Source organism: Carcharhinus amblyrhynchos, chromosome 6 (genome assembly GCF_965287045.1).
Source record: "Carcharhinus amblyrhynchos chromosome 6, sCarAmb.v2.hapA, whole genome shotgun sequence".
NCBI lineage: Eukaryota > Metazoa > Chordata > Chondrichthyes > Carcharhiniformes > Carcharhinidae > Carcharhinus > Carcharhinus amblyrhynchos.
Genome location: NC_137329.1, coordinates 107,192,649 through 107,314,544, shown reverse-complemented (window position 1 = coordinate 107,314,544; position 121,896 = coordinate 107,192,649). Strand labels below are relative to the sequence as shown.

The 121,896-nt window shown below is 42.8% G+C and overlaps 2 protein-coding genes across 5 annotated transcripts; one reads left to right on the top strand and one right to left on the bottom strand.

Moving 5' to 3' along the window:
* The first annotated feature begins 445 nt into the window (after positions 1–445).
* On the top strand, positions 446–71,531 carry tbc1d30 (TBC1 domain family, member 30). 4 transcript variants are annotated; one of them, XM_080191149.1, is made up of 14 exons: positions 446–974; positions 2,896–3,060; positions 22,550–22,611; positions 28,731–28,796; positions 34,733–34,858; positions 41,952–42,137; positions 44,726–44,894; positions 46,249–46,417; positions 53,985–54,090; positions 59,720–59,832; positions 61,220–61,356; positions 64,004–64,213; positions 66,520–66,591; positions 70,422–71,531. In XM_080191149.1, the coding sequence occupies exons 1-14, from the start codon at positions 461–463 to the stop codon at positions 71,171–71,173; spliced, it is 2,847 nt and encodes a 948-aa protein (XP_080047275.1). In that variant the 5' UTR covers positions 446–460; the 3' UTR covers positions 71,174–71,531. The 4 variants fall into 4 exon arrangements, with proteins under 4 accessions (XP_080047275.1, XP_080047276.1, XP_080047278.1 ...); XM_080191150.1 differs by lacking the exon at positions 66,520–66,591; XM_080191151.1 differs by lacking the exons at positions 446–974; positions 2,896–3,060 and adding an exon at positions 20,966–21,463.
* A 9,060-nt stretch (positions 71,532–80,591) lies between these two features.
* vhll (von Hippel-Lindau tumor suppressor like) lies at positions 80,592–90,581 on the bottom strand. Its single transcript, XM_080191734.1, has 3 exons — positions 90,346–90,581; positions 86,152–86,286; positions 80,592–81,688 (listed from the first exon to the last, which is right to left on the bottom strand). The coding sequence occupies exons 1-3, from the start codon at positions 90,524–90,526 to the stop codon at positions 81,525–81,527; spliced, it is 480 nt and encodes a 159-aa protein (XP_080047860.1). The 5' UTR covers positions 90,527–90,581; the 3' UTR covers positions 80,592–81,524.
* Positions 90,582–121,896: the final 31,315 nt, after the last annotated feature.

Below are 121,896 nucleotides of genomic sequence, written 5' to 3'. Positions count from 1 at the left end.
AACAAGTTAGTAAAATATACAAGATCTGCCAGTGTGGAAAATCTCTTAAGCACGCAAAGCATTTTTTTTTGCTCTTGAATTTATTCATTTGCTGCTGTCTACTATTTTTAAACGTTGCATCCTGGTTTTAGTAATTGCTACAAATCTACCTGGAGCAAGTTGTTACAGTCAGAATGTGCCATTGACGGGGTGGGGAAGTTGGCAATCCATGATTTCAACAAAAATAACATCAGTACTAAGTTTTACAAGATACATCTAGCGAGGTGACCATACAATGTTCTTGCTGAGATGGAAATATATAAATAGGTTGAGTGCAGAGAAAATGCTGAATTGAGGGTATGAAGGAGATTGCCTCTCCCTGACAGCAGAATGGTGTGGACCCGGAACTAGCTCTCCATCTACCTGAACCTGGCTCCAGGTCAGGAGTTGGGGAGCTTTGCAACAAGTCAGCGGTGGAAGGATGGCTACTTCTCTTCACTTCTCCCGAAATGAACTCTCCGAAATCGATATCTCCAATGGAAATAGCCCGGCAGGAGAGACTGACACTTGGGTGTCTGGTTGCATGTCGGACGGGATGTCCGGCTTCCAGCAGTGGGGGCAGATTGGCAATTCCCAGGGAACAGCCCAAGGCCCCTTTCTGCCGAAGGACAGCACGGTCTCACCCTCCACGTTAAGGCCAGTGCAACCCTGGACCAAAGGGGCGATCGTGGCGGAAAGGACTGCTGTAGAAAAAAGCCAGTCGGGAGCAGCAACAGCCGCTTATAAGAAAACTTCTTCCATTGTGGACTGTCTGCTGACCGAACTCTATGACTCCTGCACGTTCAGCGGCCGGAGCGTCGATAGTGTGGACAGTTCAACGGAGACCTCCAGCTCCGATGCTTTTCTGGGAAGGAGTAACTCAGGATCTATGTTCCTACAGGAATTCCAGGAACAGTATACTGCAAAACATCAGATGCAGTACCTTACACAAAAAGGTATTTTTTTAAAAACAAATCTTTCTGGCATCTGTGGATAGCTTCCTCTGACAAAATGCACACTGAACCATGTCATGCATCAGTGCAAATTGACAATAAATATTAATGCGAAGATTAATGAGCTATTAAAACTTTCAGTGATTGTGAAAATTGGAGTGGGGAAAATCGAAAGTACCAGGAACCAATTTTCACTTAATTATTTAATCCCGAAAAAGTACACAAAGACAAATTGTTTAATGTTAAGCAAGTGAGACTGTCAGCAAAATTACCAGGCGTCAGAGAAAAATGTACGTGACATTTGATCACCGACCCTAACCTTCCAAACTAGTGTTACAGAAATAAAGCAGCCATGGGCCCTTTTAAGATGTTTGTTTGATTTTTTTGGCAGATTAATGTAGACCTGGTGTAAAACATCTAAGTGCAAGAGTTTACATTTTACTTTACTGCCATAGCCTGTAAAAAAAAGAGGGGGGTCTGGGGCTGAAGAAGACTAAACATAGTCTCCATTATTTAGCCTCGAAAACATCGGCTTGTCTTGTTTGACGTGGCGTTTAAACAGTGCTTGTGCGTAAAGGCGAATAATCGCATCCTTCTGTGCCATTAATATCAGGAAATGAACCAAAGCGGTGCAACACTTGAGTGGGCAGCAGCCATCTCACGGGGAGGATTTGTGCAGCCTTAGGGCTGGTAGACGTGTCCATTCAGACGTACACAACTTCCCTGGCCACGATTGAACAGCCCTCAAATGTAACGCTAATGGCTCTGCACTTAAACTCAACATATTGCGCCTGAAATGTGATTGTCCAAACTGTGTGCTCCTCTTACCACTAAATAACATCGTATCCGTGAAACAAATAATGGAAAGGGGGTTATGATGGATTGAGGCCCCAGTCATTATTGGGATCAGGACATTTGTCACCAATACCAGAAGATGCGCCTCACGATTTAGCTCCATCATTTGAATGGTACACATCTGTAATAAAAATTTCAGAATGGAATCACTACAATGTAGAAGGAGGCCATTCAGCCCATCAAACCTGCACTGACAATCCCTCCCATGCCCTATCCCCATAACCCCACATATTTACCCTGCTAATCCCCCAACAGTAAGGGGCAATTTACCAATCCAATCCACCTACTCTGCAAGGAAACCCTCACAGATATGGGGAGAACATGTGAACTCCACACAGACAGTCATCTGCGAATTGAACCTGGATCCCCAGCATTGTGAGGCAGCAGTACTCACCACTGTGCCACTCAGAATAGAGAACAATTCCTAGCAATAATTTAAGTTAGTGGTTGGACTTAATAGCAGCAAGGTGGCACAGTGATTAACACTGCTGCTTCACCATGCCAGGGACATGAGTTGGATTCCTGGCTTGGGAGACTGTCCATGTGGAGTTTGCATGTTCTCCCAGTATCTGTAAGGGTTTTCTCCAGGTGCTCCGGTTTCCTCCCACAGTCTGAAAGCTGTGCTGGTTAGGTTCATTGGCCATGCTAAATTCTCCTTCAATGTCCTCGAACAGGCGCTGGGGTATGTTGACTAGGGATTTTCACAGTGACTTTATTGCAGTGTTAATGTAAGCCTACTTGTAAAGCTTATAAATAAACTTTAAATTGTCCCACGAGATCACTGTCTGGTTTCTCACAGCATGCTGGTGTCATCTCTTTATCAGGTACTTCAGTGGCAAATACACTTGACCCTGAACAGGGTAGTTTTTGGTACTTTAAAAAGAAATCTGTAAATATGAGCTATTTCACTAGATGTAGCAGTGAAGATAATGTTGAAACAATTTTAAACATTTTTAATAATATTAGTGGAATTTAAGGGTACAGAAACAACTTGTTATCAGAATTCTGCACTAATTAAGGTGATCTAGACATCATGCTTTCAAATGCAATTTTCTCTTCTTGATCACAGATGCAGATGAGCTAAAGCGCATTGTAGAAGAGCTAAAATACAGAGTTGCTGTGCAATCTGCGAAGCTGGTTCGTCAGTTAAGAAGAAAAGACAACCTTTCACATAAGCTACAGAAGAACAGTGATATTGTGACAGCATGTTTGCAAGCAGTTTCACAGAAAAGGCGTAAGTGCATCTAAAATATGGATATTTCAGTTTCCCCTTACTGCATTTATATAATATTTGCGTTTATATAGCACCTTATCACTCAATGCCTCAAAGATTTCACAAGCACATAATATTTGAGTGTGTTAATTTGCTAGCTAAGCAAATATATGTATATTTTGATATTTGCTTGTCTTTCAATGTTACTGAGTGACTTCATGGGATTAAATCATGACATGGTCTGCCTTTACTTAATTTATGCTCAGTCTAGCTAGTGGTTGAACAAATCAGTTAAAGCATATTTTCAACGATTAAAGTAAATACAGTATCATGTTTACCTTTTGATAATTTAGAATTATGGGGATATCTTTACATCAGGTGTTTTTTCTTTTAAATATAGCTGTTATCAAATGGACCAGTACATTAAGTAGCTCTAGACTAATGGTAACAGCTTTTAAATGGAAAGGGGAAAAAAAATCAACTGATTGAAAATGCGTCTCACTTTGGAAGGCTGAAACAAATGTAAATATTGTAAATATTGCAAACAGGAAGAAATGTGAATAATGTAAATATTGCAAATAGGAAGAATGGTTTGGCAGCTCTCCTTTTAACCAGCAATTCCATGCTTTAAAATCAAAGTTTTTGAGAATTGGTGAGTTTTGTGCTTTTCATTAATATTTTAATTACGTTTCTTTCAATACACTTTCAAAAGCTTTTATTTTGTGTCTTTCTTTATTATGATTTAATTAACATCACAAGAATTGTCCACAACAGTTTTTAAACATAATTTGTACGTCTAATTAATAGATGGAAAACCTTGAATCTTATTCTCAAACAAGTATTAAGGATTCTAATTCATACAGCAGCAGAATTGCTGAAGCACTTTATTTAAAAAAAAGACATTGATTGAGGTGCAAGTTGCTGTTTGTGCAGATTGAAGTCCTTATTCTTTCTAGGTTTGTCATTTCAGTTGTGAAATTAAGTCAGTGCAATGTGTTTCTTGGAATTATTTGCATTATATAAATTTGAAAATACTTTAGGCCACCATAGAAGTAAATGTACCAACAGACACATTAAATATGGAATACCTTGTGTTTCTTTTATTTGAAAATCCTCTCTTTGTTTGCTCCCTTCTTGCTTATTTTTGTTTTGTTTCTGATAAGTAAAAAAATCTTATTTGCCTTTTGTGTCAATATCATTTACATTCTGCATTCTATAGAGAATTTATTTTTATGCTTACACTGTAACTGATCTGGAAGTCAAATCTCCAGATTAAATGCCGTGACATGAATAAAATTGTAACTGATTTGTAAATCCACATAGACAACTCTCTTTGTCTTACCAACTTCTCATTTACAGTTCAGTTAGCCATCTTCCCATAGCTCAAATGCTATACCAAATACCCTTGAATTCAATGCACTATAAACTGATGTCCCAGTACTTAGCAATGTGCATGACAGCAAAGCAAGAGGCTCAATTTTTAGAATCTGGAGCCAGCTAATACATGTTAAGTCGCACATTAAACAGGTCTCTAATTGGGGATAACAGGAGTTCTGTTATACCTTATTCAAATGAGGCCATGAAAATGCAGCCCAAACATTGGTAATTTAAATCGCACATCCATTATACAAAGCTGAGGCATAAAATTTAATTTTAATACTCATTCATTATGAACAAAGAATCAACCTCATCTGTTCTCAAGATTGTACTCAGTAGTAATGGTGATTCAGAGTGATGCAAAATGCACATCCCATGCTTTTAGTTTGGGACATATATTAAACATTTCCAAAGTTAATATTTTAATTATCTGTTTTATTAACATGCAGCATGGCTGAGGTAAGGTAAATATGATAAACTTTATATTTTATTCACTCTGATAGCATGTTGGTTTGAATCATTATTTTTAGTTTCTGAGATCAATGGTTAATTGATCTCTTTCAGCCTTAACAATGAACAGGTTTTTCATCTTTTTTTGCATGTAATAATATATTTGCTCACATAATCTAATTCATCACTGTACTGCATTGCATTGAATGCTGAAGAAGGAATCTTTTCAGAAACACTGAATATACATTTTAGACAAAGGAAGTATTTATATAATGGAGGAATTGAACATTCCATTGCACAATTACTATCGATGAATTCTTTCATTACTTTTCTGTAAAACTTGCTTCAATTCTTCTTATTTTTTAACACTTCCTTCTCATATTTTACATACTGGTTGATGCCTCTATTATAACCTTTCTTTCTTCTGTAACATTGAACACAAACTCTGTTATTTGCTCATTCTACAATTACTTTTTATTATGTTAGGAAAAATACAAGTGCAGGAGATTCTTTTTCTCAGCATTCTATAAGTGACTGATTATAACACAAATACTGTAATGGGTCTTTCTGTTCAAAATGTTAAGGCACCTTACAATAATTTTGTAATAATGCTTTCCAGATACAAGATAATGTTTTAAAATATTTCTTTGGTTAGGACAAATGTATATTTGTATGTAGTAGTATTTGAAATAAACTGCAAAGAAGCCATAATCTTTGTGATAAGACTATTACACTGATTTCAGTAATCACTTCAGCATTAAAAAAATTGTTAATCATAGAATTCTTAAACTGCAAAAGGGGGCCATTTGGTCCATTGAGCCTGCACTGATGACACTCCCATCCATGCCCTGACCCCTAAACTGCACATATTTACCCTGCTAATCCCTCTGACGCTAAGGGACAATTAGGCATGGCACATCTTCAGAGAGTGGGAGGAAACCAGAATTCCTGGAGGAAACGCACGCTGACATGGGACATATGTACAAACAGTCACCCAAGACTGTAGGGCTAACCATGTGCCCACCGTGCCTCAATGTTGCATAAAATTAAATAGTAGGAGTTGGTTGACATTAGAGAGCTCCTGTTTTAACTGCTTATCAGTAGATGATAGGTTAGAATAGGTGCAGCAATATTTAGGGTTTCCAATGAACATGAAATGAACTTTGTGATACTTGCAAATCTCTAACTGGGCAGTGGGAGAATTTGATTTGTAACATTTATACTCTCAGCTCAGCAAACGATCATTCAAACATTTTGAAAAATATTTATGAAGGAATGTGCTCAATGAAGTAATTGATTTGAAACCGGATATTTGAAAATGACTGCCAATGCATAATTTATAATGGTCTTTGGCAGTTCTAGTTCCTGCTCAGTATAATGTCAATCTAACCGCCTGTGCACAGTTAGAGATATCAGTTGGTGATGGTGATAATAATGTGGTTGATGACACATATTTAAACTTCAGGGGGCAGTAGGGAGGAAGCATTGTAAATATATGACAAATTGTTGTTGTTCCAATCGGGGAGTTGTAACAAGTGAGCCTTAGTCATTTACAATATTTGTTCATAAGAATATACTGTGAACTAAACATTTTGCATTTTCAGATGTGGTGAAATGAGAGGGAAACAGCGTTACCAATTTTTGGTTATTCCCTGCCAGGCCAGTCACAGATGCCAGTTGCGGTTTAGAAATGCAATATGACGATTTTGGTTGCTAAAATAGTAAATAATTGTTGTATTATATAAGTATAACATTAATTAAAGCATTAAAATATGAGGAATGATATCACGATGCAAGCATTAGACCAAAGATTTTATGAGAAAAAAGATAATTCATAAAATCCCTATAGTGCAGAAGGAGGAAATTCGGCCCATCTAGTCTAAACCAACCATAATCCCACCCAGGCCCTATCCCCATAATCCCACATATTTATCCTTGCTAATCCCCTGACACTAGGGTCTATTTAGCATGGCCAGTCAAACAACCCGCACATCTTTGGACCATGAGAGGATACCAGAGCTTTAGTTTAGGGACCTTTTTAATGGTTTAGTGTTTGTTCGATGACTGCCAAGCCAATTTTAAAAACAAATGTAAGAGTGAGGTTTGCAGTAGCGTTCTGCATCTTTATGTATTTAGACTGAAATAAGAGCTTGACTTGTTTGCACAGTCAGCTATTAAGTTTGGGCGCATCATTTTGGGAAATGAAGGGGAAGGAGAAAGAAAGAGGTTGGGCAAACAGTGTGCTATTTTATGAGGGCAGGGGGAAAAACTAATTGAGTCTACTTAATAGCAGCCATTGGGACCTCAGGAGAAGTAAAATGCAAGTAGATTTTGGAACCAGGAAATTTGTGTTGGGATTAGACCTAAACGAATTACATTTTCTGCCTTTGTGAGACTGTTGGTTAGATGTTTGGGTTTATCTCTTGATTTCCACAGCAATTGGGTAATTATCCTAATATCTTAGGTAACTAGAGAAACATTTGCCTTTTGCAGCTTTTTATTTAGCTTTATGTGTAAAATATTTATCCAGACGTAGAAGCTGTCCAGAAAAGTAAGACAGATTGTCAATTCTTGTTTTGAAAGAAAGAAGATTCCTAAAGGAGAATTAAAGTTCACATATTCAGATTGTGTCTAAGTAAACAATAAGGGACTAGATACACACATGTACTGATTTCAATTCCCAATCAGAGAGTCCTTGGAGCTGATATTCATTTTTTAGTCATTCATGTGCGTTAAGGCCAACATTGATTACCCATCCCTATTTGGTCTTGAGAAGGTAGTGCTGAACTGCCTTGATGAATGCGGGATGGCACAGTGGTTAGCATTGCTGCCTCACATTGCCAGAGGCCCAGGTTCAATTCTGGCCTTGGGTGACTGTTTGCACATTCTCCCCATGTCTGTGTGGCTTTCCTCCAGGTGCTCCAGTTTCCTCCCACAGTCCAGAGATGAGTGGGTTAGGTTGATTGACCATGCTAAATTGGCCCTTAGTTCAGGGGGGATTAGCAGGGTAAATACATGGAGTAATACCCTTCATGATCTTGGAAACCTCTATGCAGTGCATAGAGCCTTTCTTGTCTGCAAGGAAAACAGTGCTAACCTCCCCAATTTATCCTCATAACTACAGTTCTTTATTCCTGGAATTATTCTTGAGTCACCTTCGTACTTCCTCCAATGATTTCCTTCTTCAAGTATGGGGCCCAGATTTGGGCACAGTACTCCAGATGAGGCCTAACTAATGTTTTACATAGAGTCATAGAGTTTTACAGTATGGAAACAGACCCTTCGGCCCAACTTGTCTGTGCCGTCCTTTTTTGTTTTAAACCCCTAAGCTATCCCAATTGCCTGCATTTGGCCCATATCCCTCTATACCCATCTTACCCATATAACTGTCTAAATGTATTTTAAAAGACAAAATTGTAGCCACCTGTTTTACTACCTCTGGCAGCTTGTTCCAGACACTCGCCATCCTCTGCGTGAAAAAATTGCCCTGCTGGACCCTTTTGTATCTCTCCCCTCTCACCTTAAACCTATACCCTCTGGTTTTAGACTCCACTACCTTTGGGAAAAGATATTGACTGTCTAGCTGATCTGTGCCCCTCGTTATTTTAGACCTCTATAAGATCACCCCTCAGCCTTCTATGCACCAGAGAAAATAGTCCCAGTCTATCCAGCCTCTCCTTATAACTCAAACCATCAAGTCCTGGTAGCATCCTAGTAAATCTCTTCTGCACTCTTTCTAGTTCAATAATATCCTTTCTATAATAGGGTGGCCAGAATCGTACACAGTATTCCAAGTGTGGCCTTGTACAACTTCAACAAGACGTCCCAACTCCTATATTCAGTGTTCTGACCAATGAAATCAAGCATGCTGAATGCCTTCTTCATCACTCTGTTCACCTGTGACTCCATTTTCAAGGAGCTATGAACACGTACCCCTAGATTTCTTTGTTCGTAACTCTCCCCAGTGCCCTACATTAACTATGTAAGACCTGCCCCTGGTTCAATCTACCAAAATGCATCACCTTGCATTTATCTAATTTAAACTTCATCTGCCATTTGTCAGCCCACTGACCCAATTGATCAAGATCCCATTGCAAGCTCAGATAACCTTCTTCATTGTCCACAATGCCACCAATCTTGGTGTCATCTGCAAACTTACTAACCATGCCTCCTATATTCTCATCCAAATCATGAATATAAATGACAAATAACAGTGGACCCAGCACTGATCCCTGAGGCATACTGCTGGTCACATTCTTCATTTTGGAAAAACAGCCTTTTACAACCACAGTCTGGCTTCTGTCATCGAGCCAATTTAGCTAGCTCACCCTGGATCCTGTGAGATTTAATCTTATGCAACAACCTACCATGCAGTACGTTGTCAAAGGCCTTGCTAAAGTCCATGTCAACAGCATCAACTGCACTGCCCCCATCTATCTTCTTGGTTACCTCTTCAAAAAACTCAATCACATTTGTGAGACATGATTTTCCACTCACAAAGCCCTAATCAGCCCTTGCATCTCTAAATGCCTGTAGGTCCTGTCTCTCATACCTTCCAACCACTTACCCACCCCAGAGGTGAGGCTCACCAGCCTCTAGTACGCAGACTTTTCCCTGCAGCCCTCTTTAAACAAAGGCACAACATTTGTCACCCTCCAATCTTCAGACATCTCGCCTGTGTCTATCAATGATTCAAATATTTCTGTGAGGGGATCCTCAATTTCCTCCCTAGTCTTGCACAATGTCCTGGGATACACTTCATCAGGTCCCGGGGATTTATCTACCTTGATGCTCTTTAAGACTTCCAGCACCTCCTTCTCTGTAATATGTACAGTTCTCAAGTTATCATTATTTATTTCTCCAAGTTCCCTAAAATCCATGCTTTTCTCAACAGTTGTTGAGAAATGTTCATTTAGGATCTGACCCATACCTTGTGGATCCACATATCTTGTTGATCCTTAAGAAGTCAAAGAACAAAGAACAAAGAACAACCCAGCACGGGAAACAGGCCCTTTGGCCCAACGACCCCGCGCCGCCGCATCACCCTACACCTATTCTACCCTGCATGTCTACGAATGGAACCCCTAACTTAGCCAGATTCAGCCCTTAAAAGCCTCCCACTTGCCAACCGTGGACTTTCCAGCTAACAGTCCCTCCCAATCAGTGTCCTGCAGCTCCCTCCTAATCCTGCTATAGCTCGCCTTTCCCCAGTTCAGCACACTCCCGTTCGGCCGGCACTCGTCCCTTTCCATTTTTAACCTAAAGTAGACGGACTTGTGGTAACGACTATCCCCTCGCCTAACTTCCAGTACGGAAGTAAACTACACTCTAACAAGCCCCGAGAACCGGAAGTACAGGAAAAAAGCGGTTTTCAATTCAAACCAGTCACTCACCACAGCCACAGCCACCAGGTTCAATGCTCCGGAGAACCTATTCTCTCCTTAGTTACTCTTTTGGCCTTTATGTATTTGTAGAAGCTCTTTAGATTCTCCTTTGCCTTATCTGCCAAAACAATCTCCTATCCCCTTTTTGTCCTCCTGATTTCTCTCTTAACTCTATTCCCACACCTCCTATTCTCTTCAAGGGAATCACTTTGTCCCAGCTGCCTATTCATGTCATTTGTCTCCTCCTACTTCTTGACTAGGGCCTCATTATCCCGAGTCATCCAGGGCTCCCTATTTCTACCAGCCTTGCCCTCACTCTAAGAGAAATGTGCTTACCCTCAACCCTGGTCAACACACTTTTGAAAGCCTCCCACTTACCAGATGTCCCTTTGCCTTCCCATAGACACCCTCAATTAACTTTTGAAAGTTTCTGCCTGATACCATCAAAATTGGCCTTGCCCCAATTTAAAATTTTAACTTTTGGGCCCAGACCTATCATTCTCCATTAGCTATCATAAAACTAATGGAATTACGGTCACTGGTCCCAAAGTGATCCCTCACTAACACTTCTGTCACCTGTCCTTCCTTATTTCCCAGGAGGAGATCAAGTTTTGCCCCCTCTCTAGTTGGGCCGTCCACATATTGAATGAGCAATTCCTCCTGAATACACTGAACAAATTTCTCTCCATCCAACCCTCTAATAATATGGCTCTCCCAGTCAATGTTGGGAAAGCTACAATTCTGTACTATTACCACCCTATTTTTCTTGGAGCTATCTGTAATCTCCTTACATATTTGCTCCTCAATTTCCGGCCTATAGTACAACCCTATCAAAGTGATTTCCACCTTCTTATTTCTCAGTTCTATCTTATAGACTCAGCGGCCGAACCCTCGGATATATCCCCTCTCAGTACTGCCGTGATGTTTTCCCTAATCAAAAGTGCAACTCCCCCTCATCTTTTACCTCCTCTACTATCTTTTTTATGTGAGACCTCCTTACTCTTGTACTCAATGCCCCTATTAATAAAACCTAAAATATTGTATGGGACAGCACAGTTGCGCAGTGGTTAGCATTGCTACTTCACAAGGCCAGGGACCCAGGTTCAGTTCTGACCTGGGGTCCTAGTTTGTTCTCTCTGTGTCTGAGTGCATTTCGCTGGGTGCTCCAGTTTCCTCCTTCAGTCTAAAGATGTGCAAGTTAGATGGATTGGCCAGGCTGAATTGCTGCTTAGTTTGTCAATGTATGTGTGTGATTGTGGCTATGTTTGATGTGGTGTAGTGCCCCTCCCGCTATAAGTGCCTAGCAACAGACTAGTGACGTCTTCCAAGAATAATTAGCTATAGAAACAGATGAAAATCTAACCTTTGTCCTATCCAGGTGCAGAATATTTGAGAGAGAGAGAAGATACTATATACTTTATTAACAATTACTCTATCGTTCTCTCAACTTGCCCTGCCATCTTCAATGACTGATGTACATACACAATGAGGTACCTCTGTTTCTGCACCTCCTTTACTATTTTTCCTTTTGTTTATTCTGTCACTCCATATTTTTCCGGTCAAAATGCATCACCTCACATTTGCCACTTCTCTCCTAATCCACCAACATGTCTTTGTCCTTTTGAAGTTCAAGACTACCCTCATCACAGTTGACAACGTTTCCAATCTTCGCACGATCTGCAAATTTTTGAAATTACGCCTTGAGCACCACAATTTAGATCAGGGTTTCCCAAACTTTTCAAGCCATCGAACCTTCTGACCTTCCAAGGGTACTGATAGAACCCTTGAGAAACATCTTTATTATATTGAGGAGTGAAATCACAAAACAAAGTGAATATTATTATGCAATAGGTACAAATGTTAAAAAAAACTTGAAGGATGTTTCTATGCCTCATATGTAGACATTTATTATAATAAAGTTCTGTTATTTCCCAGTGTTACCTTCTGTCATTTTTAATGAGATCACCCATAGCCATCCTCACGCACACTCACACCTCCTCTCGTACCGCTGCTGCTTTGGCCCCTATCGGGACCTCTGTGGAAATTTTGCCTGTTCAGCTACGAATCTCACCAACTTTTACAGATGCACCATAGAAAGTATTCTTTCTGGTTGTATCACAGCTTGGTATGGCTCCTGCTCTGCCCAAGATCACAAGGAACTACAAAAGGTTGTGAATGTAGCCCACTTCATCACACAAACTACCCTCCCATCCATTGACTTTGTCTACACTTCCCACTGTCTCGGCAAAGCAGCCAGCATAATTAAGGACCCCACGCACCCCAGATATTCTCTCTTTCACCTTCTTCTATCGGTAAAAAAAATACAAAATTCTGAGGTCATGTATCAACCAACTCAAGAATAGCTTCTTTCCTGCTGCTGTCAGACTTTGGAATGGACTTACCTTGCATTAAGTTGATCTTTCTCTACACCGTAGCTATGACTATAACACTACATTCTGCACTCTCTCATTTCCTTCTCTATGAGTGGTATGTTTTGTCTGTATAGCGCACAAGAAACAATACTTTTCCTGTATGTTAATACATGTGACAATAACAAATCAAATCAAAAACATGATTTTCCCTTAATGAGTCCATGCTGGCTTTCCATAATTACCCTGCACTTGTCTAAGTGGCTATTGATTTTGTCCCAAGCTAAGGTTTTCAGTTGTTTCCCAACCACTGAAGTGGAACTGACTGGTCTGCAGTTGCCGGCTTTATTCTTGCACTTTTTTTTCAAAAAGTGGTGTAACATTCTCGGTTTTCTAGTCCTGTGGCATCATCTCTGTGCCTAAGAAAGACTGGAAGATTATTACCTGTCTATTTAATTGAAGATGCTCATCTCTGGAACCATTCTCACAAAACATTTCTGCACCCTCTCTAAAGCGTACCCTTTCTTAACCCTTTCTAAATGCTTCCTAAAGTGTAATGTCCAGAATTGGTCACAATACTCTCATTGAGACCAAACCAGTGTTTTATAACGTTTCATCATAACTTCTGTGCTTTTGTACTTTAACTAAAACGGAGGCAATGTCACAGAAAAATAAACATTGAGAGCTTCAAAGATTCCAACAAGGCTGTCCTTCTTACTCAGCACTTCACTGTGAACCTCCAACTATTAGAAGCTATATTGTACCCATAATGCTGGTTGACCTGAAATCCACAATAACAAACAACTACAAAGTGTCCATTGCCTCTCTGGCAGGAAATATCACGGCTGGATTGGAAGAAAATGACCAAGGGAATATGGAATTTAATCAAAGGTAAGCTTTTGCAGACTGGAAACTTCACTGCATTCGAGAAAAAGGCAACAGTTCTCCCGGTGGCATAAAGCCTGTGACATAAAGACAAAATGATGCGTAGAAACAGCACAGGAGATCCGATAGCTCATGGACACCAACAACATGCGTGGTTTCTTCAGCACTGACTAGATAATTAATAGTTCAAAATATTCAAGAACCCAATCACCTGAAAGCCAAGTATGGAGGTGAGCACATCAAGGACAAAGTGGCAGTCAATGCTTGCTGGAGAGAACATTGTGCACAACTCCTCAACTGTGACCATGGGGGTGATCTTACCAAAAAAATTTTTAGCACCAAACGAGCGTGAAAATGTGAGAGAATGGCACCAATCTTTTTGGGACAAGTTAAAACTCCAATCTTACGCTGCTCAGAGGGAAAAAAAGAAGCAAGATCTGTTTCCTGCCAGCAGAGGGAGGGGCTATGGCCTAAGCATGCCCAAAGGCCGGCAGATTGCAGCAGAGGGTGCCATCGTGCATGCCCAGATCTCTGTTCCGTGCAGTAACTGCGAGTATGAGGCTGGCACTGCCAGTGTGTCAACTGGCAGGACCAGGGTGCCAGGCTGGCAATACACAAGGGGCACTCCCCTGCCCCCATTCTCCCAAGGGGGCTTAAATAGCCTCTGGTCCTACAGCGAGGCCATCACAAGAGGTACCCGCAGATGGGGGCCATACATGACCCTCATCGGTATGGACCCTCACCAGCAAGGCCGCTAAGGCAAGTGAGCCCAGACGATTCTGTGCTGACCAGGTTGATTCCTGAGATGAGGGAGTCAGCTTATGAGGAGAGATTGAGTAGATTGGGCTTGTACTCATTGAAGTTTAGAAGGCTGAGGGGAAATCTTATAGAGACATATAAGATAATGAAAGGGCTAGAAGGGTAGAAGCAAGGAGATTATTTCCACTTGGAAAGGAAACAAGAACTAGAGGGCACAGCCTCAAAATAAGGGGGAGTCAATTTAGAACAGAGTTGAGGAGGAACTTCTTCTCCCAGAGGGTCGTGAATCTTTGGAATTCTCTGCCCATTGAAGCAGTGGAGGCTACCTCGTTAAATGTGTTTAAGTCACAGGTAGACAGATTTCTGATCAAAAAGCGAATTAAGGGTTATGGGGAGCAGGCGGGTAAGTGGAACTGAACCACTATCAGATCAGCCATGATCTTATTGAATGGCGGGGCAGGCTTGAGGGGCTGGATGGCCTACTCCTGCTCCTATTTCTTATGTTCTTATGAGTCAAGTCATTAGAGAGGGTACAAAAATCTCCAAACAGCACATCTGCCTAAGCAGCCTGCTTGATTGCTATCTCTTCCACAAACTTTTGCTTCCTCCATCACTGATAAACAGTGGCAGCTGTGTGTACTATCTATGAGATGCACTGCAGAAACTCACCAAGGTTCCTTGAGCAGTATCGTCCAAACCCATGACCGCTACCGTCTAGAAGGACAAGAGCTGCAGATACCTGGGAACACCACCACCTGGAAGTTTCCCTCCAAGTTAATCACCATCCTGACTTGGAAATATGTTACCCCCATTTCTTCACTTTTGCTGGGTGAAAATCATGGAATTCCCTCTCTAACAGCACTGAGTGTACTTACAGAATGGAAACACTTTGTTACAGACAGGCCATAAGACCATAAGATGTAGTATATGCTTCCATTCCTCTTTACAAAGTGCATAACCTCACACTTTTCCACATTGTATTCCATCTGCCACTTGTTTACCCACTCTCCTAACTTGTCCAAGGGCAACATTGAAGCCCAAAGGGGTTTGACTGAAGTTACGATAAGTAGAAATGACTGGTCAATTTGTGAAATGTGTATGTCCAGTGAAATCTTGATGGATTCCCTCAAAGGAAACACAAAAATTAAAGATTTCAAAAGAAGTGAGAAATTATTGAACATAAAGCAGCAGAAAGAATTAAAGTTCTGAAAAAGATATTAAAACAAGACAAAATGACTGAACAGCAATCTTGAAAAGGAATGTAAAAATTTACAAATATGGCTAAGAAGAAGGAGAAATTAGTGAGATAATGGAGAATAAACTGAACTTCATGAAGAGCGACTAAAAAATGAAACATGTCTATAGTTCCCTGTATTCTCTCTACCTCCCTTTTTGAACAGCAGGCTTACATTAGCTACTCTCCAATCTGTCCAGAGTCCAAATAATTTTGGAAAATAACCACCAATGGATCTACTATTTCCAGGACCACTTAAGTACTCTGGAATGAAGATTATTAGGACTTGGAGATTATTCCACCATCAATTTCCCCAAAATCATTTCTCTATTATATCTGATTTCCTGCAGCTCCTCACGCAAACTTGTTTCTCTCAGAACTTCTCATAAATTATTCACGTTTTCCTTCGTCTAGACTGAAGCAAAGTACAAATTTAATTCCTCAGCTATTTCTTTATTCCGCATTCCTTTACACTTGACAGATTGAGATTGCAAAAACAAACTGTCAAAACATAAGATTGCGTTGTATTGTGATGACATGTATTGGCATGCTGTTAGAAACCAAATCCAAAACTCCAAGGTACGTTATGAAGTTAGACTAGATCCCAACTATTTTTCCATTTTGGCGTTAGTGTGAGGATAAGGTGTTTCACTCTATTGTGATTCTATTGACACATTAGGAAGCTTTTATCAAAACAAACTTTATTTAACAATACAGTTTAATAACAAATGAATTTGCTTTTTTTTAACCAATTGAAATACTTAAACAAGACAAGATACAATTCTATTAGTTCCAATTTAAGCAATATTTCTTACTCCTCTTCAAAATCAGTTCCCATAGTAAACCATACAGACTGACATTTAGATGCTTGGACTGCTAGTCTTCAAGCCTTTGAACACTTGTGGAGGCAGACAGACCCCTATCTTCTAATATTCAAATCACAGCCTCCAGAGAGAGACCTCTGGCTTCTTTCAGGATCAAGCAGAAACTAAACTGTTTTTGCCCTGTATGCTTAGCTCCACCCATTCACATGACTCTGTCTCTTGTCAATCAACCTAATTAAAACCACTCTGAAACCCCGGGGAAAAAACAAAAATAAACAAAATGCATTATTTCAAATTAAAACAAACACAACCTTATCTAAGATCAATTATGCTTTTGCATTTGGAGCATGGAGCTGCCTGGTTTGCAGACAGATCAGCACCAGAGCTCAACTTTAAACATACCCCTCACATGAAACATGATATAAATACATTTTGTAAAGGCACAGTTTCTTCACAATGCATTATAATATAAGGTGCTTTGTAGAGCAAGGGTCGACATGGGACTGGAGGTGGACTACCCACAGAATGATGTGTGTAATCATATGGTCAGAGAACATTCGAAGACAGCAATCGGTGAGCAACAAGCAGCTTGGAAAAGCTCCATGCAAGGCCATGTTGAGAACTGGACCAATGGGTGGCATGGTGGCACAATTGTTAGCATTGCTGCATCACAGTTCCAGGGTCCTGGGTTCACTTCCCAGCTTGGGTGACTGTCTGTGCGGAGTCTGCACCTTCTCTCCGTGTCTGCATGGGCTTCCTCTGAGTGCTCAGGTTTCCTCCCATAGACTAAAAATGTGCTGGTTAGGTGCATTGGCCATGCCAAGTTCTCCCTCAGTGTAACTGAACAGGTGCCGGAGTCCAGCATCTAGGGGATTTTCACAGTAACTTCATTGCAGTCTTAATGTAAGCCGACTTGTGCCACTAGAAAATAAACTTAAACTAAAGATGTTCATGTTTAAATACACAAGCCTCAAGATCTCTTCAATGAGTCAAAACCACTGCAACAATAAAAGAAACTCATTAAGTACATACTACTTCATTAATGGATCAAGTTAGACCCCAGAATTCTTGTCTGAGTCCAGACCCCTGTTGTACCAAGTACATGTGGAGAAATATATTGTTCATAAACACATGGATCACTAGAGGAGTAGAGAGACACTCTAGCAGTCAGTGTTGCCATCAAGGAATGTTTCCGAACCTTAAGCACCAAAGTATCTGGTCGAACTCTTATAGACGTAACTGGTGTTTCCAAGAAAGCAAATAGTGATGGACTCCCTGTGCCAGAAGTGGTACGCATTATTGCAATTTCTGTTAATGTTGATCCTGTGGAAGCATCTCAGACTACAGAATTACATTGCTGCAGAAGAAACAGGAAAAACTCCTCAAAGACGTGATTTATAATTCTTGAACTCATGTATTAGAATATAGTGTTCAATTCTGGTTGCCACATTAACAGAAGGATGTGGAAGCTTTGGAGAGGGTACAGAAAAGATTTACCGTGATGTTGCCTGGTATGGAGGGCATTAGCTGTGAAGAGAGTTTGGAGGAAGTTGGTTTGTTCTCACTGGAGCGACAGAGATTGAGGGGAGGCCAGATAGAAGTCTACAAGATTGTGAGAGGCATGGACAGAGTGGATAGTCAGAAGCTTTTTTCCCAGGGTGGAAGAGTCTGTTACTAGGGGGCATAGGTTTAAGGTGCGAGGGATAAGGTTTAAAGGAGATGTACGAGGCAGATTTTTTACACAGAGAGAGTGTGGGTGCCTGGAACTCATTGCCAGGGGGAGGTAGTGGAAGCGGATATGGTAGTGACTTTTAAGGGGCGTCTTGACAAGTATATGAATAGGATGGGAATAGAGGGATATGATCCCTGAAGGGTAGGGGGTTTTAGTTAAGTCGGGCAGCATGGTCAGTGCAGGCTTGGAGGCCAAAGAGCCTGTTCCTGTGCTGTAGTTTTCTTTTGTTCTTTTGTTCTTTGTATTTGTTTAGTTAGAATTTTGGACTGAGCAAATTTGTTACTGAAGATTGTATAAAGGAGTTAAAGGGGGGGGGGGAATTTGATGATTGTTCCTTTCAGGGAAACACACAATAAGGATCATGGCTTTTGTGACCAGTGCGGATTCAGAGTCTTCTTAGGCAAAGAGATATTTTGGAAGCTAGCTGCAGCCAAAGGTTACAGTACAATTATCAGTAAATCTTTTCTGTGTTCACTAATGGAATCTCTGAAAGTGCATCTGTTTACAATACCAGTATTAAATAAAAACTTAAAATATCTGTGCAAACATAGAACATAGGAGTAGGTAATTTAGCTGTTCAAACCTGCTGTGCCATTCAGTATGATTGTGGCTGATCCACTATCTTAATACCACCATACTCCCACCCTGTCTCCATACCCAGTAATGCCTTTAGAATCTAGAAATCTATTTCCTTCTTACGTTTATTCAGTGACTTGGCCTCCACAATCTTCTATGGTAGAGAATTTCACAGGTTCACCACCCTCTAATTGAGGAAATGTCTCCTCAGTTCAGTCCTAAATGACCTATCCCAAATTCTGAGACTGTCACACCTTGTCCTAGAACCCCCAGCCGGAGGAAACAACATCTCTATATGTTTCAATGAGATTCTCTCTCATTCTTCTAAATTCCAGCAAATACAGGCCCAGTTGATTCAATCTCTCCTCATACACAATCTTACCATCCCAGGAGTCAGTCTGGTGAACCTTCGCTACACTCCTTCAATGGTAAATATATCATTTCTTAGATAAGGGGACCAAAACTGCACATAAAACTCCAGGTGTGGCCTTATCAAGGCCCTGTACAGCTGTAGTAAAACATTCATACTGCTGTATGCAAGTCCTCTTGCAATGAAGGCACACCATATGCCTTCTGAACTGCTTGCTGAACCTTCAAGCTTGCTTTTAGTGTCTGGTGTACTAGAACACCCAGTTCCCTTTTTACATAAATATTTTCCAATCTATCACCATTCAAGTAATACTCTGCATTCTGTTTTCCTACCAAAGTGAATAATCTCACACTTGCCCATGCTATAATGCATCTGATGTGTATTTGCCCACTCACTCGATTTGTTTAAATTGCCCAGAAGCCTCTTAACATTCTCTTTGCCACTTATATTCCCACCAAGTTTTGTGCCATCAGCAAATTTGGAAATATTATATTTGATTCCTTCATCCAAATCATTGATATCTATTGTGAATACCTGGGGCCCAATACTGATCCTTGTGGCATCCCGCTATTTATCGCCTATCACGCTGAAAAAAGACCCTTTTATCCCAAATATATCTTTCCTGTGTGCTAACCAATTCTGAATCCATGCGAATACAGTTTTTTTCTAAATTTATTTCTTATTATTACAAGCAGGCTTACATAAACACTGTAATGAAGTTACTGTGAAAATCCCCTAGTTGCCACACTCCAGCGCCTGTTTGGGAACATTGAGGGAGAATTTAGCATGACCAATACACTTTACCAGCATGTCTTTTGGACTGTGGGAGGAAACCAGAGCACTTGGAGGAAAGACATGCAGACATGGGGAGAATGTGCAGACTCTGCACAGACTGTGACCTAAGCCAGAAATCGAACCTGGTGCTGTGGGGCAGCAGTGCTAATCACTGTGATCACTGTCTGTGCAGAGTCTGCACCTTCTCCTCGTGTCTGTATGGGTTTTGTCCGGCTGCTGCAGTTTTCTCCCACAGTCTGAAAGACATATGAGTTGGGTGCATTGGCTATACTAAATTCTCCCTCAATGTACCCAAACAGGCACCGGAGTGTGGCGACCAGGGGATCTTCACAGTAATTTCATTGAAGTGTTAGTGTAAGCCTACATGTGACAAATAAATAAACTTTACACTTTTACTGGATTGCCTTGCTGCAACCCAATGTTCTGGCACAAGTGAGATGGTGAGGAAATAGAAACAGCCTGTAGGGTGTGAAATATATTTTGAAAACTTGTGGCAGACTTCATATGGCGTTTTCCAAAATTCTGTTGTGATCATAAAGCAGAAATTGAGAGATTTTCAGTTGGGCTGCAGAAATTGCACAGCCGCCCATGTAGACTGTTTGTTATTTACAGATTTTGCAATTAGGTTCTAATTGCTGTCTTTTTTCAAAGCGCAAAGTAAAAGGAGCCATGATCATTATTTGGAGAGATCATGCGATCAGACATTCTACAGGAACTGTTAGCTCAGGAAACTCACTTTGGGGTATACGTTCGTCGCTGTTGACTCCCTCAAAAATGTTCAATTCTGTGATATCCAGCTGAGCAGTGAAATCATGCTGCAGCCACCTTTCTGTACCTTAGAGCAGTATTTAAGTTTTTACAATACGGATTGTTCCTAATGTAGATCCTACATGTGTTTGCAACAAATATTCCCAAAGGAGCTCACTTGGTAACGCTTTCTGTCTCACTCAGTAATGATATGGACACAAGGAGGGGCAGCTTTCAAAACTAGTTGAGATCTCATTGCGATTTGGTCTTTTTTCTATTGGAGTGGGGTCTGTTTTAATTCCCTCCGGCGTTAATTTTTTTGTGTGCTGTCTTCCTGCACTGCATTAAGTGGCGGTGCTAGCAGCCAGGAAGGTGTGGTTGAGTTTGTCAGCAATGATACCCATGTACTGATGCTGTGTGAAGGTGGGCGGTTACAGTGACTGCAGTGGAAAAAAAAGACCCTGTTAGTGTTGCTGCACTGCAGCTATCTCAGGACAAAGACAAGAACCTCTCGGGGTTAATTCAGAACAAAGCTCGTCTAAATGTGTGATCGGCCTCAGACTGGGCATTCTTTGGATTGACGTGTAGATGCACAGCTCTCTCTCTCTCTCTCTATATATATGTAATACATATATCTACAAAAGAAAATCCCCCGAAATGATCATTGAACGGGGACTCGGAGCGACCCACTTTAGCAACCGATACAGATCCCTTTCTAGGGAATAAGATTTCACGGTGGTTGGTTTCGAACGAGGATCCGGAATGAAAAAGGGTAAACACTCCCTGTCTTCAGGCAAACGAACTGGCAAGTGCCTGAAAAGGCAGAACACGACGGGCATGACAAACATCATCAGCAATGTCCTCAGGAAGAGGAGCTGTATCGCCAGGACTGCCCCGCGGCTGCTGTGTACACTCGAGCCAGGTAAAGCCAGTGATTAAAAACCACACTCCCCAGCCAGGGCTTTACAAAGCTCTGTGAGCAGGGGGAGAATGTCTTCTATTTCCCAATGTGTTGTTGTACAGTCTAACAGGCACGGCTGAGGTCTGCCATGGTGATGATATCGAAACTGTGCCTAACCTGATAGCAATCTATTTTTAAAAAAGATTTTGTTTATGAAGCTTTTACATTTGCTACAAGGGGAGCGAGTGGATGCAGCTTTACACTCGAGATCAAACGATTGACTGTTTGTGATGGAGAATTGCCATTGCCTGGCTTTGTGTTCCGATATTAATGTAAAGCCAGGGTGTGTATGTGTGTGTGCTTAAGGCGGTAAGCTTTCAGTGGTGAGGCCTTTGCGGACTCACAGCCGCCCAGAAGAAGCATCCGCAGGCATAGTGGGGAATGCAGCGAGGGGAAATGGGAAGAGGTATGGTGGGGAGACTAATGAGGGCTGTGTGTGTGTGTGTGCAAGGTGATGGTGTTGGGCTTCCTGGCAAAAAGAGAGATTTTGGCCTCTCTGTCTCTTGCGCGCACACACACACACACACATACACACAAGCCCCCTCCGCAAACCGTTTCCAATAACAGCCCCCTGCGCCCGGGAGCTCTGGGAAATGCGACTGGAGAAATCACAATTGATAATGGCGAGCAAAAACATCAGCATCACAGCACCACTGCTCTCCAGAAGGTTCAGCACCGCGGATCTGTGGACAGCGCACTTGATGGGACAGTGGGATTTGGGTCACTTTCCGGATGCCAAGCTGTGAATGTGAAACGCAAGGCGAACAGAAGACAATTTTCCCTGCATCAGGTCAGCACCCTGTGATGGAGCACAAGCCATATCCGTTGTTACTCTGCCAGATGGCGTGCTGCATTGCGAGAATATCTAATAAATACTATTATGCTTTGATAATGACCAGGTGGTGGCTTTTAATGATGCATTGTCACAGTAGGGCAAACTAACTAACACGTTATTGTGTGAAACAAATTTGCCAAAAGCTGTACATGGTTTTGGACATTTTAATCCACTTTTTCTGTGGTAAAATTTGCCCCTTTGTCCCCTTCCAGGAGTTGACACAAAACTGAAATTTACAATCCAGCCATCTGTGAGCAAGCATGGGTTTCAACAGGTAAGACATTGAACAATTTTCACATTTCTGTTAAGGTTGTTGGGGCCCCAGTTATGTCAATCCCAGGATTTTACTGTAGGGGGGGCCCTCATGGAAGCATTCCCAGTCTTCATTATCTTCAATCCCTCCCTCAAAAGGTCAGGAGTCTATTGACTATTTGTTAGATGGTGAGGCAGTTCATACTGCCATGTGGCTGGATTGGGACAACCATCAGGTTGGATGGAGCAGCCGCAGAAATGGATATGTTTGACTCCTTGACCAATGTGCTGCAGCAAATCACTGTGTGGCTTCTTTGGTAGCATCTTCCAAAGCTGTGAGCTCCACTAACTGGAAGGGCAAGGGCAGCAGATACCCAGAAACAACATAATCTTCAGAATTCCTCTCCAAGTCCCATACCTCTCTAACATGGACATACATCAACCATTTCTACGTCGTTGCTAAGTTCAAATCCTGATACTCCATCATCAGCAATATTCTGCACACATGCTTCAGTGGTTCAAACAGAAAGCATACCAGCATCTGCCCAAAGGTGATCAAGGATGGATAATTATTGCCACTGATAGTTATATCCAAATAATAAAAACTGGTATGTTTTTATAATTTTTTGATGTAATATTGAACTATTAAATTCCTTCAGACTACACTTTATTCAAAGAATGTGGGCATCACTGACTGGGTGAACATTTATTGCCCATCTTTAATTGTCCTTAAGAGGGTGGTGGTGAGCTGCCCTCTTGAACCATTACAGTTCATGTACTGTCGGTATTCCCTCATGTTTTGTTAAGGAAGGAGTTCCAACATTTTGACCCAATGACAGTGAAGGAATGGCAATATATTTCTAAGTCAGGATGGTGTGTAGGTTGGAGGGGAACTTATATTGCAGCGATTGATTTGGTCTCAGTATTTTCCAGTTATATCGCAGACTGGCTTCCGATCAGCCTGAACCAGGTGACAATGCCATTTATCTTTAGCTTTAAGGTTTTGATGTTATCTATATTCTAGCTTCAGTAGCTTCCTTGCCTCTGAGTCACCAAAGCTCTGAGTTCCAGTCCAGGGTTTGAACACAAAGTTAAACAAGTGTCACTGTTCAGATGAGACATTGAACTGAGAGCCCACCTGTGGTCTTAGGTAATAGATCCCAGAAGACTTTTCCAGGAAAGAGCAGGGAGTTATCCCTAGTGTGCTGGCCGATATTTCTTCCTTGATCAAATTCAGACAAATAATTTATCTGGTCATTATCGTATTGTCTTTGTGGAAGTTTGCTGAGCACAAATTGGATGCTGTGTTATCTACATTTCAGCAATGACTGTACGTCAAAATGAATTTATTGGTTGTAAACCACTTTGAGATGTCAGATAGTCAATGAGAGTCAGATAGTCAATGAGAGACCCTATAGAAATGCTGACCTTTATTCCTTGTCCTGGAGGAAATTAAGTTATTCTCATGGCTGAATAGCGAGGAATTGAGACTTAACCAGAATAATTAAATGCTTAGCTCCACCTGCTATTAGCAAGCTCCTAATCATAGTTGATTTTCACACAAGTCATCCAACAACTTTTCTACATTTATGAAATACCAGTTGGAATGGCTTGAAATAAATTTTAGTTTTTTTTCATCTTCAAGAAAATCATTTAAAAAATCATTTCAAGTTGGTTGAAAAGATTAAGGCTCATGGAATACAAGGCCAGGTATCTAAATGGGTTGAGAACTGGCTTGGTAAGAGGAGACAGAGAGTAGTAGTGGAAGGGTCCTTTTCTAGCTGGAGGTCTGTCACTAGTGGTGTGCCACAGGGCTCAGTACTGGAACCTCTTCTTTTTGTAGTATATATAAATGACTTGGAAGAGGGAGTAAGTGGTGTGATCAGCAAATTTGCAGATGACACTAAGATGGCTGGATTGGCAGGCAGTGAAGAGCAGTGTCTGGCAATACAACTGGATATAGATAGGCTGGTATATTGGGCAGATTTAATCCTGATAAATGTGAGGTGATGCATTTTGGCCGAAATAAAGTAGGGGGGAGTTATATGATAAAGGGGAGACCTATAAGGAGTATAGAAACGCATCGGGACCTGGGGGTGCAAGTGCACCAGTCTTTGAAGGTGGCAGTACAAGTGGAGAAGGCTGTGAAGAAAGCTTATGGTATGTTAGCCTTTATAGGAAGGGATATAGAGTATAAGAGCTGGAGTCTAATGTTGCAGTTGTATAGAACGTTGGTTAGGCCACATTTGGAGTACTGCGTCCAGTTCTGGTCGCCTTACTACCGGAAAGACGTGGGGACCCTGGAGAGAGTGCAGAGGAGGTTTACCAGGATGCTGCCTGGTATGGAAGGACTGGGTTATGAGGAAAGATTGAGCAAATTGGGGCTGTTTTCCCTTAAAAGACAGCGACTGAGGGGAGATCTAATAGAGGTATATAAGATTATGAAGGGTATAGACAAACAGTGGTAAGCTATTTCCTATGTTAGAAACGCACAGTACGAGGGGCCACGGGCTTAGGGTGAGGGGGGAGAGGTATAACGCGGATATTAGAGGGAGGTTTTTCACACAGAGGGTAGTGGGGGTATGGAATGCTCTGCCAAGCAAGGTGGTGGAGGCAGGCACGCTAGAGTTGTTTAAGAGTTACTTAGACAGGCACATGAGTGGGTTGGAGATGGAAGGATGTAGAAGATTGTTTTAAATAAGGTTCAGTAGCCTTGGGACATCCCTGGTAATGTAAAAGGATGTGGAATGATACTAATGTTTTTCTCTTTTAATTCACACGTTTTAAGTCGGTCCGCCTTGTTGTCCAACAAGGGGCATACACACGATGGGTCGTACAAGGGCTGCTCTTGGATGTTAGAGAGTAGCCTAGTACTTCATGTCGTTAGTGTGTGCTTAAACTGGACCAGATGCTGGGCAGCACGACAGCTCAGTGAGTATCACTGTTTGCTGTGCAGACACATGGATTTGGGCCAGTGTCTGTGGGAGTTTGCACATTCTCCCCGTGCTTGCGTGGGTTTTCTCCGAGTGCTCCGGTTTCCTCCCACACCCCAAAGATGCGCTTTTAGGCTGATTGGAGGTAATAAATTGTTCCTAAATTAGTTTTCCCTCAATGTGGAATGCCATAAGCATAGATAAGGGTCGCGGGTGGAGGGGGGACTGGTAATGTTAAAATGGCGGCACGGGCTTGTTGGGCCGAAGGGCCTGTTTCCTGGGCTGTTTTTGTTCTTTGTTCTTTGTTCTAATAGGCAAAACATAGTATATGGTTGATTAAATTCACAAAGTTGATATTGATGTCTCCAACAAAGCAAAAAGGGACTGGAAAGCCATAAGTTAAATGATCCTCAGTGAGCTGGATTGTAAACTCCCCAGCCAGATGGATTGAATTTGGCAGAACATAAGAACATAAGAAATAGGAGCAGGAGTAGGCCATCTAGCCCCTCGAGCCTGCCCCGCCATTCAATAAGATCATGGCTGATCTGTCGCTGCTCAGTTCCACTTTCCCACCCTCTCCCCATAACCCTTAATCCCCTCTCTTATCAAAAACCCATCAACCCGTGTCTTAAAAATATTTAGCGAGGCAGCCTCCACCACTTCAACGGGCAGAGAATTCCAGAGATTCACCACCCTTTGAGTGAAGAAGTTCCTCCTCAACTCCGTTCTAAACCGCCCCCCCTTTATCTTGAGGCTGTGCCCCCTAGTCCTACTGTCTTTTTTGAGCGGGAGGAGTCTCTCCACCTCTATCCTATCCATCCCATTCATCATCTTATACGTCTCAAAGAGATCTCCCCTCATTCTTCTAAACTCTAACGAGTACAAGCCCAGTTTATTCAGCCTCTCCTCATGGCTCAACCCCCTCAACTCCGGTATCAGCCTAGTAAACCTCCTCTGCACTCCCTCCAAGGCCAAAATATCTTTGCGCAGGTGCGGCGCCCAAAACTGCACACAGTACTCCAGCTGCGGCCTCACCAATGCCCTATACAGCTGCAGCAAGGCCTCCCTACTTTTATATTCAATCCCCCTCGCTATGAAGGCCAGCATCCCATTCGCCTTCCTGACCACCTGCTGCACCTGCAAGCTGGGTTTTTGCGACTCATGCACAAGGACCCCGAGGTCCCTCTGTACCGTCGCCTGCTGCAGTTTTTCGCCCCGTAAGTAATAGTCCTTCCTACCATTTTTCCTACCAAAGTGGACCACCTCACACTTGCCAACATTAAATTCCATTTGCCATTTCCTGGCCCATTCGCCCAGCCTATCTAGATCCTTCTGCAGACTCTCCACACCCTCCGCACAATTTGCCGTTCCCCCAATCTTGGTGTCATCAGCAAATTTCGACACCCTACACTCGGTTCCCTCCTCCAGATCATCTATATAAATGGTAAAAAGCTGAGGCCCCAGCACCGACCCCTGGGGCACTCCACTAGTCACCATCCGCCAATCCGAATAGCACCCGTTGACCCCCACTCTCTGCCTCCTATTTGACAACCAATCTTCTATCCACGCTAACACCCTACCCCCAACTCCATGTCCCTCGACCTTCTGCAATAACCTCTTGTGAGGTACTTTGTCAAACGCCTTCTGAAAATCTAGAAAGACCACATCCACCGGCTCTCCTCTATCCACCGCCCTAGACACATCCTCATAGAACTCCAGTAAATTTGTCAGACACGACTTCCCTTTAATGAAGCCGTGCTGCGTCTGCTCTATCAAGCAATTCCCTTCAAGATGCCTCGCACCCAATTTTACCAACACACCAGTGGCACTGGGCTGCCTACCTGCCAGTGGGCCAGTTGAGACCTTTAAGTGGTCACCGTTTGGATTTAACTAGCAATGAGCGGGAACCCACACTAAACTGCCTACCCACATACTCGCCTACATGGTTGATGGAGAGCAAGATTTCTCCTAAATGGGACCCCAGGACCTATTGAAGGGCCCCCCAGATTCCCTCACCCCAAGGTTTCTCAAACCCCAGCACTCCAACCCCCTAAACATTTAAAAATTCACAATCGCATGCGGCTCAAGCTTCGAGTGCAGTGCCAGCACTGGCCAATGCCCCCCTGTGGCACCCAGCAGTTCTCTGAGATGGACCTCCCGTCCCTCAGAGACAGAAGTGCTGCCTGCAGTCTATTAATAGCCAGCCTCAACTGGGCAAAGCTCCTGCCCAGTTTGTGCAGCTTGGGTATTATAAGTTCACAACTTTGAAATTCCAGATCGTACCATAAGGGCAGAACAGAATTTTTCCTCCTTCCTTCCTCTAAGATGGCCACCAAACAAATACGAGTTATATGGAAGTGCTGCTAATTTTTAATGTTATTTCAGTTTAAAATTAGTCATATTCAATAAAATGTTGCCCAGTGGCTTATTAGATAAAATTGCCACTCTGTGTGCTACTGAGCCAGGAAAGTTACAAGTTCCATAGTCTATTTTGAATTCTCTAATAATCTCCCAGGCACAGCAATGGGAGAGCTTCAGCTGCCATCACTGGCCATAGGCCGAAAACCACCCAGAGTCTGTGGACAGCACAGTCATCTCCAGATAGAAAAATACACATTGAGTAGGACCAGGTAGTGTTTAACTATGACACTTACATGGTTAAATAGCTTGTAAGAACCTGCTGGCTGAATTCACATCTCATAGATGTGAATAAATAAAAGAATCATAGAGATTTACAGCACGGAAACAGGCCCTTTGGTCCAACTTGACCTTGCCACCCTTCTTTTTTTAAACCCCTAAGCTAGTCCCAATTGCCCACATTTGGCCCATATCCCTCTATACCCATCTTAGCCACGTAACTGTCTGAATGCTTTTTAAAAGACAAAATTGTATCCGCTTCCACTACTACCTCTGGCGGCTTGTTCCAGACACTCACCATCCTCTGAATGAAAAAATTGCCCCTCTGAAAAAAACACCTGTAAAATTATAACTTTAACAAAACATTGTAGGGCCAATGGCATGTATGACATTATACATCAGAATAAATGTCTACCTTCTGAAACCTGGGGAAAAATTAGTCAACAAATGTGATTTTACCTCACAAGAAAATTTGTGCAAATTGCTGCCTAATAGTAACTGTAAATTATAATATAACATTTCCCTCTACATCTTTTTGCAAAATTAATCCGAATGTATTCTTTGTTTTTAGTGGTATGATGCTCTGAAAGCTGTTGCTAGGCTACCAACGGGAATCCCAAAGGATTGGAGGAAAAGGGTAAGTAATTGTTAATTGTAGAGGCTATTTGTGTGCCTTTTACATCTGTCTTTATTACTAACAAATTATTTGTACATGGCCATATTCTCTTTCAAAGCTGCATATTACAAAATAATTTATATAAACTGTGTAAAGGACTATTAAAACTGCTAAGATTTCAAGTAAAAATTTTAGATAGAACTGGAATTATAATGAGCAACAGTCTCTCACGTATTCTTCAAATTTGACGGAAAGATGTGTTGCATTTTGTGACTTGTGGCAATAAATATCACAAAGTGGTGAAGCTTGGTGAAAATTTATTCCAGTGTTTATAAATGATGAATATTGCATTTATGGATCAGCTCTATGTTGAGTGGAATATATGCCCTGTAGGATATCTTTTTATATATAATGTTTGCGCTATGTGCTAACTAAACAATAAAAAATATTTTAAAAATTAACAAGCTAATTCTAAACGTGGACCATTTTAATTATCTCTAGCTCATTTTTTTATTGCCAAATATAATGTCATCACCGTTGAATTTTTAGGAGATGACTTCACCTAATGTGTAACTATACAGCAACAAGATGTTACTCAGTGTGAAAACTCACAGCAACAGCAAAATTCTTACTTCAAAGCAGTGAGTTACAGTGCTGAAGCCGATTTTTGAAAATCTTCATAAGTGCCTATAATATGACATGTTACTGCATTAAATGCAGGACTGATTATCAACAGTGATAGTTATCACTATCTTTATATGGACCCAAGCCCTATCATGGAAGTCAGTGTTCTCCCAAATTACTCCTCTTAGCATTATTCTAAATTCATGCCAAATCACACTGAAGATGCCCAATAATTTTTTTAATTAAAACGTCCAACATAAGTCAAATTCTCCATATCCAGCTGTCATCTCTCACCTCAGTGGGCACACACATTTAGCTCAAAAGCAGAAAATGCTAGAGAAACTCAGCAGGTCTGACAGCATCTGTGGAGAGAGAATAGAGCCAATGTTTCAAGTCTGGATGACCCTTCATCAGAGCTAAAAAGAAGGAAAATCGGACAAGATTTATACTCTGGGGGGTGCAGGGGCTGTAATTGGACAAAAAGAATGTAAATGGTGATGATAAAGGCTGAGCAAGATGCCAGAAGTGTCCACTAAGTGATTGGAATGTGCAAATGGCAGAACAAAGGTACAGATTGTTAGGGGACTACCTGAGGAAAGTGACAATTGGCCAGAGGGTGGTGTGGTTTGGAGACAAGATGGGGAGCAAAATTTTAGAATTGGAAAACTAAAAATAAGAATTAAAAGTGGTTAAAATGGATAAAAATGGTTAAATGAGATGAAAAGAAGAAATGAAAAAAATAGAAGTGGGGTGAAGATGGAGGGGAGAGTGCATGCTCTGAAGTTGTTGAACGCAATGTTCAGTCCAGAAGGCCGAAAGGTGCCCAGTTGAAAGATGATGTGCTGTTCCTCCAGTTTCCATTGGGCTTCATAAGGAAAATCAGACAAGATTTATCATACGAGTAGGTCAGATGCCGTCAGACCTGCTAAGCTTCTCCAGCATTTTCTGTTTTTGTTTCAGATTCCAACATCTGCAGTATTTTGCCTTTAACACACACTTAGCTCTTTGTCTATATTACAATTTAAACAGTTAAGTCTGTCACATGCTTTAAAATGAAGAGTGTGAATTCCTAGGCCCAGATTTTTACTCCTGGATCAAATGCGCAGCGTGGGGAAGATTCCTGGCTCCGTGAACCTGACCTTTAAAATGGCTGCTCAGATGATAAGTGTTTCAGCCTAGGTTGGGATGGACTAGAATAGAAGCCTGGGTGGGAGACCTGGGCAGAAGTGGGGAGGTTGCTGGCTGTGGAGATGGGCTGGGTGGAAGTTCTTTCTCGGGGCATTGGCAGTGTATCCAGAGTTTTAAAATAAAGATGCTAATGAAAAACATCTTTCCAGCCCTTAAACCTTCTGACCTCCCTCATACACTGCCAATGTCCCATTCTTGCTAATCCATGCCACCTCATGCCCTGCACCAACTCCCACATGCCTTCATATTCTCCATGCCAATCGATGCGACTGTTTCCATTCCATAGCCTTTTATAGCCCCTTATTAACCAACTTTAGTGCCCAATACATGCCAACCCACCTACCACCCTTTGCCCTTAAACCTACCATACCAACCCACAAAGAATCCACTATGGACAGACTTCAAGACCCATGCATAAATTAGGAAATAAATCGATCTAAAAAAAAAGTTCTTCGTGTTTATTGCAGACTTCACTATACTGCAAAAAAATGCTCTTATTAGTTGAAACCCACTACCCATATTTGCATTCCTTAAACTAAATAATAATTGTAACAACAAACATTTAGTTCAAGAGCACAATCCCTTATATTAACAAGCATAGTCCCACACTGAGGAGCCAATAACCACTTGCAGCTTTCAATGAAACTGTGAAATGGCAGGAACCCCACTGTGAGAATGGATGGCTGTGAAATCAGTCCTGCAGCAATAATCTAATAATGGAAGCCTCAGGCTTATGTCAACAGGCAGCATAAAATAAGAAGCATTTTTTTACACTCCAGACATTTTCTTTCAAAGATTTAAAAGGCTAGACTTTTAAATGCCTTGATAGTTGGACAGGGCCCTTTATTTAACAAGAGCATCTGACAGTTTGACAGTCTGTTGAACATTCCAGTGAGTTTGACAGTAATGGGTTTATGCACTTTTCATGCCTATTTATGCATGCTTTTAATACTTCCAATGGGCAGTTGACCTAACCCAGTGGGCAGCTGACCTACTCCAAAGGGAACCTGTCTCCCCCAAAGAGGTATCTTAATTTCCAAAGGAGTACCCTGGCTATCCAAACAAACCCACTAAGTTCAAATCTGCTTTTACTGGGTCTTATCTGGCGAGTTTCGCAATCCTGACCTACCAAAATCTCAATTCAATGGAGGCAGCTGGTGACTTAAATGGCCAGTTGCCTCCGTGATACAAGCCCCACTCTGGCCCCAATGCCATACTGTGAAAATGGGAACTGCTGTGTTCAAAGTTGGATCTTCCTATTTATGGGCATTTCTGCAATTTCATCATGACAACAGTCTCTCCATAGCAAAAATCCGGGCTGTAGTTTCCTCAATTTGTAGTAATGTGTTTCCTATTACATCTGATGACCACTATCTCTCCAGCTACTTATACAAAATCACTTTGACAAACAACTAACAGTGTAGATTACTTATTATTATTATTCTTGTATTTGATGTGAAAAGAGAATTGTAAATTGTAATTCCTCACTTTCAAACACTATACAGTATCTTTTGAATCTACTCGCTCCATTTAGAATAATTCTGGCAGAAACACTTATTGTTGAGAACTTGATTGTTTATTTAAATACTATTACTTGCCAGCAATAATGCAGTGGCTGTGTTGTGATACAGCAGATTGATTAATGCAATGTGCTCAGGAACAAGAACTTAAAACAATTGCAATGCATTTTATAAGTGTGTAATTCGCCACTTACGTGGTGAAAAACTGCAGCAGGCGACGGTGCAGAGGGACCTCGGGGTCCTTGTGCATGAGTCGCAAAAACCCAGCTTGCAGGTGCAGCAGGTGATCAGGAAGGCGAATGGGATGCTGGCCTTCATAGCGAGGGGGATTGAATATAAAAGTAGGGAGGTCTTGCTGCGGCTGTATAGGGCATTGGTGAGGCCGCAGCTGGAGTACTGTGTGTAGTTTTGGGCGCCGTACTTACGCAAGGATATTTTGGCCTTGGAGGGAGTGCAGAGGAGGTTTACTAGGCTGATGCCGGAGTTGAGGGGGTTGAGCTATGAGGAGAGGCTGAATAAACTAGGCTTGTACTCGTTAGAGTTTAGAAGAATGAGGGGAGATCTCATTGAGACGTGTAAGATGATGAATGGGATGGATAGGATAGAGGTGGAGAGACTCTTCCCGCTCAGAAAGGATAATAGGACTAGGGGGCACAGCCTCAAGATAAAGGGGGGGCGGTTTAGAACGGAGTTGAAGAGGAACTTCTTCACTCAAAGGGTGGTGAATCTCTGGAATTCTCTGCCAGTTGAAGTGGTGGAGGCTGCCTCGCTAAATATTTTTAAGACGCGGGTTGATGGGTTTTTGATAAGAGAGGGGATTAAGGGTTATGGGGAGAGGGCGGGAATGTGGAACTGAGCCACGACAGATCAGCCATGATCTTATTGAATGGCGGGGCAGGCTCGAAGGGCTAGATGGCCTACTCCTGCTCCTATTTCTTATGTTCTTATGTAATATACTACAAACCTGGAAATAGTGCAGTTGTATGAGACAAAAAGTAATCAGTGCAGCAATGTTTTAAAATTGATTTAAATGAATGGACAAAGATATAATTTGCCAAGTACAAAGATATTCAGAGTTTGGACCATTTCGCTCAGCAATGTGGTCAGCAGTCACAAAAGAGAATTTATTTTAACAAAAGTGAAGATTTACTGATTTCATACTCATTAAATGTTTTGTAAATGTAAAATGTTTTAATGAAAATATAGGGCCTTCTCTTTAGTCACCCCTCCTAATTTCCTCTCCTTTGGCTTCGTATTAATTTTTGATTAAGCTTTTATGAAGTACTTTGGGATGTTTGTCTACATTAAATGTGTGACAACACTGTGCCTTTAAGAAATGTATTGATATCATGTTTCTTGTGAAGGGATTTTTTTAAAATTCAGCTCAGTTTGGATGGTGCTGATCTATCTGGTCCTGGCATCCCACATGCTGAGAATGTAGAAGTATGATCAATCCGAGATACTGGAGTGTTTGTTTTAATCTGAGCTAATGCATTGTTTTTCCCCTGGAGTTTCAAAAGTAGGGCTTAATTAGATTGATTGATAAGAGCTAGAGGTATGTGCTAATGAGAGGAGTTAAGTTTACAGGGGGAAAAAAAGCTTAATTTTCTGCTTGGGTTTGCAAGAAGCAAGGGGTTTTTTTTCTCTCTGGGGGCTGCTGTTTAGGACCTGCTAGAAAATAGCTTTCTCTCTCCAGAAGTGTTCTGGAGGCTTGAAGACTGGCAGCCCACTTAACACTGTGTTTGTTTGCTAACTGCTTATGTTGAGTTTAAGTTTATGAGGAATATTGCTTAAACTTAATCTAATAGCGATGGGTCACCAGTTAAGAATGGAACCTTGTCATGTTTAAGTATTTCAATTGGTAAAAGTTAGGCTAATTCATTTTGTTATAGTTTAAACTGTATTGTTAAAATAAAGTTTGTTTTGATAAAAGCTTTCTAGTGGGTCAATGGAATCACACCTGGAATGAAACACTTTATCCTCAAACTAATGCCAAAATATAAAGTAGTTGGGATCTAGTCTAAATTCATAATATACCTTGGGGGTTCTGATCTGATCCTCAACAAATGCAAAATGTAAACACAAGTTGTTGCCCTTTAGTAGGGCTAACACGCTTCTTTCATTGTGGTGCCAATGAGTTGCACTACATCGTTGAATGGCGGCACAGTTATTAGCACTGCTGCTTCACATGGGGTTACGGGCTTTGGGCCTGGGTGGGTTTGTTGTCGGTGCAGGCTTGATGGGCCAAATGGCTGCCTCCTGTGCTGTATGGATTCTATGACTTTATGAAGAAAAGAATGAAGCAGGTAGACCACTTTTACACTTAAGTCAGTTGTGGCCTATTTACATTACATTTTATATAACTTGATATTACTGTACTTCCTGTCATTAAGATATCCTTTATACAACTGTGATCACAACAGACACAATTCAAATATCAAATTTGTTTAGGATTTTGCTGATTATTGCATTTTTTAAAAACACAAGAAGCTGAACATTAATATAAGCAAGCTGTTTGTTTCATTTCTGATGAAGAAGTTCAGCCATTTAGATTCTAGTGCATCTGTTAAAGCTTCTTGAATTTAATGGACTGTGTAACTTATTGTACTATCTGTTTCCCTTCAGGTTTGGCTGACTCTAGCAGATCAATACTTGCATAGCATCTCAATTGACTGGGAGAAGACAATGCGTTTTGCTTTTAATGACAGGAGTAACCCTGATGATGATTCTATGGGCATTCAAATAGTGAAGGTAATGCCAAGTGTGACATTGTGCCTGCATTGTGCCTGCATTGTGCATGCAGTGGTAATTTACAAGTGGATGGGCTGTATGTCTAAGGGGACTAGGACTATCTTGCCTTTAAAATGTTTAGTTTTTGACATTTTACTTGGTATGTTTTCCAATCTTGAAATAGAATTTATTATATCCTTCACACAAGATATTATAATCTGATTTGAAGAGAAAATGTTTATAATGATGGCTGTGTACATTATGACATTTATTAGCATTGTGTCCATTAACTTAACTCTTGTGACAGCGAGGAACTGGAACATTGAATTTTTTTAGAATTTTGTTTCAGAAGGTTTTTGAATGATTCACTAAACAATTTCTCCTCTCTTGTCCGTTTTGTGAAAGAAATCTAATGCGCATTGTTTTCTAATTGCTCTGTTTTATGAAGTAGTATTGCTCTCTACCGTCAAAACTATTTTATTTCAGTCTTGAAAGGCTGGTAGATCTCACTGTAGAAGTGGAGAATGAAGGACAGTGAGAGGATCCTTCACTCTAAGATACCTAATTAGCACTATCTCAATACATAAGAGAATGAAGGATAGAGGGGAATTAGATTGTTTTCAGTGTAAAACTGGGAGTGCTGAAGGTTTGATCAGAGACTAAGGGAGGTGTATTCTTATCTTGATAACTCTGATATGATCATTGAACTTTTTTTGGCATTGCAACCATGCCCTGGGAGCTAAGTTTCTTTAAGTGGTGACAGCAATGTCACATTTCTTCCACCTGGCCACCCTGACCTTAAACAGGCATGTAGCAAATGAACAGCACAGGTAATGCTAGCTATATTGCCCAGGAGAAGACAATAGTGTAGTGGTGACATCACTGGACTAGTAATCCAGAGGCCCAGACTAATGCTCAAGGGACATGGGTTCAATGCTAGTGGAATTTAAATATAATTAATTAAAACCTGAAATATGTTGCAAAGTTGAGTTTGTGAAGTTGAAATTTGATATTGGTAAAGATGTTCAAAAAATTGTAAAAATACTTAAGGGAAAATAAACATTGCATAGTCCCTTTAAAAGCTGGTTTTGTTTCAGTGCTTGGAGGCTTAAAATGCAAAGTACATACTGAATCCAAACTGAAATATTTGTATCCAAGGCCAGGCAACAGGATTGCCTTGGTAACAGGCTTCAGGCATTTAAATATTTTTGAATTTTGCCCAATCAATTTAAAGCAGACACTCAGATACCAAGAACCTATTACATTTGAATTTGATATTGTTGACAAAATCAGACCAATCCTATTGTAGGACAAGTGATAGGTCATAGGTATAAAAGGGTGTGCCAATGGGGAAAACAGGAGATAGCAACTGCCACCTCTCAAGTCTCGAGAGGGCGAGAGCAGCTCTCCACCTTACTAGCTTCAGATGTCTCTTAAGAGAATACACCATCTAACCAGCAAAAGGTACAAATCGGAAAGAACTTACAGACAAAGAAATCAACCGAGAAACTCCAGAAAGTCTGGAAAGACACAAAACCTGGTTGTATATTTTTGGAAGTGACTGAATTCTATTATTTTGTTTTGTTAATGAATGGATATTGTATTTATTTGACCAGCTTCCCAGTATAATTTTTCATGTTACTTGTTTAGTTAAAGTTGCCTGTTAGTTAAATAAATAAATTGTTAAGTGTTCATCTTAAAGTGAGTGTCAGATATTTCTGTTTAGTTAACCACTAAACGCTACTGAAGGACAGTTCACCTTTCCACACACTTTTAACAGATTATGAGGCATGGTATTCCTCTTTAGGGGACTTGACTCAGCATTTAAAAAGGGGATCAACCTCTGTGTCGTAACAAATACAAAGCAAATCCCAGTAATGGTGACCATAAACTATCATTGCCTATTGTTTAAAAAAAAACCTGGTTCATTAACGCCCTTTAAGATGTGGAATCCTTACCTGATCTGTCCTACGTGAGAGCAATTTGACATGGGAACAAATGCTGGCCTTGTCAGTGATGCCACATCCTGTGAAAGAATTTTTAAAAATCTTCTAAATGAAGTCCCAGTGTATATTTAATTTGCTGCCTAGAACCACCTGAATGGGTGCATTTTGTGCATGTCCTGCTCTCTGCATACTTGTTTCCAGATGCAATTGAAACTCTAGGCCATTATCTCTCCTGCAAACCATTCCCCCTCCCCACACAATTAACATTTAATAGAAGAACATAGAAAAACTACAGCACAAACAGGCCCTTCAGCCCACAAGTTGCGCTGATGATATCCCTACCTACTAGGCTTACCTATAACCCTCAATTCTATTAAGTTCCATGTACTCATCCAGAAGTCTCTTGAAAGACCCAATCGAATTTGCCTCCACCACCACCGACTGCAGCCGATTCCACTCACCCCCACCCTCTGAGTGAAAAACCTACCCCTGATATCTCCTCTGTACCTATTCCCCAGCACCTTAAACCTGTGTCCTCTCGTAGCAACCATTCCAGCCCTTGGAAAAAGCCTCTGAGAATCCACCCGATCTATACCTCTCAGCATCTTAATATTTCCAATAGCTGTACATTCATATGAAGACAAAATAATTTCATGGCCAATTGATCATCCTGGTTTTAACTATGTTTGCTTATCTATGTTTGCTTACCAGTGTTACTATTCAGCTGTCAAAATGCAATAGCTGCTGTACATTTGTTTGTCTTCACTAAGTAATTAATACCACTGTAACTCCAGGCTCAGTATCTAGAAAAGAAAGCATTTAAAGGGTGTCAGGGTAACCTGACAACAGTGTCCTTCCATGACGTACGTTGTGAGGGCCACTGGTGTGGAGTACGTATCAGTAACTGAAAAAAAAACACTGCTGGCCTCCCGGTTCTTTTGGTTTGGCATCTGGAATTTGCTTTTATATGGCATGAAGGCTGAAGTGTGGAGTTTCCGCAAACATCAATGGAAAAATGCAAATCAAAGCCTTTTTCTTTTTATCCTTTAATTCAGGGATCAAAGCCTTTTGCTTTTTATCCTTGATTCAGGGATGTCTGTATAACTACACATTGGTACTAAATTTATTGTTTTTTTAAAAGTATGTTCACAAAATGTATGAAATTAGCAAAGCAGAATTCATTTTCCATCCCCAATTGTTTTTTGGGCACTGACACCCAACCACACAAATGTAACCTCACTATCCTGACGGGTAACTGACGTGATTGGGCCAGTCTTTCTCTCAGGTTCGGTTGATAAAATGAAATTTAAAGTTATCTGTTCAATTGCCAATCAAGTATCCAATTGCTTAAAAGTGAATTTATCAAAAGCAGTCAGTACCAATGAGGAATTAAGTGATCAAATCATTCTGTTTGATCAAAAGGGGTCAACTTCAATTAATGTGCAAAGAAAAGATCCTATAATTAGGATTTCACAATTGCAAGAAACCCCAAATTTCTAGCCAATGGAGTTCTTTTGAGATGTAATTACCATTCAACCAATAGCAGATACACTCTTTGGTGGTATTCATGTTGCTGTGGTTGCTGAGGGGGGCAGTTTTCCTGTCCCGTCCACCATGGGAATCATACTCGGGATGGGGCGGGGAGGGCGGTGTGTGGGGGGTGCCATCATGTAAAGGTCCATTGAACCTGGGTGGAATTTTCTGGTTTTGGGGTGAGCATCGCCAGAAAATCCTGCTTTTAGACTCTTATAAAGTTTTTTGTGAAGTTTATTTATTAGTCACAAGTAAGGTTTACATTAACACTGCAGTGAAGTTAATGTGAAATTCCCCTAGTCGCCACACTCTGACGCCTGTTTGGGTCAATGCACCTGACCAGCACGTCTTTCAGACTGTGGGAAGAAAGTGGAGCACCTGGAGGAAACCCACGCAGACATGGGGAGAATGTGCAAACTCCACACTAACAGTGACCCAAGCTGAGAATCGAACCCAGGTCCCTGACGCTGTGAGGCAACAGTGCTAACCATTGTGTCACCATGCCACCCCACTTCTTCAAAAAACACTGTGGGATCTTTCTCATTCGCTTGAGCAGGCAGATGTGATCTTTATGTGACATTCATATAAAAGTCAGCAGCTCCAATAATCTTTATTTAAGCAAGAATTTAAGTTCAGTGAAACAATTTGGAGAAGGTTTACTAGACTAATACCAGGAATGGACGAGTGTCGGATGAGGAAAGGTTTGAGATGTTAGGTTTGTGTCCGCTAGAATTTAGAAGAGCTGATTCTTATGGAAAAATCTAGAACTAGAGTCACTGTTTAAAAAGGAGAAGTTGCCCATTTAAGGCAGGGAATAGGAAAATTCTGTTTCTCTCAGGTTAATGAACTCCTTTCCTCAAAAGGCAGCAGATACAGAGACTTTGAATATTTTTTAGGCACAGCTGGATAGATTCTTGATAAATAAGGGGATGAAAGGTTATCAGGAGTAGGCGGGATGTTACAATCAGGTCAGCCATGATCTTATTGAATGGTGGAGCAGGCTCGAGGGCCCAAATGGCCTATTCCTGCTCCTAAATCATATGTTTGGATAATGCTGTATTCCCTCATTGCTCGCTGAACTATAAGCCTAAATTGTCGGCTCAAGTCTTGGATTCTGTTCATCTAACTTAGAAGAAATAGTATGCTATAGGACATCTCTGGAGGCTTGCACAGTGTGCATTGGAACATAGATAGGGGCTTCAGTTTGTTCATAAAACTCCTGTGATCTGCTATCCCCTAGTTTAGTGCAAGTAAATCCTGTCGGCTTGTTATTTTCATAGGGCTGAGATGCAGCTCTATGAAAATAACAAGCAGCAAAATGAGACAGGCTACCATTAAGTTTACTCAGGATGACAGGATTTACTTTTATTTGTGTGTAGGGACGTGAGCATCAGTGGCTAGGCCATCATTTGTTGCTCATCCATAATTGTCCTTGAGAAGGTGGTGGAAAGCCACCTTCTAAAACTGCTGCAGTTGTAGGAACAAGCACTGTGCTGTTAGTAGGGAGCTCCATGATTCTGAGCCAGCGACAGTGAAGGAACAGCAGTATACTTCCAACTCAGGATGTTGTGTGGCTTAAAAGAGAACTTGCAGTTGGTGGTGTTCCCATGTGGCTGCTGCCCTTTTTCAGTTGTTAGAAGCTGTGGGTTTGGAAGTTGGTCTTGAAGGAGCCTTGCCGAGTGCTGCAGCGCATCTTAAATGTTATGATATTCAAAGCTTCTTGAATGCTGTTGGAGCAACATTGCATCACACTCCTGATTTTTGCCTTGTAGATGGTGGACAGGTTTTGGGGAGTCAAGAAGTGAGTTATTCACTGCAGAATTCCCAGCCTCTGAACTACATTGAGAGCCATATAAAAATAAGGGCGCATAATAGGATGCAAGATTGGGCAGAGAAGTGGCAGATGGACTTCAACTCAGACAAGTGTGTGGTGGCTCATTTTGGCAGGTCAAATGGGATGACAGAATATAATATTAAGGGTAAGACTTTTAGCAGTGTGGAATATCAGAAGGATCTTGGGGTCCGGGTTCATAGGACACTCAAATCAGCTTTGCAGATAGAGGCTGTGGTTAAGAAGGCGTATGGTGTACTGGCCTTCATCAATCGAGGAATTGAGTTTAGGAGTCGGGAGATAATGCTGCAGCTGTATAAGATCCTGATCTGACCCCGCTTGGAGTACTGTGCTCAGTTCTGGTCGCCTCATTACAGGAAGGATGTGAAAGCCATAGAAAGGGTGTAGAGGAGATTTACAAGGATGTTGCCTGGATTGAGTGGCATGCCTCGAGGATAGGTTGAGAGAGCTTGGTCTTTTCTTCTTAGAGAGATGAAGGATGAGAGGTGACCTGATAGAGGTGTATAAGACGTTGCGAGGTATTGATCGAGTGGATTCTCAGAGGCTTTTTCCCAGGACTGAAATGGCTGCCACAAGAGGACACAGGTTTAGGGTGCTGGGGAGTAGGTACAGAGGAGATGTCAGGGGTAAATTTTTCACTCAGAGTGGTGAGTGCGTGAAATCGGCTGCCAGCGGTGGTGGTGGAGGCGGATTCGATAGGGTCTTTTAAGAGACTTTTGGATAAGTACATGGGACTTAGTAAGATAGAGGGTTATAGATAAGCCTAGTAGGTAGGGATATGTTCGGCACAACTTGTGGGCCAAAGGGCCTGTTTGTGCTGTAGTTTTTCTATGTTTCTATGTTCTATAATGGACCCAGGGGCCAGGGACCCAGGTCAGGTTCAATTCTGGCCTTGGCTCACTGTCTGTGTGGAGTTTGCACTTTCTCCCCATGTCTGCGTGGATTTCTTCCGGTTGCACCAGTTTCCTCCAACCATCCAAAGATGTGCGAGTTAGGTTGATTGGCCATGCTAAATTGACCCGAGTATCAGGGACTGGCAGAGTAAATGTTGAGAGTTACAAGAATAGGACCCGGGTTGGGATTGTGGCCGGTACAGACTTGATGGGCCGAATGGCCTGCTTCTCTACGGTAGAGATTCTATGATTCTATGGTTGTGACTAGAAGGAATCTGGAAGATTTATCCCTGTGTGCCCAAGGTAGAGGTGAGAGGGTGCTTGTCAGGTGTGGGCAAGAATCACTGGAGTAAGCCTTACTTTTTCATTTGATTTGGGACATCTCCCAAAACTGAGAGAAATGGCTTTTGAAAGTCACTCTGTGAAATGGGAGAAACGAACCCATTGGAAGCTGGGAGTGACTGGCTCCTGTTAAAAACTGCAATTCTGTGGAGAGTGGGCAGTGAAGTGTAACTATAGTGTAGGGTTTACAGTTATGCTAAAATGTTAAATGGGGGCTGTCTTTTCCATAGAATGACAGTGCTATTTGCCTACTGACTATTGTTTGCTTGTTGTTGCTTTTTTGTTGCTACTGTAAAAGTTTCACAAAAGTGTGAGTCTTGTTGCGAAATTTAAGTTAGTCATTGCAACCAAATCTCCTGTTTTAAGTTATCCATCTCTCCTGGAATTGTAACAAGCTGAAACCACATTTGCTAACAAAGCCTTTACAGATTTATTAACATCACTGCGCAAAGCCAAATCCAGGGTCCTAAACTGATCGTTGTTGTAAACTCTTCAAAATGCGGTTCTAGAATGTAAGTAAAGATTGACTTATAATTGTTTGTTTCCAGGATCTTCACAGAACAGGTTGCAGTTCTTACTGCGGGCAGGAGGCTGAGCAGGATCGGGTGATGCTGAAGCGAGTCCTTCTTGCGTATGCTCGCTGGAACAAATTTGTAGGCTATTGCCAAGGTTTCAATGTACTTGCTGCACTCATATTGGAAGTGATGGAAGGGAATGAAGGAGATGCACTGAAGGTAAGTGCAGCAATGCAGAACAAGTTTGCTGATGCAGTTATAGAAATAAACATGTTGCAATTTGATGTAGTGCTTCATTTCATCATTGGAAATTCTGTTTGCATTGATATATAGTTGAATAGCACCACTGATGAGATCTGTTTAGTGGGGCAGCACTGTGGCACAATGGTTAGCACTGCTGCCTCACAGCGCCAGGGATCCAGGTACAATTCCAGCTTCGGGTGACTGTGGAGTTTGCACATTCTCCCTGTTTCTGTGTGGATTTCCTCCAGGTGTTCCTGTTTCCTCCCACATTGCAACAATGTGCAGGTCAGGTCGATTGACCATGCTAAATTGCCCCTTAGCTTCCAACGATGTGGTTTGGCCATGATCAGTGTGTGGGGTTCTGAGGATAGGGCAGGGGAAGGGGCCTAAGTAGACAAAGAGATTGGTTTTGTGACAAAAAGACATGATAAAGTTCAGATCAGATTCTTGTTTTATCTTCAGGCTAAAGGTTCACACTATTTTTCTTTATCAGTGCATATTTATTGATGTATCACTGACAATGCAATAACCTAAACTGAATCAGATACCAATCATCTAGCAATTTCAATTTCTATTGATGATTGAGTGTTAAGTTGCTGTTTCATTTGCTATGAATTCTGACTTAGGAGTTTACGTATAAAATCATATTATTCAATAAACTTCACCACAGCTTTGCAAAAACATGATGGTGTGCTCTTTCGGTTAAATTCCAGACTATTTGTTCTTTAATTATTCAATGAACTTACAATATAGGATTAATCTTGCATAGCGCTCAGGGTGGAATTTTCACCTAAATGTACTTTGCAATGGTGCTTGTTATAGAGATGAGTTTTTGGGAAAATTAGGATTCTTTCCTGGTGCCCCTCTGGCTTTTATTCCCAATGGTCTCCCCTGAGTTGGGCCAATCAGTGACAGACCCTTCTTCTCCTTATTCTAATCAAAGTTTCAAGAACGTAGTGTTGCCTGCTGTCTATATTCTCCACTCCTTGTATCTGCAAATGGATATAACTAAGCAACTTATCCTCAATCGACACATGGCATACCAAAGCTACACCTTACAGGATGAGATCACCCTAAAGGTTGGCACGTGATTGAACTATCCCTTCTGGTGTGTCTGATTTTGATTTGATTTGATTTGATTTATAATTGTCACATACTGTTCATAGAGAAGGAAACGAGAGAGTGCAGAACGTAGTGTTACAGTCATAGCAAGGGTATAGAGAAAGATCAATTTAATGCAAGGTAAGTCCATTCAAAAGCAGCAGCAGGGAAGAAGCTGTTCCTGAGTCAGTTAGTATATGACCTCCGACTTCTGTATCTTTTTCCCAAAGGAAGAAAGGAGAAGAGAGAATGTCCGGGATGCATGGGATCCTTAATTATGCTGACTGCTTTGCCGAGGTAGCAGAAGTGTAGACAGAGTCAATGGATGGGAGGCTGGTCTGTGCATTCCCAATAAGGGTATTTATTAGGGTCAAAGGACCCAAGCCTCAGCCTTACATTGTTGTCCTCCAATGGCTTTGACAATAATGATCGATACCCAATCCTTGCATTTATGCAGTGACTGTAAGCATGGTGCTTTGATTGCCATGACCAGTGCACTGAGACTGAGGCTTGCAAGCTCCACGCTCCCTCCATTGGCCATTGATTCTGACATGCTTATGTAAGGATCTGATGCCAATTGAGACATCCAATTGAGGGTGGCACAGTAGCACAGTGGTTAGCCCTGCTGCTTCACAGCTCTGGGACCTGGGTTCAATTCCCAGCTTGGGTCACTGTCTGTGTGGAGTTTGCACATTCTCCTCGTGCCTGCGTGGGTTTCCTCCGGGTGCTTCAGTTTCCTCCCACAGTCCAAAGATGTCCACAGTCCATTGATTGGCCATGCTAAATTGACTGTAGATGCATAGGTTAGAGGATTAGTGGGTAAAATATGTACTGATATGGAGGTAGGGCTTGGGTGGGATTGTGTCGGTGCAGACTTGATGGGCCAAATGGCCTCATTCTACACTGTAGGGTTTCTATGATTTCTATGACACTGTATGTGCCACAGCAGCTAAACATAATGTATTCTTGCCTGAAGGGCACCAATACTAAAGGAACCAAGCTCATTCATTGTGCATTAGTCACTTCAGTCAGCACACAGCTGAATCATACAGTTCATAGATTGAGAAGGACAGTTTTAGGGTGCTCCTTGAATCACCCAAAAATTGAGGTATGGTTCCCCTGTTAGTAAGGCAATTAATTTGGTGAGAAATGTAATGCCAGTGAGTTGGCCTTTTAATGAGCATTCCTGAGATGCAAATAAATGCAAATCTGATTTGCAGTATAGAGCAGTGGGAAACCCGACTTGTCTTGGCTCCACTATCAAAGTTGCAAGAACAAACTTCCCAGCTAATTCCTTGCCAGTGGTAAACTGACATTTTCCATCACGCTAATTTAGTGTCCCTCCCCGCCATGATTCATGCCACTGGCGAGAGTGGAAAATTCTGTTCTAAATGTTGCTTCTGTATGTGGATTTGATATATTAATACATGTTGCCCTGCCTTTTGTCTTTCCTTAATATGTAGGTGATGATTTACTTGATTGACAAAGTACTCCCTGAAAGTTATTTTGCCAATAACCTACGTGCATTATCAGTGGATATGGCTGTCTTTCGAGATCTTCTGCGGATAAAACTACCAGAACTCTCTCAGTATCTTGACAATCTCCAAAAAGGTGCCAACAAGGAAAGTGCAGGTAAATTTATTTCGGTTTGATCAGAAATCATTTCTATTTCTGGGCTAGTTTCCTCTCTCCAATGTGCTTGATTCTTCCTGTTTCCCGTATCCTTATTTAGAGAAAGGACTTTATGCTGATAAAGGAAGATCACTCATGGAATGTGCTGATATAAGTAGAACAAATGAAGTCCACTAGCAATCCAGCACTGCCATCTTCAGTGACATACTCTGCTGTTACAGACAGCTATGGTCCAATGGACTTTTGCATCTGCCCTTATGTTGCCCCACGTACCTGGCGTAACTCACTCCCAACAATTTTCTTGTGCGCTTAGCAAAAAACAAAGTGGGCAAACCAATTGCAGTTGATTGGCTTTTTAACAAGCTCATTAGCTTGCCGTTCTTTTTCAAAAAGACAGGTGGACTCCTGTAATGTTGTAGCTATGTTTAGAGGTTATGGGTTTTAACAAAAAAAAACATGGTTTGCACACGTAGATTCAAACTAACAACTTCGAGGTTTATTGAAAAACGTGTTCTCTACACTCCACAGAGTACAAACTGAGTGTAAAATAGCAGCCTGTGGCAACACCCTAATGATATCACTATCAAATCATGTGATCAACTCCTAAGCATTCATGCAATTCTTTGAAATATGTAACAGCTTCATATTTTAGTCTTCACTATTATTAGGGACTGGTAGGATGATGTCAAGGGGTGGGATTGTGGGGTTTATGTGATAACCCTGAGCCACATTTCTTCAGCCGTTCACGCCCCACTAATACTACCAGAGAGGACAGAAAATTTGTCTCTCATCCAAATCTCCAGCCATTGCAGTGAGATGGGAGAATCCTGCTGGTGTTAATGGCCAGAGAATCCCACTCCTGGTTTTTAGCCATGAAACCAAGCCCTATAAGAAGGATAGACTTTGAGCAGTTATTAAGTTCAAAAACGAGAAAACTTCCAATTTAATGAGAGCTTTTCCACTGATATTCAGCTTTTCAACTCAATAACTGTCGATAAGAGAAGCCAAAAATCAGAACAAAAAATATTAATGGAAATTGTAATTTTTGATAAAATTATTTCAAGTGATATTTGTTAGTTGTTTTTTCCCAAGATAATTTTAAATTCTTGAAGCTATTCAAAGTTTTAAAATTAAATACATAGTTTTTATTACCACATTAAATATTTCTGGACTGTCAAGAAATGTAAACACCACATTTTGATCTTTTCAATTGAATACAAATTTCCAAGTGATATTATCTTTACAAATAGAAAGAAACATTCCGTACTTGATTTGAGAGTATGAAATTTTGCCTAAACTGTGATAATATGTCTGTTTGATCTGTTCAAACCATGATACTTCCTTTCTTTGACAGGCAGTTATGAGCCTCCCCTGACCAATGTGTTCACCATGCAGTGGTTCCTAACTCTGTTTGCAACATGCCTTCCCAATCACACTGTGCTACGAATCTGGGACTCTGTGTTCTTTGAAGGATCTGAGGTGATCCTACGAGTAGCCCTGGCAATCTGGGCAAAACTTGGAGAGTAAGTTATAAACTACAAGCAATTCTGTGATTTTCTTTTGTTTAACCTAAGTAAAATGGAAGAAAGAGACACTAAATTTAAGATTTGTGCAGAAATCAGTTTCTCTTTCCAACGTCTCTTCCTCTCCATTTTGCCTTGGAAATTCCCAATTCCCCCTCTTCCATCTCTCTCTCCCTGTGTCTCCGAGAAACATTTATTTTCCTCTTTGTCTTCTCAATTCTGTATTTTATCTCATGTTCAATCATCTTTGATTTGACCAAACAAAACTAAACAGGGAGAGATGGTGGCGTTATCGTAATGTCATCAGACCAGTAACCCAGACTCCCAAGCTAATGCTGTTGAGACGCAGATTCGAACCCCACCACTGCAGCTGCTGGAGTTTGAAATTCAGTTAATAACAAATCTGGAATGAAAAAGATAGTCTCAGTAATAGTGACTATCAAAATGTTGTGGATTATTGTAAAACCCAATGATTCACTAATGTCCTTTAGGGAAGGAAATCTGCCTTCCTTACCTTGCATGGCCTATATGTGACTCCAGATCAAAGCAATTTACTTGACTCTTAAAATAACCTTTGAATAGCCTAGCAATCCACTCAGTTGTATCAAATTTGCTACAAAATTTCCAGAAAGGAATGAAACTGGACAGACCACCCAGCTCAGACCTAAGCCCCAGAAACAAAAGCAAACCCAGGTGTGTTGAGCCTACAGGATCCTCCTTACTAACATCTGTGGCTTATGCCAAAATTGCTTATCACCTCATTACAATAGTAGTCCAAACGGACAAAAGGGCTGAATGCCAGGGGAAAGGTGAGAGTGACTGCCCTTGGCACCAAGGCAGCTTTTGACCAATTGTGGCATCAAGGAGCCCTAGTAAAACTGGAGTCAATGAGAATCAGGAGAATCTCACTGCTGGTTGGAATCTGTGCCCATATACAGCAAGACCTGGACAATATCCAGGCTTGTGCTGGTAAGTGACAAGTAACATTCATATCACAGAAGTGCCAGGTAATGACCATCTCCTACAAAAGAGAGTTTAACAATCATCCAGTGATAGTCAATGACATTGCCATCACTGAGTTCCCCACAATCAATGCTGTGGGGTGATAACCATTGACCAGAAACCAAATTGGATCAGTCATAAATATTGTGGCTACAAGACCAAGTCAGAGGTTGAGAATTATGTGGAGAGTAACTTACCTCCTGACTCCCCAAACCTATCTGGTGTGTGATGGAATACATTTCAATTGCCCGATGAACGCAGCTCCAACAACACTCAAGAAACTCAACACAATCCTGGACATAATTGGCACCTCTTTCAACATCAACTCCTTCCCTCACAAATGCACGGTGGCAGCCATGTGTACCATCTACAAGATGCACTGCAGTGACTCACAAAGACTCCTTCTGAAACCTACAACCTTAACCACCTGGAAAGACAAGAGCAGCAGACACATGGGAACACAACCACCTCGTAGTTCCCCTCCAAGCCACTCACCATCCTGACTTAGAACTATGTCACCATTCTCGAGTGTCACTGGGTCAAAATGGTGAATTTCCTTTGCTAACAGCATTGTGGATGTCTCTACACCATATAGACTGCAGCGGTTCAAGAAGGCAGCTCAGCGCCTCTTCTCAAGGGCAATCAGGGAGGTTTTGCTCAGTCAGAGATACCCACATCCTGCGAAAGAATTCTGAAAACTGCTGTACCAGAAAATAAGACTTGACTGAGAAGATTTAAACCAAGCTGGGATGGATGACAAATAGTAATGACCTACTTTAATCTGACTTCAAACAACAATGGAAAGGTCATTGTGACCTTTGAACATCTCAGAATTAAAAAAAACACTCCGCTATGAAATTGTGCAGCGAAAACAGAAGACTTGGAATGTCAGAAACATGAAATTAAAAACAAAAGAATGCTGAAAGTACACAGCAGTTCAGGCTGCCTTTGTGGAAATCAACTTGTGTTGTTTTGTTTGGATAAAAGATGGTGAAGATGGGTTGTGACTTTTTCAAATTGAAGCTAGTGATAACTTTGGAGATAAAAATTCATTCCATCCTTTTTTTGGTGAGAGGGCTAACTAAACTAGCAGCTGTTTAAGTTTCCAGAGCTTGGGCTAAAGATAAAAGAATTGTAAGGAAGTGCTCATTTCCCTTTCACTCTTGTCAAGAGTGGTTAAAATGACTGACTTTTGTTTATTTAAGATGGATCAAAGTAAAGCCAGAAACAACATTTTTTTGAAATTCTCTGTTAACTATCAAATATTCTGGATTCTGTGGTGTAGTGATGAGCACTTTGGGTTCTGAATTCAGCGATCCGATTCAAACCTGGGTGGCACTGCTGCCTCACAGCGCCAGGGTCCTGGGTTCAATTCTGGCCTCAGGTCACTGTGTGGAGTTTGCACATTCTCCCCAAGTCTGCGTGGGTTTCCTCTGGGTGCTCCAGTTTCCTGCCACAGTCCAAAGATGTGTGGGTTAGGTTGATTGGCCATACTAAACTGACCCTAGTATCAGGGGGATTAGCAGGATAAATATGTGGGGTTATGAGAGTAGAGCCTGGGTGGGATTGAGGTCAGTGATGGGCCGAAAGGCCCTGCACAGCAGGGATTCTATTATTTTATGAAAATTTCATGCAAACGTAGAAACATCATTTATATTGTAGATTAAGTATAATGACAATAACATATATAATAATATTCAATAATGTCCAATAAATGAAACCTGCACTGTTTTACAGTTTTTAAAAAATAATTACAATCTATTTGTAATTTTAATCATTTCTCTTGAATGCTGACAAACTGATAGTGTACAGATTTGATGTTTCCGAGATGAGACGAGATTAGACTGTGCAGCTACTTATCATTACCATGACCTAGATTCAAGCAAAGTGAAGCTTGGAGAATATGCAAGCACAAATTTCATTAACTTTTTTTCTTTCTCTTCCCCTTCTACTTCTCTCGTTTCAATCTGCATTTCCTTATCAAAGCTCCAAAGACAAAAATTATCACTGAGCTTTAGCGACTTGAAACACACAAATGCTGTGAATATTTGTCAAAATGCCAGAGTTACTTTGCCCACTGGTTGCCTATTCCAATTCCTAATATGCCAAGGCAATGATGACATGTTGAGACGTTGCAATACAAGCAACACAATAGATTAAAAAAAACTGAAAATTTACCAAACCACCAGTAGTAGAAGTTAGGTGCAGGGAAGAGAAGCTTTAGAATGGTCTTGTGTATCATGCAGACAGGATTCTTAGAAGTGTTTTTGTTCCTTTTATTGTTATTAGTAATTTCCAATGACTCTGAACAATGTGTTGCCAGTGCTTAATCTGGTCATGCTCTTTGGTTCACAAGAAGCATCTGCTCCTTCATTGACAGAGGTATAGCATACAGAAGGAGGGATAAGTAGGGATGAGACTGTATTACACATTGGTGAGTCTTATATAGAGCATTGAGTCTGGTCACCACATTACAAGAAGGACATAATTTCCCTGGAGTGAGTTCAGAGAAGTTTTACCAGAATGTTGCCAGGTCTGGAGAATTTTAGCTATGAGGAGAGGTTGGGGGTGATTTCCTTGGAACGGTGAAGGCTGAGTGGTGACATAATTGATACATACAAAATAGTGAGGGGTAGAAAGAGAGTGGACAGGAGGAACCTGTTTCCCTTGGCAGAAAGTTCAAAGATCAACTAAGACTTAAGCTAAGTGGCAGAAGGATTAGAAGGGACAAAAGGAAAACATCTTTACGTGGAGGTGTGTATCTGGAATTCACTGCCGAAGAAGGTGTGGAGGAAGAGATCTTAAATTCAATTAAAAAGTAGCCGGATGTGTACCTTAAGTGCTGTAAGTTACAGGGCCAGGGGCCGTGTGCAGGAAGATGGGATTAGAAAGGGCACCTGGGTGTCTTTGGGTCAGCATGGACAAGTTGGGATGAATGGCCCCCCTTCTATGCTGTATAATTCCTATGGTTGTGTTGGTGGGCCAGGGTACACTGGGAGACCGTGGAAATTATTGAATGCTAAGATCTAGTATTCAAAAACAGAAAAACATTGGCCAGAATTCTCCCAAAAAAGTTCCATCCATTTGCAAAGAATCTTGCGACGCGAAAGGAGGCCGTGCAAGCAATCATTGCCTTTGCCAGCTCTTCGTAAGTGCTGCACAATTAATCCCATTCTTCAGCTCTTCCCCCATAGCCCAGAAAACTTGCATGTTTTCTGCTCTCAACAAATCTGGCCAATTCGTACAGTACAGATCTGTTATCATTGACAAAAAAAAGGTTCAATCTCCTTTCAATGATCTCAGGCAGGAGCTAAGGTAAGTTACTAAATGTGTTGTACTAAAGGATGAATCAAGTCAGGGATGTTCTCACCTCCTTATCTTTTTCACTTTGTTTTCATGAATAAATTCAGGGGTTTTCCCCAGGTGTTTCGGTTTCCTCCCACGGTCCAAAGATGTGCGGGTGAGATTGATTGGCCACGCTAAATTGGCCCTTCGTATCAGGGGATTAGCAGGGTAAATGTGTGGGATTATGCGACTAGGGCCTGGGTTGGCTTGTAGTCAGTACAAACTCAGTGGGCCAAGTGGCCTCCTTCTGTACTGCAGGAATTCTATGATTCATTGAAATTTATTAAGCTATCATCATTTGTTTATGCATCATTTTCTTTCATGGCCCTCAAGTTTGACTAAAGACAAAATTGGATGACTGCATGAATCCCTTCTACAAATTCCAATCCCTGTCTGCTGCTACATTCCTTGTTGTTTTTCTATCCACAAGAATTAGGAGCAGGAGTCGGTCTCCCCAACCTGTTCTGCCGCTCGATAAGATCATGGCTGATTTGATTGTGATCTCAACTCCATTTTCCTGCATACCCCATAACACTTCACTCCCTGATTAATCAAGAATTTATCTGATTCAACCTTGAGCTTATCCACTGATCCAGCTCCACTGTTCTCTGGGGAAGAGAATTCCACAAATTCTAAAACAAATTCTGCTTCTCTCAGTCTTACATGGAACACTCATAACATTTTAACTGTGACCCCCGATTCCAGGCTCTGTCCACAAGGGTAAACACGCTCTCAGCATCCACCTCAGGATCTTACTGAATTCAATATGGAAACAGCTCAACCTGAGATAACTCTTTCATCCCAAGAATTAGTCAGTGAAACCTTCTCTGAACTGCTTCTAATGTAATTATATCCTTTCTTAAGTAGACCAACACTGTACACTGTACTTTGGATGTGACCATAAGATATAGGAGCAGAATTAGGCCGTTTGGCCCATTGAGTCTGCTCTGCCATTTGATCATAGCTGATGTGATTCTCATCCCCATTCTCCTGCCTTCTCCCCATAACCTTGATCCCCCTATTGATCAAGAACTAATTTATCTCTGTCTTAAAGACACTCAATGATCTACCCTCCACAGCCCTCTGTCACAATAAGTTCCACAGATTCACCACTCTCTGACTGAAGAAATTCCTTCTCATCTCAATTTTAAAGGAGTGTCCCTTCACTCAGAGGTTGTGCCCTCGAATTCTAGTCTCTCCCACTCGTGGAAACATCGTCTCCACCTTCACTCTATCCAGGACTCTCGTTATTCTGTAAGTTTCAATTAGATCCCCCCCTCATCCTTCTAACCTCCATCGAGTGTAAACTCAAGACACCTCAACTGCTTTTCATATAACAAAACCTTCATTCCTGGGATCATTCTTGTGAACCTCCTCTGGACCCCTTCCACAAGGGGAAACAAAGGGTGACGCAATAGCACAGTGCTTAGCACTGCTGCCTCACAACTCCAGGGAACCGGGTTCGATTCCCAGCTTGGATCACAGTCAGTGTGGAGTTGGAATGTTCTCCCTGTGTCTGTGTGGGTTTCCTCTGGATGCTGCAGTTTCCTCCCACTGTCTGAAGGAGTGCTGGTTATTGATCCAAACAGGCGTTGAACTGTGGCAACTAGGGGAATTTCACAATAACTTCATTGCAGTGTTAATGTAAGCCTTACTTGTAACTAATAAATAAACTTTTTTTAAACTTCTAAGGTTAGCACATCCTTCCTAAGGTGTATTCTCACAACTGTAACAAAAATTTCCTACTTCTATATTCCATTCCCTTTGCAATGAGCAATGACATTATACTTGCTTTCCTAACCATTTGTTGTACCTGCATACCAACCTTTTTTTTAACTAGGACAGCCAGATCATTCAGTAAAATGGAATTCTGCAGTCTCTGTCCATTTAAGTAACGTCCTACTTTTCTGTTCTTCCTGCTTAAGTGGACAAGTTTACCTTTTCACACTTTAACTCCATCTGTCAACTCCCCAGTCTATCTAAATTCCTCTGCAAACTCTTCATGATCTGTGTGCAATACCACAGTAGCCAGCATCCACCTGATGCATATTCATGCCAGGCTGACACTAACAATACTTAAGTGTATTGATAGGCAGAGGGATCTGGATGTATAGGTACACAGGTCACTGAAAATGGCAATGCAGGTGGCAACGTAGTCAAGAAGGCACACGGCATTCTTGTCTTCATCAGCTGGGGCACTGAGTTTAAAAATTGGCAAGTAATGTTGCAGCTTTATAGAACCTTAGATGGACCGCACTTGGAATATAGGGCCTGATTTTACCATTGCATATGTGAAAATGTGGTAAAGTCTTGTGTGAGGCCATTAACGCAATTCACACCCATGTCTGCACAGATGGGCACTTTACCGAGACCCAGGAATGGCCACAATCCGATTTGCACCTGAAACGGGTGCAACGGCAATTTAAATGCATTTGCATGCATTAAAATTGAATTAATAAACGTCCCGCCCAACTTTATCAGCATTTCCCCCTTTACCACCGCGTTCGCCAATCTGGAATCACGCCAAAATGGACCTGATAAATAAAAGTCTGAATTGGGCGCTGTGCCTGCTGAAGAAGTGAGTTCAGAGCTTCCAACGATTCTCTGACTCAGATAGAAGGGTGGGGGTGGGGTGGGTGGTGGGAAGGGAAGGCAGGTCAGATCATTCTCTGGTGGCAGGGGGAGGGAGGAGAAGGTGGGTCAGATGTATCTCGGGGAGACCAGAGGGAGGCCCAATCATTGTCTGATTGGGAGGGGATGGAGGGAATGGAGGGGGGCCCAATCATTGTCTGGTTGGGAGGGAATGGAGGTGACCCAATCAATGTCTGGTTGGGGGAGGAGGGCAGATCGTTGTCTGGTTTGGGTGAGGGAAAGAGGAGGGCAGATGGTTGTGGTAGGTGCCTGGAACTCACTACTGGGGGAGGTAGTGGAAGCAGATATGATACTAAGTTTTAAGGGGCATCTGGATAAATACATGAATAGGATAGGATTAAAGGGATATAGTACTGGGAGAGATAGTGGGTTTTAGTTCAGATGGGCAGCATGGTCAGTATACGTTTGGAGGGCCGAAGGGTCTGTTCCTGTGCTGTAACTTTCTTTGTTCTTTGTTCTAATACGTTGTCCATGCGGAATCAAAGTGAATGTATACCATAAAAGATAATCCAATATCTTTTTTACAGTCATGATAATGATACAGGGCATTTTATTGTTACTTTAACAGAAGAATCGAAAGCTGCCAGAGTGCAGATGAATTCTACAGCACTATGGGAAAATTGACTCAAGAGATGTTGGAAGACGGTCTGATTGATTGCAATGAGCTGATGCAGGTCAGTAATTTTGCTCCTACTTTTGTAGAGTTCCTCCAGTCGCTACTTGTGACAACATTACCAAGCTTTCGTGAAGAATTCCCCTGTTTGCAGTTTTCACAAAGGAACATCTTGACCAATTCTGTGAATGTATCAAACCAAAGAAAATCTTCATGAACATGATTGCATATTATAATAGCTCCAGGAGTCACCTGTAAAGGAATAGTACTTTATTGCACAATATAAAGTAAAACAAAAACCATAAGCCTGTGGTGAACACAAACAGGTCCTAACTGGGACAATGCAATAATGGACCCACTCACTGCTTTGTACAGAGCTTGGTATACAAGCTCTGATGAGTTAATTACCAATCCCCAGGAAGCTGGTATTCAATGAGATCTACAGGGAAGTCAACCAGTGATTCCCTTTACAAGTCTTAGGGGTTATCACACATAGTTAGTGGAATTTGAACCCGATGGTGCCATTGTAGATGTTTGTCTCAAGGACATTACAAGTACTGGGAATCCTTTAGGGTGTTTGGAAAAAAATGCTACGAGCATCAAATTAGCCTGAAGAGTATTTATCAGAATCATTGTCAGATTTCTTATCTGTTGGCTATTAGGCTAATATCAGTTGTTGGGGATTTGCTGAATTTGATTATGAAGGAAGTCTTAAGTCTTAACAATGCACTTAGAAAACCAGTATGATTTGACAATGCTATCATGATTTATAAAAGGGAAATTGTGTGTGAGACAAATTTAATAGAGTTGATTTTTCTATTCTTTCATGAGATGTGGGCATCATTGGCTGGACCTACATTTATTGCCCATCCCTAATTGAACTGAGTGGCTTGCTGGGTCACTTCAGAGGTCATTTAAGAGTCAACCACTTTGCTGTAGATCTGGAGACGCATGTAGGCCAGAGCAGGTTAGGATGGCAGATTTCCTCCCCTAAAGGACATTAGTGATTCACTTGGGTTTTGACGACAATGGTTTCATGGTCATGATTAGACTTTTAATTCCAGATTTTTATTGATTTCAGGTTTCACCATCTGCAACCTTGGGATTTGAACCCGAGTCCCCAGAGCATTACCCTGAATCTCTGAATTAATTTACCACTATGCCACACCTCCCCTTTGAGGATGTAACTTGTAGGGTAGATAGAAGGCAGCCAGTAGATGTAGTATAATTGGATTTCCAAAAGGTATTCAACAAAATACTGCACTAAATATTAATAGGTAAGATCAGAACATTTGGAGCATGGATGGAAGATCGGCTAATGGACAGGAAATGGAAAGCAGGAATTAAATGAGGCATTTTAAGTGGATAGGCTGTAACTAATAGAGTGCTCCAAGGATCAGTGAGGGGCCTCAGCTATTTACAGTCTTTATTGACTCAGACTAAGAGACCGAGGGTAATATATCCAAGTTTGCTGATGATAAAGAGCTAAATGGAAAAGTAAGTTATGTGAAGGATTCAAAGAGCCTGCAAAATGATAGGAACAGACTAAGTGAGTGGATAACAAGACAGCAGATTGAATATAATGTGGAGAAATGTGAAGTTATCCACTTTGGTTGGATGAATAGAAAAACAGAATTTTTTTTAAAAGGCTTGAAATGTTGGTGTTCAGAGGAGCTTTAATGCCTTCGTACAGAAAACACAAATTTATAAGCAAATACAGCAAGCAATTAGAATGGCAAATGACATCTTGGCATTCATTGTAGGAGGTTGGAGTACAAGAATAAAAGAGGTTTTACAGTGACATAAGTGAGACCATGCCTGGAATACTGTGCGCATATTTAAGGAAGGATAGATCTGCGTTGGAGGTGATGTAGCAGGCATTCACTAGAGTGGTTCCAGGGATAAGAGGCTGATTCAATGAGGCTAAATAAATTGGGCATATTCTTTGAAATAGACAGAGGTTGTTTCCCCTGCTTGGAGAATCTAGACCCCCAGAGCACAGCTTTAGGATAAGGGGTCAGTCATTTAGGACTGAGATTAGGGGAAATGTCTTCACTTAGGGGGTTGTGAATCTTCACCATAGAGGGTTGTGGATACTCCATCGTTGAGTATATTCAAAGCTGGAGTAAATGAATTTTTGATCTCTCAGGGAGTTGAGGAATAAGAAGAGTGGGCAGGAATTAGATTTGAGACAGGCAATCAGCCATGTTTGTAATGAGTGGTGGAGCAGGCTCAAGAGGCGGTATGGTTTACTCTTGCTCCTGTTTTTTACACTGCTACAATCTGGGTTGAATCCATCAATGGCCTAATGGGATAAAAGTGCTCCCTTTAGTATTGTCAAAGCCAATCGTATGTGAAATGCATTTGGGCAGTTTTAATGAGTATCATTGTTTTTCTTCATGCTCGTGGTGGTGCACAAGATTTGAATTTTTTTTAAATTTGCTATTATTATCACACGTGTTAGTATACAGTGAAAAGTATTGTTTCTTGAACACTATACAGATAAAGCATACCATACATGGAGAAGGAAAGGAGAAAGTGGATAATGTAGTGTTACAGTCATCATCACTAGGGTGTAGAGAAAGAACGACTTAATACGAGGTAGGTCCATTCAAAAGTCTGATGGCAGCAGGGAAGAAGCTGTTCTTGAGTCGGTTGGTACGTGACCTCAGACTTTTGTATCTTTTTCCCAACGGAAGAAGGTGGAAGGGAGAATGTCCGGGACGTGTGGGGTCCTTGATTACGCTGGCTGCTTTTCCGAGATAGATTTACATCTGTTCCAATAGTGAAGTTTTTCCTGGAACAGGAAGCTAGCCTGTTGCCAATGAGTTTACAGCTTAAGTCGCGCCACTCCACTTTAAGTGTGGCTGATCAGGAGCACCTCCAGTTTTTACCATCTTGCACTGGTGTATGCAGGAAGGATTTTCTTTGTAGGTTGATACTGTAACAAAAGAAAATCTCAATCTTACACAGTTACCATTAGCATGGTATTTGTATGAAATGGAAAATTACATTGTGGTCCAGTGGAGGAACTTTCCACTCACCTGACGAAGGAATAGCCTGTGGGTTTACTATCAAATAAACTTGTTGGACTTTAACCTGGTGTTGTGGGACTTCTTCCTGTGTAAACTCCCAGCCTATGTCTGTGAAGGTTGCCTTAGAAAAGACCAGGCTTAACTGAGCTGGCCACAATTATTGACTCGCCTAACTTAGGCACACAACTAGAATAAACAATACTGATCCTGGTACTACTATTGCAGGCATATCCTTATGTGACATGATTTTCATGGCGGGGAGAGACAGGTAACGAGAAAGGAAAAGTGCTTAATTTTTATGAAACCTGGATTTATTACAGTCAAAGAATGTTATCTGATCTAAAAGGTTAAAAAAAGCAGTGAGGTTAGAACCTTGGTTAAATGTTTTTCTTCATAATTATTAGCTTGTGTGAATTCTGTACACTGGAAATTGTCAGTAATGATGACAGCTATATCACCAGCCTACAGCAAACAGCCCATTGGCACAAAGGAAGCATGGCTTCCTGAGTATTATGTCGCAATGTTTTCACAGAAAGCAGATGCCTGCCCTTTAGGCTTTTGAAACAGTGAGCTACTCACCAATTTTTAATTATTCTGAGAAGAAAACTGGAAAGTAAAAGTCACAAACATGTACCAGTGTGTAGATTGCTTATAAAATGTCAAATTTAACTTTTAAACAAAGGAAACATTGATGTGTTGTCTCTACCTGGCTGAATGTCTTTGGCACCTTAACTGTGGAGCGGTGTGCGGTCCGTGCCCGCGGGACAGTTATGCAGTCCGTTTCAGCGTATTTTTAATGTAAATACTGAAGCCACGCGGGGAGATTTTTCAACGGTGTTTAACCTATGGATGAAACAGATCATTTTAATGGACTTTGATGTGTCGGTTATAAAGTTTCATTCTTTGTAAATCAGTTTGACGCTCTGAGCCTGTGCCCATTAGTCTTCATTAGTTATGTGGTTAGTTCAGTAATCTGACAGAGCCAGGCTCTATTAGAGGAAATGTTTAGGAGTTGTCATAATTGCTCTTTACTCAAGAGTGCAAAGAGAATGGGGATGGAGTGAAGAGCTAACGTTCCATTTAAGAATTTTGATCTGTGTAAATTGAACATTAACTTTCCTCTCATTTCTAGAGCAGATTTTGCTCTAGAAATGCAGTAAGCAGTAGATTAATCCATGTGTTCCTCTCAATAAGCTGATGATTGTAGGCAATCCCTTATCAAGGTCATTCATTTTGTTGGAAAAATGGATTGAATCATGGCTTGTAAAGCTCAAACTACACCAACCACTGTTATAAAATTAGATTTGACTTCTTCCTTTAAACCCATGGCTTTGTTCTTGGGAAAATTAATCCTTTTTCATATCGTTGGTATGGGTAAGAATTCATTTGTCAGAAGGAAACAGAAGAAATAGTGGAATTTGATCTGCTACAAACCAGTCAAAATCTTGGAATCATTTTTGCTAAAGAGAATAGTTGACTTATTCAGTCATCGTTTATTACAATACCTCGAGCAGGATCCAGATGTTTTAAGGAATAGTTACTAAGTGACTCATTCACCTTCTTCCATTTTAATGTGCCCTCAGAAACCTCTTCTTTTAATTTTAAGCACATTTCTTCCCAATCCATATCGTGCATAATTTTTAAAATTATGGCTGGAATTGAACCTGGGTCCCTGGTGCTGTGAGGGAGCAATGCTAACCACTATGCCACCATGCTATGGTTGACACTCAACTGCCCTCGAGCAACTAAGAATGGGCAATAAATGCTGGACAGCCAGCAACACCCATGTCATATGAATTAATAAAAATAAATTATATCACCCCTGTATCTTTTATGTGCAAAGGAATATCAGCCTAGTCTAAGTTAGACGTTTTCATAATTTAGCCCATTTTCGTTCCCATTATACCTCAATGGTCGATGTGGATAATTTCAAAGGCAAATCATGTTCTCATATCTCATTATCCTAACTCATTGGGTAAGTTAATTACCAGATTAAGTTGATAAAAGGTATGGATAAAGTAGACATGAAGTGAATGTTTCTGTTGATGAGGTATTCTAGAACGAGAGATCATAGTCTTAAAATAAGGCGTAGCAAATTTAAAACAGAGTTAAGGAGAAACTACTTCTCCCAAAGGGTTGTGAATCTCTGGAATTTGCAAGCCCAGAGTGTGTTGGATGCTGGGACAATGAGTAAATTTAAGGAGGAGTTAGATTTTTGATTGGTAATGGGGAGAAGGCAGGAAAATGGGGATGAGGTGCATATCAGCAATGGTGGTGTGGACCTGATGGGCCGAATGGCATAATTCTGCTCCTGTATCTTATGAATTTATGAAGATTAAGTTTGGCTTCTTGATGTCATGCATCCTTCATTGTTACCACCATAAAAGGCAAGAATTCAAATAAGGGAGCGATCAGTCATTCCAGAAGTATGGAGGTTGCTGTCTTAGAAGAAACAACTGGAGGGAGGAAATCTCTTTATTTTCATTGCGCCACTGCAGTTCCCAGACTTAAGAAGCATTTAATATTTAAAGAGTGTGTTTGTGTTGAACAAGAAAGGAATTTCTAACCTGGTATATTACCATATTAAATTTAATACCACATGGGTTGAAAGTCCCACCTGAGGTACTTTATTGTGTTTTATGTTTTCTGTCATAGACTCTTTATTCAATGGCACCATTCCCCTTTCCACAACTGGCTGAACTGAGAGAGAAATACACTTACAATATCAATCCGTTTCCAGCCCCTATGAAGTCATCAGAATCGCAACGGTAAGGGAGATTTTTCATTGCACACAGATTTTCTGGGTCTTCCAACCGATGGGATCTTCTGGTCCTACCACCATTCCCTGTCTCGGGACTCCCAATGGCAGAGGGCACAAACAACTGGGGATCCGGGTTCAATTCCAGCCTCGGATCACTGCCTGTGTAATGTTTGCATGTTCTCCCCGCATCTGTGTAGATTTCCTCCTGGTGATCCGGTTTCCTCCCACACTCCAAGGATGTGCAGATTAGGTGGATTGGCCATGCTAAATTGCACCTTAGTGTCCCAAGATGGATTAACCATGTTAAATAGGCTACAGGGATAGGTCAGGGGAGAGGGCCTGGGTAATATACTCTGTCAGAGAGTCGGTGTGGATTCAATAGGCCTAATGGCCTCTTCTGCACTGTAGGGATTGTATGATTCTATTTGTGATGGGCCGGACCATCAGGCCAAATATGCCGCTGTAAAATGCACCATGTGGGTTGGGGGAGTGAGAATTCTGCACTGATCATTGGTGTAATAGCTATCTCGCACTATCGTAGAATTATAGAAACCCTACAGTACAAAAGGAGGCCATTCAGACCATCAAGCCTGCACTGACAACAATCCCACCCAAGCCCTATCCTTGTAACCCCACATATTTGCCCCACTAACCCCTCTAACCTACTCATCCCGGGACACAAAGGGGCAATTTAGCTTGGCCAATCAACCTATCCCACACATCTTTGGGCTGTGGGAGGAAACCAGAGCACCCAGGGGAAACCCACACAGACATAGGGAGAATGTGCAAACTCCGCACAGGCAGTGACCCAAGCCGGGAATTGAACCCAGGTCCCTGGTGCTGTGAGGCAGCAGTGCTAACCACTGTGTCACCGTGCTGTCCCAGAGTGATTCTGAATATCTGTCACCCCTTGGTGACAGAGTTTGATCATTGGCTATTCCAAATATTCAAACTGCAAAAAGGTGCTGATCTTTGATAATCTTAGTATACCATTAAATTCTTGAGCCTTGCAGCATACGTTTCTGCTGCCTTGCTTGCCGCCACCTCTTTCGAAAAAGTGCATGTGGTTTCTGCTTTGTCCCTTGTATGAGAGAAGTTAAAGTTGCAATTGGTGTGATATGCTTTCAGTTTTGAGCCTTTGCCCTGTTTCACTCCCATTAGCAATGTAACTTTGACCACAAACTACAGGTCTGAATTCAATGTCAGCCACAAATGAAAGTGATCTTAAATTATAGCACCACAGCTGCACAGGGAGCCTTTCACCTAATGCAATGGCTGATCTTTGTAAAAATATTCTGATCTGCCTCATTTTTGTATCATTTGAGATTGTACCATTTGGATCACACTTATTGCTTTAAATTGATTTTCCTTCCCACCCCTGACATTTATTACAGGAATCTCAGTAAAACGAAAGACAGTGATGAAGAGATTGATTTGGATGATGAAGATATAATAGCCTCTGCAGTCGGCTGTCTGGGACCATTTAGTCTTCTTGTACCAGAACTGCAGAGGTATCAGAAACAAGTCAAAGGTAAATCTTCAACGAAATTCTCAAGTTCTCTTTCTAAAAACTGGAAGCATCGAAGGGTTAACAGCAAAAAGGGTTATTGGTTTGGAAAACATGAGTTTAACAATGTAGCAAAGGCATCATATTTAATGATTAAAACAAAGCCTAAATTTAAGTAGGTGGCATGGTGGCACAGTGGTTAGCACTGCTGCCTCACAGCGCCAGGGAGCCAGGTTTGATTACTGGCTTGGGTCACTGTGTCTGCATGGGTTTTCTTTGGGTGCTCCAGTTTTGTCCCACAGTCCAAAGATGTGCGAGTTAGGTGAATTGGCCATGCCTCTTAGTGTCAGGGGGACCAGCTAGGATAAATGCACAGGGTTGTGGGGATAGGGCCTGTGTGGGATTGTGGTCGATGCAGACTTGATAGGCCGAATGGCCTCCTTCTGCACTATAGGATTCCATGATTCTAAATTGAAACAGTTCAAATTCTATTTTATTTGTTCAAGGACATGGGCATCATTGATCATTGTTGATTGCCCAGCTGTATTTGCCGTTGAGATGATAATGGAGAGCCACCTTCTTGAACTGTGGCAGCCCATGTAGTGTAGGTATACCTACAGTGCTGTTAGGGAGGGTTTTGATCAAGTGAAGGAGTAGCAATGTTGTTCCAAGTCAGAATGGTGAGTGGCTTGGAGGGGAACTTGCAAGCGGTGGCGTTCCCATGTGTCTGCTGCCCTTGTCCCTCTAGATGGTAGTGGTCATGGGTTTGGAAGGTGCTATCAAAAGATAATCAAATCAGAGTCGCAATGATGTCCATTTAGTTCCATCTGCACTTTTTTAATCTACCTGGAAGTTTGGACAGGCTTGTAGTCAGCACCATGGTCTCATTAATGGACAAAGAACAAAATCAAAACATCAGAATCTATTATTAATTTACATTTAATTCAACTTAATGTAAGGTATTTAAATGGTCCATTCAAAAACACTTCTGAAACACTTGTTAAATAACCAGTTGGGCTCTGGAACTCTTGATGGAAGTGGACTCTAAGCAATGGGAATAATTAAAGGGAATGGCCCAGTAAAATGACAGAAAGCCTTTGGAAAAGTCCAAATGTCATCTCAGCCCATTAAAATCCTGAGCCAAAGCTAAGGGAATGGAGAATTCAAGATGCTTTTACTGCTGATGCTGGAAACTGAAACAAAACAGAAAATACTGGAAAAACTCAGCAGTTCTGACAGAATCTGTGGGGAGAGAAAGTACAGTTAATGTCTTGTGTCTGGATGACTCTTCCTCAGAGTTAAGGATAACCTAAATAAGTGAAGGAAAAGGAGAGTGAAGCTGTAGGCACGAGTTTGTAGACAAGTGACAAAGCAGATACATTCATTGATGCCTGCTAAAGTGACAGCGACATATTTGTGAGGAAGTAACCTTTCTTCTCACCTTTGTGTAGCACTTGTCATTTGTACCCAGGTTAAAGCCTGCAGTTGGCTGTTACACTAGATACTTTACCCTGCAGGGTCTCCGCCAGTTGTTCATGCAGTAATTAACACATATTTGCATCAATAGCCAGGAATTTATCTTGGATGGATCACACCCTGCTGCTGTAACTCCGCCGTACCTGGAATAGAAAGCTTGTTAAAACTTGTAAACAGGATTTTACTATGCAACCAGTAGTGGGGTGGCAGCAGCTTTGAGGAAATTCTTGGCAGCAGAGTCTGCTGATCCAGACCCTGTCAAGGTAATTCCCAGCAGTCATTGTCAGGTAAGTAGGCCCAGGCTTGTGTGAATGGGCTCTCTGCCAGAGTCACTGCGGTGGAGCAGGAGAGGGCAGGAGGCAATCTATATGCATGTTTTCCATTGTTTTGAAGACCAACTTAAATATATTCAATATGAAAAGAAACTATCGCCATTGTTTGCAGGGTCGACAACTCAACCAAGCACAAAGTTCCAAAATAACTGGGACACCCATTAATAAAAACTGAAGTATTTTAACTCGTGGTGAAGGTATTTCATGCGGATGATTTGCTTTTTCTGTTCGCGTGAAATGAATAGTGTATGTTAATTGAGCCTGGTCACCAGTTCCAGCTTGTGTAAATGTGCAATTTGTACCGCAACATTTACAGTCTGTTTTTAAGGCTGCAGTATCATAGGATCCCTACAGTGCAGAACAGGCCATTTGGCCCATGGAGTCTCTTACAGAGTGTCTTTCCCAGGGTCTCTCCCTGCCCTATCCCCATAACCCCACACACATTTCCCATGTCTAATCCCCCTAACCTACACATCTTGAGGCACTAAGGGGCAAGTTAGCATGGCCAATCCACCCAACCTGTATACCTTTGGACTGTGGGAGGAAACTGGAGCAACTCGAGGAAACCCACACAGATATGGGGAGGATGTGCAAAATCCACACAGACAGTCACCCAAGGCCGGAATCAAACCCGGATACCTGGCGCTGTGAGGCAGAAGTGCTAACCACTGTGCCACCCACATAGTAATATTGCATTTGCAATCACGATCTTATTCGCTATCTCTTTGGAGCATTGTCAGGTACTATAACTGTTAGCATATCACTGATGAAGTCTGCAGTTTGCCCTTCCATTGAGCCTAAACGTGAGAGGAATAATGTCGACATTTAAAAGATTTCCATTTTTCTGGTTGTGATTTCTCCAGATCAGCAGGACGAGCAAATCCTGAAATCAAGCAACATTGCAGAGCTCAGCCCCGGGGCGATCGATGCAAGCCGCAGTGAGCACCACTCTGTGTTTAACAGCATGATGATGGAACGTATGACAACTGACATCAATGCACTGAAGCGGCAGTATATCCGGATAAAGAAGAAGCAGCAGGAGCAACAGGCCCAACTCATCTTCATCAAAGCAGGTAAAGTATCGCTCAGGACCCCAGCAGCATTTCCAGGATACGGACAGATATTTAATTGAGAGAAGGAAACTCATCCGCCTGCATTTTGTATTGGTAGATGTGTGTGTGCTTTTCATTTGTGAAAGGGAAATTATTGAAAAAAGGAAAGCATTCACAGTGTTGTAAAGCTTGCTTTTCGAATGCAGAAGTTGCATACGTGATTGCCACTTAACACGAGAAATCTTCTCCCAAACAATGCATCATCTCAGATATCTTCTCCAAGTATTCCCATGAAGAAAATCCTGAGCTACAAAATTGACTGACAGGCCAATGTTTCAATTGATGCCTTATTCATTATAGCGATACAAGGGATTGAGGCTGAATTTAAATTTGTGATATGCTGGAAGGTCTATTGTTTTCTACTATTACAGTTCATTTAACTGCATTCTGACGTTGTTGGCCTGGCTCCGTGCCTTGTTTCCATTTTCATTGTTATTCACCACTTCTTGAGGCTATAAACTACTGTTAATATTTGTGGTGATAGCTTTAGGATTGAACTGGAGATGTAGGTTCAGTGGGGCGGCTAACTGGTCATTGGCATAATTCGGTCACAACGCAACTCAAATGGCACCAATACAAGAGGCTTGCTGCGTATGTTAGAACCGCCCAGGTCATTGCAACCATTAATCACCAATCATGTCACCAGAAGAAAACTGAACGTGAAGCTTCAGTATAGTTCCTGTCCCAGTTGAAGCTTCAATGTCTTGGTTTCAGTTATGGCATTGACATGTTTAAGCAGTTAAATAGGATTCTAACTATTCGTCAGATTTCCTCATCTGTTATTGGGTTGGCACAGTGGTTAGCACTGCTGCCTCACAATGCCAGCGACCCAAGTTCGAATCCCAGATTGGGTCACTGTCTATGTGGAGTTTGCATGTTCTCCCTGTATCTGCGTGGGTTTCTTCCAGGTGCTCCAGTTTCCTCCAAAGATGTCCAAAGATGTGCAGGTTAGGTGAATTGGCCATGCTGAATTCTCCCTCAGTGTACCAGAACAGGTGCCAGAGTGTAGCAACGAGGGGATTTTCACAGTAACTTCATTAAGTGTAAGCCTGCTTGTGACTAATAAATAAACTTTAAACTATTCATGGATAGTAAGAAAGGATACAAATTTATAAAATTAGTAAGAGCACAGAATTGTGAGGGACTATAACAACCCCACCCCCACCGTCCTGAATAAGTTGGAAAAGAGATGGAAGGAAAGGGATGAAAAAGTGGAAGAAATATTAGTTGGAGCACACTTGCACTACTGTGTGCAGTTGTGGTCTCTGTATGACCAAAAAAGAACGTTGAAGCCTTGGACACTGAGGAGAGGAGATTTTCAATTTTGGTTACATCCTTGTGAAGATCTAACTGTCGCACTACTTTAATGAGGCAACTTCAGCAATGGATAGCTTTAGTTTGGAATTTAATGTAAGTGATTGAAGATAACCATGTTGAAATACACCATGAAATCCTTCCCAGTGGAGTATGGGATAAAAGTGCCAGTAAATGTGCTGCTAAATCCTACAGACCAAAAGGCCATTGGTTCAATGTGATGGATTAGTGTTGGACTGATCACAGTGTCAGTTAAGTGGAAGGGATAAAATAAGCCAGGGTTTCCTCTTCCAATTGCAATTCAATGACTGCTTGTTAGGAAATGCTTATATGTGAGCGTTATGTGGGAACAGGGTTAAACCTGACTATAACATCTTCCTTTAACTATTGGTTGCTGAAACTCGCTACCCGGTCTCATAAATGAAGGTTAAGTTTACTTATCAGTGTCACAAGTAGGCTTACATTAACACTGCAAAGAAGCTATGGTGAAAATCCGCTAGTTGACACACTCCGGCACCAGTTTGGGTATACTGAGGGAGAATTTAGCATGGCCAATGCAGCTAAGCAGCACGTCTTTCGGATTGTGGGAGGAAACTGGTGCACCCGGAGGAAACCCACGCTGACACGGGGAGAACATGCAGACTCCGCACAGACAGTGACCCAAGCAACTGGTCATTTGAATAAGATCCTGGACTGTGGAACTTGCCCCTTCAGGAGATATATGATTTTCATGGAAGAGAAAGGGTGAAAAAATGGCAAAAAAAGACAAAACGCTTACATGAAGTAGCAGGTGAAAAAGGCAGGAAGGCATTTGGAAAGAGGTATTTTCAGAACCATCATATCAATTCTAACATGAGGAGGATTTCTGGTTACCTTATCTACAAGAAAAACACTGTTCAGACTGACTCATTTTGTCCAGTTTCTTTTTAATTTTTTTGTTTTTTTTCAATTAGGAACAGAAGACGAAATTAATTCTGGGGTCATCCCAGATCCCAGAGACAAGCTGAATAATGCTATTGGAAGAAGTTAGTGTTTATGATTTTATTTTTATTTCATATCACAATAATATACTGAGGTACTAATGAAAACACCTTGATGTGAACTAACCTTGTTCTCTCCCTGTAATGCACTAATCTATTGTCTCTTTCTTCCTTCCTTCCTTCCAACAAAGCATTTTTTTCTCATATAACCCTTTCCTTTTTTCAAGCAACTTGTGACAACTTAATGCATCATCAAGCCTACTGGTCTCACAATATTAGTTAAATAAGTTCAAGCACTTAATCATATTTTTTAAGGGTAACTAGGGATGGGCAATAAATGCTGGCCAGCCAGTGATGCCCATGTCCCACAACTGAGTAACAAAACTTGTTTTTTTTGTTGAATGTTTCTGATTATTAGTGAGAAATAGACCATATTTTCATTTGTTGCAACCTCGTGCTAACACAAAGATCTCCAGTTTTATATGTTGTAAGGGGGAGCGGGGAGTGGGAACAGGGGAGGGGGTAGCGGGAGCAGGGTGTGGGGTTAAATGTTGTGATTGGAACATAAACACCAGGAACATCTTTCTTCCTCCTCAGAAGTGAAGGAAGGTTCAAGACAGCAAATTAAGGCAGAACAGGCCTATATCTCCTGACAACCAGTCACAGCACAGCAGTTAGCGTCCTGTAGAAATAATGGGAAGGGAGAGAAAATAATTTTTGTATCATCCACCTTGTACACATTAACGTGTACAATAACCGTAGAATCATAGAATCCCTAAGTGCAGAAGGAAGCCATTTGGCCCATCAGGTCTGCACCAACAACAATCCCACCCAGTTCCTATCCCCATAACTCCATGTATTTACCCTGCTAATCTCCCTGACACTAAGGGCCCAATTTTACCATTGTGTCGCACCCAAAAACCCACAGCAATGTGGTCGATTCTTAAATGCCCTCAGGAATGGGCAATAAATGCTAGCCAGTGATGCCCACATCCTATGAATGAATAAAAAAAAATTCCACCCATCTACAGGTTGCCTGGAAGAGTGTTAATCAAACCTGCTGCCATTTTTTTTTCTCCTTTGAAAGTAGTTTTATGTTTATCTCGAGAAGAAGGAATATCCCACAACCCTCCTGTGCAAATGGATAACAACACCCTTTTGTTTCCAAGTGGCTTTAATGCATTTTCAGAAAATGCCATCAGTGTGCGGTCTGAAACTCTGCCAATCCACATTTTTGAGTCTGTTGGCTCTCTGTCAAAGCTACTCAGCTAGTTGCAGTGCCCTCCCTTCTCCCTGTGATCCTGCAATTCACTTCCTGTTCAGATAATTATCCAATTCCCTCTTGAAAGCTCTGACTGAATCTGCCTCCACCACATTCTCAGGTAATGAATTCCTAACCATTTGCTGCATTAAAATAAAATGTCCTTGTTTTACCTCTAGTTCTTCTAGTTGCAACAAACATCCACTGCTCCTGCACTCGAAACCTCTCACAATGAAGACCAATATGCCATTTGCCTTCTTTACTGCCTGTTGCACCTGCATGTTGACCTTCAGTGACTGGTGAACAAGGACACCTAGAACATTTTGACGTTCCCTATGTAGTCCTGCCTCCAAAGGAGTTAGGGTCATCTCTCTAGCAGGACGGCACAGTAGTTAGCACTGCTGCCTCACAGCGCCAGGGAACCGGGTTCGATTCTCATCTTGGGTCACTGTCTGTGTGGAGTTTGCATGTTCTCCCTGAGTCTGTGTGGGTTTCCTCCAGGTGCTCTAGTTTCCTACCACAGTCCAGAGATGTGCAGATTAGGTGGATTGGCCATGCTCAATTGCCCCTTCTTGTCCCAAAATGTGTTGGTTAATGGGATTAGTGGGTTAAGGATAGGGGGATATGGCCTAGGTAGATTGCTTCATCAGAGAGCAGGCTGCATGGGCCAAATTGGTTTCTTCTACACTGATTTGTCTGTGTGCTGCAGTAAGTTTTAATTTAATGCCTCACAGCACCAGGGACCTGAGTTTGATTCCTAGCTTAGGTCACTGTCTGTGTGGAGGTTGCACCTTCTCCCCGTGTCTGAGTGGGTTTCCTCTGGGTGCTCCAGTTTCCTCCCACGTGCTGGTTAGATGCATTGGCCATGCTAAATTCTCCCTCAATGTACCCAAACAGGTGCTGGAGTGTGGCGACTAGGGGATTTTCACAGTAACTTCATTACAGTATCAGTGTAAGCCTACTTGTGACAATAATAAATAAAATGAACCGATATGCCAGCTGACCCAATGTTTTATAAACGTTCCTCATAACCCCACCAGAATTCTATCACCCCCATCTCCCACTGGAATTGGAGCGGGCAAGGGCTGCACAGTGGGAAGATCCATTGATGGTGGGACAAATGAGGCCACAAAATCCCACCAATCATATTTGCTTTTGTGCTCTGTGCCTCTATTTACAAAGCCCAGGATTCCTTACTAACCACCTTTTCAACCTGCCTGATCACCTCCAAAAATCTCTGCACACCTACCCCCAAATCCCTCTGTCATGCTCTCTCTTTTAGAATGTATCTTTTAGTTTACATAGTCTTCCCACCAAAATGTCACTTCTCCACTTTAAATTTCTTTTTTAATATCCGCCAGCCCATCAATGTCCTCTTGAAGTTTATCACCATCCTCCTGAAAGTTCACGATACTTCCAAGTTTTGTGTCATCCTCAAATTTTGAAATTGCACCCTGTACATCCTAAGATAGATCATTAACATTGATCAAAAAAAGCAATGATTCTAATACCCCATAGAGAACCCCACTATATTACCTTCCTTTACTCTGAGAAACAGCCATTCATCATGAGGAGACAGTGGCATAATGGTAATGTCACTGGACTAGTAATCCAGAGATCTAGAATAATGCTTTGGGGACCCAGCTTCAAATTCCACCATGGCAGACGGTGAAATTTGTATTCAATAAAAATCTGGTATTAAAAGTCTAATGATGATCACGAAACCATTGTCAATTGTTGTAAAAACTCATCTGATTCACTAATTTCCTTCAGGGAAGGAAATCTGCCATCCTTATCTGGTCTGGCCTACATGTGTCTCCAGATCCACAGCAATGTGCTTGACTCTCAACTGCCCTTAGGGAGGGATGGGCAGTAAAAATGCTGGACCAGCCAACAATTCCCACATCCCATGGACAAATTAAAGAGAAGGATCTATTTTCAAATGCCTTTAGGCCAGTTTTATCAAGTTAATAGTTGCCAATGTGGGAAAAATTGCTCCAAATTTCCTTTTTCTATCAGCAGAAGCATTCAGCTTAGAAAATCTCAGCAGGTCTGACAGCATGTGTGGGTAGAGAATAGAGCCAATGTTTCGAGTCCACATGACCCTTCATCAGAGCTCTATTTCCCACAGATCAGCCAGACCCTGCTGAAATTGTCCAGTTTTTTCTGCTTTCGTTTCAGATTCCAAAAGTATTTTGCTTTTACATTCAGGTTAGATTTGGAATAAAGCTCTGTGGTCTCTTCCCCAACCTTGACAGAACCCCATGGTAATACGAATGTTCTTTGCGTGGTGGAGTGCCACTGCCAACACTCACGTTGAATTGCAGGCATCTACCTATGTGAAATGGACATGTGCCCCGCAGGATCGGAGTTAAACCTGCCCTTACTTCGATTACACCTTGTTTACAAGTTCATCCAAGGCTTATTAACTCGCAGCGTAACGCATGATGATTGATGCTTTTGTTTGAAGTTTCGGTATGAGCTGTGTGCCCCAGCTGGGATTTATTTGAAAGATTTTGGGGAAGTGGTGGTGGAACTCCACAGTCAGAAGGTATGACCATTCCTGTCATTTATTAACCAGTGGGTTGTTCTTTTTATATTGTGCGTTTCACAGGTGAAGGGCCAGTCACCACTATCCTGCCTTCGCAGATGAACCAAACTCCAATGATGAATCACTTGCTTCTGGGGAAGAAACTGAGAACTACGAACCGAATCACCAGGAACGCTGTCATTCACGTACCGGGGGCAAAGCCCCCCCAGGAGGACATAAAGTCAAAGCTCAACTCACCGTGGCGCACTCATATCCGAGTTCACCGGAAAAACCTAGCAAGGTCCAAGGCTCAGCTGAGCCACGGGGACACCATCGGGCTGATGGAGGAGCAGACTCAGCTCACTAAAGAGAGAAGCGACAAAGCGGTGGAAGAATCCTGTCTCAGCTCCGCAGCCGGCACAGAAGCTGAGAGTAAAAGCATAGAGGACCGGGTCTCGGTGCAGGCGGACGGGCAGTCCTCCGAGCCGGTTTACAGGGACGCCAGTGACAACGTGAACGTGATTCAGCACCAGCTAAAGAGGTTGGACTTGAGCCAGAGTGAGGCGAGTGCGACTGAGCCGCCCAGCCCATCGCCAAGCCAGAGGCACTCGTCTGATTCTTCAGATTCGGAGAAGGGGATGTCCGATCCCGGGCACAGGACTGGCTCTTTGAAGATGCAGACATTCACCCCTTTCCCGAGTGTTAAACCTCCCAGGAAATCAGCAGCGGCGAGGAATTTGGGATTGTACGGGCCGACCGAGAGGACGCCCACTGTCCATTTTCCCCACATGAGCAAAAGCCTCCACGGCAAAGCAAGAGGGACCAGGAAAGAATGAATAAGCTGGAGTAATTCTGTAATTTTTGTGATAATTTATTCTTAAATTAAGATGTTTAAAAGCGTTTTATATCATGTGCAATGTGAGAAGACCTATCATGTGTAAATATGTTTTTTTTGAAAAAAATGTGGTTTAACTGCCGGAGTTGAAATTCTAAAGTATTGCTGTATTAAATGTGTTTTCCAGAAATTGAATATCAACAATAAATGCACCATATATAATATTTATGGAGAACTGAAGGAAAAAACGTGAAACAAAGCACTAAAGGCGGTGTTAAACAGATCTAAAATTCTTCAAAATTGCTGTCTTACCTATTGCTATTGTACAACGTGACAATAAAAACCACTTTACAATTTCAGCTGCACATTGATTTTCATATTTTAACCTTCGGATAGAAATCACAATTTTGTGGGTTGATATCAGTTTGTAAGCCTATCCAGTTTCTGTCCTTTATTTGCCTTTGCAAGTCGATCCCATGAGAAAATATGGGACCATTGATCAGTCAAGCCCAAGAGTTTTGAAACCTTTTTTTGTTCCCTGAAGTGGGGAATTCTGGCCGGATTTCTTTAGAAAGTTCTAAAAAAAACTTTGATAAGTAAACTTGCAGAGGTAAGCGAAATTCAGCCTTTCTAGTGCAATAAAATTTTATTTTTAAAACTAATTTTATTAAAACATAGAAAATTCCCCCTGCCTTAGCAAAGCAGCCAGCATAATTGGGACGCCACAGTGGTAACACTGCTGCCTCACAGAGCCAAGGGGACCCAGGTTCAATACTGGCCTTGGGTCACTGTCTGTGTGGAGTTTGCACATTCTCCCCGGGTCTGCGTGGGTTTCCTCCGGGTGCTCTGGTTTCCTCCCACAGTCCAAAGATGTGCATGTTAGGTTGACTGGTCATGCTAAATTGACCCTAGTGTTGAAGAGTTAGCAGGATAAATGTGTGGGGTTACAGGAATAGGGCTTGGGTGGGATTGTGATTGGTGCAGACTCAATGGGCCAAACAGCATCCTTCTATAACTGTAGGAATTCTATGATTCTGACCATAGTTTTGAATAATTAAGGATCCCACACACCCTGAACGTTCTCTCTTCCACCTTCTTCTGTTGGGAGAAAGATACAAAAGTCTGAGATCACAAACCGACCAACTCAAGAACAGCTTCTTCCCTGCTGCTGTCAGACTTTTTGAATGAACTTACCTTGCAATAAGTTGATCTTTCTCTACACCCTAACTATGACTGTAATATTACATTCTGCACTTTCTCCTTCTCTATCTACAGTGCACAAGAAACAATACTTTTCACTTTATGCTAATACAGCGGGCGGCATGATAGCACACTGGTTAGCACTGATGCTTCACAGCTCCAGGGACCTGGGTTTGAATCTGGCTTGGGTCACTTTGTGTGGCGTTTGCAGATTCTCTCTGTGTCTACGTGGGTTTCCTGTGTGTGTCTGGTTTCCTCCCACAGTCCATAGATGTGCAGGCTAGGTTGATTCACCATTCTAAATTGCCCCTTAGTGTCCCGGGATGCATAGGTTAGAGGGATTAATGGGTAAATATGTAGGAATATGGGGATAGGGGATGGGTGGGATTGTGGTTGGTGCAGACTAGATGGGCTGAATGGCCTCTTTCTGCACTGTAGGATTCTACGATTCTATGTGACAATAATAAATCAAATATGAAACAAAAGCATTAAATAGACAAAGACTTTGAACGAAGAAAAGATTCCAGATAGGTGCAATGACACAACAGTGGCACTGGGTTTTCTCTACAGATCTCTCTTTTCGTATCAGAAGCTTGGTCAATTAAACAATTTGGTTATCTCAGTTATCTCAAAGTACACCCAAATAATTAATTACAGAGTTTAATTTAATCAACATGTCAACTGATTTATGATCATTTTGTCGCTCAAAAATGCTGGGCCGAAAACTGGCAAATGGAGTTTAACCCTAATAAGTGCAAGGTGATTAATTTTGGTAGGACAAACTTGAATGCGGATTACAGGATCAACGGCAGGGTTCTGAGCAACATGGAGGAACAGAGAGATCTCGGGGTTCATATCCACAGATCTCTGAAGGTTGCCACCCAAGTGGATAGGGCCATGAAGAAGGCTTATAGTGTGTAGCATTTATTAACAGGGGGTTTGGGTTTAAGAGCCGTGGGGTTATGCTGCAACAATGCAACTATGCTAGCCTGGAGTTTAGAAGGCTGAGGGGGGATCTTATAGAAATATATAAGATAACGAAGGGGATAGATAAGATAGAGGTAGAGAGATTCTTCCCGCTTAGAAAGGATAGCAGGACTAGAGGGCACAGCCTCAAGATAAGCGGGGGGAGGGGGGGTGCAGTTTAGATCAGAGTTGAAGAGGAACTTCTTCACTCAAAGGGTGGTGAATCTCTGGAAATCTCTGCCCATTGAAGTGGTGGAGGCTACTTCACTGAATATATTTAAGTCACGGGTAGATAGGTTTCTGGTAGACAAGGGAATTAAGGGTTATGGGGAGAAAACGGGAAAGTGGAACTGATTCACTTCAGATCAGTCATGATCTTATTGAATGGTGGGGCAGGCTCGAAGGGCTAGATGGCCTACTCCTCCTCCTATTTCTTATGTTCTATACCGGACGTTAGTGAGACCACATTTGGAATATTGTGTTCAGTTCTGGTCACTCCACTATAAGAAGGATGTGGAAGCATTGGAGAGAGTGCAGAGGAGATTTACCAGGATGCTGCCTGGTTTGGAGGGTAGGTCTAATGAGGAAAGGTTGAGGGAGCTGGGGCTTTTCTCTTTAGAGCAGAGGAGTATGAGAGGCGACTTAATAGAGGCTTATAAGATGATGAGAGGGATTGATAGAGTGGACATGCAGAGACTATTTCCTCGGGTGGATGTAACTGTTACTAGGGGGTATAATTTTAAGGTTCATGGTGGGAGATATAGGAGGGATGTCTGAGGTAGATTCTTCACTCAGAGAGTGGTTGGGGTGTGGAATGGCCTGCCTACTGTGATAGTGGAGTCAGACACTTTAGGAACTTTCAAGCGGTTATTGGATAGGCACATGGAGCACACCAGAACGATAGAGAGTGGGATAGCTTGATCTTGGGTTTGGACATAGCTCAGCACAATATTGAGGGCCGAAGGCCTGTACTGTGCTGTCCTGTTCTATGTTCTAAATTATAATCTGACACTTAAAATATTGATCCTTCATTCACCTGTCCATTTTACGGAAGTTCTCTCCCAAAAATAGCTTCCTATGACGCTATGAAACTGGCTCTAATATCCAATGAAGGCGCCATTATCATTTGGCATTATCCTCTGGCCTGGATATACACGGGTAATTTACTTTGTTGCATAATTTATGCCTGACTTGTGCTGGTATGTTTCATGAATATATGTTCCATTTTACTGGCATGTTATAAATTTATTTCTTAGAGACATTATTAATATGTTACTTAAGTATTTTGTATTTTTCTCAAACACACATTAAAACATTAGCTGCTGGTTATCCTCACGTTGAGTATTTAGAATTAATCAGCTTTCTTAACTACACTCCCTATGGACATTACTTTGCGCCCATATTATTCTTCAGCCTTTTGGATATATTTATTTTAGACATGGGTATAGAGCTCCCACTGGTGGCTCGCCGGGTAACTGCACCACTGAAGTAAGATGGGCTCTCAGGCAGACTCTATCGACCTTTTAAAAATGGTGGGTGTGACCTGGATGCTGAAGCCCCATCCCTATTTCTAACAGATCCAACACTTTGCTAGTAGGGGATGGAGGGAGATGTGGGGGGGGCGGGGGAGGGGAGAGGTGGCAGGGAGTGCGTATAGGCTGTGATTCACACAGGTGGGAAACCCAACTCAGCTGGTCCAGTTCAACTTAGAGCCAGGCTCAAACAGATCTCACTTTGGCTGCTTAAAGAACTTTAACCTTGATGGAGTAGACATAAACATCCCTGAAGGGTGGGTGGATGAGGTAATAATTTTTTTTAATATGTTTATTAAAAATGTTCTTTTATTTTACATAGCAAACAAACACAGATAGAGCCACACAGTGCCCGCTTGTTCATTCCAACACAATTGGGCACAGGGCTCCCTATAGCCAGGGGACAAGCCCCTGGTACCCACCCCGCCCAAGTCCCATCTAATTGCATCGGTAATGACGGTAATAATATAAAAGTAAGAAGGCAGAGGAACGCTGCTGGAAAACCAACTGAGCACTCAATCAGCCCAGGCTATAACCTAGTGAGTGGAGAAAATAGAGAGAGACAGCAAAGGAGAGAGAAGAAAGAGTAGAAGGAAAAGAGAGAAGTTCTCATGTTGGTCCCCACACCTCAGCAGGTTGGGCAGGCAGACTCAGGTAAAGGGCGAGGGCGCGTCCACCAATTGGGGGAGTGTGGTTCTGTGACATAAGGTAATCATAACCATCATGATCTGAAGTCTGTTTTTGAATTATGCTCTTTAAACTTTAACTGCAGCTTGTTTCTTTTAATGAGAGTTTAGAAACAAACCCCTTTGATGGATGGACTACTTTGACAGTTATAGGTTGGGGGAAAAAAAACATTAGCACATAGTCATACAGTTTCAATAGAGCTCTCAATTGACATTTACCCAAGAGCAATTGTTATATTCTTATGAATGCTGGGCTGAGTTTCAAATGCTACAGTTACCTCACAAGGAGGTTCTGAGTTTAGCGCGATTGATAGTTTAAAAAGTTAGTTGTTTTAATTATGGGGTAGGATTTTATGACCTCACTTTTCCCAAAACCATAAAATCCCAACCAAGATCAATGGACCTCTTTCCATGGTCCACTCCTCACCCATTCCAACTCCTATGGCAGGTAGGATGATATATTCAGACCCCATAGGGCGAATAATAAGTTTTTTTTGTTTTTAGAAGACATTAATCACTTGGAGAATTAATATCTTTGAATGGAAGTTTTATGAGTGGGTGTTTTCTTTTCCCCACTACCAAGTTTGGATGAGAGCTGTATTTTCAATTGTTTACAGTTCCACATGGGTCATGAGATCTGCCCATAGTGGATACTGGGTGAATGGCAAAAGAGATGGCATGGAGAGTATGGAGGGTTATGGGGTTGGGTGAGCAGGTATAACAGAGAACACAACAACTAGAACAATGTCCCAGAGAACCAAGGTGTGTCTTCACGTCATCCCAACTTGGTACTCACCAGCCTCTGTGGCTGCCTACTCCCTGCTTCTGAAGTTCAGGTTCAATTCTATTTTGCACCTGCGATGCCACCTCCACACCCCCACCCAAGAGTAAACATCATACATTTCAGGGTACTTTTTACTGGGGTAGGTCCAGTAAGTTGTGGAAATTTGCAGATTCCCAATTTACCCCTTATTCAAATACTTGTAGTATTTTCCACCTTTCTACAATTCTCACAATCTGAGCCCTGATGACAGAGGGGGTGGCACAGGGGTACAGTGGATAACACTGCTGCCTCATAGCTCCAGCAATCCGGGGTCAATTCCAGCCTCGGGTGATTGTGTGGAATTTGCATATTCTCCCTTTGTCGTATGAGGAACAGCTGAGGACTCTGGGTCTGTATTCGTTGGATCTTATTGCAACTTACACGATACTGCGAGGCCTGGGATAGAGTGGATGTGGAAAGGATGTTTCCACTAATAGGAAAAACTGGAACCAGACAGCGCAACCTCAGGCTAAAGGGACGATCCTTTAAAACAGAGATGAGGAGGAATTTCTTCAGCCAGAGAGTGGTGAATCTGTGGAATGCTTTGCTGCAGAAGGCTGTGGAGGTCAGGTCAGTGAGTGTCTTTAAGAAGGAGATAGATAAGTTCTTCATTAATAAAGGAATCAGGAAAATGGAGATGAGAAAATACCAGCCATGATTGAATGATTGATAGAGCAGACGCAGCACGGTTTCATTAAAGGGAAGTCGTGTCTGACAAATTTACTGGAGTTCTATGAGGATGTGTCTAGGGCGGTGGATAGAGGAGAGCCGGTGGATGTGGTCTTTCTAGATTTTCAGAAGGCGTTTGACAAAGTGCCTCACAAGAGGTTATTGCAGAAGGTCGAGGGACATGGAGTTGGGGGTAGGGTGTTAGCGTGGATAGAGGATTGGTTGTCAAATAGGAGGCAGAGAGTGGGGGTCAATGGGTGCTATTCGGATTGGCGGATGGTGACTAGTGGAGTGCCCCAGGGGTCGGTGCTGGGGCCTCAGCTTTTTACCATTTATATAGATGATCTGGAGGAGGGAACCGAGTGTAGGGTGTCGAAATTTGCTGATGACACCAAGATTGGGGGAACGGCAAATTGTGCGGAGGGTGTGGAGAGTCTGCAGAAGGATCTAGATAGGCTGGGCGAATGGGCCAGGAAATGGCAAATGGAACTTAATGTTGGCAAGTGTGAGGTGGTCCACTTTGGTAGGAAAAATGGTAGGAAGGACTATTACTTACGAGGCGAAAAACTGCAGCAGGCGACGGTGCAGAGGGACCTCGGGGTCCTTGTGCATGAGTCGCAAAAACCCAGCTTGCAGGTGCAGCAGGTGGTCAGGAAGGCGAATGGGATGCTGGCCTTCATAGCGAGGGGGATTGAATATAAAAGTAGGGAGGTCTTGCTGCAGCTGTATAGGGCATTGGTGAGGCCGCAACTGGAGTACTGTGTGCAGTTTTGGGCGCCGTACCTGCGCAAAGATATTTTGGCCTTGGAGAGAGTGCAGAGGAGGTTTACTAGGCTGATACCGGAGTTGAGGGGGTTGAGCTATGAGGAGAGGCTGAATAAACTGGGCTTGTACTCGTTAGAGTTTAGAAGAATGAGAGGAGATCTCATTGAGACGTATAAGATGATGAATGGGATGGATAGGATAGAGGTGGAAAGACTCTTCCCGCTCAAAAAAGACAATAGGACTAGGGGGCACAGCCTCAAGATAAAAGGGGGGCGGTTTAGAACGGAGTTGAGGAGGAACTTCTTCACTCAAAGGGTGGTGAATCTCTGGAATTCTCTGCCCGTTGAAGTGGTGGAGGCTGCCTCGCTAAATATTTTTAAGACGCGGATTAATGGGTTTTTGATAGGAGAGGGGATTAAGGGTTATGGGGAGAGGGCGGGAAAGTGGAACTGAGCAGCGACAGATCAGCCATGATCTTATTGAATGGCGGGGCAGGCTCGAAGGGCTGGATGGCCTACTCCTACTCCTATTTCTTATGTTCTTATGTTCTTATGAATGGCAGAGCAGACTCGATGGGCCTATGTTTTACGGTCTTATGGGCCCCCATGCCTGCATGGGTTCCTTCCCACAGTCCAAAGATGTGCAGGTTAGCTGGATTAGCCATGCTAAATTGCTCCTCAGTATCCCAAGATGTGATTAGCCACAGAAAATATATAAGGTTGTGGTGTTGGGGAGGGAAATAAGATACTCAGAGTTGGGCTAAATGGCCTCTTCTACACCATAGGCATTCTATGACAGGATTGTCATGTTTTCACTGTTTCTTTTCTTAAGAAAAGCACGTGTGAAAATTTACTGAACACAACTACACAATGATGTTCCATATATTGGATACAGTGCAGCACACAGTGCTCATAAAGCATCAAAGTGTACCTTCGAATTGATTGCCCTGTATCGCTTTGTCAGATGTCTCAGAATCAAAAGAGAAACATCTATTCAGATTGTTTTCTATTCAGTAGTTTAACTGGAATTGGCACTCAGTCTGAAGTTATTGTTAAGTCTCTATTTTGGAGTTAGTCCTTCCCGTCGACAGGAACCTCTAGTCCCAGCAAAAGAGACCCCCCGTGATAAGTTCCTGAGTGGGTGAGCCACGAAAAGCAGCATAGACATCAGCTGGACTGGAAAGGAAAATGCCATTGAAAAGCACAAGAGCAGCACGGTGAGTCTGGGCAGAAATTCCAACCCTTTATTCTCAAATCACTATGGTTTCACTTATCCCCATCTTTGTAATCTCCAGCCCTATGACTGTGATTTCTGCACTCCAATTCCAGAATACCCTCCCTAAAGCACTCATCGCACAGCTTGTGAAACCCCTTTGTCTTCTTGACCATTTGTCCTTATACTTCCTTATGTGGGTCAATGTCAAAATCTTGTTTAGAAACACTCCTGTGAAGTGTCACAGGACATTTTACCACATTAAAGGCACTATATGAAATGCACATTGTTGTTGATGATGGGTGACTGGGGACATTCTCCTTCTGTTTGCGCCAGCAGGATTCTCCCATCCTGCTGCAGCAAATGGAGATTTGGCTAAGCGCCAAATTCCCTGTCCTCTGACAGCGGCAGTGGGGCACGAATAGGTAGAGAATTCTGGCACAGGAATGTGTGTGGTGTGTTTCTAACAGGGTGTAACCTCATGGAGGCTGCGGATAAAGCAGCAAGACAAGTATAGGAATGTTCTAACCCAATGTCACAGAGCAGCTGCATAGTGTCTCTGGCACCAATAGGTATTGAAGTGTAGACATTACACAATAAAAAGCAGAGAAAATACAAAGAGCTAATAAATCACATTTACATAGTTTAATGATTAAATAACATACAATTTAAGGACAGGAAATTCAAGTGATAACACCCAAAATGAGAAACATTTACAAAAACTGATTGGATGGCATGCATTGATTCAAATGGATGCTATCCCAGAGCAAGACAGTGTTGCTTTCTAGAAAAACAGATGGAAAAGGAAGAAGTTGACATGCTTATAGTATAAAACCTGCTCCTTGTGAGGAACTGACTGAAAAAGGACCAATGTGAGTGTCAAAAACAATCAATACCTGAAGATTGCTTTGTTGATGCATTGCCTCATAAGATGAAGATGGATCATTATTGTGCAAATAATATTTAACTCTTAACACTAACCTAATATTTCTTCTCCTGGATCCAGAAAAAAAAACCTCTTATTTCCCCAAATGTTATGGAGAGAAAAAAAAGGGAGTGCAGTTGTGTTCCATCTTTCTCATCGTTAGAGAATTCTCAAACGTCCAGAGCCTGTCCTCAGAACAGGCACATGGAAAGGGATACACAAATGTATTAAGAAGGGAGTTTCCAGCAATGTTCAAAATGTTTTGCAGTGTGCCCCGCCCCCCCATCTCCTCAAATCAGACAGCCTAAGTAAGACAGGAACAAGGGTCGCATCATCACAAAACAAGTACTTCTGTCGATGGACCAAAAAGGACTTTTCTGCACTATATGGTACTATGATCGACTTGTAGCACCCCCTCAATAGTTTAGGTCAAATGGCAGACTGGCTGCTATTCTCCAATAGCAGACAGAATGCGCAAAGTCTACCAACTCTATTGATTATGCAATAAGTTCATTAAATTTTGGATGCAACTCTGCTGCCCACTTAGAATCACTACACTGCAGAAAGAGGTCATTTGGCCCATCAAGTCTGCACCAACAACAATCCCACCCAGGCCCTGTCCATGTAGCCCCATGTTTTTTTTTAAACCCTGCTATTCTCCCTGACACTAAGGGGCAATTTAGCATGGCCTATCAATTTAACCTGCGCATCTTTGGACTGTGGAAGGAAACTGGAGCACCCCCACCCCCCACCCAAGCAGACAGAGAACGTGCAAACTCCACACGGACTGTGACCTGAGGCCGGGAATCAAACTAGGGTCCCTGGAGCTGTGAGGCAGCAGTGCTAACCACTGTGCTGTGCAAGAGCAGGGCAGAACTATCATGACACATAATTCTCAGGAGACCAATGACTGAGTAAAAAAAATTTCCAACATCTTAAAATCTGAAATCATTCAGCAAAATGGTTTGAAAAATGAGAAACTCCAGCAAAACAAAGTTACTCATAATTTCACAAAGCCATAAAAAAGGGGAAGGCTTGTATTTATGTAGCATTTTTCATGACCGCCTGACATTCCAAAGTCCTTGACCGCCAATGAAATAGTTTTGAAGTATAGTCACTTTTGTAAAATGCAAACAGCACAGCAGCCAATTTGTACACAGCGAACTCACATTAACAAAGATAACGTAACATTTACTTGTCACAAGTAGCCTTACATTAGCACTGCAATGAAGTTGCTATGAAAATCCTCTAGTCACCACACTCTGGCACCTGTTTGGGTACACAGAGAATTTAGCATGGCCAATGCACCTAAGCAGCACATCTTTGGAGTGTGGAGGAAACACACACAGACACAGGGAGAACATGCAAACTCTGCACAGACAGTGACCCCCAAGCTGGAAATCAAACTCAGGTCCTTGGTGCTATAAGACAGCAGTGCTAACCACTGTGTCACCAGAAGTAATGTTGAGAATAAAGACAGGTTCATCTCAAATGGCAAAACAAGATAGAGATGGCAAAATAAAACATTATCATCTGTCCCTATTGGGAATGGTGTACTACTAAGTCTGAGGTTATTAACTGTTTCTGTACTTAGTGCTCAAGTTTTCAATCTCTCTCAGCAGATCTGGAGAATTCCTGAGATCAGTGTGCAATGTCTTTGGGAGTTCCAGTTTTGTGTAATCTTCCGACTTCACTCGTTTACGAATATATTGCAGACAGCAGTCCTTCAGTGAATACACTGTAAAGAGAAAAGTTTGTTACCACACTGGGATGATAGTGTTGAGCTTTAAATGTTTTAAAGATTCAGGCTTGTCAACCAATGGTGCAAGCTAAGCACTTGGGTCCTGAAATGGTTCTAAGGGCCAATGACTAAGTAAACTGCTGGACTCAAGACAAAATATGGATTTTTCCAGTAAGCACGATAAATATGCTACTATGCATTCAATCATAGTTTGCAATGATTTGGGTAATCCAAGCCAAATGGTGGAGAATTGCTCTAGTTATCCTCAATGTTCTGGACAAGAGGAAATAATTCACTATTTTTACATTAATCAGGATTTTGCTCCTAAATTCCAGTAATTAACAAATTTCAGATTTGTGTATACACAAAAGGAATTATTTTATGTTCTTCCCCATGACAAAGTTTTCCCTCATCTTGCTTTTCTCATGCAGTTTGTGTCGATCATTCACTGCAGTAATGACAAGGAAATCTGCAGCAAACCCACAGTAATTCTACCCCCAACCCTCATATGTTTGAGGAAAAGACAGATGGGTCTTTTTTATTCTTCATTCATGGGATGTGGGCATTACTGACTGAGTCAGCACTTACTCCCACCCCTAACTGTCCTTGCTATTTCAGAAAGCATTTAAGACCCACATCACTGTGGGTCTGGAGTCACATATGATCCAACACTGGTAAGGATTTCCTTCCCTAAAGTACATTAACAAACGAGGTGGGTTTTTACAACAATCAGTAGTGGGTCATCATTAGACTTTTAATCCCAAATTTTTACTGAATTCAAACTTCACCATCTGCCATGGTGGGATTTGAACCCGGGTACACAGCAGTATCCTGGGCTGCTAGTCCAGTAACAATACCACTACGCCACTGCCTCCCCATAAAGTAATTCAGGCTCAGTATCGGTGAGGTCAGCACTCTCTGAATGTTTCACTTTCTGGGAATTAACTCATGTCTCCCAGTGTGGCAGCTCGATCCAAGACAGCAACAAACAAAATCCATTTAGGATCTGGACTGAATGCCTTTGGGATGATTCTGCAGCTGGCACAGAGTCCTCAGGAATAAGGCTGGAATGAGAACATTTTTCCATTGGCCGTGAGCCAAATGCCCTTTAGCCCACAGTGGGACTCGAAGGACTGGGCAACCCAGGGATATTTAAAAATTATTTTTCTTTCTGATCTTGGGACCGTGGCTCAATTTTCAGTAATGAGATATTTTTAACCATTTATCACCCATTTCAAACAATGACGGGATAGTAATGAGATGTTGAATCTGTGGCTGATGTTATTTTCTCAGCCTAACTATAAGCATTGAGGTAATTTGAAATACCCCTACTGATCCCCAACTGCAGCCAGCTAACGCATTAGAAATAAAAAAAAACAGAAAATGCTGTAAATACTCAGAAAACTCCTGCGGAGAGAGAAACACAATAGATATTTCAGGTTTGTGACCTTTCATCAGAGCTGATGAAATCCTATTATATTTCTAGCTTTTATCAAATGATGGGGCAGGGGGAGGAGTCTGTGATAGGTGAGAGCAAGACAGAAAATAGCAGCGTTTAAAAAGGTACAAAGGGAAGTGGTCTTGGATGATTTGTGTGAAGTTTGCATGTACTACCTACGTATGTGTGGGTTTCCTCCCACAGTCCAAAGATGGGCAGGTTAGGTGGATTGGTCGTGGTAAATTGTCCATTAGTGTCTCATGATATGTCGGTTAGGGGGGTAAATGTGTGCGGTAATGGGGTCAGGGCCTGGGTAAGATGCTCTTTCAGAGAGTCGGTGCAGACTCAATGGGCCAAATGGCCTCCTTCTGCATGTAGGGATTTTATTAATGGAGCAAGAAACAAAAGATGTCTAGATGAGGCACGAATGGCAGGATAGCAGCTGTCCAAACACAAAGTAAAGGGACACAAATCAAAGCAGAGAATATAAAATTGTTGAACTCGGTACTGAGCCCACAAGACTGTAAAGATAGAAAGGTGTGCGATGTTCCTCGAGCTTCCATTGAGCTTCACTGGAACACTATAGCAGGCCAAGGCAAGCCTTGGAGCGAGGTAGAGAATTGAAATGACAAGCTCATGGACTGAACGGAGGTGTTCCACAAAGTGATCACCCTGTGTTTATTCTCTGGGGAAGCGATGGCCTAGTGGTATTATCACTAAACTATTAATCCAGAAACTCGGCTAATGTTCTGGTAACCCAGGTTCAAATCCCACCACAGCAAATGGTGACGTTTGAATTCAAGTTTTTAAAAAAATCTGAAATTGAGAATCTACTAATGACCAAGAAACCTGTACCAATTGTCGGAAAAACTATCCGGTTCAGTAATGTCCTCAAGGGAAGGAAATCTGCCATCCTTATTTGGTCTGGGGTATATGTGACTCCACACCCACAGCAATGTGGCTGACTCTCAACTGCCCTCCGAGGGCAACTAGGGATGGGCAATAAACGCTGGACAGCCAGCGTCGTCCATGTCCCATGAATGAATAAACAAAAAAACACATTGTGAGCAGAAAACACAATATAGTCGTTTCTCTTACTCTTGTGGGATGTGGGAGCCAATCTTGTTGGCTAAGCAAATAAATTAAATCAAATTAACTGAGAGAGACAAGTTTTTTTCCAGGGGCTGTCCCTTTAAAAAGAAAACCGCCCAAAACAGAAAACAAACAAAGCAGAAAAGAAACTTAAAGGGACGTGAGAGTCACTGGCAAGGCCAGTATTTGTTGCCCATCCCTAATTACCCTTGACAAGTGGATTGTTGGGTCATTCCTGAGGTAAGTCAAGAGTCAATCACATTGCTGTGGCTCTGGAGTTCCAAGTAGGCCAGACCAGGTAAGGACTGCAAATTTGCTTCCCTAAAGAAGGCTACTGACAGATTGGGTTTTGACCAGATGAATTCTTATGACAATTGATATTAGTTTCATGGTCACGATTAGACTAGCTTTATATTCCAGATTTGTTGACAGAATTTAAATTCCACTAGCTGACGTAGGACATTAGCCTGACCCTACTAATTCTGTGACATTACCACTATGCTACCATCTGCCCCTAAAATTGAAAGAAGTTTTTTTTAACAAATCATTTTTTGACTTGAGTGTTTGGGGCTTTAAACAGTGAAAAGGGAGCAGAGAAAAGGGCAACTGTTGCACCTCCTCTTTCTGCACTAAATAGGAGGGGTGTTGGATGTAACTAAGGAGTGGACTGGGGTTATGTGTAGGGAGTAGTCCCTTTGAGATGCTAGTGAGGCAGAAATGGCAGAGGGTGATCTATACAACTTGGAGGCTGGTGGGTGGGAGGTGAGAACAAAGGGAACCTTATTACCGTGGCAATGGTGGTTAGCACTGCTGCCTCACAGCGCCAGGGACCCAGGTTCAATTCCTGGCTTGGGTCATTGTCTGTGTGAAGTTTGCACATTCTCCCCATGTCTGTAAGGGTTTCCTCAGGTGCTCCGTTTTCCTCCCACAGTCCAAAGGTGTGCTGGTTAGGAGGATCAGCCATGCTAAATTGCCCCTTAGAGTCAGGGGGACTAGCTAGGGTAAGTGCATTGGGTTACAGGGATAGGAAACTGGGAATGGAAGAGTACTTACAGGAAATGGGATACTAGGAATTATAGTCAAGTTAGTTGTGGGCTCAGTGAATATTGGTTGATAACTTATCCCCAGAAATGGAGCCAGAGAGGTGAAGGGAAGAGTCAGACCATATAAAAAAGGTAAGACAAGAGTGGAAAGAAGGCCAAGTTTTTCAGTTCAGTGTGAGACCAAGAAGTGGCATTGATCAATCTACTGGAAAGAAATGCAAGTGAAGCAAATCAGAATAAGACTGGAACAAAGTGTTCCAAATACCCCACCAAAGGGCAGCCATAGTTCAGACCCATGTGGGTACACACAGCAACATCTTTATTTGGAGGAAGTCAGTGAAGTTGAAGGAGAGATTATTCAATGTGAGAACAAGTTCGGGCAGGCAGAGGAGGATGGTGATGGATGGAGATCATTTGGACCTCTGTTCAAAGGAGAGCTTTCAGATAAACCTGGCGCGGGAGGAAAGTGTAGACGAGTTGGAGATCTGCTGTGAAAACAAGGTAGCTAGGGCCAGGAAGCTCGAAACTGCTGAAGCAATGAGGTCATCCAAAGAATCACAAGGAGAGAAGAAATGAGAGACAGGAAGAAATCAGGAAGGCTGGAAAATGGCTTTGATTGTGGTCTGAATGGTGAAATGACACAAACCACCTAAATTATAATGGAACTGAGGGGAGTTTTTTTTAAACTTAGTAGAGAAATATTTCAATGCAATTGTTGGAAAAAGGTTAATTAATAAATGAATGATGTCATTTTGGCTATCAAAGCAAGATGTTCACAAATGCAGACATTTCCAACATTGACAGTGGGTCTACAAACTAATAGCAGACCAACTGCCAGTGATTGGTGAGAGTTCAGTTGGAGGTGAAGTTGTTTATGCTGTATTTACCTGGAACTATAATACTAACAGGTGTGTAAATAGGACCATCTTCATCATACTGCGCTGACATTGGAAAATATATCTCATCCTTGTTTATAAGCAATTTGTCTCCAGTGTTTGCATCCCGAAAAACCCATGGATGAGCTGAAAAAAAGCGAAAATGAATTTGGCATCAAGTAATGGACTGTTTATGTCAGTATCTGATGTCTCATGAGACCTCCTGCTGCTGCTGTTATTTTCATGTACATCAACTAGAAGTACACGATACTTTTGTCAAGACAGCAAGAAACCACAAAAGGTTGAACAATGCCCAGTTGATCACGCAAACCAGCATCCCATCCAATCACTGTCTACACTTCCACTGCCTCAGAAAAACAGCCAGCATAATCAAAGACCCCACACACCCCAAACATCCTCTCTTCCACCTTCTTCCATCAGGAAAAAGTCTGAGGTCACCATAGAAACCCTACAGTGCAGAAAGAGACATTTTGGCCTATTGAGTCTGCACCGACCACAATCCCACCCAGGCCCTACCCACATATTTACCTGCTAATCCCTCTAACCTATGCATCTCAGGACACTAAGGGGCAATTTCAGCATGGCCAATCAACCTAACCTGCACATCTTTGGAGTGTGGGAAGGAACCAGAGCACCCAGAGGAAACCCACACAGGCACAAGGAGAATGTGCAAACTCCACACAGACAGTGACCCAAGTCAGGAATCAAACACAGGACCCTGGAGCTGTAAAGCAGCAGTGTTAACCACTGTGCTACCGTGCCAAAAAAAAGTTACTCTACCAAGTCACGTACCAACCAACTCAAGAACGGCTTCTTCCCTGCTGCCAGACTGGAGTGAACCTACCATATATTAAATTGAAACCGAAAGAGAAAATGCTGGAAAATTCTCAGCCGGTCTGGCAGCATCCATAAAGAGAGAAAAGAGCTGATGTTTTGAATCCAGATGACCTTTTATCAAATCCAAATGACCCCCTGCCAGACCTGCTGACATTTTCCAGCGTTTCTCTCTTTTGGTTTCAGTTTCCAACATCTGCAGTAATTTGCCTTTATAATAAACTGGTCTTTCTCTACACCCTAGCTATGAATGTAACACTGCATTCTGCATCCTCTCCTTTCCCGTGTACGTTATGCTTTGTCTGTGTAGCGCACTAGAAACAATAGTTTTCACTGTACACTAATACATGTGATAATAATAAGTCAAATCAAATCAGTAATTCTGTTCCAACATTGACTCTGCAAAGTTGTCCAAGGCTCCTGATGCTGAGCAATTCAACTCCCTGATAATGCAACACACAATAGAAAAACAGCACTGAATCTCCTCTACTGATGGGATGGGTCTGCACTGACAATCGTATTGCTGGCACGCACAATTATTATTGCACAAATTCCCCTCTTCAACATCCAAAAGTAATGTTTATAAAGCAAGAATGTTTGAATTCTGAAACTAGTTGATGAAGTGTATTGCATCAGATTGGTGCAAGATAATGCTATTTTCCAACTGAATCTTGGCCACATCAAAAGCTATCATCGTTTTCAGCTGTTTTGTTATGCATTCACTATCTTTCTCAACTCAAAACAGCTGTAAAAATGCTCATGCTTCTATTCAATGCATAAACACACCGACTAGTCCATAAATTAGCAGCTGGATATCTAACTACATTATAGTAAAATACTTGGAACAATATATTTTTAAAAATCACTTTTGCCTCAATAAAAATGTTATCTTGCTGATGGCCTTGTTACCACTTCATTTTGCAATGTATTTTGACTGGCCTTTGGCAGAGTTGAGTTCCAACACAAAGGAGATTCCGGATAAAAGCAAATTACTGCAGATGCTGGAACCTGAAACCAAAAGAGAAAATACAGCAATCCTGTCAGACAGAAAAGCAGTACTTCTCTGACAAAGAGTCATCTGGACTCGAAACGTCAGCTCTTTTCTCTCCTTACAGATGCTGTCAGACCTGCTGAGATTTTCCAAAATTTTCTATTCCGGTTGCAAAGGAGATTCCTCTTCTCCATTGCTAAATAACTAGTCCATTTGGCTGGCAGTCAACAGTTCACTCAAATGGCCTTACTTCTTGTGTGCACCTAGACAGTGGTCATCAGTAAGCTAATTTTATGGAGGCATCAGGCAAAACTAAAATTCACATGCATACACTTTCTACCAAATCACCAACAGCAGATGTACCCATTTGATTTGATTTATTGTCACGTGTGCTATACAGACAAAGCATACCATTCATTGAAAAGGAAAGAGTGCAGAATGTAGTGTTACAGTCATAGCGAGGGTGTAGAGAAAGATCAATTTAATGCAAGGCAAGTCCATTCAAAAGTCTGACAGCAGCAGGGAAGAAGCTGTTCTTGAGTCAGTTGGTACGTGACCTCAGACTTTTGTATCTTTCTCCCGACGGAAGAAGGTGGAAGAGAGAATGTCCAGGGTGCATGGGGCTGGCTGCTTTGCCAAGACAGCAGGAAGTGTAGACAGATTTGCCAATTAATTATCAATACAGATGGAAGCTAGGAGCGAAGGGGCATTTTCTTTGATCTCTAATTTTGTGTCATTTTTTGGTAGAATGCCATTTCTGGAGGCAATGTTTGCTAGTGTCTTTGCAGACCATGAAACACATCTTAGATGAGTCCTCATGTAACACAGCACAACTGGAAAACCATTGCCTCTGTTATTGCTGGTCCAGGCTGATGAGGGGAGGTGGTGATCTAGTAGTTTTATCACTAGACTATTAATACAGAAATTCTGCTAATGTTCTGGGGACCTAGATTTGAATCCCACCTCAGCAGCCTCCTCTGCCTGCCTGAATTTGTTCTCACATGTACAAAGTTAATTCGTAGCCTCCATTAGTGCTTGGGTTTGTGAAACAGAACTTCTATCACTCTTCCATCACAATAATGCACTGCCTGGGAGTGTGGCAGAAGTGAGATGCCTCACATCCTTTAAAAAATGACCTGGATGAGTACTTGGCACACCATAACATTCGAGTCTATGGGCCAAGTGCTGGCAAGAGGATTAGGTCAGCAGGTTACGATCTTTCATGTGTCAGTGCAGATTCAATTCCATTCATTCTGATTCATGCCTAAGGATTCCTTTAAGGAAAATCTGTTGAATTTTTTTTTCATGAAAGTGATCCCAACTGCACTCATTGTTCACAGGTGTACATTCCCTGGTCAAACAGTGTAGAGGAAAACTTCATCAAGTACCAAATTATATAATAATTTCCCCCCAAACTCTAAGCATGCCACTGGATTATTTAACAGCTTTTAAATATGGCCATTAAATTTGCACATTCAACCATGATTGCTGCATAAATTATGAACACATTTCTGAGATTGCACTGATTCTGAATTTACTCTGTAAAATGGAGAATCCCCTGCAGAGTTTTTACTTGAAACCCAGCCAAGAAAAGAACAAGTCACCTTGTTAGGTGAGTTTGAACAGCAGTCGAGGATGTTTCAGATACACTGCAACAATTCACCAAAGATCCTTAGATAGCATCTTTTAAACCTACAACGACTTCCATTTAGAAGAAGGGCAGCAGATGTATGGGAACACCACCACCTGTAAGTTCCCCTCCAAGCCACTCATCATCCTGACCTGGAAATATATTGCCGTTGCTGGTACAAATTCCTGGAACTCCCTCCCAAACAGCACTGTGGGTGTACCGACACCATATGGACAACAGTGTTTCAAGAAGGCATCTCACCACCACCTTCTCAAGGGTATCTAGGGATGGGCAATAAATGCTGGCCTAGCCATGTCCCACAAATGAATAAACAAAATATTGCAGCAACTATCAAAAATAGGAGAGGGTCTGGGTCAGATACTCTCAGAGAGCACTCATTGGATCAAATGGCCTCTTCTGCATCGTTCTATGATGCCCAACAAAAATACACTTTGAAAATTAGACTTATTCAAATCAGATATTCAATCAGTTGATTTGCTTTTAGCCCCAGATAACGCTCACAGCTATACTGAAAGTCAGTGCAACTTATGACCGACTACAGCCTTTGAAAGTAAACACTTAATACTTGAAGTAGTTCCAGGTCTACACGGGAAACTATACAGGGCTTATCCAACCCTCTGTCGATTTCTAAGAGGATGAGGTCTGTTTAGCAGAGCAAAGTAAACCTTAAAGCTTCACTTCCTGCACGGTTCATTCCCCAGTTACTCACTCCGAAACGTGCACATAAGCAGACTTTCGCCTGGCGGGATGTCATCGTATTTCTGCGGAAATCCCTCAAAGTTAATCCACCAAGGTCTCGCAACCCGCCGGCTCCGATTCACGAATTGGACAAAAGTGGCCTCATCCGAATTGAGGGACCTAAGCGGCCGCCTGCGTGTGACCCATGCCATCCCTGTCTAAACCACAGCAACGCCACACCCACTGAATGCTTTCCCTTTACAACCCAGTGCAACCAGGAAGTGCCCAACTCAAAAACAGAGGCCAATTATTCTTAAAGGCAGAATTGTTCTCCCGATGCATCGCAGTTGGGGAGGTGAAACTGAGGAGGGTTGGGGGGAGCGGCTTGTGCTAAACTGAGATTAAAGACAACTCAATCTTTTTGACTAAACAATGAAACCAAATTAAATTAATTGAGGGACAAATTAAAGACAAATCAACGTGTAGGAACTATTTAGGTTAACATTTGTGACAGCAAAGACTGTGGAAATACATGCAATCAACAAGCAGACTTTAGTATGTGTGTTCAAACCAAGAGGACCAAGGGTACCTAGAAATTGGTCCTGAGGCCTCATTTCAAAGAATTATAGAATCCCTATGGTGCAGAAAGGGGCCATTCAGCCCACCGAACCTGCACAAACAACAAACTCACCCAGACCCAACCCCCCACAAATCCCACCTATTTACCATACTAATCATCCTGACACTGAGGGGCAATTTAACATAGCCAATCAACCTAACCCACACATCTTTGGAGTGTGGGAGGAAGCCCACACAGACACTGGGAGAATGTGCAAACTCCACACAGTAAAAAGTCTGACAACACCAGGTTTTAGTCCAACCTATTTATTTGATAATATTCTCACAAGCTTTCGAGGGGACAGCCTCTTCGTCAGGTGAATGGAGAGTTCTGGCCTCAGACAGAGCATATAAAGCACAGACAGTTTAGAGATTACTGATTAAAATGCGAATCCTTACACCTAACCTGCTGTTCAAGACCTGAAGTGGCTGACAATGTGAGTGGTAGGAGCACTGATCACAGTTTAAAGAGATGTGTATTGTCTCCAGACAGTACAGTAAGTGAGGTTTTGCAAACCCAGGCAAGTCACGGGGGTTACAGATAGTGCGACATGAACCCAAGATCCCTGTTGAGACCGTCCTCATGTGTGCGGAACTTGGCTATCAGTCTCTGCTCAGCGACTCTGCGCTGTCGTGTGTCGTGAAGGCCGCCTTGGAGAATGCTTACCCGAAGGTCAGAGGCTGAATGCCCGTGACCACTGAAGTGTTCGCCAACAGGAAGGGAACAGTCTTGCCTGGTGACTGTCGAGCGATGTTCCACACAGACAGAGACCCAAGGCCGGAATTGAACCCAGATTCCTGGTGCCGTGAGGCAGTAGTGCTAACCACTGTACTGTCCTGCTAGGGAAATTACCCTAACTTTTTTAGAGGCAGGGCTACATAGGGAACATCAAGATGTTCTGGATGTCCTTGTTGACCAGTCAGTGAAGGTAAGCATACAGGTGCAGTAGGCGTTAAAGAAGGCAAATGGCACGTTGGCCTTCATTGCGAGTAGTTTTGAGTACAGGAGCAGGGATGTGTTGTTGCAACTATACAGGGCCTTGGTGCAGTTGCACCTAGAGTATTGTGTGCAGTTTTTGATCTCCTTTTTTGAGGAAGGATATTCTTACTCTCGAGGGAGTGCAGCGAAGATTTACTAGGCTGATTCCAGGAATGGTGGAACTGATGTATGAGGAGAGATTGATTAGGTTAAGATTGTTTTTGTTGGAGTTCAGACGAATGAGGGGGGATCTCATAGAGACTTATAAAATTCTTACAGGTCTAGACAGAATAGATGCAGGGAGGATGTTCCCAGTGGTGGGGGAATTCAGAACTAGGGGTCACAGTCTGAGGATTCAGGATAGACCATTTAGGACAGAGGTGAGGAGACATTTCTTCACTCAAAGAGTGGTGAGCCTGTGGAATTTATTACCACAGAAAGTAGTTGATGCCAAAGCATTGAATGTACCCAAGAGGCAGCTGGATATAGCACTTGGGGCAAATGGGGTCAAAGGTTATGGGGAGAAAACAGGATTAGGCTATTGAATTGGATGATCAGCCATGATCATACTGAATGATGGAGCAGGCCTGAAGGGCCAAATGGCCTCCTCCTGCTCCTATCTTCTATGTTTCTGTGTCTGTGTAAGATGGACCAACATTCAAGAGGACCCTTCAGTGATTGCTGCAAGAGATATCAGAACACATTTCATTATGCAAAGTCTTATATGTAACACAGTTTGTTTTCAACTCTAGAGCCTCCCCTCTTTCTGCTCCACTTTCCAAAAAAGAACATTACCTCAAGCTGAGGTAATACTTTGCCACACACATGGAGCAGCAACGTGGTACAGTGGTTAGCACTGCTGCCTCACAATGCCAGAGACCTGGGTTCAATTCCAGTCTTGGGTCACTGTGTGGAGTTTGCATGTTTTTTCTATGTCTGTGTGGGTTTCCTCCGGGTGCTCTGGTTTCCTCCCACAGTCCAAAGATGTGCTGGTTAGGTTGATCGACCATGATAAATTGACCCTAAATACCAGGGGTAAAAAAGAAGGGTTACCAGGATAGGATGTGGGTGGGATTATTGTTGGTACAGGATCGATGGGCTGAATGGCCTCCTTCAGCACTACACGCATTCTATAAATCAGCCTCAAAGAAATTAGGGAGAGCAGATTTCCCAAGGACCAAAGTGTGCTGGCAAATACAGAGAATTCTAATCACCTATGATCCATACGTTCAGTCATTGGAAGTGTTTTTATCTTTAAAGCTTATGGGATATACTGGAAGAGTTTATAATACTATTTTGATTCAATCGTTTGCAATTTAGGGATTACAGAAACTCAACTAAACTGTAAACACTGCTGCCTGACCACCAAATTAACTTTATTAAACTCACTCACTGTCTGAAATCCTTTCAGCAATTTGATGAATGTTAGCTTGGGTGATATAACAAAGGTCCCATGTGGTTAGGGGAAATTATACGGTGCTGTAAAAGTTGAATGTGATGGTAACTTTTACTGGCACCAGTCAGTGCTGGCAATGTCACGGTAAGCAAGAATGAATTTACTCATAGTACCTCATCACTGGGTGGCACAGTGGTTAGTATTGCTGCCTCATAGCGGTAGGGACCGGGGTTCAGTTCTGGCCTGGGGTCTGTCTGTGTGGAGTTTGCACATTCTCCCTGTGTCTGTGCGGGTTTTTGTCCTGGTTTCCTCCCACAGTCCAAAGACACTTAGGTGGATTGGTCATGCTAAATTGTGTTTGCATGTGTGTGCTTGCGTTGTTAGCCTTCAAGCTATAAGCTCTTGGCAACAGATTTGTGACCTGTTCCAGGAACAATTAGCTTCAGAAATAGACAAACATTTGACCTATGCATCGTCAGGGCACAGAAAGAGACACCATCACTGCTCCAATCCTCTGATCCTTCCAGGTTAATATAATTTTTACAATGGGAATTGCACTTTAGCCCAAAACTGCTCACAAGTGGTTTTGAAACAAAAAATGGATAGACACAGCAAAGGATAGAGCAGTCCATTTGATTGGCACCCCTTTCACAAGCATTCACTTACTCCATCATTAATGCACTGCGATACACTGCAAGAACGCACCAAGACTCCTTAGGCTGCACCTTCCAAACTCACAACCACTAACATCTAGATGACAAGGGCAGCAAACACATGGGAACACCACTACCTGGAAGTTCGCCTCTAAGTCATTCACTGTCCTGACTTGGAAATAAATCACTGTTCCTTCACTGTCACTGGATTAAAATCCTGGAATCCCTCCCTAACAGCTCTGTGGCTGTACCTACACATGCGGGCCTGCAGTGGCTCAAGAAGGCGGGTTACCGGGACCTTCTCAAGAGCAATTAGGGATGGGCAATAAATGCTGGGCTGGCCCGTGATGCCCACATCCCATAAAAGTATTTTATGAAAAGAAAAGATTATTTCCTCTTCACCACCAGGAAAGGCAAAGATTGAGACAAAGGGTGGGATTTTATGGCCTCGTTTGAGTGAGACCAGATAATCCCACCCAAGGTTAGCAGACATTTCCATTGTCCACCCCTTGCCCACTCCGATTTTGTGGCGGGCAGGGCAGTAGAATTCCCGTGTAAGTTTTTTAAAATTCTAAGTTACCAGCAGCTGGGTTGTTATCTATCCATCTGCAATATTCTTGCAACTTGAAACACACAGCGTTTGTGCTGCATCCTAATGATTGACATATTAAGACTACGCTCACACCTTTCTCTTGAAAGCCCTATTCAATTGTCAAAAGAGCCGAAATATGGCATTCCCTTCACTATCAGCTGATGCCAGCCATAAATGCATTATTCTTACTTCATTCTTAATTATGCTAGCTGCAATAGGAGCACTAATCATGCATTGAGGGCTCGATCAATATATTATAATGAGATCCCACTTAGCGCAAGGCACAAATCAGAAAGTCTCAGGTCTGTCTGGATTGGCAATGCAACCATTACAGGGTGCAATCAGACCCCAATTGGGAGGCCTCAATAAGTACAAACTTTATTCTGATGCTAAAAAGGGTTGAAAAAATTTAAACAAATTCAGGGCCAAGATGTTTGTCAAGATGTATGCAACTTCCTGTTGAATATTGTTATAAGCCAGGTCTGAAACCCCAAGGTTTTTATGAAGAGAGATGAGACCAGAAGTGTTGCACACTGAATTTGGCATGGGTAAGCCAAAGATATTTCACTCCAGGTACGATTCAAGTGACCCATTAGGGAGCTTTTATCTGACAAAGTTTATTTAAGAATGTATTTAATGTGTAAAAAGACAATTAGCAATAACGTTTGCCAAGTACAAACAAGAAAAAGACAACCCATGATTTTGTATAAATCTTAACAGCTAAATATACTGTTCCAACCAAATATCCTGACAAACATACTAGGCTTAGCACAGAAAGTACATTTGCACACATGACCTGGATCTTGCAGTTTTGCAACACCTGCTGTGAATTAATCCTTTGGAAGGAGAATTGAAATTTCCCAGTCCTCAATCTTCCAGCACAACTCGAGGTAGAGAAAGAGCCACCGCTTGCCTCTAGCTTCTAACCACTGACAGCAGACTTTTCACTTCAAAGAGAGAGAGGGGGAGGCAAGAAAGACTGCTTCCGGTCTGCAGTCCTGAAACTAAACTGAAACTAAAACCCTTGCTAAATAAAACTATCCCAAGGTACTACCTTAACTGTCAATCAATCTCCACCCAATACTTCAAAAAGGGCCATAAAACTCCAGGACACTGCATTAGGTGGTCCAAATTAAAAGTAAGCAGTGCTCCTCCAATTATCCTGCTTCAGCAACAATAAAAGATACTGGTACAGGCAGCGTGGCATCAAAACGAAAAATGCCAGACCTACTTGAGAAAGCTCTAGAGAACACAATTAAAATACATTTCTTAAAGGCACAGCATCACCACAATATCACCATGATTTCACCTTGCCTTGGTTTCACCCATATGAGTTATGATTTGGACATGGGCTAGGAGGAAGTGAGCATTTAAATGGTGTCCAGTTTAGAGGAAAGACATTTAATAGAGCAAGTTATCTTTATGGATAGGATAGAGGTGGAGAGACTCTTCCCGCTCAAAAAAGACAGTAGGACTAGGGGGCACAGCCTCAAGATAAAGGGGGGGCGGCTTAGAACAGAGTTGAGGAGGAACTTCTTCACTCAAAGGGTGGTGAATCTCTGGAATTCTCTGCCCGTTGAAGTGGTGGAGGCTGCCTCGCTAAATATTTTTAAGACGCGGGTTGATGGGTTTTTGATAAGAGAGGGGATTAAGGGTTATGGGGAGAGGGCGGGAAAGTGGAACTGAGCCACGACAGATCAGCCATGATCTTATTGAATGGCGGGGCAGGCTCGAAGGGCTAGATGGCCTACTCCTGCTCCTATTTCTTATGTTCTTATGTTGTTGTAGGATGTTATTTAGCGTGCTGTTTTGTTTTCTACTTTTTTTTGCGAGTACCAATGCATAAATGTTTAGGCTGATGTCTTTTAATTATTACTCTTAGAATTTTGGAAGTGGGGTTCAAATGGAGTTTTATCCCTTTTTGTGTTATTTGCAGGATGTAGAAGAAAATGAAGGAAAGAACGTAAGAACAAGTCAGATTTTGCCAGAGGTGGACTCTCCTTACATGCTTTTTATTACACAGCTTAATTGTAGAAACACGCCTTTGGGGAGTGTCAGAGTAAAAATCCCTTCACTGACCCCATTTCATTAGGGAAGCAATAACAGAGTTATTCGAACACTTAATCTCCACCCAAACTCCACCAGCAGGCTGGCATTGCCCCTGTGGGCAAGATCACAATAACCTTAACTTTGGAGTCTCAGCTTCATTGCATTGCAACCTACCAAAAACAATAGATTTATTCTATCTGCATTTCACAAACATATTGAAGAGAAAATTGACATGGTACTTGCCAGGGAAAACAACATGAATCTCCCTATTGTCAGCTAGCAGCAGGAAACCTAAGAACAAAAATAGAGAAGAACGTCTGCAGAAAGATTTGCATGCAATTAAAAAAAGAAATTTGTTTAGTTACAGTGTGGCAGAGACATTTGGAGCAGCTCAATTTCAGAGAACACAAAAATGAAAAGCACAGCCAGAACGAACAACTCAGCTAAAATAAGTCAAAATCGCTATGTTTAACTGATAAAGAAGGCACATGGCATGCTTGTCTTCATCAGCTGGGGCATTGAGTACAAGAGCTGGCAAATCATGTTGTGGCTATATAAAACCTTGGTTAGGCTGCATTTGGAATACTGCGTGCAGTTCTGGTCGCCACACTACCAGAAGGACATGGAAGCTTTGGAGAGAGCGCAAAGAAGGTTCACCAGAAGGTTGCCTGGTCTCGAGGATGTTGACTACGAGGAGAGATTGAATAAACTAGGATTGTTTTCACTGGAAAGATGGAGGCTGAGGGGCGACCTGGTAGAGGCCTATAAAATTATGAGAGGAATGGAGAGAGTGGATAGTCAGAGGTTCCTTCCCCAGGTGGGCATGTCAATTTCAAGGGGGCGCAGTTTCAAGGTGAGAGGGGGAAAATTTAAGGGAGATGTGTGGGAAGGTTTTTCATGCAGAGAGTGGTGAGTGCCTAGAACGTGCTGTCAGAGGAGGCAGTGGAAGCAGGCACACTAGTAACATTTAAAGGCATCTGGATGGGTACACGAAAAGGGAGGGAATAGAAGGACACAATCTGAGTAGGGGAAGAAGGTTTTCTTTTTAGCTTAGTTAGGGCATCATGATTGGCACAGGATTGGAGGGCCAAAGGGCCATTCCTTTACTGTACTTTTCTTTGTTCTTTGTTTGGAGAAAACATCAGAACTTGGCCCAGAGACCATATCATCAAACAGATAGTGTGCTTAAGGCCTGTATTGTGAACTTCAGACCTGGACCAAAGGTGCCAGGATTGAAAAGTACTAATCTTGTAAAAGTAAAAGTTTATTATTTATTAAAATGTTGTATTACTATAATATATAAAATGGTGATCTTTTTAAATTTGGAATTTGCAAAAATCAGTGGTCCCAACTCTATCCCTCAGTACATTCCTAGCATAGATCATCCATGTATTGAATCACAGGTCCTTAATAAAAAGTGAAAAGATTGTGGCACTACAAATGCTTGGCTGAGCTCCAGGAAAGACTAATGGACTCAGCCTGGCAGAGATCTGTTCATACATTTGCAAAGTTGAATGCTAGTTCTGTTTAATTTACATCTTTATTATCTTGTAATAACTTTACCTTCCAATCTTCCTTTGAAGCAATTTTTCAGTGCCTATGTGATTATTTGGACAAAATTCAGAGCTATGTAATGGATTAAATGTTTGCTCAAAGGAATTTTTAATGCTTATGTTTGATTGTCAGATTTATGAGAAGGTTAGAGGGCAATGTTTCACAAAGGGAATTTTAATGGCTTTTTTTCATGAGTATTTCAAAGACTTCCCAGATTTTTTGGCTTATCTGTTGTGAACCTAGGGCATACTGAGTGAGTGAGCATGAAGGCAGTATGGGGGCAAGGAAAATAGGAGGTGGCATGTGAGTTATGAACAGGGCAGGAGAAATATGATTTTTTGATTGGATTTGATTTATTATTGTCACATGTATTGGAATACAGTGAAAAGTATTTTTTCTTGAAGTCTATACAGATAAAACATACCTTTCATAGAGTATATAGGAGAGAAGAAAAGGAGAGAGTGCAGGATATAGTGTTGTAATCACAGATGGGATGTAGAGAAAGAACAGCTTAGTATATGGTAAGTCCATTCAAAAGTCTAATGGCAAGAAGTTGTTCTTAATTCGGTTGGTATGTGATCTCAGACTTTTCTTTTTCCTGATGGAAGAGGGTGGAAGAGAGTATGTCTGGGGTGATTATGCTGGCTGCTTTTCCAAGGCAGTGGAAGTGTAGACAGAATCAATGTTTGGGAGGCTGATTTGCGTGATGGATTGGACTTTGCTCACAACCCTTTGTACGTACTTGCAGTCTTGGTCAGAGCAGGAGCCATACCAAGCTGTGATACAACCAGAAAGAATGCTTTGTATGGTGCATCTTTAAAAGTTGGTGAGAGTTGTAAGGGACATGCTGAATTTCCTGAGCTTCCTGAGAAAATAGACGCGATGGTGAGCTTTTTTAACTATAGTATTGGCAAGGAGGGACAAGGACAGGTTGTTGGTGATCTGGACATCTAGAAACTTGAAGCTTTCGAACATTTTCCATTGCATCCCCATTGATGTAAATAGGGACATGTCCTCCACTACACTTCCTGAAGTCAATGGCTGTTTCTTTCAATTTATTGACATTGAGGGAGACATTATTGTCATTGCACCATTTCATCAGATTCTCTATTTCTTTTCTGTATTCCGTCTCATCATTGTTTGAGATTCAACCCACTACAGTGGTGTCATCAGCAAACTAGACAGGGCATGGGAGATATGAGGGGGCATGGGAGATATCAGAGGGCATAGGATAATGGGGAGTGAGTGGAGAGTGAGGGCCTAAACTATGACACCTGTAAATGGAGGCACGCTTTCTAACTAGCCGGCTTTGCTACCCTGCTGCCTCCACTGCTGCCAGAAGCCTACCTCAGGAAAAGTGAGCCCTCCTCTGACCACCCTCGTCTCCTTGAAGCAAGAATAAGGTGGGAGGGCATCTTCTAGAGAGTAAAGGGGTTGTGGAGTCAAGAAAATTCCCAGCTCTCCACATCCGTCTCCTTGATAAAAATCTGGCCCTGTGTTTTTTATACCAATTTAGACTTGACACAAGACTCTGTGGTGGAGTTAATGGGTTTGTTAGAAGGATGCCAGAAAGTGTTCTAAAAACTAAAACTCATTTCACTACCTCAGAAATTGGGGAGAGATTTTTCAGGTAAAGTGACTGGACCAGGGGGAACCACTCCTACACTGTCTGACTCTCTAGAACTGCTGCCATTTTTAATGTATTCAGCCCTTCAAGTCTCCCTTCAGTTGCCGAATTTCCAAATGCCCAGGAAACTTGCCCTGCGGCTGTTAAAATGAAAGCTCATTTAAAAAGGAAGCATTCAGGCTTTTTAAAATATTTTAAGGTCCACCCGCCTCTGTAAAATTGGAAGTGGACAGGTTGTCCATTTTTAAAAAATTAACTCCCTCCCTACAGGACAATATTAGAAGGGACCTCTAATGCATCATCTCTACTTATAGTTTCCTCTGAAGTACACTATTTGTATCATAGCACCCTCTGCAGCTCTGTGTTCCCAACACCCTTGGCAGAACTGGGTTAAACAAAGTAAGACCAGTCCAACACCAGCATCTCCACATCAGAACTGTGTTCCCAGCACCCCCAGAAGAACTGTATTCCCAGCACTCCCTGCAGGACAGTGTTCCCAACACTCCCTGCAGGACAGTGTTCCCCAGCACCCCCTGCAGGACAGTGTTCCCCAGCACTCCCTGCAGGACAGTGTTCCCCAGCACCCCCTGCAGGGCAGTGTTCCCCAGCACCCCCTGCAGGGCAGTGTTCCCCAGCACCCCCTGCAGGGCAGTGTTCCCCAGCACCCCCGGCAGGACAGTGTTCCCCAGCACTCCCTGCAGGACAGTGTTCCCCAGCACCCCCTGCAGGACAGTGTTCCCCAGCACCCCCTGCAGGGCAGTGTTCCCCAGCACTCCCTGCCGGACAGTGTTCCCCAGCACCCCCTGCAGGGCAGTGTTCCCCAGCACCCCCTGCAGGACAGTGTTCCCCAGCACTCCCTGCAGGACAGTGTTCCCAGCACCCCCGGCAGGACAGTGTTCCCCAGCACCCCCTGCAGGACAGTGTTCCCCAGCACCCCCTGCAGGACAGTGTTCCCCAGCACCCTCGGCAGGACAGTGTTCCCCAGCACCCCCTGCAGGACAGTGTTCCCCAGCACTCCCTGCAGGACAGTGTTCCCAGCACCCCCGGCAGAACAGTGTTCCCCAGCATTCCTGCAGGACAGTGTTCCCAGCACCCCCTGCAGGACAGTGTTCCCAGCACCCCCTGCAGGACAGTGTTCCCCAGCACCCCCTGCAGGACAGTGTTCCCCAGCACCCCCTGCAGGACAGTGTTCCCAGCACCCCCGGCAGGACAGTGTTCCCCAGCATTCCTGCAGGACAGTGTTCCCCAGCACCCCCTGCAGGACAGTGTTCCCCAGCACTCCCTGCAGGACAGTGTTCCCCAGCACTCCCTGCAGGACAGTGTTCCCCAGCACTCCATGCAGGACAGTATTCCCCAGCACCCCCGGTAGGACAGTGTTCCCCAGCATCCCCTGCAGGACAATGTTCCCAGCACTCCCTGCAGGGCAGTGTTCCCCAGCACCCCCTGCAGGGCAGTGTTCCCCAGCACTCCCTGCAGGACAGTGTTCCCCAGCACTCCCTGCAGGACAGTATTCCCCAGCACTCCCTGCAGGACAATATTCCCAGCACTCCCTGCAGGACAGTATTCCCCAGCACTCCCTGCAGGACAATATTCCCAGCACCCCCTGCAGGACAATGTTCCCAGCACTCCCTGCAGGACAGTGTTCCCCAGCATCCCCTGCAGGACAGTGTTCCCCAGCACTCCCTGCAGGACAGTGTTCCCCAGCATCCCCTGCAGGACAGTATTCCCCAGCACCCCCTGCAGGACAGTGTTCCCAGCACCCCCTGCAGGACAGTGTTCCCCAGCACCCCCTGCAGGACAGTGTTCCCAGCACTCCCTGCAGGACAGTGTTCCCAGCACCCCCTGCAGGACAGTGTTCCCAGCACCCCCTGCAGGACAGTGTTCCCAGCACCCCCTGCAGGACAGTGTTTCCAGCACCCCCTGCAGGGCTGTGTTCCCCAGCACCCCCTGCAGGACAGTGTTCCCAGCACCCCCGGCAGAACTGTGTTCCCAGCACCCCCTGCAGGACAGTGTTCCCAGCACCCCCTGCAGGACAGTGTTCCCAGCACCCCCTGCAGGACAGTGTTCCCAGCACCCCCGGTAGGACAGTGTTCCCAGCACCCCCTGCAGGACAGTGTTCCCAGCACCCCCTGCAGGACAGTGTTCCCAGCACCCCCTGCAGGACAGTGTTCCCAGCACCCCCTGCAGGACAGTGTTCCCCAGCACCCCCGGCAGGACAGTGTTCCCCAGCACTCCCTGCAGGACAGTGTTCCCCAGCACCCCCGGCAGGACAGTGTTCCCCAGCACCCCCGGCAGGACAGTGTTCCCCAGCACCCCCGGCAGGACAGTGTTCCCCAGCACCCCCGGCAGGACAGTGTTCCCCAGCACCCCCGGCAGGACAGTGTTCCCCAGCACCCCCGGCAGGACAGTGTTCCCCAGCACCCCCGGCAGGACAGTGTTCCCCAGCACCCCCGGCAGGTCAGTGTTCCCAGCACCCCCGGCAGGACAGTGTTCCCCAGCACTCCCTGCAGGGCAGTGTTCCCCAGCACCCCCTGCAGGGCAGTGTTCCCCAGCACCCCCTGCAGGACAGTGTTCCCCAGCACCTCCTGCAGGACAGTGTTCCCCAGCACCCCCTGCAGGACAGTGTTCCCCAGCACTCCCTGCAGGACAGTGTTCCCCAGCACCCCCTGCAGGACAGTGTTCCCCAGCACCCCCTGCAGGACAGTGTTCCCAGCACCCCCTGCAGGACAGTGTTCCCCAGCACCCCCTGCAGGACAGTGTTCCCAGCACCCCCGGCAGGACAGTGTTCCCCAGCACCCCCTGCAGGGCAGTGTTCCCCAGCACCCCCTGCAGGGCAGTGTTCCCCAGCACCCCCTGCAGGACAGTGTTCCCCAGCACCCCCTGTAGGACAGTGTTCCCCAGCACCCCCGGCAGGACAGTGTTCCCCAGCACCCCCGGCAGGACAGTGTTCCCCAGCACCCCCTGCAGGACAGTGTCCCCAGCACTCCCTGCAGGACAGTGTTCCCAGCACCCCCGGTAGGACAGTGTTCCCAGCAGCCCCTGCAAGACAGTGTTCCCAGCACCCCCGGCAGGACAGTGTTCCCCAGCACCCCCGGCAAGACAGTGTTCCCCAGCACCCCCGGCAGGACAGTGTTCCCCAGCACCCCCGGAGGACAGTGTTCCCCAGCACCCCTGGCAAGACAGTGTTCCCCAGCACCCCCGGCAGGACAGTGTTCCCAGCACCCCCGGTAGGACAGTGTTCCCCAGCACCCCCTGCAGGACAGTGTTCCCCAGCACCCCCTGCAGGACAGTGTTCCCCAGCACCCCCTGCAGGACAGTGTTCCCAGCACCCCCGGCAGGACAGTGTTCCCCAGCACCCCCGGCAGGACAGTGTTCCCCAGCACCCCCTGCAGGGCAGTGTTCCCCAGCACCCCCTGCAGGACAGTGTTCCCCAGCACCCCCGGCAGGGCAGTGTTCCCAGCACCCCCGGCAGGACCGTGTTCCCCAGCACCCCTGGCAGGACAGTCTTCCCAGCTCCCCCGGCAGGACAGTGTTCCCAGCACCACTTTGTTTTTGCAAAATATACTGTATTCATAAAATATCTGCAAGAACATTCCAAAATGGCCATCACAGAAATTGCAATTCCAGTTCTTTACATACATTAAGTTACATTCCGAGATGCTTCAATACCGTCAAAGAAACATTACAGACATTTTACAAAGGTCCCTACAAATGGTGCAAAGACATTTAAAGGTTGTTGGCATAGAACAAGTTGCACTCTGAGGTGCTCCAATACAGCTGGGATACATGTAATATTCAATCAATGCATTCAGTGAGTCATTCAGCCTGAGAGAATCCTGCTGCCCTTGGTTCACTGTGGTGAAAAGGTCTCAAACAGTGGCTTTCCCATTGCATCTCTGTGGCAGCTGCCCCAAGCTTTAGAGCGTCTCTCAGCACACAGTCCTGTGCTTTGGAATGTGCCAGTCTGTAACACTCGGTCGGAGACAACTCCCTTCACTGGAAAACCAACAAGTTTCGGGCAGACCAAAGGGTGCCTTTCACCGAGTTGATGATCCTCCAGCAACTTCTGATGTTTGTTTTGGAGTTCGTCCCTGGGAACAGCCCGCAGAGCACAGAGTCCTGCCTCATGGTGCTGCTCAGAATGAATCTCAACAAAAACCACCTCATTTCTCTCCAGACCTTTTTTGCAAGGGCACATTCCGCATTTATGTTCTTTATATTAATTTGTGGAACGTGGGCATCACAGGCTCACCAGAATTTATTGCCCATCTCTACGTACCCTTATTTCAGAGGGCAGTTGAGAGTCAACCACATTGCTGTGGCTCTGGTCAGCCAGACCAAGTAAGGACAGCAGATTTCCTTCCCTAAAGGAAATTAGTGAACAAGATGGGTTTTTCCGACAATCAACAATGGTTTCATGGTCATCAAGCAATTCTTAATTCCAGAGATTTTTATTGAATTCAAATTCCACCACCTGCCATGATGGGATTCAAATCCAGGTCCACAGAACATTGGCTGACTTTCTGGATTAATAGACTAGTCTGGATTAATAGTCTAGTGATAATACTACTAGGCCATCGTTTCCCATGGCGATGGACAATGGTCTCTTCCCCACTACAGTCACATTGAGGGAAACATGCAGATGGGGTGAGACACCAGGCATGTAGGAAGGATCTGAAGGGGAGGGCCTCTCTCACCACCAGCCAAGCTAAGTCTTGGTACTCATTTAAAACTTCTGCTGGTAAGGCATTCCGCCAAATGACTCTGACAGTCTGCTCAGGAAACTATCCGACAGGATCCACCATCTCCTTTTCCCATAGGGCCTCTAGGATGTTACGGGCAGACCACTTCCTTATGTGGGTTAGGTTGATTGGCCATGCTAAATGCCCCTTTGAGCCGCGGGATGTGTAGGTTAGAGGGATTAGCGGGGTAAATGAGTAGAGTTATGGGGATGGAGCCTAGGGAGGATTGTTGTTGGTGTAGACCCAATGGGCCGAATGGCCACCTTTTGCATTGGACGGTTTCTATGGCTCTCTGGTACTTGGAGCATTCCATGCCAGCATGGTCAGACCCATAAAGGACAGGACCATCATCCCTTTGTCATTTAAACGTTAGCACCTTCCTCTCTATTACAGACCTTCCCTTTTGTTCTTTCCACTTTTCCCTCCTCTCCAGCCCACTTCCCCCTCTCTGTACTTAAAACCTGTTACTGCTCTAACTTTGCCCAGTCCTGATGCAAGGTCAGTAACCTGAAGCATTAACTCTGCTTCTTTCTCTACATATTCTGCCAAATATTTCCAGCATTTTCTGTTCTTATATCAGATTTCCAACATCAGCAGTTGTTTAATAATGTCTGTTACAACCTTTGGTGGGTTACTGAAAAAGTTTGTGTTTCTAACATTAGAACACATTTGTAATAGTGAGAGGGTCTTACCAATGCAGCAACATTTTGAACAGAAGCAAGGAATGTAGCTGACAGTTAGTTGTTAAAAAATTCTGAGCCTGTAGATGGTGCTATTTAAGCTATACATTGAGCTTAAATTCATAGATGCATTGAGTAGGATAATCCAGAACACTACAGTTATAGGTCAGAATCTGTTGGAAACAATGGTGAATGGACAAAAACGTGGAGAATCTGTAGTCACAGACAATCTTCAAATCCACTGAGTGACACCCCTTTCTGTTGGTGAAAGCTCCCAGCTTTCCTGCTAGCATCTTGATGGCCTCGTGCGCGTCATCTGTTGCACCCTGAATGTGGGGGAACCCAGCCATCGCCGCAATACCCCATGCTCTCTCTCCTCCTGGCTGGCCTCTTCTCTCCACTGATGGATGAACGTGCGTGCATGTATAAAGATGGCATCGGTCACAGGCCTGTGTGCGTCTGATTGAGAGATACTGCGCAGATCCCCCACTGAGCCCCGAAATGACATGGAGGCATAGAAGTTGAGCGCAAATGTGACCTTCAAAGCCACCAGCATGGGGTGACCGCCCCCCTCCACCCCCCACGCAGTCACAGGTGATTTCAGAACCTGTTATGTCACAAATTTTTATTTGTTAATGGGACGTGGGCCTCGCTGGCTGGGTCAGCATTTATTGCCTATCCCTGAGAGCATTTAAGAGTCAACCATATTGCTAAAGATCTGAAGTCATGTGTAGATCAGACCAAGGAAGGGCAACAGATTTCCTTCACTAAAGCAACTTAGTGAACCAGATGGGCTTTTATGACAATGGATAATGGTTTCATGGTCTTTTAATTCCAGATTTTTATTGAAATCAAATTTCACCATGTGCCATGATGGGATTCAATCCTAGGTCCCCAGACCATTACCCTGGGTCTCTGCATTACTAGTCCAGTGACAATACCACTACATCACTGCCTCACTGAGTTGCCACTGAGTCCCTGGAGAAGTGCAGCCTCCTGCGGCACCAGAGGTAGTTGGAGCGCTGACTTTCTACTCCAGCCTCTGGGTAGTGGCACCTCTGGTCCCAATGACATCATACACAATCCCCATTGGATCAAGTGCAGAGGACCAGTGCCTTGCAAATGAGGGATCACCATGCTCCAATCCTCAGGAAAACCTGAAATGCCGAAAGGTTCTGAATTGCTAGGAAACCCGAGGAAAATTCTGTACTGACACAGCAACGAACTTGCAATGACAGAGAAAATGTTGAGGATCTTTCATCCTACCCTTGAATGAGGAAGTGATAAAAGACACGATTGGAGCCCACCCATTTTGCCCATGCAATGATCTGAAAATCACATGGACAGTATGAAATCCCTGTCGATTGACTTGTTAAGGGATTTAATTGGCCCTTTAATTGTCAGCACGCAGGCATCCTAATTGCATGCGCGCCTACTGACCTCAAAATCAAGCATGTGTGCGATGACACACCATCCCCACTCATTTCATAAAATTTTGCGTTCGGCCTGGTTGATCGCACACCTGATCCCCGAAAGTAGAATTCTAGCCGGAGAAAAGCAATGACACCATACAGGCTTGCCTGGTGCTAAATTACCACTGAATCATCCCACAATATGCTTCAGAAGTACATCTCCACCAAACATTAATGAAGACAAAAAGAAAGAGGTGTCTAGGGCTGTCTTTTTGTTTAACCTCGTCAGAATGCATCTTACACTATAACATATAGGAGCAGAATTAGGCCATTTGGCCCATCAAGCCTGCTCCGCCATTCATACATAGCTGATATATTTCTGAACCCCATTCTCCCGCCTTTTGTCCATAGCCTTTGATCTCCTTACCAGTCAAGAACTTATCTATCTCTGTCTTAAATATACTCAATGACTTGGCCTCCACAGCCTTCAATGGCAATGAATTCTACTGATTCACCATCCTCTGGCTGAAGAAACTTCTCCTTGTCTTACAATAGAGATGGGTCCATACTAATCTCAAGGATATCAGTAATACCTCACTCAACCCTAACTGGACCCAGTCCATATGGTCGTCCCACTCAAGCTGGATCCCATTGTTCCAGAGGCACTTTGACCAACTATATCTATCCATATCTGTTTTATAATCAGGTTGCTTTCGTAAAGGGTTAATTGCTGTTAGGGCTGGGATTTTATACCACAGAAACAGGCAGCAATGGAGGCAGAAGCCTGTAAAATGACATAGCGTCCCTGGCACTATCACAATGGGGCTGTATTTCACAAGTTACAGATGGCAAGCTACTTGGGGACAGTGCTCATGTTCCCAAAATGAGCAATTGGAAAGTATTCGAGCTTGTTAAGGGGGCAATTGGACCTGGTTTTACGACTCCTCCTGATCTGATGGGTGATCAGAGCCTTGGCAGCTTTTCAAGAATAGTGAAGGGACACCAAATGTTGCTCCTGCTGCAATCCCTATAGGCCATTCGGCCCATCAAACCTACACTGACCACAATCCCACCCAGGCCCTATCCCCGTAACCCCATGTATTTAACCTGCTAATCCCCTGATACGAGGGGCAATTTGGCATAGGCAGTCAACCTAACCTGCGCATCTTTGGGCTGTGGGGGGAAACCGGAACACCCAGAGGAAACCCACAGACATGGGGAGAATGTGCAAACTCCACACAGACAGTGACTTGGATTCGAACCTGGGTCCCTGGCACTGTGAGGCAGCAGTGCTAACTATTGTGCCACTGTGCCAGCGTTTCCCTTCCACATCAGGTGATGATCCTACTGCCACCTCAAAGCTCACCTCTGGCCACTGAGTGTTTGGCCTCTCTACCTGGTGGCCATTAATTGTCTGGTCGCACCACCAGTGGGAATCAGTATGGGTGGGCCTTTTGCCATCGGCTTCCAGTTCAGCCTCCCTTTTCCCACTGGGTCCCGTCAAATCCTAGCCAAGGGGTTTCTTTTATTTACTCTGTGGGGAAAGAAAATCTTCTACTGTTGGATTCACTTGAGTCTTGCCAATTTTGTTGTCATTTTCTACAGTCATAGTTCAAGATCAAGTAAGATAAGGGAAACCCACCTACATCCAGATTATCCCTTCCTTTCAACATTTAAAAGGTCTGGATCATGTCCTGTCTCAATCTTACTTAATCCTATGAAAACAACTCTGATTATGTCAGTGTATCCTCATAAAACTTTGCTGGAATGCTTTTCTCTGTTCCTTGAACTCATTCCAGCACAGAAATGCTGCTTTGAAGATAATAGTCTGGAAATTCAATAACGTCACAGCAGTTTTACCGGTGAAAAACGGGAGCCAAAGCATCTGATATGGCAGTTGGAACACACATGCTCAATACATGTCAAAAGTGCAAGCCTGGCATATTGGACTGGACTGTTCAGTAGGTATATTGTGCACATGTTCACTCAAACAACATAACATTCAGATCTGTTGCAATCTAAATTGCAGCAACACTAGAAGAAGTACAAAACAGTTCAGACCGATTCTTATTTCCCTGTTTTACTGGTGTTCCACTTTAAAGTATACAAGACCAGTTCAGATCGGTATTTTTATTTCCCTGTTTTACTGGGTTTTTTTCCCTCAACTGCACCACAGAAATCTAATGCCAAATGATGTGACGGAAGCAGAAAGAGAACATGCCAGAAAAACTCAGCAGGTCTGGCAGCATCTGTGGAGAGAGAAACAGAGATAGCTTTTTGAGTCCAAAGTGACTCTTCTTCGAAACGTGTGATGGAAAAACTTGGTGTGAAATTGTAAGAAAGTTGCTTCGTTCCGAGAATGGGAAATGAGAATTAGCATCCAGTAGGGGGTGTACCAGTCCTCTATTCCCTGTTGAGAAATCCAAGGGATGAAAGTTGGATCTGGCCCTAGGTATAATCCCAGTACAAGTGCAGAATGTGGCAGGCAATACATCAGGCCTACGGTAGTCTGGTCCACTTCCCAGTTAGAGCCCTAGAGACACCTCAGAAGAGCAGCTAGCTCTCAAGTGTCCACTTTACAATAGCTTTAGGGGCAGTTTTCCAAACGTAATGCTCCACCCTCCAAGAGCAGGTATGTGAAATCTACTAACTTATCAGTGGTCAGAACATTGTGGACAGAAGCCTGAATTTCACCACGAGAGTCAGGGCAGGTGAGGACGGACAGTGACTTCGGGCGGGATTTTACAGTTTTGGGATGAGCGAGGCTGTAAAATCCTGCCCAGAATATCTGAGAAATGCTTTCAGTAGGTGAGTTTTCCAGCCAGTGTCAAAATGAGTAAATAATTCAACACTAACAGAAAATGCTGGAAAATATCAGCAGGTTTGACAGCATCTGTGGCGAAAGAATAGAGCCAACATTTGGATGTCCAAAGGGTCATCTAGACTCGAAACAGTGGCTTTATTCTCTCCTCACAGATGCTGTCAGACCTGCTGAGATTTTCCAGTAATCTCTCTTTCTGTTTCAAATTCCAGCATCCACAGTATTTTGCTTTTATCTTGGTAAATAATTCCTTAAGTGTCAGCAAATTGTGTTTTTTTTAAGTTTACTTATTGGTGTCACAAGTCGGCTTATATTAACATTGCAATGAAGTAACTGTGAAAACCCCCTAGCTTCCACACTCTGACACCTGTTTGGGTACACTGAGGGAAGATTTAGCATGGCCAATGCACCTAACCAGCACATTTTTCAGACTGCGGGAGCACTTGGAGGAAACCCACGCAGACACAGGGAGAACGTGCAGACTCCACACAGACAATGACCCAATCTGGGAATCAAACCCGTATCCCTGGCGCTGTGAGGTAGCAGTGCTAACCACTGTGTCACCATGCCACCCGAGATACTTGTTGATCTCACCATAGGGTATCAAAAGTGTTTTCATCTTACATGAAGCAATATTCAGCATGTTTAAGACTTGGTCTTAATGCAGGCACTCAATGAGATCTCAGTAGAGGACAACAATGTAACATTCAAGGAGGAATTTCCAACGTTGGTTGAAGGACTGATGGACTTCGATTCAGCAGCTGCACTTGAAACTCACACATTACACAGTTGGTCGCTCTTTATTGCACAAGCACCGACCACAGGAGGAGATTGCAGATTTCTCACTTCTATTTACAGACAAGCTAGAAGGCACGGAAATAGAAAGTTCTGAAAAAGATGGTGACCAGAGGAGCTTCTAGACCTTGGTTGGCACTTTCCTGACAGTGTTCACGAGGGGTGACCCACTGCAAGGCAAAGTCCTAGACCTCGTTTCACTCTTTGACTGCACTGCCAACGCAGCTGAAATCTCTGAAGTCTTTGAGGGGTGGCACAAGGAGCAGCATGGTGGCACAGTGGTTAGCACTGTTGCCTCACAGTGTCAGGAAAACCAGGTTTGATTCCCGGCTTGAGTAACTGTCTGTGTGGAGTTTGTATGTTCTCCCCATGTCTGCATGAGTTTCCTCCATGAGCTCCGGTTTCCTCCCACAGTCCAAAGATGTGCGGGTTAGGTTGATTGGCCATGTTAAATTTCTCCTTAGCGTCAGGTGGATTAGTAGGGTAAATATGTGGGGTTATGGAGATAGGGCCTGGGTGGGACTGTTGTCAGTGCAGGCTCGATGAACCAAATGGCCTCCTTCTGCACTGTAGAAATTCTATGATTCTTTCTCAAGGAGTCAGCACTATTCAGAGTTGAATCTGCCCATTTGCTCCATTGAATCCACCAGTGAGATACATCGTAAATCATTTACTGACCACAGTGAGCTATCTAGCGACAAAGAAATGCTTGCTTCCATTTTGGTTCAAACCTCTAGAGGAGATGTAGAGCCAAGTTGGTGTAAAAGTAAAGTTGAAACTTCAATTTCATCAGCAAGTCATGCTTACACTCAAATTTTCTTCCAGTGCAGAATCAAAGGCCAAAACTACAGATCTTCTATGGCTGAAGAGTCCTATACTGGAACTTAATTCAGATCCATTGTTTAAGATAGTGTACTTTTATGTTGACACTATCATACCATTGACTACAGTAGAGTAACCTCATGCTGAAGCAAGAGTGGAAGTGTTACGACTACCTATAGAATATGCAATGCCTGAAGTGTGGTAGGGGAGGCATATTTTCTTCATATCCTGCAAATTCTTCAGGATGTTCTTCATTCTTCTTCTCATCTACCAGCTTTATTGAAATCTTGGGCATTGAAGACTTTTCTCATTGACCATGCTGCAGTGAGTGATACAGCTGGGAAATTCTTCGTCAAAGTTGAAAATGCTTTATCTTAAGCCTTTCCCCAAAGGGGGAGCAGAAGATTCCAGAAAGAATGTTAGTTTGTCCTCTTCCTATTAAAGAGGGTGCAATTGTCCATGTCCTGAAGTTTCTCTCATGAATCAGTCTTTCACTGAATGCGTTTCGCAAGCCTGTTAGGATATGAGCTCAGAAACCCCATCATATATTATGAAGTCAGACTAGATCCAACAACTTCTACTTTGGCATTAAGGTGAGGATATGATATTTCACTCCAAGCATGGACTTTATTGATATACTAGGGAGCTTTTATTTAACAAGACAATTTAGCTATTACAAATGAATTAGCTTAATGTTTAACAGTTAAACAGTACTTAAACATGACATGTTACAATTCTTAACTGCTAACATATCAAGCAATATTCCTCTTATAGACTTGAACATCTCTTTAAATTTGGTTAGCAAAACACAGGCATGCTTGTTTATCTCAGGTTAACAGTCCTGGAGTTCTCAGTATACCTCTGGAGCGAGAGACATGTATCTTCTGATAGCCCAAACTGCAACTGCTTGTATTAAAGAAAAATGAAATTGAAACAGTATTTCTTTTCTGCAAGCTTAGCTCCTTCCATTAAGCACGTGACTCTGTCCCTGTCAATCAACTTAATCAAAACTCTATACTGAAGCCCCCGGGGAAGCCAAAGTAGTCACAAATGCATTAGTTCTGCTTAAAACAAATGCACCAGATCTAAAATGTGTAGCTGTCACATGCTCTCAACTACCATTTTGGAAGGTTTTCCTAGACAAATCAGCACCCTGCAAAACAGATCTGAATTTTAAATATACTCCTTACAAGAAACATAGCATACATAGTTTTCTTAGACAGACAACCATCAGAACACTTACAGTCAAGTCATCATAGGGATCACAGGCACCAATAGGCATGCAAAGCTGCTATCCCACCCTACCAATGTCTTTATTTTCCATACAAAAACAAGTGACCACACATGTCCACAATGTCCTCCAAGAGAGCTGAGAAACTGTTAGAGGCTGAAGATTCAGTTGACAGTGACCTTGAAGGGTGAAAGGTCGGAGTTGGATAAGAACCCTAAACAGTACAGGGGGTTTACAGACATTGGAAAATGTAATGTAAATAGTTTAACAAAATAGTGTAACAGTTTGAGATTATATTTGGAGCAGGGGAGATGTAGAGTAATGTGTTAATGTATACGTTAATGAGACTATGATTATATTAATGATGTTACATCAGTAGTCAATGACCAGAGGCTCCAAAGAGGGCTCGGAGCAGGGTAGTCTGTGTCCGTAATACCATGTGTTTACTCTGAAGTATTTGTAAATAATTCTGAATAAATTGTTTGAAGTTAAATCAAGTCTGTCTTAGGGAAACAATGTTTAATTGAGGTTAGATAAGATTAGTGAAGCCCCACTAAAGCTCAGCAGTGGCATCAAAAGAGGTTTTATTGTGATAGTAACGAAGGTGGTATGATGCAGCAACAACATGTGAGCAACATCTGTGGAAAGCATTGCAATCCCAGAAAGCTTCACCAGCTCCAAATGTCTGCTCCTCATTGAATTGCAGTATTTCCAAAAGTCAGGCCCTAGAATGTTTAGTTCCCAACTTTGGTCCCTCTGTGATGGTTATTAGATCAAATATGTTATTCTTTCATGAGATGTGAGCATTGCTGTCAAGAGCAGCATTTGTTGCCAATTCCTATTTGACACCTTGAACCTTTTCTCCTTGAACCTTGAACCTGCGCAACCTTATCTCATCCTCCATTCCAAGGATCAGTTGAGTGAAACTTCTCTGAATGGCTTCTAGTTTAATTATATCCTTTCTTAAGGAAGGAGACCAAAATTGTACACTGTATAGTTGTAGCAAAACAATCTCTACAATTCTCCTTGTAATGAGGCAAAAATTCAATTTGCCTTCCTCAATATCCAGCTGTACCGGTAAACTTACCTTTTGTGAATCATATACCAGGACACCCAGATCCCTCTGTACCATACAGTCCTTCCACCTCTCACCATTTAAAGAGTATTCTGTTTTTCTATTCTTCCAGCCAAAGAGGACAAGTTCGCATTTTCCCACCTGCCTAATTTTTGTGCACCTATCCAAATCCCTTTGTAGACTCTTTAGCCCAGATTTGCATGGGGATGGAAGGGGTCTCCCACATAACCAAAATGGCACCAGTGACCCTGAACCCAGCACCCACTTTTTTTTGTGGGGGTGTTTTACACATCCATGGTTCATAGAAGTAACTGCCCTTGTAAAAGCCTTCAAAAGATCTAATTTTTACCAGCAAGATGTCCAAAACATGAAGTGTGGGCTTTAGACATTTGAGAAAAAAAAAGTCTTAAGCTGCCAAAGCTTTTTGAGAGATCAGGCACCCTTTTGGGGATTCCCAGGTACCTCTTTGAGAGAGGTAAAGTGTTCTTTGGGACAGGTAAGGTGCCCTTTGTGATGTTTAAAAGTTGGCATTAGTGAGTGCGGAAATGGACCCAATGAAACTGTTAAGCTGTCAAGTCATTTAAGTCCCCAAGCTCTTTAAATGTTTGTGGGGAAAAGCACTGCATTTGAGAAAAGAGTCAGTGTTTGCAATTACACTAACCGGTCTGTAGTCGTAAGCTTGAGGTGAGTCATTATAGAATTAGTGCAGCTTGATTGATTCCACAACATATCGTTATCACTGTGAGGGAAGTGGAGAGGGGGGAGTGTGGCTTGTAAGTTGCAATTTGATAGCTCCAAGTCTTTGATGCAAAACTATGAATACAAAGGTGTGTTTCCATATGACAAGTTCACAGTTCACATCTTTGATATGGAGCCATCAATACAAATGCATGTTTCAGAAGGGATTATGTACTTGAATGAAATATTTGTTTTCATAATGGATGAACTACTTGAAGGGATTTAAATATATCGAATGTTTTTTATCAACCAGTGTTTTCTTTTGAATAGAGTCTGCAATAGACACCTAGAACTTTATTTTGGTTTATCTCAGAATGTTGGACACTGAGTGAGGTGCATGGAAGATAGAAGGGCAAAGTGTAATGGACAGGCATAAATGCGGTAAGTTGACATAAGGGCAATGAAGGGCCATGGGGTGAGTCAAAGGGCATAGAATGGCATTGAGACTATGGGGAATGGGTGTAAGCAAGAAATGGCATGAATTGTCCTGTACAGGGCATAGGGAGTGTGTATGGTGAACTAGGGGGATGCGGGCTAGAGGGCTGGTTTTGGTTTTATTGTGTTTCTTTACAGCTAGGACAAAGTCCCAGAGCACCAAAGTGGAGCCACTTCAGCACCAGATGTCCTTGTGGCTGCCCCTGAACACTTTGTAGGGGCAGCAGGCCTGACTTTCATTAGCGCCTGCCCACCCAGAATACAAATCCAAACATTTGGAGTACTTTTCCCCTAGTCAGATTTGCAAAGTTAGGAATGTTTACAATCTATGTTGAAGTGGAAACTTTCCTGCTTCTTGACTGTGGTAGAGAGACTTAACAAAATTTGTTCTGACCAAGTAACTAGTCTTTATTTATGAAAGACTGCATACAGTAATGGCAGTAACTTCAGTTTGGGGAGCCGTCGTTACGACTTGCTGATTCCTTCTCAAGTCCGCGCTTACATAAAGAATCAGTTCAGTATTTATACACGATCATTATCAGTTTGCGTGACCAGAGCTTATTCAGTAATTCGATTAGTAGTAGCATCATAAGCAATGGTATAAATCATGGTACAACCGGCTGACCTCCTAGAACTCTTTGTCTCATCAGTCATACCTTTATCTTGTTCTTTGATAGAACAGAAGAAGGTCGGTGACTCCTTCATCCCTGAACTTATCTTGTCTTACTCATACAGCCCTAGGTTATGCGGAGTCAACCTTATCAGGTTTTGACCTTCTCCGGTCTTATTCATGTCTTAGGTTATGCAAAGTCAGCTTTCCATATTTTGTACCAAATAGTTGACCAATTTTCCCATCATGCCATTACTTCATTCGTACAACTTCACACCTTGCACTCCCAACTTGATAGTGAAAATTTGGACCTCAAATTCTCCTTGATAACTTATTTCCAATGTATCCTTGTGTCATCAGCAAAGTTATCTGGGATGCACTGTTGCTTCATCAAAGTCAAAGAACGAAGAACAAAAAAAATTACAGCACAGAGAAAGGCCCTTCGGCCCTCCAAGTCTGCATGCTGCCCGACTGAACTAAAACCCCCTAAGTCATTGATGGAACGTAAATAGTTGAGGCCCTGGTGTTGATCCCTACGACACTCCACTGGTTACGACTTGCCAATCCCTGCCTTCTGTCTCTGAGCCAGAAGCACCGGGTTCGAGTCCCACTGCAGGGCTGAAGAGGCATGGAGGGCATATTTATAATGCAGCCAAACAGGTTGTTTAGTGGTGCCCCTTAAGCTTCAAGCTAGCGAACTGTTCCAGGAGAAACAAGTTGTGGAAAACAGACATAAACATGTGTCTCTGTGCAGCTCTAGATACAGTAAGCTTCTACGCCTAAGCCTCAGCAAAAAGATGGCATAAATTTTAATGGGAAATAAGGAATGGAATAAACATTAAAGAAATACCATGAAGCAATCTTCACGAAAGATAAAAACAACAAATATTCTGGAAATAATGGGGAACCAAGGATCTATAATGAATATGGAACTGAAAGAAATTAGTATTGATTACGAAAAAAAGCTACTTATGAAATTAAAGGGATTAAAAGCCAACAAATCACCTGTGAGTGAAGGCTTGCAAGGGCAGCGACAGTGGATGCATTGGTTTTAATATATCAAAATTTCTGAGATTCTAGGAGTGTTCCCATGGATCGGAAAGCAGCCAATATAACTTCTATTCAAGGAAGGCAGAGGAGAAAAAAAAAGCAACTAGAGATCAGATTGCCTAACATCGATAGTAGGGAAAATACTAGAACCTATTATTAAGTATATGATAACGGGATATTTGTAATATGTTTGAATCAAATTCAACGTGAATTTATGAAAGGAAAAGTGTCACAAGCTTATTGGAGTTCGTTGGGGTTGTAAGTAACAAAAACAGAAAATGCTGGAAAATCTCAGCAGATCTGACAGCATCTGTGGAGAGACAATAGAGCCAATGTTTCAAGTGTGGATGGCCCTTCATCAGAGCAGACTTTGGACTCAGATGAAGGGTCATCCAGATGCGAAACGTCAGCTCTGTTCTCTCTCCGCAGGTGCTAGAAAACCTGCTGAGATTTTCTAAAGTTTTCTCTTTTTGTTTCAGATTCCAGCATCTGTAGTATTTTGCTTTTATCTTTGAGGTTGTAAGTAGCATTGGTATAAAGGGAGCCGGTGGATGTAATGTACTTGGATTCTCAAAATGTGTTTGATTAGGTGCCATACAAAAAGTTATTACAGAAAATTATGGTCCATGGATTGGGGATAATAACTTCAACTGAGGATTAACTAATGGACAGTAAATGGTATGGGAATAAATGGATCATTTTTAGGTTAACAGCCTGCAGTAGGATATCACAACGGTCAGTGCTTGTTCATCAGCCATTTACAATACCTTAGAAGAGGGTGCTGAGTGTAAGATTGTTGATGTTACAGCGTTAAATGGGAAAATATCCTGTGAATATTACAAAGGGATTAGAGTAAAGATGTCTTACTGTAATATATCAAGTCTTGGTGAAACTACACCTGGAGAGCTGTACATAATTTTTGACTCTGCATCCAATGAAAGCCTTAGAGAGGGTGCTTTGTAAATTTACCGGACTGATTGTTGGAATGAAGAACACCCAAAACAAATGGCTGTGAAATTTCTCTCTAAGACTATAACCTAATCAAGGACTAAGTTCCAGGATACCAACTCTGCATTTACATCATTGAACTGCATGCAATCACACTCCAGTTCCAATAGTTCCATTGTCCTGGCAGTTTACAGCTTTCTTCCTTCTGTATAACTTATCCATTCATTTAATTGTCCCACTATTAATTTCTTTCCCCCAAAAATATACTTGATCTATGACCATTCAAAATTGACATTACACAAGATGCAAACCAAATCAGTTTCTCCCATCACTGTGCTTGGCTCTGTACCTTTACAATTACAGTTAAAGCACTCGCAACCATTAACTGTCTTTGTTTGGACTCTGTATGGAAACAGTTGACTCGGCAGTGTTACTGAAGGCTTGCCAGTGTACCCCTGTCTTCCAGCACACACTTCAAAAACATTCAGACTGCAAGCCAGATGAGGGCAAGCGTATTAATCAGCTCAGTTACACAACAGACAGCTGGAAACAAAGTAACAAAGAGGATAAAAATGTCCAGATGCTGATTTTTTAAACTAAATGGGAATGTTAGGTTTTGAACAAGACGTAACTGGGGCCCATGTCCGTGACACACATGCAAATAGGAACTCCAATCTATTTAAATATTAGTGTAAATTATCTGCTGTAAATTCTGAAGGAGAACGCATTTAATTCACAATCTCTTTCATTTATCTGCAACATATCGCACGAACTGACACCAAAGGAGTAAAAGAGTAACTGGTGGATTTGATATGTGTTTCTCCTGTTATGGCAAGGCAGAAGTCATCTTTGAACAGAAATCACTGGGGAGAAATGACAAAATCACAATCCTTGTTGAACACGTAAATTTTAGAGCCCTTGCTCGGTGCAAGATAAATTATTTCAGCCCAGCTAGTGCTGCCCAATGATAGATACTAACAAGACAAATAATATGCTTTGCTGGATGGACACAACCAGCCAATACACCACAGAAGTTAGACCAACATTGCTCTTTTTAATGGGGCTTGAATCCACTGTGGGTTAGAAGTTTTGAGTAGCTCCATAGGAAGGGATTTAATGAAGTTAATCAAACTAGTTCAGGCAATTAGCAGTGAGAACAGTGTTATTGTTTTTGCTCTGTAGCCCATTTCACTGAAGCAAGCTATTGCACTAGCGGAGAATAGCTAATTCAAGAGGGATTATAGTGGAATACGTCCAAAAGAAAGAGCTGTCTGTTGTTGGGTAGACTTCTGAGGCACAGTAGTGTCACTGGCCAGGCCAGCATTTGTTTTGCATGGCTAATGTGTCCTTGAGAAGGTAGTGGTAAGCTATCTTCTTCAGCTGTTGCAATCCACGTAATGTTGGTACACCCGGTGTGCTGTTTGGGAGGGAGTTCCAGAATTTTAACCCAAGGACAGTGAAGGCACTGTGACACAGTTCCAAATGAGGATGGTGAGTGACTTGGAGGGTAACCTGCTAGTGGTGTAGTTCCCACATAACTGCTGCCTTTGTCCTCCTAGGGCATAGAGGATGTAGGTTTGGAAGACTGTGAGTTGCTGCAGTGCATCTTGTAGGTGGTGATATCGCTGCCACTCTACATCAATGGTAGAGGAGTGAATGTTTAAGATGGTGGATAGAGTGCTGATCAAGTAGGCTGCTTTGTCCTGGATGTTGTTGAGGTTCTTGAATATTGTTGGAGCTGCACTCATCCAGATAATCGATGAGTATTTCATCACATTCCTAACCCAGTGCCTTGTAGATGATGGACAGTCAAGTGTGTTACTCACCACAGAATTCCCAACCTCCAACCTGCTCTTGTAGTGACAGAATTTATATGCCTAGTCCAGTTCAATTTCTAGTCAGTGGTAACCCCCCTGGATGTTGGGGAATTCAGCAATGTTAATTCTATTGAATGTCAAGGGGAGATGGTTAGAATCCTTTGTTGGAAATGGTCATTGCCTGGCACTTGTGTGGCATGAATGTTACTTGCCATTTGCCAGCCCAAGCCTGAATGTTATCTATCCAAGTCTTGCTTCATTTGGACACAGTCTGTTTCAGTGTCTGAGGAGTTGTGAGTGATACTGAACATTGTGCAATTAATTATCTGCAAATATCCCCGTTTCTAACCATAAAATGGAGAAAGGTAATTGATGAAGCAGCTGAAGGTGGTTGGGCCTAGGATACTACCCTAAGGAATCCCTGCAATGATGTCCTGGAACTGAGATGAATGACCTCCAACCACCACAGTTATCTACATTTATTCTAACCGGACTCATACTGAGCACAAAGGAATATAGTTGTTTTGGGTGCCAAAACAATGTCATCACACAACAATCCCCTAAAATTCTGTCTTTACTGACACAACATTTTGTAGGGCAGATCTCCTGTTATATCACCAAGGGAAGAGATGCCATTCCCTTTGTATGTCAGCTTTCCTATCTATTGATAAAGAAATTTGGATGAAATTGATTAATTGAGTAGCTTAAAGTATAAGAGACAAAATGACCTCTTTGGCAAAGCTTTTCAGAAACTATCCTAACATTTCCTTCTTTAACTAAGTGTTTGCTTATGTTTCCTGGGGAGATTGTCCTATATTAAAGGCGGCATCTCCACCTTTTGGCTAAGTTGCAAATGAGATCAAGCCTTGGAGGAGGAGCTATGCCTACTCCAATCAGATTGGATCATATGTGGATCAAGCCCAAGACAGGGGATGAGAGCCCTGTCTTGTCAGCTTGGATGAGGAATGTGTCAACTTGTTGAACATAAGAACATAAGAAATAGGAGGAGGAGTAGGCCATCTAGCCCTTCAAGCCTGCTCCGCCTTTCAATAAAATCATGGCTGATCTGAAGTGGATCAGTTCCACTTTTCCGCCTGCTCCCCATAACCCTTAATTCCCTTGTCTATCAGAAATCTATCTACCCGTGACTTAAATATATTCAATGAGGTAGCCTCCACCACTTCAATGGGCAGAGAATTCTAGAGATTCACCACCCTTTGAGTGAAGAAGTTCCTCCTCAACTCTGTTCTAAACTGCCCCCCCCCCTTATTTTGAGGCTGTGCCCTTGTTGAGACTCTGAATTGGACTTGATTTGATTGAATTGGATTAAAAAAAAGGAATTGTAACTGGAAGTATTTCGTTTCTTCAGTGTACAGGGCCTACACAACAGAGACAGGTGGGTGCAGAATCATAAATGCACACAGACATACACATACACACAAATACACATTCACACAGATACACACACACACACACACACACACACAAGCAGAGACACAAGCACACAGACACATAGACATGTACAAACAGACATACATGCACACACAGAGACACACACATAGACATACACACGGACAGAAGGACATACACACCAACACGCACAAGCAGTCACATAGACAGAAGGACATACACACATACATACAGGGACAGAAGGACATGCAGACAGACACACACACACACATACACACACACACACACACACACACGCAAACACACATACACATGCACACACAAACACACAGACAGGTAAAAGGTCATACACACATCTACACAAACAGTCACACAGATGGAAGAACATACACACACAAGCAGATACACAGACAGGAGAACATACCGACACACACCCACTAAGCACACACACACACATACACATGTACACGCCCACACCTACTTTTCTACCTTCATCATCCAATCCTAAAGGGACCACATACAATGCTTTACACCATTTCTTTTTGTCCATTTGACCTCTCTAATCAGGACAACTATCAGGACTACAATAAAACATGTCTCCCTATCAAGGAAACATAACATTCCTAGGCCCTGAGAGCTGCTTGCTATTTTGCCTCCCGGGACATAACAACCCTTCTTTGTGTTTACCACATTCCATTCCAGGCACCTAACTTCAGTACCTATACATAATTAGCTCAGCTTGACCCCAAGTTCTTACCTGTGTCAAGCATCCATCTTTTAATCTAATCTTAGCTTACTTCCATTATTCTGTTAACCCTTTATTAACCCATCTGTTTAACACCGAAGGATTATCTAAAATAGCATAGCTTAATCACCTCACATCTTTAGAGTTCCCTAAAGCTCCTTCCTCTTGCTGTATTGTTGATCTCCATTCATTATCCAATACTAGCTTCCTGATTCATCAATTTTCTTTATAACCGCATGTTGTTTGGCCGTACAACCACCATTTCTCTTGCATTGTCACAGCTGAATCACTACATCTCTAGTCATCTATGGATTTTCAAAGGCAATCAAAAACTTGGTTCTTTTACGTGTTTCCAGTTCATAGAATCCCTACAGTTCAGAGGAAGGCCATTTGGCCCATCGGGCCTGCACCAATTCTCCGACAGAGTATCTTACCCAGGCCCTATCACGGTAACCCCATTTATTTACCCAAATAATTCCCCTAACCTACACATCCTGAGACACTAAGGGGCAATTTAGCATGGCCAATCCACCTAACCTACACATCTTTGGACTGGATGAAAACTGAGAGAGAAAACTGGAAGAAACCCACGCAGACACAGGGAGAACATGCAAACTCCACACAAACAATGACCCAAGGCCGGAATTGAAGCTGGGTCTTTGGCACTGTAAGGCAACAATGCTATGCACTGTGCCGTTGTGCTGCCCGAATTTGGGAGAAGGGGCTGTGAGGTATTGGTGGCAAGGGCAGGAATGGGAGTGTGGCTTTCAGCCACTGATAGGG

Excerpts from the sequence above, each read along its gene's own strand:
- vhll (XM_080191734.1), bottom strand. The coding sequence starts at position 90,526 with ATGGCATGGGTCACACGCAGGCGGCCGCTTAGGTCCCTCAATTCGGAT. Across the intron at positions 86,287-90,345 it reads GCTTATGTGCACGTTTCGGA|CTCATCCATGGGTTTTTCGG; the intron begins GTGAGTAACTGG and ends GCTTTTTTTCAG. Across the intron at positions 81,689-86,151 it reads TGTTAGTATTATAGTTCCAG|TGTATTCACTGAAGGACTGC; the intron begins GTAAATACAGCA and ends TTCTCTTTACAG.
- tbc1d30 (XM_080191149.1), top strand. The coding sequence starts at position 461 with ATGGCTACTTCTCTTCACTTCTCCCGAAATGAACTCTCCGAAATCGAT. Across the intron at positions 22,612-28,730 it reads GCAAGCATGGGTTTCAACAG|TGGTATGATGCTCTGAAAGC; the intron begins GTAAGACATTGA and ends CTTTGTTTTTAG. Across the intron at positions 44,895-46,248 it reads TGCCAACAAGGAAAGTGCAG|GCAGTTATGAGCCTCCCCTG; the intron begins GTAAATTTATTT and ends TTTCTTTGACAG.